The sequence below is a fragment of the Quercus lobata genome, chromosome 5, assembly GCF_001633185.2.
Source record: "Quercus lobata isolate SW786 chromosome 5, ValleyOak3.0 Primary Assembly, whole genome shotgun sequence".
Lineage (NCBI taxonomy): Eukaryota > Viridiplantae > Streptophyta > Magnoliopsida > Fagales > Fagaceae > Quercus > Quercus lobata.
The window spans coordinates 52,746,019-52,890,197 of record NC_044908.1 but is presented as its reverse complement, the minus strand read 5'-3'; the positions used below and the strand labels follow the sequence as shown (position 1 = coordinate 52,890,197).

Sequence of the window (144,179 nt, the reverse complement as noted above, 5' to 3'; positions counted from 1 at the left end):
AATTGTATCATCTAAAGAAAAGTTCGACTTAAGTGACAAGCAAATTAAGGACAAAATTTCAATATTAAAGAGGATTGGAAAAGTGTTCCCACAGTTTTCCCCAGCATTTCATAAAGCATGCATGCAAACGTCTTTCTGAATAAACCTTCAACAAAACTAATTTTCATTTCAAAACTACTTTTACAAAAGAAGTGTAGTACTCCAAGTGAGGATGACATAAAAACTCCCCTAACCCACTCCATCCCACCAACTTAATTTTCTTTACTCGGAAGAAGGGACGCGATGGGAATGGGTTTTGCTCACCCCCAAGACACCCCGAAGGCCCGGACATGTATATATTTTATTTAATATATATTTAAAATATATATAGTATAATTTTTATACATATGTTATTTAAAATTTATTTTTATACATAATTTATCATTATTCTCTCTCTCTCTCTCCACTCATGGGTTTTTACAAAAATTTGGAGGTGTTCAAGACCCGACCCCACCCCATTGTCATTCCTAACTCCAAATTGTGTTGGTTTGTTCACAAATTTAATTGTCAAGTCATTGTGTTTGAACTATATAAGCACTTAAGCAAAATTCTAATTGTGGCAAATATTTTCAGATAAAGTTAGCTGTAACTAACACTTCCCTGGATGTGTGACTAATCCTTTTGAACTCTAGTAATTGTTAGTTACATATCAACCAACTAATAAAAATCCCATATGATTGAAACCATTGGCCCATTGTTCCCATGACCCCTCAAGACCTCACTTTATATCAAAGAGCAAATGGCATGGATTTTGGAAACTCAAAAGAGATTATGATTTTATGCCATTAAAGAGTAGAAGAATGAAATTGCCAAATTTTCCCATCTAAAAGTTTTGACGACATTTGATTTGAAATGGGTAGTCCAAGGTTAGGTACGAATGTAGATTTTTTTTTGTTTTGGGCTGGAACAAATACAAATATGGTTGGACTAGAAACGTTCTCCCTTCAATTCGCAAATCGAAATGATAGTGCCAACTTAACCAAAGCCACGTATATTGTCCACGAATGGTTTGCTAGCAAAGTGGATTCTTAGTTAGAATATGAAAGGGACATGACAGAAAACATATTTTTTAACATGGTAGGCGATTTAATCATTAGCCCAATAAAAAGTATTGAACATAATCTATACAAGTGGTTAGCATTCAAATGATATGATTATTAAGATATTGAGTACGTTAGTTTGGGACATGTTTTCTTTGTTTTTGAGGATGAAAAGGCGTAAGATAGGTAGGGACGGAGCCACACTAGAGCCCAAGAAAGCCCTCGCCCGTGAGTTGCAGAGAGAGAAAAAATATATATATATATATATTAGAGCCTAATTTGAATTGTTCTCAAGGAAAATAAAACTTGACCTCCCTCCACATATTAGCCCAAATGACATCACAAATCAGCCCAAATTAACAATTATAGTCATTAGGGCCCTGTTTGGATGGTGAGTGATTGATATATATCTTATCTCTCATCACCCAAAAATCATCACTCAAAATTTATCACCCTGTAACTCATTTTTTATCACTTGAAAATTCTCAACTTATACCCAGCTTTGTTTGGCCCTTAAACCCAGTTGAGTTTTCATTCTAAAAACTCAAAAACCTCAACTTTTTGTGGGACCCACGAACTGACTTGGTGCAATGAAAACAAAACAGCTACCCGCATGGAAAGGAACCCCTCCAGCTCTCATCGCCTCTCACCGAACCCAGAAGCTATCATCACCTTCATCCTTGTCCACTCAAACCCAACACCCAAGGAAAGAAAAGAGAAACCAAGCCCAGAAATGTCCCAATGAAAAGGAAAGAAAATAGAAAAAAAAAAATTAATAGAAACCAAACCCTGAAACCCAATGTGAAAAGGAAAGAAAAGAGAACCAAAAAAAAAAAAAAAAATAGAAACCAAACCCAAAAACCCAATATGAAAAGGAAAGGAAAGAGGGGGGAAAAAATAGAGAAACCAAGCGTGAAAAGGAAAGAAAAGAGAGAGTAAAAAAAAAGGAAGAAGACGAAATGGTGAGAGAGAGAAAGAGACGAAGTTATGATGAGTGGCTTGGGAAGAAGAAGAGCAAAGAAAATCAAAGAACAAAACAAAAAGAAGAAGTCTAGTAATGAGAGAGAAGAGTTGTTGGGGAGTGGGCTGGCATGGATTTGACAACACAAAAAACGTGGAGCCCATTAGTTGAGTGACATTACAAAAGTGTCATCATAACTCAATTTCCATAACTCAAAAACACATAGAACTTGTTTCTAGTTTTTGTAACTAATTACTCACTTTGGTGAAAATTGAGTGATGGAAACATATTATAAAAAAACTCATTTTAACAAGCCTTGCCTCCATGGGACCCACCATTTTTGAGTGATAAGTGAGGGAATTAGAGTTATGAGTGATGAAAACTCTTAAATCCAAACAAACCCTAGCCCTAGATCTCCGCCCCCTAACTCGAAACTTTGGCTCTATCGTTGAAGATAATGAGATTTATTTTGTACAAATCTTTTTTTTTTTTTTTTAAATAAAGGTGGGGAACATAGAATTTGTGTTCTTGATGGCGCCTAGAACTGCATCATCAAGTAATTTCCAGCCAACGGATTGAAGGGTGATCCAAATAATTCTTGTGTGTGGACAACAAGTTGAGAATCACATTACATGGTCCTATACCAAGGATCAAAAGATTTTTTTGTAAAAAGTGAATATGCCTAGGCGCTAGGCCAAATCTTTGGAGATGGGCTATAGATGGAGTAGAGTGCTCGAATAGAATTTGGAAGTGGGTGCAAAATAAAAATTAAAAAAATTTGCATGGAAAGATGGAATATCTTGCCTACTCAGCTTGTAGGGAATTACACCGAAATCCCAACTTGTGAGAAACAAAACAAATAGAGAAAACACACGCCAAAGAAAACAATCACACGCACAAGACAATATTTACGTGGTTCGGCAATTTGCCTACGTCCACGGAATTGCAGGGATTTCACTATTATCAAGGAAAATACAATAGTGCACAAGAACACTCTCAAGAAACCCAATTCCCAATTACACCCTAACTCTTTCACACGGCTGCACTTGCTAGGTTATTGGGAATCATTACTATTGCACTCTTTTTGCCGCACCTAATCACATATATATAGATATATATATATATAAATATATATATATATATATATATATATATATATGTTAAGTCGGCTAATGAGGTTCCTATTACAAATAGGATTCGGTCAACTAAGGTGACTTAGACTGACTTGGGCTTGTGGCAATTCAAGCCACACATGGGCCCACTTCAACACAGCTAAACTTGAAAATACAGAAAATGCTCCCCAAATAGTCTTTGTGAATTATGTGGAATGCTTGAAGAATATATGATGCATATATAATTGTGAACTAATAGCGACGTGCATGCACTTGCAGAAGTTGCCAAAGGCCTAGATTGACAAGTGTTGGTGATAAAAGCATTGATTGTTTGATTTGTTCATGATTTTGGGCTTTAAGAATTTTGCAATAGAGGAATGCCTCTACTCCCACAACGCATTGTACAAGAGGCAAAGCAAGGACTATCACGAGGAGTATAAGTACAACCATATTACCAGTGAGAAAAGGCCAATGCTAAAACAAAAACAACAACAAAATAAACTGGAATTCGTTGGAACCTGAAGATTTTTGCAAAGTAAATTTTGATGCTACAAACATTTGATGCTAAGGTCAGCTCAAAGCTTAGTCCAATGAGGAATAAAGTCTCATCCATAAGCTCAATTTGTAGATTGTAGTGAACTTGCTAACACAACCAATCCCATTAGTCAATTAGTCACTGTTGAGGTCCAAAATGTGACAAGAAAGTTCAACCCATGAAAACAAGGAAGTCCAGCTCATGGAGACAAGGAAGGGGGTTGTGGGCCTTAACAAGAGAAACCCTAGTTTGTAAAGATAAGAAGGGCCATGAAGGCCCAAAGGCCCAGCGAGTGAAGAAAATCAAAGAAGTATGGAAAGAAAGAGAACCCAAGCTTAGGGTATAGACAGGTTCTCCACCCCTAGGAAGCGGGTCCCTTAGAAAAAATCTAAAAATGCTGAGTAAGACGTGGACAGTCTAGAAGATGGTTTGGGAATGAGCCATGCATATTTTGAAAAAGGAAAAAGAGGAAGAAGCCGTTGGAAGTCCTGTCAAAGTCAAGCTCCTAAGAGGCAGAAAGAAATTATAGGGACTAGTGACGGCTTCAAGATCAAAACCTAGTGAAGGAACCAAGGGACCTCAGGCAAGGTAGAGGACATGCATGAAGTAAGAGAAAGGATGGTCAAAGGCTTTCCAAGTCTGTCCATGGCAAGGAGGAATCCATCATATTTCTGGGAAAAGGCCAAACCAAGGGAAGTCAACATCAAGGTCCTAGGAGCTTTTATAAGTAGAAAATTAGTGAATGAACTTTCAGGTATGAGTTCCCATAAGATCAAAATAAGAAGAAATAAAGAAAAAACTAGCCACCAACATTTCAAACAAAGGAGATTGGCTCTGATACCTAGGAAAACAAAGGGAGAGAACAGTAATTTGAAAGCCCTCCAAGAGTAGTATAAAAGGGGAGAAGCAAGGAAGACAAGGGAGACAAGATTTTTAGCCAAAAGAGACCAAGAAATATACAAGAAGAGAGTTTTAAGCTTTAAGTTGAATTCATTGAGCAAAGAGAGGCATTGTAAAAGGTCCTGTAGCAAAATATTCGAGGAGCCATTCAGATTCAAATGACTCAAATTTCACAAGACTTAGGAATCCAAAAGAGATTAGCCAAGTTTGTGATCTTTGAGGCTTATTGGACCTTGTGGAATACCCTCACAAGGTGGGATCAAATGTACTCTAACACTTGACTTAATCATCATTGCTCATTTTTATGTTGTGGACTTGTTGTTTCTTCCTTTTACTCAGCCAATACATATATATTTTGTGGAGTTCATTTGTCTTGTGCATAGATTGGTTCATATAACGACCCAAATAGGCCGTAGTGAGCCAAGCTCAATTCACCCAACATCAATCCAACCTCTTTTTCAGTGACCCAAGGTCCCATATCAACACTGGGCCTAAGAACTGTCAAAAAAGGGATCCACAGTAACAAGCTTCAAATTTCAAATACCAGTAATAAATAACAAAATTTTGGCATCACTCAAATACTCAAATGTCCCTCCCAAAGTCCTTATCAAAAGAAATTAATCCAAGTCCAAAAGGATAATGGTGAAGTTGATATATATTAATGTCTCTTTAGTGTTAGGGCCGACTCCAGACATTTTAGGACCTAAGGCAATAACTAAAATGGGGCCTCTTTTATATTTATGTATTAATTAAATTAATAAATATTTAATATTTTTATATTATAATATATTTCATTTAAAATCTATTTTTCTTGCCTTCTAAGATATAAATTGACTAATTAAATTTTTGTATTCAAGTTCTTCTAACATCTCTTTTTCAATTGATAATATAACTAATCCACTTAATCCCTCTTGAGACATTGTCGATCTTAGATATGATTTTATTAATTTTAATTTTGAAAACTTCCTTATGTAGAAGCAACTATAATGGGTATTATTAATAAGATTCTATAAGCAATGCATATATTTGAAAATGAATCTAATATTTTTATATAATTTAATACGTCAATTGGAGCTTATTCTTTTATTTATTTTTACATAACGTGTGTACACTTCACTCACAAACATATATAATGTTTTATATTGTATTTTCTTTTAATAGTACTTTTTTTTTCTTTTAGTTATGTAAGGACGCGATTCGTGGCGGACCGTAACAGTGTCGGGTTCGCACGTGAAAAGGCCTCTAACAATATCATTTGTAGAGCGTGGGTTTGGAAGGTTAGGCCTTGGTTGATAGGCGGTGGGTTTTTCACGGTGTTCGTACCAGTTTCAGTTTTCCTACACCCCTGGAGTCTTTTTCCTAGAGGTGGGCTGGGAGGCTCTGGTTTCTGGCCATTTTTCCCAACCCCTTCTCTAGTTTACTTATCTTTCCTTTTATATCTCCTTGCGTTCATTGTCCTTCGTCCACGTATAGGGTCAACTTTTCCAAGACTGATACTTGTCCCATCAGCCCATACCCAAAGTCGTTGGGGATGGTTGTAAAAGCCAAAGAATGCGGCTCTGTCGGGTTCAGAACATTAAATGGCAATAACAGCAGCTTTCCCTGGATATTTTAGATCTTTCTTCCATGTTCCAGTCTTATACCGTTTTTACCCTTCCCTTTGGAGGTACTGTGGGTCTGCCGAGGACTGAACTACCCTCGGCGGTACCCAAAGGCTATTTCGTTGAACTTGGGCCATAATCCTCCTCGGCCTGGGCCTTTGGACTCTCCCTGGGTAGAGGGGCTTGGCCCATAAATCATTTGCGCCCCACATTAGCCCCTCAAAACCCGGCTGTCCAACCTCTGGGCTGGACAGGGGGGTTTTGGTGATGCCAAACTTCTTCCTACGGCCCAATCCATTCGGCCTATTGAACATGCTGGCGGCGCTTCATATGCCCAAGAGGTGCACCGGTCTACGAGACAGTTTTTAATTTCGTGCTTGATGCATTCTTATCGCTTGGGGTATTCAAAACGCGCTTTGAATAATCACTATTTACGAGACTACTGTAATTCGACGGTTTATTTTGATGGGGTGGAGAAGCGGAACCGGCGTGTTTGGGTTTGCTGGTTCCTTTGGAGATCTGAACCTATTAAATGCCCCCCGCTCCGCCCTCTGTATAAGTAGGACAGGAGGAGGTGATTGTTTTTACCAAAAATCCCTTTTCATCCTCCTGCGACTCTGGAATACTTAGCCTCCCTTAAGATTCGGTTTACTCGCCGGTTTATACACTTAATCGTAAAATACTTTACCATAACAACAAGGGATGCAAAAGTCCCACCCCTCCCAAAAACGCCACGTTCCGATAAAGCTTATCATGGCTCGATCGGGACAAGGATGGCGAAGACTCAAAATCAACCTCATCCTTCTTTCAGTCAAAATCCGAAGCAGGGACTCGTCACGTCAAACTTTCGACGTGACTGAGTCGAGAACACCCAAGATCGTTACCATCCGGCTCCTCACGAGCGTACCTAATATGGCACCGGCGTGTTAGGAGTCAGGGCGGAGGCAAGGGCTAAGTGCTTCTGCTTCTCCCTCTTTTGCTCCTTGGTGCCCTTCCCCTCCCTCTTCTTATTGTCTTCCCAGCACCAGTTCCGCCCTGGTGCTGTTTCTTTTCTATCTTTTGTTCCTCTCTTTGTCTCTTCATCTCTCTCTCTTCTTCTCCTCCTTCTTTACTCATGTCCTCCATCTTCTTTATTCATCCCCCTCATCTTCGTCATTGATTTCTTCCTTACTATTTCCTTCTTCTTCATTCATTTTCTTTTTTAAAGTGAGTCCCTCTCTCAGTATGAGCAGCAATGAGGCAGAGATTGGAGAAACTTTGAAGACGAGTTTAAAAGACGCTTGACAGTTTACTTTTCTGTACTACAGATGTAATGGTTGCTTAGGCAGTTTACATTTTGTATAGGCTCGTTTGAGCCCCTTTTTGTATGTTGTAATGATTTTTTTATATTAATAAAAATTGTTGTCTACTTTATTTCGCATGTTATGTCTCTATGTTTTCATAAATTTGCAAGCGCTGCTCGGCACAATAATATAGCATCTAAATCAATGACGACTAAGACCAAAATATTTGATAATAAAATGATGTCGCCATAGCTTTAATAGAAGTGCTTGGCACAATAAGGCCGACCCGTAAAAAAAATAGTACTCACCCGGAACTAGCCGAGGAGAGAACCGAAGGCTTGATGCCGTGTGAGAAATAGCCGTCCAAGGACATATCCCCTACCAAATGAATAGCCCTCTTATACGACTAAATGCTGGGGCGTTCCACCCCCTTCCTTACACCTTTATTGGCCTTAACATTTTATGGTGTTTAAGCCGTGGATGAAGTGACCTGACATTTTTACCAAGTAACCTTTCTTATGAGAGTCAAACCTTTTCTTATCCAAGTATTTGGTTTTCCCATAGGCTTGAGTCCGAGGACCATGCAAGGCCTTGGTTCTGTCCAATAACTTGTAATTTTTATAATTTTTCGTGCTTGGCTTCCCCATAGGCTTGAGTCCGAGGACCATACAAGGCCTTGGTTCTGCCCAAAAACTTGTAATTTTTATAATTTTTCGTACTTGGTTTCCCCATAGGCTTGAGTCCGAGGACCATACAAGGCCTTGGTTCTGCCCAAAAACTTGTAATTTTTATAATTTTTCGTACTTGGTTTCCCCATAGGCTTGAGTCCGAGGACCATACAAGGCCTTGGTTCTGTTCCTGGGCCCATATGCCGAACGGGCCTGGGCCGCGAATTTACTGGGCCCACAAATTAAGAGGTGCTTCCATAACTTTTGATCACGCGGTACCTTTTGGCGTCCCAGTGTTCGAGATGCACCTTCTCGAGACTCCTTTAATCTCAGGGTTGCAGACGACGTTGGAAGTCGAGCCAGAGACGTTTTGTCTGTAGCGTTCCTTGGGACGCTGCGCGAATTAAATGCCACCACCTTATCTTTTAACATAAATAGGAGAGAAAGTTGCTCCTTTTCACACACAAATCCTTCAGATTCCTCCCTTAGTTCATCATGCTTGAGGCAGAGATTGGGAAAAAGGAGCTCCCTCCGCCACAAAGGCGTCATGTCCCCCCGAGACTCAGAGTAGGGAGGTACGGGCCAAGGAGGTGCAAGTTCAAGGGAGCATTTCATTTCGTCATAGGGGAGAGGGTCCTCTTCCCTCTTTTAGTCGAAATCCGAAGCAGGTTCTGGTCATGCCAGTTTTTCGGTATGTCCAAAGAAGGAATTTCCACCATCAGCACTGTCTACCTTGTGGCAGGCAAATTTTTGTGGGGGCTTCCCAACCTCAAGCTCCTAGCACCTTTTCTGTAGATGGTGTTAGCCTGAGGTCAGGTTCTTTGGCTGCCTGAGTTATGGGCATGCAGAGGTGTCGAGGAATGGTTTCCTTAGACAATAACTTGGCGCAGTAGCCAACCTCTCCTCTGAGCTGTCCCCACGGCCTTCTCTCCACTTGCTTGTATTTTCCTTTACTTATGTAGTCAGCTTCAGTGTAAGCTTGTTTCAGCTTTTCATTGTACACTGTACTGTTCCTTTGTCTTAATAAAATATGTGTCTATTTCTCCATACATATCTTTCTTCTCCGTAACAACTACTTTATGCATGAATATTAAATGCAAGCTTGCCCTTAAGGATATTCCAGGCAGAAAAAATGCTTTAACACGGGTTCCTACTAATTTAAACTCACAAATATTATCAAGTATAACAATGGTAACTTTCAATAAATTAAATTCTTGGAACTAACCGGGATAAGCGCTGAGTACTACGCGATGCATGCTAGACCAATGTCCGAGAACGATAATCTCTAAATAATTCGTCTGAAAGGGTAGCTAAGTAGCGAGGGACTTTGGTTGTGCTTTTGGGGTAATATGTTGCGCCGTATCGCATCAACCCCTTTGATACTGGGGATCCGAGGGTAGACCGAGGAATCCGCGCCATCAAGGTATTAACCCGTCTGCTAACGCGGAGTTCTCTTCGGAGGGATTTCGAGGTTTACGGGCCATAGTTTTTTCTTTAAATAGTTGGTTCCTCATCCAAGTAGTTGGTTTCCCCACAGGCTTGAGTCCGAGGACCTTGCAATGCCTTGGTTCTGTCCAAAACCTAGTTTTCCACATCCAGGTAGTTGGTTTCCCCTGAGGCCTGGGTTCGAGGACCATGCAATGCCTTGGTTCTGTCCAAAACCTAGTTTTCCACATCCAGGTAGTTGGTTTCCCCTGAGGCTTGGGTCCGAGGACCATGCAATGCCTTGGTTCTGTCCAAAACCTAGTTTTCCACATCCAGGTAGTTGGTTTCCCCTGAGGCTTGGGTCCGAGGACCATGCAATGCCTTGGTTCTGTCCAAAACCTAGTTTTCTCATTGTGTGGGATCTTGGCTTTAGGGGAGTTAGCTCCTCGACCAAGCCCCTAGAGTTTATCCATACGGTTAACGTTACAAGGTACCTAGTTTACTCTTTACAGGGGACCTTGGCTTTAAGGGAGTTGGCTCCCCAACCAAGCCCCTAATCAAGAAACATAGTTCCTAACAGAACTTTATGCTAGAACTCTATAACCGACGGTTAGATATAACGAAGAAACTCTATCGACCCACTTCCCATACCAACACACAAGCCTTTCCCACAGACGGCGCCAATTGTAAGGACGCGATTCGTGGCGGACCGTAACAGTGTCGGGTTCGCACGTGAAAAGGCCCCTAACAATATCATTTGTAGAGCGTGGGTTTGGAAGGCTAGGCCTTGGTTGATAGGCGGTGGGTTTTTCACGGTGTTCGTACCAGTTTCAGTTTTCCTACACCCCTGGAGTCTTTTTCCTAGAGGTGGGCTGGGAGGCTCTGGTTTCTGGCCATTTTTCCCAACCCCTTCTCTAGTTTACTTATCTTTCCTTTTATATCTCCTTGCGTTCATTGTCCTTCGTCCACGTATAGGGTCAACTTTTCCAAGACTGATACTTGTCCCATCAGCCCATACCCAAAGTCGTTGGGGATGGTTGTAAAAGCCAAAGAATGCGGCTCTGTCGGGTTCAGAACATTAAATGGCAATAACAGCAGCTTTCCCTGGATATTTTAGATCTTTCTTCCATGTTCCAGTCTTATACCGTTTTTACCCTTCCCTTTGGAGGTACTGTGGGTCTGCCGAGAACTGAACTACCCTCGGCGGTACCCAAAGGCTATTTCGTTGAACTTGGGCCATAATCCTCCTCGGCCTGGGCCTTTGGACTCTCCCTGGGTAGAGGGGCCTGGCCCATAAATCATTTGCGCCCCACAAGTTACATTTTTTTTTTTTTTTTTTTTGCTTTAGTCTCGGTGTAATCTTTGACAACCTTACTACTATTCTACTAATTAACACACTACAAAACGGATCCTATAACAAAAAATAATATAAAATCGCAATATTAAAAAAAAAAAAAATCCACAAGGCCCAGAACTAAGCCCATTTCCACAAGTCTTAATAGCTAAGTCCACCCACAAGAGATTTATAAGATGAATTAAAACAAAAACCACGCATCAGATAAGAAAAGTGAAAGACAAAAACGATACTAGCACAGGTCCTCAGTTGTAAGTGTTAAAATAGATCAGATTGGAGGAGAAGTGGAGCCACCAATAGAAGGGATTTAAGAGTAGTGACCAGTGGAGAGAGAAACGGTAGGAATAGCCACATGGGTAAAATTTTGGGATTTTTAATTTGTGTTTATTTGTTATTGTTTTGTGAGAAATATTTTTAGACTGGATTTGTATTTTATCCGATTGAATTTTGGTTTGTTTAGAGGTTAATGATGTTATTTTTGGGACAATTGACTTTGTTTAAACTAAAGAATTTTCTTCATGTTCTTGGATCAAAAGGATGTAGCAAATTTTTTAGTGTTTCTTCTTGAACCCATTTTTTTTTTTTTTCCCAACTACTACATTTTTTCCAAAATTTTGGAGTCACCCTTCTACTTGAGGGCCTTAGGCAGTGGTCTAATTAACCTAGTGAAAAAGTTGCCTGTTTAGTGTTTACTCAACTCAAACGAACACGAATATCAATTCCATAAATGCAGAGAGAGTACTTATACTTGCCATTCAAAACAAACATAAATTTTTTTTATTAATTTCCACATGATCATGACCAAGTACAGCCTCAAAATATAGGAGAAAATAACTGCCTACTCAGAAGCAAATCAGGGTCAGAATCATGGCCCAAAATGATTCAGAAACTCAAAAAAGGAAGCCCACTAATTATAAAAATGGCCCAGAATGAGTTTACATTGGGTCGAGAAATTAAGTATCAATCATCAACTATCACATTTTTACAAACACAATCTCTCTGAAAGTTACAAAGCAAGCCCAATACTCATAAAATGGTCCTGGATTGAACCCAAAAAATCAAAAATCAAAAACCAACACAACCCCAACCCCAACCCCAACCCAACCCATTTACTGTCTATAACTAACTAGTAACTAGTACTATATAGCATATACATAACACAACCCACACGTCTCTTATTCTCTCTACCTGTGAATTCCGAGAAACCCAACACCAAGAACAAAGAAACCAAAACCCACAAAACAAACAGCGAGAGAAACCGGAAGACAAACGAGTTCTGAGAGACGAAAATGGTGGCAGACGAGACTGTGAAGCCCGGAACCTTGGAGGAACAGAGCAACACCAACGCTGCTCCAAACCCAAACCCAAACCCAAACCCAAACCCAAACCTGAGAGCTGTGGAGGAAGAAGAAGAGGATGAGCTTGAAGAGGGAGAGATCGCTGGGGGAGAAGATGAGTCCAAGGGATCTTCAGCTACGACAGCTGTGACTCACCCTCTTGAGCATTCTTGGACTTTCTGGTTCGATAACCCATCTGCCAAGTCCAAGCAAGCCGCTTGGGGTAGCTCCATGAGACCCATCTACACCTTCTCTACAGTCGAGGAGTTCTGGAGGTTTTGCTTTCTTTCTTTTGCTTTTTTCTATCTGGGTTTTTGTTTGTCTGCTCAGAAAATCATAAAGTTTGGATCTTTATGTTTATTGAATAAGGGGAAAGAAAGAAAGAAAAAAGTGTGATTTTGCTTAGAATTGTTTTTTTTATTATATAATTTTGTTGGCTTTTGATGTGTTTGATGGGAATAAATTAGCTGAAGATTTGTGGATCTTGAATTTATACTATGATCTTGAATTCTTGATTGATAATCTGTTGTGCGTTGAAAAAAGAAAGTGAAAATTGGCTCAATGGAGTGAAATGCTTTACATGTGACACGTTTTGGTGGAACATTTTTCTTGGTTAAATACATATAGCTTTCTCTTAGGAGAAATTGGAGCATTCTTGATTCTTTCATGTGAACAAACAGGTTCTTGCCTCTTGGGTTTTGCTAAATGTGTAAGTGAATTGGTTGTATTTTCTGTAGATTATTGTTTGGATCTTGCATTCAAACTCTGATTTTAACTTGTTCAACCTTGTATTTATCTATCTCGTACTTAAAATTTATGATTTTGAGAAAATTCTCTTTTACTCATTTTATGGGAAAACCAATATAAATACCAAGTGAATCATGTAAACCCCTCTGACCCTTTTTTTTTCCTTTTGGTTTTGGAATGAGGATTCCATTTTTCTGCATATGTATAAAACATAAACTGGCTGAGAGAATAATAGAGAATACCTCATTAATTTTAACTTTTGAAAAATTTCAAGCATAGGCATAGTTTGTAAAAACTTCTTATCAAGGAATGTGTGTGCTTATATCCTTATTGATGCAGTGATTGCTGATCACTCTTTCTCCTTTTTGTATGTTATACCTCTTGTCTTTCTACTGGTGTCTTCATCATATCCAGGCAAATGACTGACAAATTTGCCTCAAAATTTATTTTGTATACAGCGTTTACAACAATATTCATCATCCTGGCAAGTTGGCTGTGGGAGCAGACTTTTATTGTTTTAAGGATAAAATAGAGCCAAAATGGGAGGACCCTGTTTGTGCTAATGGAGGGAAGTGGACTCTAAGCTTTTCTAGAGGGAAATCTGATACCTGTTGGCTATATACAGTATGTTTTCAGACCATCCTAGTGATTTAAACTCTGTATCAACCCTTTTATGTGGTATCTAATTATCTGAATGTGCTGGTATTAGTTGCTAGCAATGATTGGAGAACAATTTGATCATGGAGATGAAATTTGTGGAGCAGTTGTCAATGTCAGAGCTAGGCAGGAAAAAATATCTCTATGGACGAAGAATGCTACAAATGAGGCTGCACAGGTAACTGGTTATTAAGCAAAAAAACATGAATTTTCATTGTATTGCATGCATTATTTGTTCACATTTACTCTTTTGGACCCACCAGATGACTTCTTAACTTATTCTACTTCATATGGATGCTGAATTATAAATGCAACTTTGGTTCTGTATATATGAGTATAAACATAGATCCTTTGTTTATATTTTACTATGTCTATTCCTTTATTTCTCCCCCTTTTAGTCCTCTACTTGGATGGCAAGAAGGTAGAGGAAGAGAAAGAAATGTTATATGTGCAAGTTTGGAATAGTTGTCTTATGAATCCAAGTACTCAGTAAGTTTGATACTAAATGGAGCAGTTGAGTGAGCCCATAGGATCACCTGGCTTTCTCCTTGTTCTTTTTAGGGAAAATTACACTTTTCCACCACCCTAAACTTTCATCCCGAACAATTCCATGATTCTATAAGTAAGAGGAAAGAATAAGCTGCCATTTCGGTAAATACTTGACCTGCCATTTTTTCATCATTTGAAATGTTGGGATAATATCAATATTATTCTGCTAGTACATTATTAGGAATTGACTTAGTGCTTCCTAAGTCAATCTAAGATGTTATTTGATATTATCCAGCGTGGTTGAAACGCCATTTGCTTTTTCAATGATTGTCTTGATTCTGATTAAACGTGCATGGTTCATGTCAATTTTTTTTGCTGCAGGTAAGTATTGGGAAACAGTGGAAGGAGTTCCTTGATTACAATGACAACATAGGATTTATATTTCATGTAAGAATTTTTTTTTTTTTTTTTTTTTTCAAAGAATGAACTAAATTGATTTTCCATATTTGTTTGGCTCATTGTCATAGTTTTTGTGCAACATAAGTAAATTTTTGGTTCTGATCTTTCAGGATGATGCAAAGAAACTTGACAGAGCTGCTAAGAATCGCTACAACGCATGATCTGCTTAGTGTGTGTTTAAGTGTTTTTAGGATGATGCGTAGAGGATACAAGATGTTTTCTGGAATAAGAACGAAAGCTCTACCCAGAGCAACAACTATTGGCACTTCAAAAGGCTTATTCTAGGATTCTAGACTCAGTTGTGGCTATCTCAGGCTCTTCTGCTTTTTGCTAAAGAATTTACAGTGCAAAATTTTACTTTTTTAATGATCTTTATATGATGTTCAATGACAATTAGTTTAGTGTCTCAAAAAAAAAAATCGTTGCTTTTCTCTGCCTCATTCATTTTTGGTCTCACAATGCCATAATCTTTTTTTCTTTTTTTTGGTTGCAAATACGCCGTTATATGTAGCTCCAAATAACGACGCTCATCCAATTATAAGTTTTGTCAAAGTTCTCTTCACCACACACCAACCATATCTGCTATAACCTGAACTTTAATAGAGCAATATTTTGTCTAAATTAAATAGAAACATGAGAGATCCAATTATAAAAATGAAATGTTTAAAACTGCAACTTATATACTTTGTAAACACTAACTTTCTATTAGTTCCCTATCAGGGTATCACCCCCTAAAAAAATAGTCATTTACAACCAATGCCCCTTTTCCATCCACTATGATGATATAAACAAGCAGAGCTGGAAAAAAGAACTATATACAATTGTTGAATAGAAAGAGGAGTCGGATGTCACGAAAAAATTTCCCCTTCCTCCCCATCAAAATCAAGTTCCTCTTCATCATCATCGTCGTCTTTGATAAATAACCCTAACTGTTCTAATTGGGTTCGAGTGAAAGATCCATGGAGCAGACGAGATGATACTGAACAGCCAAATAACATCTCAAGTTCTTTTTGGATCACCATATTCTCCTCAAAATCAACAGTTTTTACCATCTGCAGGGAGAGAAACATCAGAAAGAAGTCCCAGATAATCAAGAAAATCAAAGTCTATATGTTAAAATTGTAGAAAATAATTAAGACAAATAAACCTTCTGCAAGGCAACTCGAGCAGCTTCCCTTTCTCTCTCCCGCTGCTGCTTACACTCAGCCTCTTCCTTCCTTCGTAAGGCAGCTTCAGCTTCTCTAATTTGGGCTTCAATCCTAGCCGTCTCTGCAAGTAAAAATCCATAATCAGAGATATAGTCCTATTTGCAAGCCCCGACATAATTTGTCACTTCAATAAGCCCCTTTACACCATCCACACCAAATTACATAAAATCAATCATTCGGATAAAGAAACAGTGGCATGCTAAGAAAAATAGCTCTGTAATCACTACCAAGTAGCCAAGAATACAAGCAAATTGAATAAAGACCAAACCAATTTTTTCATGCACATTAATCTCCAATATCCAGCGTATGGACATTAAATATTTTGCTTATTATTCATAGTAGTAATGCTCAGATACTGTCAATGTCTTTGTATTCTACAAGATAAAACACCCACATCCAGCCTACTCCAAAGACGGACAACCAATTCTCAGACAGACCCCAAACTGCTTCTATGCGTTCGTTTGACTACTAAAGCAAATCCAACCCTTTCCTCCACTTACCTTTTTCAGATACAGCCTGTAGTATCAAAGTCAGATCTTTTCTTTTTGTTTTTGTTTTTGTTATTCCACCAACACACACCCCCAATTCTACCTCCCTAACCAAACAGCAATGTTACCGTGGTGGTACCACAAAAAGCCCACATATATCCAGTGACTAGTTGTGCTATATGATGAGCAGTGACTGTAATTTGATTCGGTAGTGACTTCAGTTTATACACAAACTGCAAAGCCTGAGGTGACACCTACTCTTAGCTATAAGAAACTTTAAGAACATGTAAAAATGCATAGACCAAAGAGAACCATGAAAATCTTTAAAATACATAAGCTGAGAAATTGCTGGAGAGCACAAGTATAAATCCAATAATGCAATATAACATAATATGAAAAACCTAGGGATATAATACAAACAACCACATCATTGTTCTAACCTGAACTTCAAAGAAATATTGCATCCTTCATAATATATAAAATACACTAGCATGTGCATTACTCAGTCAACATACTGCCCTCAGAACTATAAGGTTAAACTCCTCATGATCCTTAAAAACAGATATACCATAGTACACTTGATTTTTTGTTCATAAGGCTAGCATGATATACTTAAAACTACGAATCTGGAATGAAGTCCACTCTAGCTATAAGAAACTTCAAGAAAACGTCAAAATGAATAAAGCACAGAGAAGAGAACCACAACAAATCTATCAATGTCCAAAAAAGCTAAAAAATTTCTAGACTGCACACCTATAAATCCAATCATGCAATGATAATATAATAAGACAAGCTAGGGATTTATACAATTTTTTTTATTGGAAAGTTGCACACCCAACCCAAGGGGTTTTGAGCCCGTGACCTCATCCTCAATCTAATCTTAGTGGGAGAAAGAAGCTCCATTTGAGCCAGAACTCATGAACTAGGGATATACAACAACACTGCAAAGATTGCAAACTTGTTTTATACAAACAACCATATCAACATTGCAGAGTGTGTATTACACAGTCAAAGTAATGCCCTCAGAACTGAGGTCAAAGCTCCTCATGATCCTCACAAAACTATAGTGCATTTGAATCTTTACACATAATGCAAGTATTAAATTGCAAAATTCACCTTCACGCTGTCTCCTTTCCAATCTTTGCTTTTCTTGCTGCATCTTCAAAGGATCAGCTTTGTCACCCTAATCATAAACCAAAAAAAAAAAAAATTAGCATTTATAAGTGAGTCTGGAAACATAGAGCACCATAGGATATCAAATCACATGATGAGATTGTACTAATTTAGGCATCTGAATTTTTTTTACAAATAAAACATATAGTATATCTTACATGGTCAAGAAGTGTCTTATGTTGGGCTTTCAGAATAGTTTCTGCAAAGCGGCTCTTCAACAGTGCTGCACGGAGAGCCTTCTTTGGTGACAGCTGTACAGCAAAATCTGGAGCACTCCATCCTATAACAAACAAACAGGGAAGAAGCAAAGTTACTGGCTGTTAATGTGCCAAGTCAAATGGCAACAAGTAATACTTTATTCAGGCATTACTGACCTCCTTGGGAAGCAGCATCTATGGCGGGAGCTGTGAGCTGAGAACTAAGGCATGTATTTTCATCATCCAAAGCACTTACAGCCCCTTCACATCATCACCAATAGCGTGCCAATACTCAGATTATTGAAAAATAACAGGTCAAATATGACATATTAATAGTCAGATGAAAAAAGTCGCTCACCATCAGAATCTGGATCTGACTTACTAATTTGGGATACCGACATGCTTTTTGACTGAAAATCCAAAATTTGATAGAGAGTTTTAATTCAACCCATGGCCAAAAACTCTCAACTCCCAAACATATTCATGACAACATCAAAATAATGTCAAACGTACCTGTCTGGAGGTATCAACACCACATAAACGATGATCTCTGTCCAATGATCTTTGGACAGATAAATCTGAACGAATATAAAACATCTATCAGACAATTGAGTACTGGATACCCAAAAGAGGCAGCAAAACAACAGATCAACTAACCATTTGAGGATGTGTGGGTTGAATCACAAGAATTGCATTGGCATGTAATGCTGCCACATCTACCACATTTGCGAGTGATTGGGCTCAATGAAGGTTTTGCATTAACAGAACCACAAGAATGTCTGCTACCATTGTCAATGCCTATAAGACACATTGCAATTAGCTTCTATAAAGAGCCGTAAAAGCAGAATGTCCACTCTGGCACTTCATAGTTCATACCTTTGTGAATTTCTTTTCCTGAAAACTTCTGTGTGCACTTCTGGGTTGTCTTGGCAAGCTGTGCCTGCAAACAGAACAAACACAACTCAGACACAACTGAAAACAACTATCCTGATCGAGTGGAATATTACACAACACACACACACACATGAAGAAAGAATAAGAAAATATAATCATGACATCAATGAAAATAATGTCAAACATACCTGTCTTGAAGCATCAGCACCACATAAACGATGATCTCTGTCCAATGATCTTTGGACAGATAAATCTGGACCAAAAATGAACATCTATCGGCCAACTGAGTACAGGATAACTAAAGGAAGCAGCAAAAGGAAAGATCAACTAACCACTTGAGGATGCATGGGTTGAATTACACGAAATGCTGCATTGGCATGTAGTGCTGCCACATCTACCACATTTGCGTGCAATCGGGCTCAATGGAGACTTGGCATTGACAGAACCATAAGAATGTCTGCTACCGTTGTCAGTGCCTATAAGACAAATTGCCAATTAGCTCCTATAAAGAGCCACAAAGCAGAAATACACTCTGCAAAAATTAATAATGCAGAAAGTACACTCCAGCAGTTCATACCTTTGACAAATTCTTTTCCAGACAACTTCTGCGTGCACTTCTGGGCCGTCTTGGCGAGCTGTGACAATTAACAGAACAAACACAACTCAGGAAAAACAGAAAACATCTACTGTGATTAAGGGGAATACAAACACATGAAAAGGGAATAAGAAAAAGTGGCAACCTTTTTTTTTATTTTTTGATAGGTAAAAAAAAAAAACATTAGGTTGCCACTTTAAGTTTACAATCCACCTTAAGTTACATAAGTTAGTTTAAGTCCGGAAAACCCAAATGCCTAAACAGCAAATAAAGATTTGTAGCTTGTTCATTGTTACTACACAAATAGAATTAAACACCAGATCATGAATAACTTTAACATATTACTTACTTCAACATCTCTTCCATCACAGCTCCTTCTGACCTTTTCAGTGGATGACATGGAGCTCTTAAACAATGAATTATTTTGCAAAGGAGGTGTATTATGAATGTTTTGTCCTGTATCCTTAGTCTCCTTCGTTCTTCCACTTGAAAATTTTCCTTGTCCTACCTTTGAGCTTTCACGATTCCACTTTTCCTCCAAAGGTTTCCATCTTGACTCAAAAAACCTTTCTAATTCAACCGCCATCTTATGGACTACATTATCAGGAGGATTATAAAGCATCGCATTAGAAAAGGTCAGTCTAACATCAGCTGCAAACTCTCCAGCACCAAAATAGATATTTTTCTCCAGTTTGGATTTTATTGTTCCCAGATCCATGGGTTTGGATATAATCGAGAAATAATCTGGAATATTTAATTCCACAGGATCAACTGGTTTCTTAAAAGGCCAATTAGCTGGATGAGTCATCAGCTTTTTCAGAATGGTGGAACACTGCAAACTCACACCACGATCCATCCTTTGCCGCTTCTCCCTTGGACACTCTATCAAGTCAGAGGGTCCACGCTTATTGGACCCTGGCATAGAAGACTTTGCCTTAGAATCCAACTTCTTTCCACTGCAAATTACAGTAGTTTCATTCCATTCACCAAGTGAGAGATGCTGCCCCAGCTCAAATGATTGCCTCCCAGTAGTTCCTTCTATTCTTTTGGAGGAGAATTTAACTTTAAGCTCTTTGTTTGGCACTATGGTTTCAAATGCAATCATATTGAGTGACACAAGAATCGAACAAGGCCACTGTCAAGAATTCACAATTCTCAGGTGTTGACCTCAATACACTGTAACTAAGCACAGCCGTGCCTAACAAAGGAAAGTCATGCTTGACTATGGAAAAAGGCAAGGAAACGATTCCTGCAAAAGATTTTGCAGTAGATAAGCACCAGAAGAGATTATTTACATGACACTAGTATAAATTCAAAGTTAGCATGATATTTAATAAGGGAATATGATTTTTTTTCTATAAGTAGAAAGAGATTAGTTAATTTTGATAGCATAATTAATTCAATGAATGCACAAGAAAATGGTGTTCAATCTCTAATTATCATTAATGACTTATCTCCTAATGACAGTAATCAATGGCTCGCTAATCTAAGACATATAATACAGTGGCTTCCGTCTGAATCATTTTAAGAGAGCAAAATCGTTCTCAGAATATGCGCTTTAAAATAAAGAAACGCTATAAGTCAATAACAATGCACATGCATGTCTAGTGAAACTCTTAACTCAAAATTGTTCAAATCTCATACTTTATAGCACACACAACACACTTAATCGGAAGACCATCTTGCCACTAAAATCTACCTCAAAATGCAGTTCCTCCAACCATAATAATGGGACAGAGTGTCAGGCTATGGACTCAAGAACATGACAGTGTGTGTAACTTAACAATAAAAATAAAATTTTTATTAAAAAAAAAAAATCAATATCCAATTAGCAAATAAGAATGAATTGTAATACTAAATTAAAATACCCAAAACTTGTTCAAGACAATTATGTTGTTTCACCAAGAACATGAAATGTGAGTATAAAGCAAAATACCCAAAACTTATCATATTTAATTGATCACTTGGGTCTTAGCTGTGATGTATTACTAGTATTGATCCTGTGTACTTGGGGCATTATTTCTTCTAATAGAACTTTTTATTTATTAAAAAAAAAATACCCAAAACTAATTCTAAACCAGGAGTACATTAATGATAAACTCATACATAAGCAAACAAAACATAATTAGAAAGCCCAGATAACCTAGAATAACAGAATTAGGGTTTCGATCTAAAAATACCCAATTGAATCAGAAACACGAAAAATTGAAACAGATAATTCAACTACAGCAACGAACTTACTTAGATTTTTACTACAAAAAAAAATCCCTTTGATTTTGATATGAAATTTAGTATAAGAAAGACAAAGATGGAAATTCAAATACTAACACTTCCTGTAATTTCAAAATTCACAAAAAAGAAAATTCCAAAACAATCGAAAAATCTAACCCAATAAAACTCGCGCAAGCATTGTTTCTTCAATAACCCTAAAAATTCAAAATACCCATGTAGTTTTTTCTCCTAATTGTTTCATATAGCGTCTCGGAAACCAAAACAGCCCCAAAAAAATTTTCAAAAAACAAACACATATGAAACATGTAATACAAACAAATTTAGGGTTTCGAAAATTAAACTTACCGGAACTAAATCGGGCACCGAGGAAATCTCCTCCTCCGATCAATTGCTAGAACGAAGAGGAAGAGAGAGAGAGAGAGAGAGAGAGAGAGAGAGAATAGCGTAGCAAAACTCAAATAGAGAGAGAGAAAGAGGGTTTAGGAGTGTGTGTGTTTTTTTTTTTGTGCTGAGAGAAAAAGAGTGAAATGTGAGGCCTAAGGGTTTTTCCTTTTTTTATATTTATATGTATATATATATATATATTTCTATTTCTATTTTTATTTTTATTTAACTTTTTAAAATAACTTTTTAAAACAGAGGATAACTTTTAGCTTTTAAGGACTTTAGTATTAATTAACTATGAGACGTGTGGATTGGTTTATATTTGGAATATAATTTTTTTTTTTTTTTTACTTTTGCTTTTTGGTATAATGGTATTTACCTTTTTTTATATTGTCGAAAATAACCCTGTAAAATTGTTATATTTTTGTACAACTTGTTACCACTTTAAATTGTTTTTTTTTTTTTCTCAAAAAAAAAAATTGTTATATTTTTTTATTAAAAAATTTATTGACAGGTACATAGTACATGTGAAGTGGTATTTTTTTTTTTATAATGAGATTGACCATTTATTATTCACTTTTCTATACTTTGGGAACTCAATTATCAAATTAAGAATGATTTAATGATGTAAAGATCACTTTAAAAAAAATACCTAAAGATAAATTTAAAAAATTAACTCAGCTTTCATAAAATTTAGAATACAAACGTTATATAACAATAACTACTAGTACTAACAACTTTAAAAAAAAATCATATTTTTCATTAAAAAAAATAGCCTCAAGTGACTAATAGATTAGGTTCATAAAAAATAAAAAAATAAAAAAAAAGTGACTAATAGATTATTTATTTTCTTTTTGTATTTTTTTTAAATATTAGAAAGATAAATATAAAAGGTGTATTTTTTTTAAGGGAAGAATTTTGTTATGCTTCATTTTGTTCTAAATTTTTTTATTCTTTTTTTTTTTTTTTGAGAATCAGTTTATGATTATTATTATTATTATTATTATTATTATTGATGGGAAGTTTATGATTATTTATTGTAATTGTTTCAATAATGCCCATCTTGGTAACTTACTTTTTTTTTTTTTTTCCTAATCAGCTTCACTTCATAACTTTAAGGTTGATTTTAAGAATTACCGTGAGGTGGTTGATGATATAATTGGACTTTCTCTTATATTGAAAGAGATGAGAGGAAACCAATATCCAAATTGTGTTGTATTAATTAGTTGCAAAAAATTGTGTTGTATTAATTAATCATTGGAAGATTTGTATGGTGGTGATTGTACATCTAATTACCTCTTTACCCCTTCCTTTTATTACATTTTCCCCAATGTTTTTACCGTTTTACTTTTTTTAAGGTTATTTTTGGAGGAGAGGAGAGGGGCATGTTGGGTTTGGCAAATTGGAAGGGTTATTTCCTTTGCTGAATTTTTTTTTTTTTTTTTAAGGTGAAATTTAATTGGGAAAAGTAAATCCAGGTGGTTTGATCATTGTCTATTAATGATTGCTAAAAATCAGCACGATCTTGTGAAAATTTTGAAGGTAAATTTCTGTGAATAAATGAATTGGAAATTTTGATGTAAAATCAAAATAGGTATGTTGGTAACGTATCACACACATATTCCATTTTTTATATGATATTCAAAATATATATATATACATATATCATATCATATCATATATCATATATTTCATATATTATTATTATTATTATTATTATATAATAAAAGTTGGGTTTAGATGTCGTATTGTGCCAAGTGGCTTTTACTAAATTGAAGAAATTTTTTTAGATTTTTAGATTTTAAAAAGAAAACATTTAAAACCAACTAATATTAGATTAACATTATATTTTTTGTTCATGTCAACTTCTAATTACAAAGTCCAACAAAAACTAATTAGATAAACCTAATCTGAATCAAATATCACTCCCAAAACTAATTAGATAAAATATGAATACAAAAACTTCTAATTAAAATGAATTACAAGGACAAAAAAAAACTAATTATATGAAGACTAAGACACATAAAACATAAAAAATAAAAATATAAACACAGAAAGGAGAAGATGAATTTTATCACAATTGAAATCTTATCCGCATCAAATACCACTTCTGAATATTAAGGGCCCTTGGGCCCAGAAGTTCATTATTTATCCATATCTTGGGTCTGTGGCCCAAGCCGAGAACAAGGATCTGCCCGAGGAGGAGAAGTCTTCGTCAGAGGAGATTGCGTTGATAAATAAAAGGTGGGTTTTGGTCATAATAGTTCCAAAGAGTGTGCCGAGGATGAAAACTTCCTCGGCCAAACTTGACCGAGGTCTTGGAAGATGGTTTGACAGCAAGGATGACAACCCCGAAAATTCAATTAAGGCGGACAAGCATTGCAAAGATATAAAATAAGGAAGAGCCCCAAATATCTGGGGAGAAAGCTGCTACCTCCGCATTAAATGCACTGCAACTAACTCCCTGACCGCATTAATATAGAAGTGATACCTGAACAGTGTATTTCAGCCTTACAGCTACTACATAAGGACTTATGGGAAGTGCTGATGGGACAAGTATCAACCCGAACCATCTAGCATATAAGTGGAAGGTGGAGATGAAAAGGAGGGAGGGTATAAAAGAAGAAGGAGAAAACAATATTAGGGGATCGAAAAAAGACAGGAAGAAAAAGAGAGAAACAATATAGCATTCTAGAATAAAACTTGTAATCAGACTTGTGAGTAATATAAAAGAACAGACCTCCTTGAACTTTGCCAAGGACGACATTTTCAACACAATCTTTTTTTTTTTTCTTTTCATTCTCTTATCATCTGAATCTTTCCCAGCGTTCATTTGATTAACTAAAACTCAATTTTTCAACCCACACTCTAAAAATTCATTGTTTTTGGGTTTTTGGGTTTTTTGGGCCTGAGCCCATTAACATAGTAGGCTGGGAACTCAAATCTGGTCCTTACAATTAATATTTTACTATTATATATTGACTTCTTTAATTTTTAAACTAAGTCTTTCTCTTGGTTTATAAATATATATATATATATATATATATCAAATAAAATAAAATAAAAACCTCTCCCTCTCCTATAAGCCGTTTGACATGGAAGACATCACTATTACCACTGGCAAGTATTTTTTTACACTTTACATGTACTTAATTTGTCTTTCAAAACCAAAATCCATTATGAGTTTACGACTATCAAGATCTGTAGATTCAGCCAACAAAAAGCAAAGAAACATTATCTTTGCAAATAAACGTCATGGTTGTGCCAAGTGGCTTCACCAAATTAAAGAAATTTTTTTAGATTTTTAGATTTTAAAAAGAAAACATTTAAAACCAACTAATATTAGATTAACATTAGATTTTTTGTTCATGTCAACTTCTAATTACAAAGACCAACAAAAACTAATTAGATAAACCTAATCCAAATCAAATATCACTCCCAAAACTAATTAGATAAAATAGGAATATAGAAACTTCTAATTAAAATGAATTACAAGGACCAAAAAAACTAATTATAAGAAGACGAAGAGGCATAAAACATAAAAAATAAAAAGGAAAAAACAAAAAGGAAAAGATGAATTTGATCACAATTGAAATCTTATTCGCATCAAATACCACTTCAAAATATTAATATTTTACTATTATTATATATTGACGCCTTTAATTTTCAAACTAATTCTCTCTCTCGGTTAAAAAAATAAAATAAAATCTTTCTCTCCCTCTCTTAGAAGCAGTTTGACATGGAAGACCCCACTATCACCACTGACAAGTATTTTTTTACACTTTACATGTACTTGATTTGTCTTTCAAAATGAAAATCCATAATAAGTTTACAACTATCAAGATCTGTAGATTCAACCAACAAAAAGCAAAGAAACACTGTTCTTGCAAATAGATCATATATGCAATGAACAATTGAAGGTAACCAATATAATCATACATGTATTTTACATAGTAAATTTGTATCAAATTACAAATTTATTTGCTTCAATTGTGTAAATTTATTTTATAATACATTTGTTTCAATAAACTAATCTTGAATTATGAATACTTCAATAAACCGGGATGCTAATGTTGTATACTATATAATAAAAATTGGGCTTAGACGCCATGATTGCGCTAAGTGGCTTCACCAAATTGAAGAAATTTTTTTAGATTTTTAGATTTTAAAAAGAAAACATTTAAAACCAACTAATATTAGATTAACATTAAATTTTTTGTTCATGTCAACTTCTAATTACAAAGACCAACAAAAACTAATTAAATAAACCCAATATGAATCAAATATCACTCCCAAAACTAATTAGATAAAACAGGAATACAAAATTTTCTAATTAAAATGAATTACAAGGACCAAAAAAAAACTAATTATATGAAGACTAAGACACATAAAACATAAAAATAAATTTAAAAAAAAAAAGGTTAAGATGAATTTGATCACAATTGAAATCTTATCCACATCAAATACCACTTCCAAATATTAAAATTTTACTATTATATATTGACTCCTTTAATTTTCAAACTAAGTCTCTCTCTCTCTCTCGGTTAAAATAATAATAATAATAATAATAATCTTTCTCTACCTCTCCTAAAAGCCGTTTGACATGGAAGACATCACTACCGCCACTGGCAATTATTTTTTTACACTTTACATGTACTTGATTTGTCTTTGAAAACGAAAATCCATTATGAGTTTACGACTATCAAGATCTGTAGATTTAGCCAACAAAAAGAAAGAAACACTATTCTTGCAAATAGATCATATAAGCAATGAACAAATGAAGGAAATCAATATAGTCATACGTTTATTTTACATAGTAAATTTGTATTGAATTACAAATTTATTTGCTTCAATTGTGTACATTTATTTTATAATAAATTTGTTTCAATAAACTAATCTTGAATTATGAATACTTCAATAAACTAGGATGCTAATGTTGTTGCAAATTTGCAAAGACATGATATATATAATAGGAAAAATCCAAAACTGACCCTCTAACTTTCATCTTTTTTTTTTTTTTTCAATCCTCTAACTTTCAATTTTGCCATTTCAGTTCTCTAACTTTCAATTTTTGTCAATACAGGATTCCGTTAGTGCTCAGTTAGGGACTGCCGTTAACACTGCTAAAACGACACCGTTTTGCCTTTTAAGAAAACATTTAAGGGGAACGACGCTTCCCCTAAAATCAAAACAAAGAACACGACACCCAAACCCTAACCAAGAAAATCTACAAGGAAATCTTGTGAAGGCTGCAAGAAAATTTGCACCCACAACTGGTGGAGTGAAGAAGCCCCATCGTTATCGTCCCGGAACTGTTGCTCTTCAGTAATTATTTTTTGGAAAAATTCTAACTTTTGTAATTTGGTCGTTTATTTTCTTTCGAAGCCCTAATTTTCTTCTCGATTTTAAACCGTGAAATCCGCAAGTACCAGAAGAGTACCGAGCTTTTGATCTGCAAGTTGCCCTTCCAGCGTCTTGTTCTTGAAATTGCACAAGACTTCAAGGTTTGTTTATATCCCTCCCCTTTGTTGGCTGTCAAGAAAATTGATCTTATATATTTCTCTAGTTCTTTTTGTGTAGATTTTTTTTCTTATATAAAATTCTCTTTGTTTTCAAACAGATTTGAGGTTCCAGAGCCATGCTGTTCTCGCTCTTCAAGAGGTCGAGGAGGGGTGTCGTGTCGTGTCGTGTTCTTTGTTTTGATTTCAGGGGAAGGGGAACAACGTCCTTAAATTTTTTTTTTTTTTTTTTTTACAGATTTTTCTTATTTTATTTTAATTCCGAAATATATATATATATATATATATATTTATATCTAAAGGCAAAACGGCATCGTTTTAGCAATGTTAACGGCAGCTCCTAACTAAGTTCTAATGGAATCCTGCATTGAAAAAAATTGAAAGTTAGAGGATTGAAATGATAAAACTAAAAGTTAGAAAACTGAAATAAAATAAAAAACTGAAAGTAAAAGGGTCAGTTTTGGATTTTTACCTATATAATATGAACCAACAAAAGAAAAACTCTATTCAAGAAATTGATCTCCAACCAAGTCTTTTTCTTTTTTCTCTAAAAACTATTGTTATTATCATCTTTTTCTTTTTTTCTCTAAAAACTATTTTTATTATCAGTACAATGGCTTCAATAGTTGCCATGCTTAAATTTCTTCCTTATGGGTTAAATGGTTGAACAATTTTTAAATAAGAAACAAGAGAAGCAAGGTTAAGACGAAGATCCATTATGAATGAACAACAAGAAGGACCTACAAATTCAGCCACCAAGAGGCAAAAAAACACAATTTAAGATCAAATATTCGTGCAAAAGATCATATAAACAATAAACATATGGTCATATATTTATTACATAATAATTTTTACTTTCAACTACAAACTCATCTACTTCAATTGCACACATTTATTTCATAATAAATTTAGTCGTGTATTTTTCATATCATTTTTCTTTGCAAGTACTTTTTAACTTTTTTTTAAAAAAATTTTACTTTTCATAATTGTATCTTTATTTATTTACTCTATGACAATTCCTATAAAAACATCTCCAATAGATTAGCTAAATCTATTTTTTTGAGAACAAACCCCAAAAATCAACTCCAACAAATTCTCCAAATGCAAAACTTTTTCAAAATTTTTTTGAAGTTGCTACAGTGCTTCTCGAGATATAGAAAACACTGTAGCAACTCCAAATGAATTTTTCTACTTAAAAAAATCATACAACTCAATAAAAAACAATTCTTTCTCTCTCCTCTCACAACGGCTACAAACACAACAATCCTTTCTCTTAAACATCTCTAAACTCAAGCATAATCAAAATACAAACTCAAAAACACAATCTTAAAATTAATCAAATCAAAACAATAAAAGCAAAAAAAAAAAAAAAAAAAAAAAGACTAAGAGTTAGCAACAGTGGAGCAAGCAAGATTCTGTGCCTGCCTGTGTCCTTCGATCAACGATGGAGCAAGCAAGATATCTCTTGCTTGTTCTTTCTCTGTTTTTTTTTATCACATAGAGCTAGAGAATGTTCTAGAATCAAGTAGAAAAAGAGAGAGCTACAAAAAGAAAGAGAGAGAGATGGAGAAAGTGATCTGGAATCAAGTAGAAAAAGAAAAAGAAGGGAGCTAGAGTGGGTATACATGTGTGGTGGAGAAAAAACAAGAGAAAAAGAAAAAGAAACGTATGGATGAAATTGAAAGAAAAATAATATAAAGAATAAGAAATGACAATTAAGAAATGCTACCATAATATTTTCACAATAAATTTTAAGTAATATATTGTTATTAGCTAATATTGGTGAGTAAAAAAATAATTTTAGAAGTGGGTTTAAATTAGAACTAGTAACAACTTTCCACATAAGATTTTGTCGTGATTCTTGTGAAAATATTGCGAAAAATGTTGTGAATATAACACTTCTCATTGAAAAATATAGTTGTTGGGAATGAACATATGAAGAATAAATGATGATTAAAAAAAGAATAAAGAATGAATGAAAAAATAATATTTAAATGAGATGGAGAAAAAGATAGAGAATCTATTGGAAAGTGTATTTGAAAAAATAATTAGGTAAAAATTAAATGTCACTGTTCACTGTCCAAACAATACAAAAATTTAGATAAGCTGTTGGAAATGCTCTAATCCTACTAGCATATGTAAATTTTAAAAGATAAAATTTTGTAAACTAAATCATTATCTTTTGAAAAAAGAATGATTTTAATCGTTTGCACTATTTCATTATGTTTGCTTATGCAAAAATCTATCAATTATGCCTATCTTTATCTAAAAATAAGGTTATCAACAATTTTGTTTTTCATATTTATCTTCAAGTATATTTACAACTTGAGATTAGATCATAGGGAATAATTTGATGAGATTTTATATTAGAATTTAACTTGAAACTTTAAACAATACTTTAAGGATGTCTACAGTGAAAGCTACAAGTTCTCTTTTCCTCTCCAAGGTTATTTAACTCAATCATTTCTTTTTCTTTTTCTTTTTATTGTACACATATATTTGATAGGAACTTTTTTTTTTCTATTTCATAATACACATTGTAAGGACCGGAATTGAGTTCCAAGCCCAAGGTATGAATGGACTTAGGCCCAAGAAACCCAAAACAATGAATTTATAGAGAATGGGTTAGAAAAACTGGACTTTAGTTAACTAAACAACAAATTAGGTAGGCTTGATGACAAAGGAGTGAAAATGTACAAGTTTAAACTGAAGGAAGAATGTCCTTGGCAATGTCCGAGGAGATTGATTCTTATATAATGTTCTTAAGTATGGTTACAAGTCTAGTTCTAGATTGCTACAATGTTTCTTTCTTGATTTTTCCGATCCTCTTCTCCATGGTGGGTCTCTTCCATAGTATAGTTCCCTTCAAACGATCCTGACCTTCCATTTGTTGATCATCCAAGCTTCTACTTGAGTATCCGTCCCATCGGACACCCCCTCAGGTCATTCTATGTGTTGGGACAGCCAATCTAGCCATGTTCAGGGGTCTTCTCCACATTAATACAGCCAGAAAGTTAGCTGCAGAGCCTTTAATGTGGTGGTAACAGCTTTTTCCTTAGATATTTTAGGACTTCCCCCTGTCTTATGTTTCTGTAATGCCCATCCATACTGACAGAATTTCCAAGAATGTTCCCTTGAACGACAGACCACCTTTGCTGACCTCGGCCTTGATTAGTCGAGGATGCACTCATCCTCGGACAACCCTTCTGGGCCGTTATGACCACAAATGACTTCTTCATTCACTAAAATAAACTCCTTTGACAATGTCCACTCCTGCTCGGACAACCCCTTGTCCTCAAATTGGGTCGCCAGCCCAATACCTGTATGGATGATGAGCTCCGGGCCCAATATCCCTATACACATATATATCGATAGGATGAAATTCGGTGCCTCCTCCCTCGCTTTCAAAGAAAAAAAATCAATTCTCATGTAAGTCTCTCTACTTTTATTTTTTAATGTTTAGTAATTTTTATTTTTTAATGTTTAATAATTTAGGTTTGTCTTAATTCTTAACTATTAAATTGAGATTACCACTTAAGGGTCTGTTTGAATGTCGCTTATTGCTAAAAATTGAAAATTAAAAATACTGTAACAAAATAATTTTTAAATGCATGAATAGTACCGTGAGACCGAGTTTTAAATTTTTTTTTGTTGAACAAAGTACTTGCAGATCCCGTGAACAGTGCATGGGACCCACTGAAAAACGCACAATACAATTAAAAACATTTTTCAGCTCTATCCAAACATTCACTAAATAAGCTTTCAAATATTTTATTTTATCTTTTTTAATTATTGAATTCAAGATTTTTTTTTTCATTTAAATATGCGGTGGTGATTACTTGAGTTTTAAAGCTTAATATATTATTTTGCAAACTCCCTTTCTATTTTTTTTTTAGCCATCTCTTTTTATATTAGTTATATAGTTAATTTTCAACTTATATGTGATTTAAAAAAAAAAAAAAAACTTAATCTTACACATGCATTCATTATATAACTTAAAATAAAAGATTATTTCTCTTTACTTTATTAATTATCTATTTAATTATAATTAATTTTAAAAATATTTTCTTATTTTCTTTAGTTTACCCATGATTCTTGATTAAGTCGTACATCGCATAGATATAATACTAGTATATATATATATATATATATATACACACACACGTAAACTTTCGTTCGTATACGTGACATTATCTAATAAAGTGACAGTACTGTATCCCAAAAAAAAAAAAAAAAAATAGTGATAGTAATCTCCTTTTTAAGCAACTAGTTAAGCTCATTAAAATTTGATAAAGTTATAGATTGTTGGCTCTTTATAGGAACTAATGTTGCATTGTCTCCCAATAGTGTTTATGTCATCTATTCTCTAATCTTCTATTAATTAATGAAAAGGAAAAAAAAAAAAAAAAACATGAGTTGACCTTAACAAATCAGAATCTTATACTGTGGGGCCCAAGAAATTGTGGCACTGGCCCGTTTTTACATTGGGGCCCAAGGCCCGAGCCGAGGAGGGGTATAGCCGAGGACGTGTAATAAAAGTTCAAGTAGTCCGAGACATAACCGAGGACAATTTTGTCCTCGGTATATCCGAGGTCCCCCTGAAAGAAAGGACAAGAGCAGTATAGGAACAGTTTTGGGAAAAGCCTAAAATATCTATGTTGATAGGAAAATGGACACTGGATAGTATAACGACCAAAGACAAAGGGAAAGCTGCCATTACTGTCATTGAATACTCTACACCTGACAGAGCCATGCTTTTCAGCTTTTACAACCACCTCCAACCACTTTGGGTATGGACTGATGGGACAAGTATCAGTCCTGGAAAGCCGAACCTACACGTGGACGTAGGATAAGGGATACAGGCTAATATAAAAGGAAAAGCAAGCAATCCGAAAAAAGGAGCTGGGAAAAAAGGCCAAGAATCAGGGCCTCCCAGACCGCCTGAAGGAGAAGGACTCCTCGAGCGAACACGGCCTAATTCTGTATAAACATCACGACTAACCACTGTCCGGTGACCAAGGCCTAGTCTTTCAAACCCACGCTCTACAAATGATATTGTTTGGGCCTTTTTACGTGCGAACCCAGTATCATTTTGGGTCGTTACAAATTGAGTCCCTACATATACTATTTCGGAGAGGATTTTAAAACAATTTTTTAAGATTATCTTTTTTCTAGAAAATAAGAATATCAATCTATTTGTAAATAAAAAAATAGGCCATGTCATCTTGTTATTAACTAACTTTTTTTTTTTTTTTTTTTTTTTTTTTGAGAATGAACTAACTTTTATTTAGTTGTTTCATTAGAATTCTGAAATTTCAGAAATAGGAACCTGTCCATTTCATTCGGAATGTAGAGAGTCTATTTCAGAATTGAGATGTAAAGAGTATCACGTCATTTAAAATTTTAAATAAAATGATATACCTTTAATTTTGTAATATTTAATCTCAAACATAAAATTGATTGATCTTAAATAAAGATTATCATTTTTCAAAATTTTATGGAAAACCCAGAAACCAAGATTTGAAAAACCAGCCCTATTTTAGAAAATGTCATTCCAAGCACTTTAGTGACAATATTAGACAACTTTGGAGGTTAAAGTTGCACTTAAAAACGAGGGAGTTGTTTATAAATTAAAAAATTAAATAAATAAAAAATGAGGGAGTTCGAGCTGTGTTGGGAACTAGGAAGTTAAGCGAAGATTTTGTGAAAGAGGTGGAGATATATTAGATTTAAGAAAATTGTGGGTGAACAATGGACTGATCGAATACCAAAAATAACATTAATTTCAATGATAGAGCCTGAAATTTATCTTTGAGGAGCCAAATTAAAATGTGGCGTATTTGTTTTTGCAATGTATTGTGTTATATGTAGTAGTATAAAAGAAAAATAAACATTATATGTAGTACTATAAAAGAATTAAAAAAAAACATAATTAAATATGCAAATGAAGTACCTTATAAGCCAATAGATGTATAACAAAAAGTGTCTACCAAATTTAATAAATTTGTACTAAAATTAAGAAAAATATTAGATCATTTTTACATATCTCTAATTATTATCATTAATATATTACTATGGGGTCACAATTTGCAGTCCAAGCCCAAAAAGTATGGAGTCTTGGCCCAATGAGCCCAATAAAATAAATTTGTAGAGAATGGGTCAAATAACTAGGTCTTAATGAGTTGAACAACAACTAGTATTGAATTGCATGACAATCAAACACAAATAAAGAATGCTGATATCAATGGATTTTCAGTCCGAGGAGGTCAGACCTGTATTTAATTATCACTCTTGGATATCAGAATGATTTAGATTGCTATGATATTTTCTCTCTCTATTTTCCGATCCCCTTCTCATGGAGGGTCTCTCACATTATATAGCTCCTTTTGGGTCATCTTGATTCTACACTTGTTGATCATCTGAGTCCCTACTTGAGTGCCCGTCCCATCAGACATCCCTTTTAGCCTTCTGTGAGTTGTGGTAGCCAAGGCAGCATTGTTCAGAAGTCTTCTCCACATAAATATGGTCAGAAAAGTAGTTACAATGCATTTAATGCGGTAGTAGAAGTTTTTCCTTAGATATTTTTGAGTTTCCTTCTTTCTCGTATGTTCATGAGGCACATTCCTATCGCTGGAGCCTTTTGGAGGGTCACTCTAATTGCTAGAGTACACACTTGGGCTACATTCGTCGTATCCGAGGAGGGATTCCTCCTTGAATCATTTTCCATTCATTCCCTATTTATGAGACTTTAACTGGGAATCCCTAACAATTATTTACTCCTCCTCGGACTTGTCAATGTCCCGGATAAAGCCCAAAACCCAATATATGATCTTGGACCCTGACCCCTACAATTACGTAGGTTAAAATTAAATGAATAAATTACCAAAAAAAAAAAAAAATTGAATCTCCTTTATTAAATCTGTAGTCTATATTTTCTCCAAAAAAAAAAAAAAAAAAAAATGCAGTCTATGTTCTTTTAAAGAAATAAAATATGAGTTAAGATTCTCAACAACAATTTCCCTTTCAACATAAACAACCAAATTATATTCAAAAAACTTGTCCTTAAAGATTTTTAGGATTTTCTTGGAAAATTGACATTTCATCAGTAAAATTCAAAGGTGTATTGCTTTCTATAATAATATTTTTTTTGTCTTTTAAAAAATATATCAATAATTTCTCAACTTGAACTTACCTAATTGTTAGAAGTTCAATTACAATACGGATTAATAATAAATCATTCTATCTCTTGCAAGTATCAATTAGATTTAAGAAATCATTAATTTAGCTTAATATGTTGAAATAAATAAATTATTTTGGATGAAATCAAATATAAATGAGAATATATAATTATATTTTTGCATTAAACTAAAGGAAATCAATTATAAAAAAATAAACTAGCGATAATGAAAATCAAGGAGATTTACATATTTTTACTAGGAGTTAATATTAGAGAGTGGTACTTGTATGTATAAGTTAGATTTGAGCTTATATAGAGAAATAAAATAAGTTATCTAATAGTATATCTACATGAGAAAACTCGAAAAAATGCAAGTTTTGACATGACACTCAAACAAGAAAAAGAAAGCGATGATATGACATGAAAAATATGCACATTTAAACAAAAAGAAGAAACTGATTGCTAAAGAAACACTAGATGTACGTGAAAAACCCTAAAGAAGGGATAAAAAACCACGGTTCGAGCAAGAAGGTAACATTCTTGCTCGGCTCTGCTTGTATTATGTGTGAAAAGATCAGTTTACAATCAGGTTGCCTTTCTTTCCTACGAACTCTTCACTATCATCTCCAAAAAATATCTAATTGGGTTCTTACCCTAATAGCATAGCTACATGTCCCTTTTATACTCTAAGGAATATGGTTGAGTAGAAGGACAGGTGTCAAGTCATCATTTTCTATTTTGGACCTTCTCACAACTATGATATTATCTGCTGACTAGGGGATAAGAACTAGGCCAAGGTGGCACTAGGACCTGTAGGTAGATAGCTTTGCCACTGCTTGGGAGATAAGTCTTGGACATTGAGAGGGACATCAAGAGTACTGTGATTGGTACACATGTCCCTAAGGTGACTCATTGTGCACTCAACTAATAATGAGTGTCCTTATAGCCTCTGACCTTAGAAAGTCATTATCTTCCCTTTTGTGAGTGCTTGAGTATCATGTCAGGTGTAAATCTTACTTCTTTCCCAAGGCAGTCATGTCTTTAGCACGGACCAAGATAAGATCCCTTAGCCAACACTTTCTCTCCCCTTGCTTATAGCCATTTCACGTGTAAGGTCGAGATTCAACCACTAATGCATTCCCCCAATGCCTTAGTGGTGTTATGTGCAATGTTGTCTAATGAAAAATGTACAACAAGATTACACCATTGATCACAATTACCTTAAAAAGAATGAAGCGTAATAGAAAGATGAACTATCACATTTTAGACTCCTAGGAATAGTGCAAAAGAAAAAGATTGAATTTTTTTTTAAATAAAAAACTTTTTAGTTGAGTTACAATAGAACCATATCACTTTAGTTTTATTTTATTTTATTTTAAGATTAAAAAAGTTTGATTTTAATATGTTTTTTTTGGAAGTGTTTTAGGAATGATGGAAAATTGGCAATGAAAAAATTTAGAGATTACCATATTATTTTTTTGGTATGAAAGAAAATAGAATGGAAGAAAAATAGGGTGTGGGAACTTTTTCCCCATGCCCACAATTTTTTTCTCTCCAAAAGGGAAAGCAAAAATTGATGGGAGACAAAATGTCTGTTCTTATTACCATAAAAATTATTTTTAGAACTATCTTCTTTTATAATAGGAATATGATAGTAATGCCCACCAAAATATCAATTCTTCCATTTTATTTTCCTTTTTTATAAAACAAAGAAAGGTACATTCATTTTTTATTTTCAACTTTTTCATCTTTAATAACAAACACAAACGAAGGTAAACAAAAATATTTTCTTTCCTCATACTTTTCTATTGTCCATTTATATTGCATCCTTCCATTTTCCTATCATTCTTACTAAACAGAACTTAAATGTCAAACTCCTATCACAAAATCTATCACGACCCATTGCATATTGTGGCGATGAGAAGAAAAAGGGATTGCTACACTCCACGTGAGATTAGTCCCTTAAAAGTAAAACACAAGTTCCCACTATGAGCAAGCTATGAGTTGCATTATGATTGATTAATTGGAACTAATGTGTTTGGTTATGAGAAACTGATGAAAAGTAAAGAAATTAGTTTTTCTCTTTGTACTTGCAAAATAACAGAGGAAATGGAAATGATTTTTTTTTTTTTCCATCAATTATATTTTAATTTCTCTCTATTAGCATGCATGTGGCAATATATATATATATATATATATATATATTAAATGGCTAATATGGCACCCTCACATAGTGATAGATCATCATATCAATTTATGAATATTTGATTATTGTTGTAAAATTGATACTTTCACAGTTCTTTCATCTTGTAAATACAAGGAGATAAATTATATAAGCCTTGTTGTGAGAGGATTGGACATTAAAAGTACAAAGTTTAACTACATGTAAATACAAGGAGATAAATTATATAAGCCTTTTTGTGAGAGGATTGGACATTAAAAGTACAAAGTTTAACTACAAAATTGGTTATACCGTTAGACTTCAACTTTACTCAATATCTTTTTATGGGGATGAATTTTGACAAATCTACCATTAGATCACATCTTCTTCTTATATTCCCCATACTTGCAAAATTTCTAAAAAATTAAATATCAATAGGTATGTCATCAATAAATTGTTTAAATTGTAAATTTTTGTAATTTAAAATTATGCATAAAATATAAGCTTATAGATCATATAGTTAATAATATCCAATTAACACAAAATTTGACATATATATTAAAATCGTAAAGAACATGCAATTCAACGGTTAGATTTCAAAAATATGTAATAATGCTTATTTTATTGAGGAAGGTTGTAGCCTTAAGTTACAAACAATTTTGTAGCTAAATTTTGTCCATAACCTTACTCAATAAAATAAACATTACTACATATTTTTGAAATCTAACCGTTAAATTACATGTTTTTTACCCTCTTATTGCATGTGTCAAATTTTGTGTCAATTATAGGGGCAGCTCTACATTGTAGTCAGGATTTAAATGAACCCCCTGACCCAATTTATATATATATATGTATATATATATAATATTTTTATTAAAAATTGTTTTGAACCCCTGACAATACAAATTTGCACCCCTTCACCTTCAAACCTGGCCCTTGTTATTTAAAGCCTAGCTTAAACTCTGGAAAAAAAAAAAAAAAAAAAGTCCAATAGAAAATTTCGGTCTTTAATTTCAGAAATACAAAGCCCATAAATAAAATTTTGAAAAATCATAAAAATAAGGCCAAATAAAACCTAGTAATTGCCATTGCGTAGCCTCAAAAACTCCCACTATCCTTCTTCACTCTCAAAACCTAAAGGAAAAAGGTTGTCTATGCTTCACACACAAAATCTGCCACTGCTTAGCCCCATGATCTGCCGCCGTTGCCACTTAATTGCCGCTTGATATGCCGCCTAGATCTGGTTTTGACAATCTATGTTCTTAATCGCTGCCTCCATATCTCTCTCTCTCACTGTGAGTGTGTTTTTGCTTTGTCTTTATCTCTATTCATGTGTCTTCTTCGAAGCTCCACCTCTTACTCACATGTTTGATGTCTTGTCGTATGGTGTATATGGGTTATAGTGTTTTGTATTTTTTAATTGAGTTTTGAGCCATATACATGTCTGATTGTGTAGTCACTATTACTATAGTTTCTATGAATCTATGTGTAGTCATAATTGAGTTTGTTTTTTGCACTTTGACTGTTTGACTGAATTTGTGACTTATGAGTAGTTGTTAGCTATGTGGGTGGGTTAATACATTAACACTAAAGGACAATAAAAATATAAAATATTTAAAGAATTGTAAACTTATAAATTAAAAAATTGCAAAAAAATCAATTAACAACAATAATTAATATGTTTATTACATTAGAAAAAAAATATGCCAAATGATCTTATAGTTTATTTTTTATTCTTTTGCTAGAACTATGGACAAAATTGTAATAAGTAAACTCCGTAGGCCGCAAGATTCATCTCTATCTTACTCAAGATTTGTCTTCTACTCAAGTTTCTTATTGACCCCCCTAAACAAAAATCCTAGAGCCGCCCCTAGTCAATTGGATATTATTTACTATATCTATAAGCTTATATTTTATGCATAATTTTAAATTACAAAAACTTGCAATTTAAACAATTTATTGATGACATAGCTATTGATTTTTAATTTTCTAGAAATTTTGCAAGCATGGATGATATAAGAAGAAGATGTAATCTAATATTCGATTTGTCAAAATTCACTTCCAATAAAATGATATTGAGTAAAGTTGTAATCTAAAACTACAACCAATTTTGTAGCTAAAATTCACATCCAATAAAAATACATAAACAAGTTACTTTCCTTTTCTAACAAGTGAAAGATGTATTAAATTATATAAGCCCTATTGGAATTGATATTTCTAGCATTTACAGTGTTTTACAATTGTAATATTTTACAATTACTACAGTTGGAAATTCATAGATTCATTTTCACAATCAAGATAAATTGTTTATGTCATCAATCGTTTTAGCTATAAGAAAAGAGTCTCCTAGTACCAAAATATTCAATAACATGCATAAAATTTATGTAGTGTTTGACTCTTTGATGGTGCCCTTGAGATTTGCATGAACGAAAGAAATAATAAACTTCAATTGGTATTACTATTGTACAAGTGGATGAAAAATTTAATGATATTATCGGTGAGGATCACAGGTTGCCATTATACTATACCACAAAACTTTGCTTGCTGTCATCTCTAACCAATAAAAAGTTTGCTAGGAGTAGTTTGGGTTGTCATGCATGAATAAGAAAAAGTAGGCCTTTAATTGGATGATGGTATTTATAAACATCATTCCTTTTTTATATTTCATTGTTAATATTATTGAAATCATTGTCAAATTACTTTCTAAGTTTAAATAATGATGCTTCTTCCCTTATTTTAACCTTTTGCTTCATTATTGTTTTTATCTTTTACTTTGCAATTATTATTGACCTTTATCACAAACAATAGTGCCATCTAAGAATTTATACAAGGAAGTTGTAATTTTTATTTATTTTTTGTTATCCACTAATTATAAAGTAATTCCAATATTGCTACCTCATATAGTAATTTACCAATTTAACAATTCAATATCGTTTTGCACGAAAAATTTAATGATAATAATAATAATAACGATGATGATGATGATGGTAAAATAAACAAGCAAAAATGTGTCATCCAAATGTGATTTTATTTATTTATTTTACTTATTTGTTTTTTTTTTTAATAGATATAATAGCATTTCAAACTTATGGCATTATCATTAGGTTAATTAAGACGTCAATTGGTTTTTGATGTAAATGAGAATTGAATTTCAAATCTCTTATTTAATGATAAGAAAATTTACTATTTGGGTTAACTGGAACTCATATTCCAGTCAAAGTTAATACCTCAACAACCTTGAAAATTACTAAATAAAGATTATCTCCTCGCTTTAATAGCAAGGAAAAGGATTCTTGAAGTGCCTTTGGGTTGCAACAAGGTTGCTAATCCCACAATTATGAGGCTATTAATTTTCATGTTGCTTCAACATAACATGAGAATTTTCATGACAATTGTGCATAAACGTTCTCTTGAAACACATTTGGTTTTAGGTATTTTGCAGCTAACTAGTAATATAGATAGTTGTCATTGCTTATACACATGATATTAGGAATATCATTGTGAGTCTGTGACATTGGGAATATTATCATGACATGATATGAATGTTAATGGACAACTCAATAGCACACACACTTTCACCATGTGGCCATGAGCCATTGTATAAAGGCATGTCACCAGGCTTAGGTTGGCTCACTCACACGAGCGATCACATCCTATGTTTGGATAGAAATCAAAGATAAGATGTGGTGATCTTTGACACTCAAGGAGCATGCAAAGGCCTTCACCTCAGTACGTTTAAAGCGGGAAGAGGACACCAATTTGTTTTACGTCGCCTAAGTTGGACTGAGATGAGGTTTAATTTTCTTTCGGAATTGAGACCATGCATGATTGTTTCTCATGATTATGTAACCTAGAGGATTTGAATGCAATATTTCTCAGATGCTTAGGTATAGCAAGTTAATGGAGGACTTGATCAGATAGGTGCTAGGAGTGAGTGGACTAAGATTTATACAGTAGGAGATAAAACATATATAAAGATGTATGAGCTCTTTCTCAAGAGAGCTCCATTATAGCAGATAAATCATGCTACATGAGTTCATTCTACCAATAGCGAAATTGAGTGAATGGATCCCCACTTCCTCATTGTATGATTCGTATGAGTCATAATTATGATTTTATTTATACTGTCTTTTGACTATGTCATGAGGTCAAGGTTTCAGTATTTGCTACTTTACTGTGTTTCCTATGACCATGGACGATATGGTCTAAAGGGCATTGTTGAAAAAGTAATTAGACGAAAACTAAGTTGTATGATGGCAAAGGGAAAATTATTAGGTAACACATCCATGTTATATTTGTACTCACTAATAGCAAGTTATGTAATTTCTTGGTTGTTGTAATATAACTATGGATACATCATTTTAGTGTAAATTAGGTGATGGTTTGAGTTGTTGGACAGTACATCATTTTAGGGATGTTGCTATGTTGTTCTTTCAATAAAATTTGGTATAGTGTTCCTAAATTTTGTCTATAGGTTCGCTTAATGGTCGCATAACCTATTAATAGTGTGAACATAGAGGATAATGACATGAAAGGTGAGGCGTTGAGGGTACCCGCTATGCGTGATTAGGAGAAATTAGAATTTGATCAAGTTTAGCCAACCGGGTCACTCGTTAGTGGACATGACTCGACTGGCCAATTTGGTCCTATTTAATAGGACTAATACCCCATATAATGTTTCTACACGTTGCATTGCGTGGGTGTGGGTGGGGGTTGCAAAAGGAAGTGTAACATTTATGCTTGTGAAATCAACAACTTAATCAAAAATCATATATAAACTTTTTAAAAAGTATTTCAATAATATAATTAAAATTTAATAGTAAAATAGTCTTCTAACACACCCAAAAAAAAAAAAAAAAAAAATTTACTTTTAGTTACATGACATATGCACATTGTATAAGTTTTTATAAAAATTTACTTTACATTGTCAATTTCCTGTATAATTTTTTGAGTAAAATACCATTTTCATCCTTAAATTGTTAGCTTTTAGTTCCAAAACCTTCAAAAATTTGTTTTTTATACTTAAAATTTGCAAAATATTTTACTTTACGTCCTTTCGTCAATATTTTTTAATTTATGTTTTAAGTGAATTGATGGAGTGCTGACGATATGACATGGTATTTTATTTAAAAAACAATGTACACGTGGCCCACAATGATTTGCCCAGTTTTTAAAAGGACAAAAATACCACCCTTCCTTCACTACATAACCCTCAGCACCCATTCGCGAAACCCCAACGTCCAAAACCCCTCACTCCCTCAGCGACAGCTACAACTGGTGAGTCCAAACCGGCGACCCCAACGGGTCAAAGTTAGCTTCACTTCGGCTGCGTCAACAAGATGAAATAGTGCATGGGTATGGGTTAATTGGGGTTGTTGTGTTACTGAAAGGGACAAGGGTCGTTGTTTGTGTTTAAAAATTATTGAAAACCGATTTAGTGGCCCTTTAGTGCTTATTGTTGAAAATTCCATCAGACATTGAGAGCGTGTTTGGTTTATCAGTTTAAACAGTAGTGTTTAGTGTTTAAACACTAAACACTAGTGTCCAAAAACAAAAAAGGATGTTTGGTGTGTCATTCCTGTTCAGGGATTGTTTGAAAAATAGTGTTCAAAAATCAGTGTTTAAAATGATATTTTTGAAATCATCACAGACCTGTTTTTAAACAACAAAAACTAGTGTTTTAGTGGCAATTGTGTAATTATGTTGAACATTGTATGGCCCACGTCAGACATCAAAGCTGTATTGTCTCGGCAGTCCCACCCATACAGTCCTGTTAGGCATTAAAAAAATATTTTTTGAATAAAAAAATGTTTATTTTGGTTAAAGGTGTCAGTTTTTTTATTTTATTTTTAAATCAAACACACATACCAAACACATTTTTATATTTTTTTGAACACTAAACATGTTATTTAAACTATGATACCAAACATATTTTTTTGTTTTATAAACACTAAAAACATATATTTTAACAACACTTTTTAAACAACAATTTTCACATCTTTTTAAACAACAATTTTTAAACTCTATGACCAAACGGCCCTGAGGAACCACGTGTGGTGTTTGAGTGGCTTTAATAAACTAAGTTGACTTGCCGTATAGTATTTGCACATGGCGAGCACTTTGTAACTTTGCACACGATGGAGACTAATGACAGATTGGGGTTGCTGGTTTGATTTCAATTGGAACTATTCCTCCCATTGGGGTTGTCAGTTTGAGGTTTTCGGTGAGTAAGGATAGTGGGATTTCCTAGTTTAGGGATTTGGGCACGCACCTGGCCTTATTTGGATAATTGTTTGAACAATAATTTTTGTGTTTAAACATTGAAAACCGTAAAACCAAAAAAAAAAAAAAATTGAGAAATAATTACAATATGCTACTAATCATGCAACTCAAACATTTTCTCCTCCAGACCCCCAAAGCATTTTGGGCATGGAAAAGTATTAATTCAACTATAAGGCCTTTGGCAAAAACAACAATTTTGGTAAAGGTTTTTTATATTATTTATTGGAGTGTTTGAGTGCTAGAAATTTTGGTCTCATTGAGAGGTAATTTTATCCTTTCAAAATTGTTATCCTCGTGTGCCAATAACTCTTTGCCACATGTCCATTATTTTTTAAATAAAATAATTGAGTCCAAGTTAGATATCATGTCAACACTCCACCTAAGACATAAATTAACAAATATAGATGGAATGACGAAAAATAAAACGTTTTGCAAAGTTTAGGGATGAAAAACGAACTTTTGAAAGTTCAGGAACTAAAAACAAACTTTTGTAATAGTTTAAGGATGAAAGTGATATTTTACCCTAATTTTTTAAAAAGAAATCTATAATTGTATTGTTGATATTTAATGTTTTTTTTTTTTTTTTTCTAAACATGAAATCTATAAACCAGTTTTCATTTCCTGAATTATTTGTTTATTTTTTACATTCGGTCCTGAATTATTTGTTTATTTTTACATTCGGATTAGTTATATGATTTATTTAATCATATGAATCAATAATGTTATTGACAGTTTCATCTTATATCTTATTGTTTTCAGAAATAATTGATTTCATGCTTAAATGTATTTTTTTTTAATTAAAATCATCTGAAGAATAAGAAGTTTTGGTGTAGATACAATAAAAAAAAAGGTTTTCAAAAAAATAAATAAATAATAAAAAATAGAAAAACATATAAATAAATTATGAATCTCTCTCCTTATCAATGTGATATTCTAAAAAATAAACTAACTATTCATTTACCACATTAACTCTCATATCTTTACATTAAATTTGCTAAGTTATTAATATTAAAATTAAACCATTTAATATTTAAAATGCTATAACAAGAAGTGATAACGGGTGAGTTTGAAGAACTTGAGAAGCATAAAGCGAGTAGAAGAAGACAAAGAAATAAGAGTTTAAATAGTCGAAAGTCTTAGTAATAATTATCCATCCTTGATTCGTTTAACCTAGGAATACATGGTGTTGTATCTACAGAAAATTTGTGTTAGAGCTACGTTTCGGCTTAATCTGAGATGATGCATGGGATGGGAAAAGGCTGAAACATGTTGTATCTACAGAAAATTTAAATTCTTTAAATCGGGGCTTAGATTTCAATCACAGTAATTCAAATCTTGAAATTGATCTTAGTAAGACCAAATTCAACAATCAATTTTTATTTTGAAAATTGGTAATGACTTAAGTGATTTATTTATTTTTGTAGATATAATAGAATTCCGATCTATGATGTCCACTCCATAATGATTTTCTTTTATCATTAGGCAAAAATATCAATTGGTTATTGATGTAAACAAAGCTCAAACCCCATCTCTCTTATTTGATGATAAGAAACTTTACCAAGCTAACTAAACCTATTAACTCTTTTAAGTGGTTTATTTATTTTTCCCTATTTCATCATTTAGTTTGAAACAGGGGAAAACGGTCCATATATTTTGAAATTGTCTTATTTTCACAAAACCTCCTACATATATTGTACCTTAAAGTTTAAATGAGTAATTTTCAAAAAAATAAATAAATTTAAATGATTCATTTTTCTCAAAAAAATAAATAAATAAGTAATGAAAATCCTTTTAAATATTGTAAATACTTTAACATTTGAGTTTTGATTTTTTTTCTTAATTAGTGATTGAGTTTCGTAAACTATGATAATAATTTTAATGTTCTTATAATTAACCCTTTGGTGAAATTATGCCAATTTATAATATTTGTATTGACTCACATAACACAACTAAACTTTTAGGGTAAATTACGAATTTGGTTTCTAATGTTGACACGTATCAATTTTGTCGAGTTAAGGTTGACTCGATTAAAAAAATTATGGGGGTCAAAATAATCATTGATGTTAACTAATGGGTTGTATTGGGGTTGAGGAAGTCAGACACAATTATTAAATAGGTCAAGTTAAGGTAGAGCCATGTATTCAAATACCTATACCTCGACACGACATGGACACAAACTCCTAACATGAATTTCCACCCGTACATAGATTAAGTTTCAAATTTATAATTTTGTCAATTAAAGTCCTAAACTTATGAAGCCATTTAGTTTAAAAGTAATCTTCCAGAAGAGAAAAATGGAAACATTAATAAATTTTGTATTTTACTTAGGTGATCGATTTTGATATTTTTTGACAATAACTTTTTTCACTCTAAGCAAAATTTTCTCTCTCTAAACAGAGCTTTCTTTCTCTAACATCTTTGTTTAATTAGCTTTCATATTAGTTGAAAGAGCGAAAACATAGTTTAATTTTCTCTTCTCCATAACTACCCAAAATATTGGAGTTTGACAAATGCTTAAAATTGAATTAATTTCATAAAAAATTTGAGTGGAAAAAATAAAAAATCACGTATTTTTAAGAGAGAACAAATTTATGGGACCTAATCAGCTAATCTATAAATTCAAAAAAATAAAAAAATAAAATAAATCCACTCAGGAACCACCGACTTGGGAAACAATTTCGAATTCCGAAACTTGTTAGGAATAGCGTGAATTCGACTTCGATTTTGATTAGGATGAGAAACTTGTTCGCTAAGAAAAACCATGAGAAGCTGTTCTTATAAATACCCCCACTCCCCCACACACCTAGTCTATAGTACTCTTGTTCTTTTCTTTTTTCTCTTTTCTCCATAGTTTCTTCTAGTTAGTCCTTTCTCTGTTTTCTGAGCATGGCCGATCAAGCATCAACATCCATGCATTCCCTCAAAAGAAAAAGGGACGCCGAGCCCAACACCAACAAGAAAGCTCCCAATAGATTGGTAGTGGACGAATCCAAGAACCACGACGACAACTCTGTCGTCTTACTACACCCTGATACCATGAACACTCTCAACTTCTTTAATGGTGATGCTGTCTTGATCAAGGGCAAGAAGAGACGGGACACGGTTTGCGTTGTTCTCGGGGATGAGGCTTGTGACAAGTCCAAGGTTTTCATGAACAAGGTGGTGCGGTCTAACCTCAGAGTCAGGCTTGGTGATGCGGTCTCGTTGCATCAATGCAATGATGTTAAGTATGGTAACAAAGTACATGTTCTTCCTCTGGATGATACCATTGAAGGTCTTACTGGGAGTCTTTTTGATGCGTATTTGAAGCCTTACTTTATGGACACGTATAGGCCTGTGAGGAAAGGTGATCTTTTTGTTGTGAGAGGTGGAATGAGGAGTGTAGAGTTTAAGGTCATGGAGACTGAGCCTGGAGAGTATTGCATTGTTGCACCCGACACCGAAGTTTACTGTGAAGGAGAGGCTTTGAAGAGAGAAGATGAGGAAAGATTGGATGAGATTGGTTATGATGATATTGGCGGAGTTAGGAAGCAACTTGCTCAGATTCGTGAGTTGGTGGAATTGCCTTTAAGGCATCCTCAACTTTTCAAGACTATTGGAGTGAAGCCTTCAAAGGGAATTCTGCTATATGGACCTCCTGGCACTGGCAAGACACTTATTGCAAAGGCTATTGCTAATGAAACCGGGGCTTTCTTTTTCTGTATTAATGGACCCGAGATTATGAGCAAGATGGCTGGTGAGAGTGAGAGTAATTTGAGGAAAGCTTTTGCGGAAGCAGAGAAGAATGCTCCTTCGATTATATTTATTGATGAGATTGACTCTATTGCTCCCAAGCGTGATAAGACCGGTGGAGAGATAGAGAGGAGGATTGTTTCACAGCTTTTGACATTAATGGATGGTGTGAATTCTCGGGAACATGTTATTGTTATTGGAGCTACCAATAGGCCTAATAGTATTGATCCAGCATTACGAAGGTTTGGGAGGTTTGATAAAGAGATTGATATTGGTGTTCCGGATGAAGTTGGGCGTCTTGAGGTTCTTCAGATCCATACCAAGAAGATGAAGCTCTCTGAAGATGTGAATTTGGAAAGACTGGCCAAGGAAACTCATGGACATGTGGGTGCGGATCTTGCAGCTCTTTGTACTGAAGCTGCACTACAATGTATTAGAGAAAAAATGGATGTGATTGACATGGAAGATGAAACCATCGATGCTGAGGTTCTCAACTCCATGGCTGTCACCAATGATCACTTTGGTGGTGCTCTTGGAACTAGCACTGCCTCTGCTTTGCGCGAAACTATTGTGGAAGTGCCCGATGTTAGTTGGAAAGACATTGGTGGACTTGAGAGTGTCAAGAGGGAGCTTCAAGAGACCGTTCAATATCCAGTGGAGCATCCCGAGAAGTTTGAGAAGTTTGGAATGTCACCATCTAGAGGAGTTCTCTTCTATGGTCCTCCTGGTTGTGGGAAAACCCTTTTGGCCAAGGCTATTGCTAATGAATGTCAGGCTAATTTTATTAGCATCAAGGGTCCTGAGTTACTCACAATGTGGTTTGGAGAGAGTGAGGCCAATGTTAGGGATGTTTTTGACAAGGCTCGTCAGTCTGCTCCTTGTGTCCTGTTTTTCGATGAACTTGACTCCATTGCTATTCAGAGAGGAAATGGAATTGGAGATGCAGGTGGTGCTGCTGATAGAGTTTTGAACCAGCTCTTAACTGAAATGGATGGGTTATCATCCAAGAAAACTATTTTTGTCATTGGAGCTACTAATAGGCCTGATATAATCGACCCAGCACTTCTAAGACCTGGTCGTCTTGATCAACTGATCTATATCCCTCTTCCAGATGAGAGTTCACGGCTTCAGATTTTCAAAGCCTGTCTAAGGAAATCACCTGTGTCAAAAGATGTTGACCTTACAGCTCTTGCTAAGCTTACTGGAGGCTTTAGTGGTGCTGATATCACAGAAATATGCCAGAGGGCTTGCAAATATGCCATTAGAGAGGACATTCAGAAGGATATTGAGAGGGAAAAGAGGGAAATTGACGCTGTGGAAGAGGAATCAGAAAATGAAGTTGCTGAGATCAAGGCAGCTCACTTTGAGGAGTCCTTGAAGTTTGCCAGGAGGAGTGTGAGTGATGCTGACATCCTCAAGTATCGAGCTTTTGCTCAAAATTTGCAGCAATCAAGGGGTTTTGGGTCAGATTTTAAGTTTTCAGAGGCAGGAAGAACACCCCATGATTCAAATCTATTTGCATCTTCAGCTGATGGGATTGAGGATGCTGACTTATATGATTAGTTGCTTAATAATGTTTTATTTTCTTTGTATTTCTTTGATATCAAGATAATCAGGATCATACAGTTCTATGTACTAGGAGAGGTCTTATAGGATTTTAAATTTAGTTTTCTCTATAATGGATTATAGCTTTAATGAATTTGCTTTGACTCAAAATTGTAGTGATTGTAATTGTTTAACTAGTTATTGCAACAAGTGATTCAATATGATGCAATATTTTATCTTTAGAAAAACTTCCTTTTTCTGGTCTTTGCAATTTTTACCACCTCCTCTTACTGCATTTTATGCCTAAACACTACTGAAGTGTTTGCTATAAGCAAAATCTGTGTTTCATATATTTGTGTTTTCTGTTTTCCAGAGCCACATTAAGGGATTGGTTAATAGAAAAATCCTAAGAATTAGCTGATATATTAGCTCCTATAGAATGGTTTACCACCCTAGCCTTACTAACCTAATGTGCCTTTTATGCCGTACAATATTGGGTGCTACAGTCAATTTGATTGGGGTGGTTTTCCACTGATTTTAAATAACCATTAATCAACTTAACAACATAAGGCAACAAAGCGAAAGGGGTATCTAACCATATTTGCACTTCCCAATGGTGTAGACTGTAGAAGAGTCTTTGTGTCCTTGCGTGCAATGCAGCAAGATCATATCACTTTCCAGTTCATTGTTTTCTCAGCCCTTTTTATTCATTGGATAGATTATCCCCATAATGTTGCTTGCAATTGAAAATCTCAGGCTTTATTGATAGTAGTTTCTGCAGTATTTTTATTTATTTTTATATCACTGTGTTTGTATGAAAAAGAATTGTAAGCATGTCATATGTCATTTGCGACAGTCCAAAGGATGTAAGCAGTTCAAAAATTTATGAATCCAACTGAGGATTACATATCAGAAGAGACAAGGTTAGGCAACGAGAGATGGCTTAGAAGGGAGCTAATAATGAGGCAGGTCATCAAATGGTACTTTGATGTAGATGGGCAAGAGAATATTGTGTGAACTATGCTGTGGCAAAGGTTCTATTAAGATTTATTAGTGCTCTAGATAGTCTTCCACATAAAACCATTTGTCATCTTATTCTTGGAGATCAAAAATGTATTATGCATGCCTCATAAAACTTCATCATGTTTTTAGAATACAAAGGAGATTGGGTGCAAAATTGTCATGTTCACTCATAGACTGCTCATTTTTTCATGTATGGAATCGATCTACGTGAATATGATTCATATTCTAGTAGATTTTGGCTTAAAAACATGCTGATGGGATTCCAAATAATCAGAACACATTCAATATTTTACCTTAAATTATCCTTTTATTGTAGATTTCTTGAAGGCAGGATCTTGATGGTGTGCTTCCATCATCCATGGCAAAGCTAAACCTTAAAGAAGATATTAAAAGAGTAACGAATTATCTGTTTTACTTATTAGTATGTGAAAATTGATTTAAGGTTCAAATTTAATAGCACACTTCCATCATCCATGGCAAAGCTAAACCTTAAAGAAGATATTAAAAGAGTAACGAATTATCTGTTTTACTTATTAGTATGTGAAGATTGATTCAAGGTTCAAATTTAATAGCACACTTCCCTCTTGCTTGAAGTGGTCTCACTCGAAACTACGTTTCTAGGGCAATTCCACCTGAATGGGCATCTACAAAGTTAGAATATCTATAACTTTAGTTCTCAATTAGCGTCCAAGGTTAGCCCGTATATGCTCATTCTTATAAATTAAACTCTTTCGATGCAGGACCATTACTGCAAACAATTTATCAGCACCAATCCCAAGCTACCTGGGAAACATTACCCCTCATATATATATATATATGTCTTCCTTACTCACCCTTATTTATATAGTAAAATTGCAAATTGCATTGTAATTTGATTTGGTTTGGCAAAACTTTAACATTAAAGAATATTATATTTTGAGGAGCATAGAGAGCAACCTGTTTTCTGGAATTGCCCCCTTGAAATTGGGAATCTAGCTAACTTGGAGACTCTGTCAGTGTTTCTTACTTTCTTTCCTTTTATTCATTTCCAAATCACATTTGATAATTCATCATTAAATTTTCAATTGTTTGCTTCATTCAAAACTAAGTAAGTTGAATTGGTCTGAACTTTTCATTTGGTGACCACAACATTCTTAGTGCTAATAATCTCACTGGCAGGTTGCTAGTTGCTCTTACCAATCTAACCAAATTAAAATAACAGTTAGTGGTTCTAACCCTTTCCAATTCTGTAAAATAGTGATTATGCTTTTATCCTTTACGACATGCCATTGATTCTCAACCTCTTATAAGGCTTGTGATCACCTTCTGACGAATTATTAATGCAAGCTTTTATCCTGTACAAATATGCAGGTGCAAAGTCTGTTTCTGTAAATCTTGCAATCAGAGATTAAGTGATTATATCTTGCACAGTCCTACTTGCCAAGATCATGAGAGATCATGCAACAAAATAATGTGATTTAGGGTTTCTATAATTTTGGAGGAGTTATAGACAAATAAATGTGGCATTAAAACAAGCTTATAAAAATCATTATAAATGTTAAAATTCATCAATACTCAAGGCTTGGTATATACACCCCTAATATGTCACAATGATATACATGTATTCAACATGGTAAACGTGACCGTTTAACATAATACATGAAGCATTATTGAGTTTATTGAGTTGCCTTGTGTGACAAATACACCAACCAAGCCAAGCCATTGTTTTGTAAATGACTTTGTCTACGCTGCTTTAAGCAGCACAAGGAGCTGCACTTTGAGTATCAGATGCTCAATTACTAATTTCTGACATACAAAAAGGAGAGAACTCTTTAGTACTTGAAAATTCAGTGGTCCATACCTTATCTGTCTTCCATTTTCTTGTTCCCATTTCATCCATAGTTTTCAATGTTGAAGTTTACATGGTATTAACAATTTCATTCTAATTTTATAAATCTGGTTGCCAATTTTTCACTAGATAGATAGAAGAAGACATTTGGTGTGAAGCTTTACCATATTCCACCAGTGGATCCATTCAAGCATGTGCATTTGTTAGAGGTTCTTGGTCTTCTCCAATTGTATTGCTATAATAGGTGTATAACACCAATTGAACAAGCCCCAAAATTGTTCCAATTCCATTCGGTACCTGCACCCAAAAAATAGATATTAAGAAACATAAATGATCACTTACAAAAACTTTGGGGGTGGGGGGGGGGGGTATCTTGGACTTCTGGGGTCATTGATTCAGTTAATGAATCTTGGAAAGCACTGGAGAACATAAACTGAGCTGTACTATGGGTATAATACCATAAATAGTATATAATAAGGGAATACCCCCCCCCCCCCCCACCCCCAAACAAAATAATATATATATAGGCGTAGTCAAACACTAAGAAAAAAAAGTGGGTTCTAAGTTCTAAGTATAGGACAATGCTCCAGCATTAAGAGTAACACTAAAAACATTACTGCAACAGTATTTAACTAATGAGAACAAGAAGGATCTGACTATAAATTACTTTAAGGTTCTTATTTTCCTTGTCTTTCCCCTATTTAGCAGGCATACGAGGACAAGATCAGAAAAATGAAAAAGATTCCTGGTTCTGCAGGAAGAACAATACTTACATAAATGAAAGGATCATATACAAGGACAAGATCAGAAAAATGAAAAAGATTCCTGGTTCTGCAGGAAGAATAATACTTACATAAATGAAAGGATCATACTTGAACACTCCATATATGGAAAATGATAGACTCATTAAGAAGGTTGAGAGGGAAAGGTAAAACGGCATGAACTCAACACTGCTTGTCTTAATCACCAATTTCTGGCATAAAATATTTGAAACCATATGAGGAGGGAGAAGGAACTTTCCCAGCTATAATCCAAATGCATTAAATTGTCACACAAGAACTTACAATGATAAACAACGGTGAAGCAAACATGGAAATGAGTGAAATAACACTCAAATATCCAACAAAAGTTTGCCTCTTATAAGAGTCAAAAAAGGTCATGCTTAGAAATACTACGGTCAAAAATAGGGCAGAAACTGCTATGAGCAATCCTGACATCTTCAGCTGCAAGAGACATTTAACAGACAATTAGATAATCATACTGAATTACATAAAAGGCATGTAATTTCACTGCTAAGAAGAGGTGCAGGTGAATTACGGGGTAATGATTACCTTTTTAGCTCTGTCTGCATATGTAATATAGATGATTATGTAGATTAATTGGAAAACCGCCCCAATTGAATTGACTGTAGCAACCAATATAATGTCAGGTGACACTACAGGCATGCCATACCAAAGGCAGATCAAGCAGCTGAGGAAGGCGTATATATAAGGCAGCCCTGAAAATTGTTCTGTTGATTGGTTTCTGATGATTCTCTTAAATGTGGGTCTGAAAAACATAGCAATCAAGTTCATTAGTGATTCTAGACTCTGGAAATCCTTTCATTTTTATTTTCTTCGAGTAAATGTTTTAAACAACTTACATGGGTGACAGAAACAGCGCAAAAGCAAAGAGGTTTCCTGCAATCACAAATAGGTTTTAGAATTTCTAAGAAACATAGTTGACCTAAACAAGTAATAAGAAGATGAAATCAAATTTTCTAGTGAAGACTAAGAGATCTTTTAGGATGCATAGAGATGAGTACCACCAAGGATGTTGGATGGATTTATTCTGTGCATAGCAGTACAGAATTCTCACAACCAAGTGACCAACAATGCCATTACATAACAGTTGGAAGCCACTTCCATTAACTGCTAAGATAGGATGAACTGTGTGATTTCTTCCCCTTTTCATTTCAATGGACTCATACAATCAACTCAACGAACCAATTCAAATTCAATTGGAAATTATGCTCTTAGGGGTCACAAATATAGTATATTAGCCTTCAATGATCTTAACCCAAATAACACTTATCCTTTAGGATAGAACACTGCAGTAGAGGTTTTCACCTTTCTCTTCCATGCATATTTATGATAATAAATGAAAATATTTGGCAAATTCATTAAATGGAAACAAGAAGCCAGAAAATAAACATAATAATAAAGAAGTCTTAGAAGACAAAATCTCAGGCCATAAACATTGTAGAGTTTGTCAGAAAAGCAATTATAAGTTTGCTTCATCCATATCTTATAAACAAGTTAAAACTTCATTTCAAGCATATCACAGAAGTATAAAGAAGCAGATAGAGTGGCAGGAAGAAGAAGAAGAAGAAGTATACCAGCAATACCAGCTGCATCACCACAAACAGAATAGACAGAAGACAACCCGGTTGGAAACATCTGTGACTGTGAATGATAGATATTCAACTTCACTGATCACTTCACACCAAAGCTCTCTCTCTCCTAGACTCCTGTCTCCTGTGTACCTTTGTACATAAATGGCTCATAAGAAGGCTTGTATATCTAGTATCTGTATAAAAATAGTAAATTTCTCTATCCCAAAATTTAATTTTGAATCAAAATTAAGTGATAGAATGAATCCTAATATAATTTAATGGTCAAAAGTTGCATTAACAATGGTGGTGTACTTTGTACATAGCATAGATTGCAAGTGGAGGCTTTATTACTGGTTCCTGGTTACCCCACCACAAAATAATAATACATTTGAGAATTGAGAGTGATGTGAAATTGTGAATGTCTACTCACTAGTGTTTATCATGTGCGTTTAAGATAATGCGAATATTGGGAATCTGAAGTTTGGTGTACCGGATCTTCGTCTTTTGTCTTCTAATTAATAATTTACTAGTCAACAGTATACTTCTACACGAATATCTAATTTATCTACTAATTTACTTCAATAAATTTCTTTCTTTTGGGCTATAACATGGTAGTTGCACTCTTCTAAATAAATTCAATGTAATCAATGTGCACATTATTTTCTTGTGTTTTTTTAGTCAAGCAAAGACATGTTTTGAGCTAGGGAAAAAAAAGGGTCATGTGCTTGAATGAAAAAAAAAAAGGGTACTTGTATGATTGAGAGAGCTTTTACCATTTGATATTTCATTTTTCTGATTTACCAAAAGTCATTGCAGCTCAACTAGTTATATGACATCTCTTAGTATATTTATGATATTCATAGTTCAAATTTTCCCTTCTCAATTATAACTATGGAATTGTAAACAAATAAAAAATTCTGAATATGAAAAATTAAATGAAATCAAATAGTTATAAGCAGCAAATCAAGAAAATTCATGGGTCTTGATTATTGGTCAATTTGAAAATAATATTATTTTAATAATTATAACTTAAATGGGTTATATTTTGAAGTTATTTGGGAATCTAACCTTCTTTTTATAAAAATAAATAATAATAAAAATTCTATTTTCAAAACATGATTTCTATACCTGAAATTGTATTTTTTTTAAAATAAAAATTTTAATCTAGTTATTACGATTATAAATGAAATTATGTTATCAAAACACGATTTTTATTTAATCAAAGTAAAAGTTTAATTCCCAAATAATTTCAAAACAAAACTTAATTTAAATAATTATTATTAAAAGAATATTATTTTACAAAGTCTATGTGTTGAGCTAATATCTTATCCTGTAAATCAACAAAATAACTCACTGATTGGTTGCTTATAGCCGGAGTCCCACAATTTCTAGCTAGAGGACAAACGGTTGCGGATGGTGTGTACAACTGCTTTGTTCTCTTGCCCCTAATGTTCAGTCCAGTATAAATATCTTTAGTCATTTTCGTTCAGCACAGGATGCAGAGACATAATAGCCATCGCTCTCAGATAATTTTAAATAATAATTCCATATAAAAAACACAGAACTAATTTAAATAATATGCTGTATTTTAAGATATTTGTTATTATAAAAATAAAAATAGATGAAGAAAAACATATATATATATATATATATATTTTTTAATTTTTATAATAGAAAGAGATTTTATTTGTTGGTTGGGCGCAGCACTTTTTTTTTTTTTTTTTTTGAAAGGGCACAGCACTTTCTTTTGTCCGATGGCCATAATTTTAATCTATATATACCATGTAAATTGTACTATATTCGATAAAGGTCATACTAATGGTATTTTTTTTTTTTTTTTTGGTTGATAATTCGATAAAGCTAGAAAAATACTTAATAGATTGAGAACAATATTGTTTAACAAAATGGGTAATACTTGGATACAATGCCAACTACATCAGGCCTATTTGGTCCGTCCTTTTAGAAAATAAATTTAAAATACAATTTTCTAGTTTTTTATTTTTTTGAGAAATTGTTCTCAAAAATATTTTTGTAGTATTTTCTCAACCCACAAATTTGTTTGACACTTCTTTTCTATTCGAATTTCTCTTAAACAAAAATTAAAAATTAAAAAAAAAAAATGCACAATTCAGTTGAACCCAACAAGACCCAACCAAAATTTTAAATTATTATTTTAATGAACAATGGCCAAATGCCGTTAAAAACTAAATCTAAAATTGATTTTCCCTATAAGAAAGAAAATGACAACGTAATTGTGTTAGTTGCGTTGATGGTGGTTTGGGTCGCTTTTAATTCCCTTATTGCAAACTATGAAACTTGAAATTTAAGAATAAATTTGGTCTCAAATGGGCATAAGATTAGAAAATTACAAGCAAGAAACATACTAAAAAGGCCAATTGTATTAAAAATTTAAATTGAGTGATCCAAACCTAATAAAATATGTTTAAAACTCAAACAAAAATTTAAATTGAACTAAAAAAATTAAAGCAAATTTTCTAAAAGCAACACATTGGAACAGACTAATCAATATTAAATTGAAGCAATTCAACTGAGTAATTCAAATTTGGGAAAATTTTAGGGAGTATTTGAGTAATTTGGTTAAGTTATAGGGGGCATTCAAGCAATTTAATTTTCTAAAATTTGGAAATTTTGATTAGTTTTATAAATTTCTAGGGGAATTTTGCTAATTGGAAAAGTTTTAGGGGTAGGTTTTAGAGGCATTTGGGTAATAATCAAAACTCAAAGGAGTCAAGTGTAATTGTCGAAAGTTGGCTGGTAAAAAGTGTAATTTAAGAAGAGGAGTGGCATTTATTTAAATAAGAGTACTTGGGTTTTGTTGAAAACTTGAAATAGGCTTGTGGATCTTGGATTTGATTTGGGCTTAACTGTGTGTGGATTTGGAGTGTCATGGGTCAAGTGGGCTTAATAGCTATGGGTAGACCCAGGTTTGGGCTTGTGGTCATTTATTAAATGGGCTTGGACTTGTGGTTAAGCACGGAACTTGGGGTTTAGGAACCAGTTAGACCTTCCCAATCAAACCTTGTCTATACACATGCTATTTACATAATATATGCAAGGTTTTTTATTTTTTATTTTATTTTTATTAATTAATTAATTAATTTTTTTACTTGATTCTTTCCTTTTTATCTAAATCTCTTCCCCTTAGTTACACCATACTTAGTTAGGCTGAGTTAGCTAACTCCTCTCTCCCTCCAAACCCTTTTGCTGTCCAATGTAAAGTCCTTAAGTCCAAGTCCTTGGAATTATTTAGCTAGGGTTACTGTCCATCCAATAGTGAATCAATAGTTGAGATTAAAAATTAAAAATTAAAAATTCACATCTAATCTCATCCCTTAAATCAAATGATTTTTTAAGCTTTCAGTTTCTTTTTCTTTTTTTTTCCCCTTTTTAATTTTTACATCTCACGAACATACTGTAGCTCTTTGCAATAATTGTACAGAATCTAAATCATGATCGAATGCATTCTATTTAAAGGATAATTGGGGAAATAGAAGAATGTGGCAACGAAATTATATGAACCCCAAGCTAAAAAAGAATATGAGTCCAAAAGATTTCGTAGATGCCAAACCACAAAAGTTGGTCAAATTTTTGGAATGAGTGGTTCTTGGAAAAAAAAAAAATGATGTTCAGCAACAAATTTCTAAGGCATGAACATATTTATATTTTGGTGTTTTAAGAAAGTATTTAAATTTTTGTATAAATTACGACAAGGGTATGTTGATTTTGGTTGTTGGTTTGACTTTTAAATACCATACGTTTAAATATCTGATTTTAGATTAACCAGTTGGACAAATAAGTTTACATTGTTAACTGATTTTGAATGTTGCTCCCGGTTTCAAAAAAAAAAATGCTTACAAGTTACCAAAGATACAATCACATCAATTCTCTCTCTTTTTTTTTTTTTCTTTTTTTTTTTTTTTCCAAAAAAAAATCATCGTTTCTGTCTTGTTTGTTTATACTCATGAAGAATTTAATTTTTTTTTAGGAAAACAATATAACAATAACGATACATGTTATGGACTTTTTAGAGATTTTTTGTGGATCAAATTAGGGATTATCTTTTACTTAAAAAGAAATTTTTTAATTTATTTTCTCTTCAGCTTTCTCCTTGATTTAGGGAGAAAACATTTTGGTGAGTCTAAAGAGAAAACACTGGGCCTACCAAATTTTCTATCTTCTCCGCTCTCCAATCAAATACCTGTAAAAACCATTTTCTCTCATTTTTTTTTTTTTCCATTTTTCCTAAAATATATCCAACCAAACGGACCCTAAAACTTGATACCAAATTTGAATCCCATTTGAATTTGGTCATTTGTAACATATTAAGAATTTAATTAAACTTGATTTTGAAATGTAAAATTTTGCTTTGGAAGGAAATAAATTAAGAAAGGGAATAAATTCATATTGCATTTTCTATAATGAATTGGGTCTTGGGCATTCAATTAATTAATTTTGTTTCCTTTTATACCTATCCTTAGGTTTCATAGGAATCAAATAAAAGGCATTATTACTTCCTATCAACAACGCAAAAAATCAAAAGTAATTAACTTATTACTAGTTTTTTTTTTTTAGGGGAAAACTTATTACTAGTTAATTTAATTTCCTTTAAAATTTTTTTAATAAAATTGTTAGAGAATTTTATAGTTGCTCAGATGGTCGATTACAATAATTTTAAATGGAAAAGGAAAAAAAAAAATCTAAAGTCCAAAACAGCCATTTAAAAAAAATTAAGGCATAAAATTGACAATAACCCAAAAAGGAGTTTTGGACCACATCATTAACCGGTGGACATCACTCTGTTGATAGACTATTGGAATGTAGCAAGAATGGTGAGCTTCTTATATGAACTACAATGAATACTAACTCCTCATATTAATTATGCCAACGCAACGTTGTTTGTGTCGATTTTGTAGCCCACCGTAGGAATAGCTAATTAAATCGAGAGTTTAGTCACAATTAAAGGACCAAAAGTAAATATAAATAGAAAAGGTAAAGTCTGAAAGGAGATTAGTAGCTTGGAGGGCTTGGGATAAGTTGTGCCAACCAAAGTGCCAAGGAGGGTTGGGTTTCAAAAAAGCCAAAGATGTGAATCAAGCCCTATTGGCCAAACATGCTTGGATGATAGCCTTGAAGAGAGATAGCTTATGTATGAGAATACTTAGGGCAACGTACAAAGTTAGAAACGATTGGCTTCGAAAAAATCCCCCAAGAGAGCTTCACCGATGTGGAAAGCAATAGAAGGGGCTAAAAAGCTTATTGCAAAAGGGGCTTGTTATTTGATAGGAGATGATACATCTGTGAATGCTTGGTTAGATCTATGGATCCCTTGGGTTCAAGGATTCAAACCTAAACCAAAAGATGAAAGCATCATCCAAAACCTTTTGATGGTATCACAATTAATTGATGCAAGTTGTCGTAGTTGGAAAATCAACCTCCTCCAAGAGTTGTTTGACCCAACCTCAGTCCGAGCAATTATCCAGATCCAAATCCCAATGAGCCCAAGACCAGACAAGCTTATTTGGGTTCTAGACCAAAAGGGCAATTTCTCTGTTAAGTCAGCCTATAGAGCATCCCATGATCAATCTCCAAGCAATGCTCCTTATAATGTGCCTTGGCAAGAATTGTGGAGGCTGAGAGCTCCAGAAAAAACAAAAATGATATTGTGGAGGATTGGACAAAATGCCATCCCCGCAAAAGAAAATATTATGCTGAGAATTGGTGAAGGGGATCCAAAATGTGTGTTATGTGGCGAAAATATAGAAAATTGCTGTCATCTATTTTTTAAGTGCAATGTTGCCAGGGCACTTTGGTTTGCTAGTTGTGATGGATTGAGATCGGATTCCATACCGATATCCACTAATGGGGATATTGTCAAATTCATAGTTATTCCTTATTGGGCTTTGTGGAGTCTAGTTATGTTTGATCTGGTTGACGACTCGACCCGACCCGACCCGAATAATGTTGCGTGGTTTTTAATGGGAGATTTTCTGAGACTTAGTCCATGGAGTGGAGGCTTGGGCCGATAGGCCCAAGTCGAAGCGCAAAATTTTTTTTGGCCCGTTTTGTAGCCTATTGTGAATCTTGTGTGCAGGATGTAAAAAAACCATTTTTGGTGATTAGGGTTTTGTATTGTTGTCATTCTTGAGAGATTGAAACATTGTACTGCCGCACTTTGTATTTTTCCTTGATAATAGTGAAATCCCTGCAACTCCGTGGACGTAGGTAAATTGCCGAACTACGTAAATATTGTCTTGTGCGTGTGATTGTTTTTTTTTTCTTTGGCATGTGTTTTCTCTATTTTTGTTTCTTACAGATTGGGAATTTTGGGTTAATTCCCTACAAGTCCTAATAGCTTTTTGGGGGTGGTATCAACAAGGAATAAAAAGGATAATGAGCTAGAGTCATTAAGAATGATGTTCACTCTAGAAGCAATTTGGTTCATGAGGAATCAATTATTGTACAATGCTGACCACATTGACATTATGGAGGCCTCCCAACTTAGGGTGAGTTTGGTTCAACTTTTTGTAAAAGTGCATAATGAAAAAGTGGAGTTTTCAAAAAGTGCATAATGAAAAAGTACATTTTTAAAAAACTGAGTGTTTGATAAAAACTGTTAAAAAGTGCTTTTTGAAAAAACTGAGTATTTGGCTAGCACTTATAAAAGTGGAGGTTTGAGTTGTAAATTACCAAAAAGGACAAGATATATATATATAAGTAAATTTTTTGTTTTAATTATCTCTTTTAATGCAAATTATGGACACAACATTTTTACAAAAATTTCACAATAAAGTCTATATGACAAGTTGTTAATGGTAGATAAAAAAAATAATAATGTCATTAGTAGGTTCAAACGAGAACCAATAACAAATTACTGTGTAAAATTTATTATGAGAAGTGTTACGTTCACATCATTTTTCGCAACAAAATTTATGTGGAAAGTTGTTACTAGTTCTAATTTGAACCCACAACTGAAATTATTTTTTTACTAACCAATATTAACTAATAACAATCTGTTACTTAAAATTTATTGTGAAAATATTGTAAAAATATTACAGTAGCATTTCTCAATTAGGATTTTTTATTTTATTTATTTTTTTTTTTCCATTTCACTTTCAACCATACATTTTAGTTTTATTTTTTTTTCTTTTTTTTTTCTTTTTTTTCTCCTCCACACGTTCTCCACTATCTCTACCCCTCTTTTTACTCTCCTTTTCTCCCTCATTCATCAGAACATTCCAAGAGCTCCTTCTTTCTCCAGCTCCCTCTCTTTTTTTTTTTTTTTTTTTTTTTTTTCCAAAACTCTCTCTGTTTATAAGAAAATTTCCTTTCATCCTCATTCAAGCAAACATTCACAGGAAGTCCATACTTCATGTTGTTGCTCATCTTCGTCCCCAACCCGTCCAAATGTCAGCTGGCTTCTGTCCTTTGTCTTATTTTTTTTTTTTGCTTTTATTGTTATGATTTGATTAATTTTAAAACTGTGTTTTTGAGTTTGTATTCTGGTAATCTGATTATGCCTGAGTTTAGAGATGTTTGAGAGAAAGATTTTTTATTGTTATGATTTGTAGTGTTTGTTCTGTGTTTGTTCATGGGTATTTCTGTAATTTCATCATTAGCAACGGTAACCCATCAAAACTTGCAGTGCGCGTTTTCATTTATGGACCCTCAGAGGTCCATAAAATTTCCACGTTCTGTCCGCATTTTTGGCCTATGCCCAAAATGTAACTTTTATCAAAAAGTTGCGTTTTGGCTTAACCAAACGCAATTTTAGGCCTGGCTTTCTTCAAAAAGCGCTTTTTGGGCTCAAAATGTGGAAACAAACAGGCACTTATAAAGAAGAGAACATTGGAATATGCTAAGACCTTATCTAAGGAAAACTGGAAAAAACCATATCTAGGGATAAGAGCGTAAATGGTTGGGAAGCTCCAGAGGATGGATGGATTAAAATCAATGTGGATGCTGCTGTGTCTAAAAATGTCATTGCTTTGGCGGTGGTGGCTAGAAATAAAAATGGAGAGGTGCCTAAAGTTTGGGCTAAAAGGCATGAATGGTGCTCACCAATGCAAGCTGAAGCTGCAGCAGTATATTGGGCAATCCAGCTAGCGCAAAAGGAGAATTGGCAGTATATCATCATTGAAGGAGATGCTAAGTCTTGTATTGATCCCCTAACCACACCTGAACTGCAACCTGATTGATCCATTGCTACTACTATTAGTAATATCCTTGATCTTAGTAACTTCTTTTTGAACTGTAAATTTAGTTGGGTTAGAAGATGTTGCAATATTGCTGCCCATGTGGCTGCAATGTATGCAATTAGATTTTGTAGAGCTTTGTGTTTCAATATGTATAATCTTCCTGTAATAATTGCAAAAGCTTGTAAGGCTAACAACCGTTGTTTTACTTATTGAATGATAATATTGTTGTTTAGCAAAAAAAGAAGAAAAGATTAAAATTCTTTATTTTTTTCTTATATATGTTGAAAAAGATTTTTTATCTGTTCTGGACCTCTTTCGACGTCAGAAGACCAAAATTATCAAGCAGACTAAATACCCATAAGAGATAATAATAAAAAATTAAAAGATAAACAAGGCTAATTAAATTTCTTAATATTTAATCCAAGATGGTCGAACCAGTGCAGCGTGATTCTAAGCCTGTTTGGCCCGCAGTGTTATGGAGGTTCACAAAGCTCCTTCAAAAAAAAAAAAAAAAAAGGGAAAAAAGAAGAAGAAAAAGATAGGTGGAGAATTTGACAAATTTTGTAATAGAAGTTTTATCTTCTTAAGTAACTCACTGATCTGATATATCTTCTCACGTATATATAATAGTGAATTGAACTAATTAAATTCATACTAAAAGCAATCATTGATGTTAGAGTACCACTTTGCTATACTTCTGTACCACATTTTGTTTTGTTTTGTTTTGTTTTGTTTTTTGTTTTTTTTTTTTTTTTTTTTTTTTTAGAAAAAGAAAAAAGTACCACCTTGAGAGTTGAGAGAACTCTTATCATTAAGAATCATGAAAATCCAATGACTGGAATTTTCTTCAAAGTTGAATAACAACATAAAACAAACCCAGATGAGATTAGGATTGTTTGAGTTACTAATTGATGGACGTTGCAGTAAGTTGGCTTATCCCACAAAAATTTAAAGTTTCCTAACAAGGAACCATGACCTTCCTGCATCCTGTGAGAGATGTTGGGGTAGGAGCGATTGTAATGGGAATAGCCTTGAAGTGGTACGAAGAAAAAAAGAGAATAATTAAAAAATAGTCAATAGCAATTTTGCAAAACAACAAAGTCGGTGGCATATTGGGATAAGTTTGAGTTACACTGAACCTTTATTAATTTTTAAGATTTTTAATTGATAAAAAAAATAAAAATTCATGTTAGTCGAAATTAAGGTCAAATTATCAAGTATTTATGTACTTTCTCTCATTATTTACTAATGAGGCTAAAATACAAATTTGCATCCTTTAAATTGTTAAATTCATTTTTGTTGAATAAAATATATACTTTACTAGATGTCATGTAGACACATACCTTTGGTGGAGCAGATCACCAAATTGCCGGATCTTACACTTTGCTTGCTTTACGAACTCCTCACGATCTCCTTTGTGGAACACCTCCAAGTCGTAGGAAAGGCTACTAGAGTCTCTCCTAATTTCCACGCTCCAAATTCTAGGGAACAGTAGATGATGTCCCAGAGAGACGGCTTATTTTGAGAGAGCACTCAAAACTATACGTATGTTTTCTCACTGTGTCTAACCACTATCTGACTGATGTAGGAGTATTTAAATACTAGTAGAGATTCACTTATTATCAGATATATGTGATCCCTAAAAGATCTCATCTTTTTAAATTTAAATGACTCCAATACTAATATTGATAACTCATATCAATATCTGTTAAGTTCAAATTTAAACTCACTTATCAGATAACCCATGTGGACGATCCATGGGCCATGGTTTATGGGTTGGACCAAAACCAGCCCAATTTCTAACATCTCCCACTCGTCCACACTAGGTACTACAGTCAGAACTAGCTCCTCTCAATCTTTTATCCAATCCTCTCTTTATACAGAAAAATGGAGTGTGCGACCTGACGAGAAGGTGTAGGGTAGGAGTACTATATTAAGTCACCATCTAAACTAACATAGTACATCACTCATTGTATCTCGTCTATGCCCCAGATTATTTGATCACACCCGATCAAGTTTCTTTAATCCCTCATGAGTTCAAAACTCAAATCAACACTTGATCCTATACCATATAATATGCTCATGATTATGTTGAAAAATAAATTCCTCATAATCGCCCGGGCTATGAGCCATAAAATAAATGGTGTGTTCTAAATAATCTTCCCCAGACACTCATGTCAATTCATTTACACTTGACCGCTTTCCTAGACATGCTCCGCGAGACCGTATATATCATGGCCCTAAGATGACATGCTAAAGTAGCGACATCAAACATTCACTTCATGACATAGTTCTAGGTCGAAAAAGGGCACAGAATGGACCATATAATGGTCGACTAGGGCTCACATAGTGACGGAGTAGGGATCTATCCAATCACTCCCTTAATTGGTCGGCTATAGCACATACAGTATAATTTGTATGCTACGGTGGAGCTCCCACTCAACTGGGCTTGTCACACTCAAACACCGTACAAATCTTAGTCCAATTGCCACAAAAGCAACCAACCTGAGTTTCTCAGCACAGTTACACATCAAGTTCCTGTCCAAGATCTCACATTTGGCTTTATTCAGGCTTTATGAAGTTGTGGATACACTTCAAGTGCGACTCCCATAAGTCTCATCTTAGCCTAGCTAAGGCGACATTCATTATATAATCTTGCACGCCTCCCTAAGCGTCAAGATGATCACTTACTTGATTTACAGAAAAAACAAAGTGATCACTATGTCTCATCCTGCTCGCTACTCAAGCGCTAGGGTGATCGTCTATGTGAGTAGACCGATCTAAGCCTGGTGACATATTCTCAAATAACGTGTGCTCAGTATGCAATATCAATTACATCACAAGATGAATCAAAATGAATAACATCATTATTGCATAAAGTATGAATAAACATAAATGTCCATAAGGTATCCAAAAAACATATCAAATCCTACAAAGTCCCAAACTCCTAACATGAGCCTGAAAAACATCTCTAGCAATGGCTTTAGTAAGTGGATCAGCCACCATCCTGCTAGTGGAGATATGTTGGAGGATCACCTCTCCTTGTGTAATAGCAAGACGAATGTAGTTATAACGAGTCTGTATGTGTTTGCTTTTGCTATGATACTTAGGATCTTTAGCATGAGACAAGGCTGCCATATTATCACAATACATCTTTACAGCTTCATCTGCAAGAGATGTCGCCCTTAGACTTTGGAAAAATCTCTTTAACCAAACAGCTTCTTGTGCTGCTACTGAACAAGCAACATACTCAGACTCCATTGTGGATAAATCAATGCAAGACTGTTTCTTACTGCACCAAGAGATAGCTGCACCACTAAGTAGAAATGCATAACCTGTAGTGGACTTACGCTCATCTCTATCACTGGCCCAGTCAGCATCAGAATATCCTCTCAATCTCAAATCTCCACCCTGATAGCAAAGAATGAGATCCGATGTCCCACGAAGGTATCGAAAAATCCTCTTAACTGCTTGCCAATGAACAGGTCCTGGATTACTTTGATAATGACTAACCATACCAACTGCAAAACAGATGTCTAGTCGAGTACACAACATAGCATACATCAGACTTCCAACTGCACTTGCATAGGGAACTCTTGCCATTTCTCTCTTTTCCTTTTCTGATTTAGGGCAATCTTCAAGGCTTAATGTATGTCCCTTCTCAATTGGAGTGTCTATGGGTTTGGAATTATGCATACGGAATCGCTCTAAGATCATCTTTATGTAAGTTTCTTGAGACAAACCAAGAAGCTTCTTTGAGCGATCCCTGAAGATCTTAACTCCAAGCACATAATTAGCCTCTCCCATGTCCTTCATTTCAAAAATAGAGGACAACCACCTTTTGGTGGTGACAATCATCTCCATGTCATTTCCAGCTAACAAAATGTCGTCCACATACAAAGATAGGATAAGTAAACTCTTTCCTGATCGTTTGACATACACACAATGGTCTTCTTCCATCATTTCGAAACCAATCAAAATAATAGCCTTATGAAATTTGAAATACCATTGTCTAGACGCTTGCTTTAGGCCATAAATGGAACGTTTAAGGCGGCATACTTTGCGCCCTTGTTCCTTGACCTCAAAGCCAATAGGTTGATCCATATAGATCTCCTCGTCTAGTTCTCCATTGAGAAATGCAGTCTTTACATCCATTTGGAAGAGTTCCAAATCCAAATGTGCAACAATAGCCAGAATAAGGCGAATAGAGACAAATCTCACTACTGGGGAGAAAGTCTCTTCATAGTCTATCCCTTCTCTTTGGGTATAGCCTTTCGCCACGAGACGAGCCTTATATTTGTCAATCGATCCATCTGCCTTGCGCTTTATTTTTAAGACCCACTTGTTTCCAATGGTCTTGCGCCCAGGCGGAAGGTCAACCAACTCCCAAACTTGATTCTTTGCCATAGAATCCATCTCATCCCTCATGGCAACTATCCATTCATGTGAAGCAGGTGAAGCTAATGCTTCCTCATAGGAAGCAGGCTCATCAAGGTCCAGTGAATCACATATAAAAGATTCCCCTTCAATCTCAAAATGACGACTGGGAATAGTTCCAGGTTCACTTCTACGTACCTTGAATCCTTGTGTGTCACTATCTAGTGTTTTGCTCCCACTAGGAGCAAAATCACTCCCACTATCTTTGGCGATTTCAGGATGAAGTTGTGATTCTCCACCCTCGCCCAAAGATGGTATGACACCTTCAAGTTCTTGCAGCTCATAAAGCTGAAAATCTTGTTTTGCTTCACTGATGCTTGGAAAATCATCTTCAATGAAGTTGACATCACGAGACTCTATCTCAGTCATTCCACCATCAGAATGTTCACCATACATTACATACCCCTTTGAGCTTTTTGAATATCTTATAAAGATTTTCTTACTTGCTCTAGGGCCCAATTTCCCATACTTATGGGAAGTACTGTGAACAAAACCTGCACAACCCCAAGGCCGCAAGTTCTCCAAATTGGGTTTTGCACTAGTCCATAACTCATATGGTGTTGTGGGAACTGACTTAGAAGGCACACGGTTAAGGATGTAGGCAGCAGTCATCAATGCATCCCCCCAAAACGAAATTGGAAGGTTGGCTTGCGCCATCATCAATCTAACCATCTCTAATAGAGTACGATTCCTTCTTTCTGCAACACCATTTTGTTGTGGAGTACCAGGAATCGTCAATTGCCTACGTATCCCTTTTTCCTCACACAGTTCCTGAAACTGTTTAGACAAATATTCACGACCCCTATCAGTTCGAAAAACCTTTAGGTTCCTTTCTTTCTGATTCTCAACCTCTGCCACAAAGCGCTTAAAGCAATCTAATGCTTCAAAGCGATGAGAAATCAGATAGACATAACTGAAACGTGAATAGTCATCTATAAATGTGAGAAAATAAGAGGCGCCATGGCATGCCTTAACATTCATAGGTCCACATATGTCTAAATGGACTAATTCCAAAGGATGAGTTGCCCTTGGAGCCTTAACAAAAGGCTTCCTACAGGCCTTTCCAGCTAGACTAATGATAGACCCCAATAGGCCTTCTCTAGCTAGTCTAGCCAATCTTTCTTTTCCTATGTGTCCAAGTCTAGCATGCCACATTACAGAATCAGAAATATCATCATTATGAGCAATGAAAGAAAAAGAGGAATTATCTAAATCCAACATAAAGAAATTATTAGATAAATAACCATGTCCATACAAGGTTTTATTTAAATAAAAATCCAACTGAGGACCATCAAAACGGAAACTAAATCCAAGTCTAAGCATAGTAAGTACTGAAAATAGATTACATTAGACACCAGGTGCATGAAGCACATCATGAAGAAGTAACGTACGTCCCAGACGCAATTTGAGTTGGTATGTTCCAACTCCTATGACTTCTTCTTGAGCTCCGTTACCCAAAATAACGTACTGTGTACCTGTTGGTATCCTTTTGTAATCCACACACCCAACTCTATCTCTGGCTATATGTTTGGTTGCTCCTGAATCTACAATCCACCCAGGAATAGTATGAGCAACAAAAACATGTGTACAAACATAAGTAATAGCAGAGTTGTTAAGAATGGATACCTTCTTCGGCTCAGTGCACTCACGAGCGAAGTGACCCTTCTTACCACAGTTGTAGCACTTGATCTTTGCCTTGTCCTTCTTAGCACGCTTGCCCTTTTGGCGCTTTGCTATCTTGCCTTCTTTAGGCCCAAGGTTACCAGCTCCTTTGGCATTCCTCCCTTGTCCTTTGCGTTTAGGCCTAAATGCCTTCCGCTGCCCAGATTGGGTGACAAGGAGGGTGTTTTGGTGCACCCCCATGCGCTCTGCCTCAAGCTCGAGATGACAAGAAATATCAGAAAAAGTCTTGATATTCTCACTATGTGTCAAAACAAGCTTCATTTGCCCCCAAGTAGGTTCAGGCAGTGAACGTATCACCGCTGTGACCTGTTGTTCATCAGAGAGATTATTACCAGCAGCCTTTAGGTCACGGATCAATGCTGACATTGTCCTTAGATGTTCAGCTATGCTATGTTTTGAATCCATAACATATTGCTCAAACTTCAAAGTAAGAGCCCGCAACCTAGTTGTTGAAGTCCCTCCAAAGGCAATCTTAAGCTGGTTCCACATCTCTTGGGCATTTGGGTAGTTCTCAAACTCCCCAATAAGATCATTAGAAAAAATGTGGTCTAAACAAAATTAAGAATATATATAGTTTTACTATAAATTAAAAAATATATATAAATTAAAAGCCCACTGTTTGTAAACAATATTACAAACCCACACAACCACTTGCATGTGGCTTATCACTTGCATAGTTTCCTTGTTGAAGGAAACAACAACAATATGTGATACACGAACGTGATATGCACATTATCTTTATCAAGGTGTAACTAATAAAGTAGTGTGGGGCCCTTATATTTGTTTGTATATGAAACAAGGATAGTGTTCTAGTGTAACTAACACACTAACATCAACGTGGGGCTCCTTTGTTTCTTTTTTTTTTTTGGTGAAAGCAACATGGGACTTATACATTACACAATATTAGATAACCACTCAAACAATTAGTGGTTAGTGGAGCCCGCACGGTACACTATTATAAAACAATTTTCACTTTATTGTTCATCCTCTTTCACGTTAGACATCAAATTTTCAGATTTTATCAAATACAACCATAATCTTTAAAAGACCATAACTTTCTCATTTAAAGTCTAAATTAAGCATGTAAACTGTCGTTTTAAAGCTTATGGAATGTACTTTCAAATCATTAAAAAATATTTGACATTAAACAAGATTTAATGGGTCAAAATAAGCCTGTAAATTTCAGATTTCATGTAAACAATAAAAAATTACAGCTTTTTATTTCTCTCTCTACATGCCATAACATGCCTAAAAAAACAATTACAGATCTGAAAAATTAAAAAAAATTACAGATCTGAAAAAATTAAAAATTACTTAAACTTTTAATTTTAGCATGCATATGGGATTATATATTTAAGAGATCATGGCATCATTCAAGAGTGAAAACAAGCATAAAACGGCTCTGATACCAATGTTGAATAAATATATACTTTACTAGATGTCATGTAGACACATACCTTTGATGGAGCAGATCACTAAATTGCCAGATCTTTCACTTTGCTTGCTTTACGAACTCCTCACGATCTCCTTTGTGGAACACCTCCAAATCGCAGGAAAGGCTACTAGAGTCTCTCCTAATTTCCACGCTCCAAATTCTAGGGAACAGTAGATGATGTCCCAGAGAGACGGCTTATTTTGAGAGAGCACTCAAAACTATACGTATGTTTTCTCACTGTATCTCACCACTATCTGACTGATGTAGGAGTATTTAAATACTAGTAGAGATTCACTTACTATCAGATATATGTGATCCCTAAAAGATCTCATCTTTTAAATTTAAATGACTCCACTACTGATATTGATAACTCATATCAATATCTGTTAAGTTCAAATTTAAACTCACTTATCAGATAACCCATGTGGACGATCCATGGGCCATGGTTTATGGGTTGGACCAAAACCAGCCCAATTTCTAACAATTTCAATCCTCCAAATTTACTAGTATCTTTAATTGAGTCTTCAAATTTCAAATCTATTCAATTCCCGTCTCTTGTCCAATTTTAATGAAAAATTGCTATAGAAAAAAATATAAAGAGTTAATATAGATTTTTTATGTGAGATTTTTTTTTTTCAAATTATTTTTTTCACTAGTTAATTGTATACTTAATGATAATGAAAATAAAGTAATAAATTTCACTCATACTTATAGGTGCAATTTACATTTTAACTTTTTAATAACAATAATAAATATGTGAGTGACAAAAGCACTTACTTTGAGCATATTGCGATATTTTTAAGCTGATTAGCAAGGAGTTTGGAGTATATACGAATAGGTTGAGCATCTTGTCAAATGTAATATTAAATTTTTTTTTGTTTAATGAAAGTCCAGATTATCAAAAAAATAAATAAATAAATTGGTATAGTTTAGGTAATTTTATCTTCGGCATGAAGACAATGTGTATAATACATACATTGCGTGAATAAAAAAAATTACATACATTGTGTGCAATAATTGTTCTTCGGTTCACTTTTTCTTGCACGTGACTTCAGAAAATTTTATTGTAATAAAAAAAAAATAATAATAATAATAAGTCCCACTCCCACGGTTTACGTTTTTTTTTTTTTGGATAGAGAAGTAGAAACACGGTTTACGTTTTGTATCGTTACTTAGATTTTTGATGATCTACTTTTTCTTTTTTGAACCACCACCATATTCATAGGTCTTGATTTTTAGAACTTAGTATCATAGTTTTGTTAAAAGATCGTCAAACTATGCATATGTATATATATATATACATATATATGTTAAAATTGTACGCATTGGATAGAATTTTAGATTTTTATTTTTATTTTTTTATCATAAGATAGCTGTTGATATTTTTCTAGATCTCCTCTTTTGCCTAATTCTTTCTGTGTCTCATCCTATATTTAAATCAACTGAGTCCAATTCTGAATCCGTTGTCTTCTTCAATAGGGTTTAGTATCAAAATGTTTCTGTTTGACTATATATATGAGCCAAGCCAATGTATTCGTTCTGGATTTCTTATTTCTTGTTTAATAGTTTGTTTTGTTCTATATTTCCTTTTGTTATTGCTCCTGTCAACCTAATAAGGCCCTAAAATTATTTACTTTATGTTTGGCTACATAAATTTTATTTTTCCAAGAGGATTGATTTCAAACACTGTCCAGCTTTATAAGAAACTTGCTTAGTTGCTTCTATTTGTGTAGCAAAAGAAAAGATCTTTGTTACATTTATACAGATTTAAGAATCTACCACACTTTTTACATGTTTTTTTCCCCCAATCCCCCTCCCCCCTTGTTCACAACTTATATGCTTTGAATTGGTCAATTAAGATTCAATGTTGCCAATTACATTCAAGTTACATGACTGTGTTTTGTATGATTCTAAGGGTTTTAATTTAATGTACTTGCTCTGTTGGCCTGGATATAAAATTCAAATTTTCCAAAATCTTATTTTAATCTTAGGAAAACCACTATCAATAATAATAATAATAAGAATTTAGAAAGGCCTTTTTTTAGATGGAATTTTACTACTTTAGGACAGTTGCACGCTACTTTGTTTTAGAAAGAAACTTATATATAAATTTCATCTTATATGAGTCCACCTTTGATTCTTACAAAAACAAAAATGGATCACTTTTGAGAATTGTACCTATTAATTTATACTTATTTGTGGGAAGTTAGCACGTATAGATGATGCAGAAGCTGAAAATTAGGCAATATCATTATCATTACATTAATGGTCCTTCTTGCTTCAATTTGTTTTCTTACTATACCTCGATAAGCTACATTTTTACTAAACGTTTTCTCTTGTGACTATTCTTGTTGACTGATAATGTGAAGATATCTAAAGCATTCTCTTCTTTATTTACAGGATCTATCTCTTGACTTTCATGCGTTTTTTTCACCATATGCTGTTACAGGTACTCGCCGAAACAAACACAGTCTTAATTATTATTGTCTTCATTGCTTAATCATTTGCCTTCAATTGTGGTGACATTTAGTTGAACTCTTGTATCCCCCATTTAACATGGCTGAGGTATTGAAATGGTAAAATCTTCTGGCAAGCCTGTGTTCTTTATTACTAATTTTTGTTCTTGTTGCTTAAATTCCTTTAAGTCTATTCAGCTCTCTGTATTTTGAGAATGATGTTCTTTTGCTTGTCCTTAATTAATTAGACCATTTTCTGGAAATTGGTATCATAGATTTTTTTTTTCTCTGGCATACCAGTGGAGTACTTTGAGCATATTAACCAAAAGATAATTGTAAGAGACATGTTACATGTCACTTTGAACGATGTTTTGAATTTGTTTTCAAAATACTGAATAAAGTATTAGTATCAGCTTTCTACAATGGTAAATGCACAACATGCTTGTTACCCTCCCCAAACTTTAGCAACATTTGTTAAATGTTGGGATGTATTCAAACATTACTGCGAACCAAAAATACAACGGGAGATCCATCAATAGGTAGATGAAATCTTTTGTATGAACAAGAGGCTGTGTTATTGGAAATTTGCACTTGAAATTATTATTATTATTATTTTTATAAGTACCTTTGTAATGTTTTTTCTTCACTCTTAATGTGTAGATGTAGCATTTGTTACATCTTTAATGGATGGGATGAATATTGTCAGCTATGAGTTTGTTGCCTGCTAAGCTTCCAAGAAAGTAATTCTCATTCTAAGTGAGGTAAAATTTTCAATTACTTGGTTTTTTGTGTGATTGTTAGTTGGTTGGTACCAAAGTGTGGCTATTATCAAGTGATGTGCTGCAAGCATAAATGTTTTGGCTATTAGTAAATGGAAAAAGTTTTTGGAGCTATCTTTCTCCAACCCATAATGTGCAAATCAAAGAGACCATCTGTGTGTAGTTTCAATTACATGACTCTTTTTAATGAGTAACTTCCATGCGATTAGCCACTTCCACTAGGATAGGGAAGAGTACTCTCAATTAAAGTTAAGTTTATCTCCATCTGACAAATACATCCCCTTCCAACCTACCAATCTCCTCTCCATCTTCTCAAGAATGAAATCAATTTCTACTTGAGCTTGGCACCCAATGGAATTCCCAAATATTTCATTGGAAGCATTGCCCTTCTACAACCCAAAATGCCAACTAATTCCTGCATATTATTCACCTCCCCTACTGGTACCAGCTCTGACTTGCTCAAATTCACCTTCAATCCCATGATTGATTCAAACCAAGAAAGAATGTGCCATAAATGAGCAAAATCTGATTAGCATCTGCATCACAGAAGATTGAGCAAAATCTGATTTGCGTCTGCATCACAGAAGATTCACGTATCGTCAACAAATAGGAGATGGGAGACCATCAGCAGATTAATAGTTGACATGCCTACAGAGAAACAACATAGCAACCCCCCTCTCACAGTCTCACAGCATGATCGATACAACTTAAAGCCTCCATCACGATAACAAATAACAATGGAGACAAAGGGTCCCCTTAACACAACACCCTCAAACTGTCAAAAACCCCACTTTGGAAACCATTAATCATAATGGAAATCTCACCGTAGTAATACAAAACTTAATCCACTTCCTCCACCTCTTTGAGAAACCACATCTCCAAAGCATATAAATAAGGAAGTCCGAAGTCCCAACTAACATGGTTGTAAGCCTTCTCCAAATCTAGTTTACATAAAACCCCTGGAATCCTAGACCTCCACCTGCTGTCTAGAAATTCATTGGCAATTAACACGGAATTCAAGATCTGCCTGCCATTAACAAACACATCTAGTGACTCAGAAATGATAATATGCATCACCTTTCTCAACCTATTTGCTAAAGCCTTAGAAATAATTTTGTACATTCCACCCACTAGGCTAATAGGTCGAAAGTTTTTCACCACCACACAGCTTCACTATTTTAGGAATAAGCACAAGGAATGTTGCATTGAGACTCCTCTCAAAAATACCTTGGGTATGAAAATTCTGGAACACCACCATTATTTCATCCTTCAAAATACTCCAACACTATTGGAAAAATGCCATAGAAAATCTGCTGGGCCCCAAGGCCTTATCACCATTGAAACCATAAATTACCCCAAACACCTCCTTCATCAAATGGTCTGCCATGCATCATGTTTCACGTGGACTATTTGAGGGAAAGAAATAGGACTAATGGGGGACAAGAGTTTTTCTGTTGATGGAATAAAGTATTCTCATCCAAACCTTGTGGCTGTTATTAGATGTAAGTAGTCCTTTCACTTTCCCTGATTTTTTGAAGTTATTATATTACTGATTATTATTTTGGGGAGAGGCTTTAGTATACAGTCTATCGACATAAGTTCTTTCATTAGTATAGTGCAAATGTTTTAGGTTTATAATAAAAGTATTTTCACTTAAAAAAATAAAATAAACTCAAACTCTTACCTTAATATGTGCAAACTCAAACTCAAACTCAAACAATTAGGCAGCGGCATTTGGGGTAGTTTAAGGTTTCAATGGTGATAAGATGCAGTCACTGTTTGATGACAACCAGAGGAATGAGAGTGCTCTGACCATGGTCGTTGCTGTTCAAAATAGTGATTTCCTCCTCCTTCTTCTTCAACTAATTGTACACTTAACATGAGTCACTTCGATAAACCAAGCTGCATTTTGTTAGGAATGACAATGGACAACAAATAGGAAATTGCATGTTGCACAACAATGGATGCCATTTAACGAAGTGCACTCTATATGAACCAAAGAGAAGTATACCATGATATGTGAAGACTGAAGTTATAGATTATATGCTTCTTTAGAGTGTTAAGGCTAAAGTAGAGTCTGATGATTTTGTTAGATACTAAGTCTCCAAAATTATATCAAGCACGATTTTGGGAGAAAAAATGTGCTTTAATATTATAATATCACATGCAATAAATTATAAATATGCAAACTAAGATTTAGGAATTGGTCATAGGATAATAACATTTTCATAAACGCAATGGGTATCCTCTAGAACTTAGGTGGTTGGTTGGAACTCAAGCCAATTAGCCCAAATAGGCTGGTAACTTACTCATTAAATATTAGTGAGACAAAACTAGCAATGTAAATTTTAGTATTAGTCCCAAATGGAAATTTTCATAAAATTCCATGTTTAGTTTATTAGAACGATATTCAAAATCTTATAGAGCAATGTCTACTACTATGTATGGATGGAGATGAGGTGGTACTTTCATGATAGAACATTTGGTATAAAAATTAGACTGGACCCAATAAGGCACCGTTACTCAAAATAAATGTGTAGAAGGAGAGAATTAACTAGCTGGATAGGTTATTCCATAGTGGGTGGCAGTGATTCTAATTTGGAGGAATAAATACAGAAAATACCATTATCTTAGGTGTGATAATTTCAAGATATGAAATTCAATAAACAATTAAATGTCTTTCAAAAGATAATCTGTCAATAATAAACAGTTTTTTTTTTTTTTTTTTTTTGATAGGTAGTAATAAACAGGTATATATATAATGATATTGACACCTCAAGCTGAAGTGGCTACCTGTAAAAATAATTATACCATATACCATATATAGGCCGTACATGAGAAGCTCGGGTCTCTCATTATCTTTGTCAATCAATGTATAACGTATGTCTACAAGGATGGCAAGCATATGAACTGATAAGAGGAGGTCATGATATGGCTGCATATAATTCATGTAAGAAGATCGTTGCACACACATGAGAGAATAATTTCTTGTATACCAGGCCATATGACATTCATGTGCACATTGGTTGTCAAGTCAAATCTTTCTGTGGCAATAAAGCAAGCATAAATAGCCTACCAGCTTGGGTTTGGTAAAATATATTCACCTAACCTCATTTAAACATTAACCATCTCATTTGCCCTCTCTTCAGGAAAAACGTTCCTTTCATCAGCTGACTATGAAATATTTCAACAAATGGATAACTACATAGTAAATGGTTGTCCAACTCTTGGCACTCAACATGGAAATTATCAGAACAATAGCAACTATTGTGGGACAATAATAAGTGCCGCATAACTGACTCATAAATAATGATGCTAAAAGGAGGGTGTGATATCTTTTTTCCACAGTGCGGTTCAAATACTTTAGAAATTGATCTCTTCTAAGTAAAGCATGTAATTTTATAATATAAATGAGAGGAAGTTTCAGAAGTAGGGACCTGACCTGACAGAAAACCTCTGCAACATTCTCAACAATTATTATAGGTCCATGTAATGCCCATGCTATGAGGACAATTTTGTTGATCCATTTTGCCAAGCTTTACCAGGCTCATTTTGCTCCAAAAAATACTAACAAATTAATAATCTTTTTTTTTTTTTGAAGGAACAAATTAATAATCTTGATCATTCTCAAATGATGAGCTTAATGTAAGTAGGCATTCATACCTTAAAAAAAAAAAAAAAAAGGTAAGGAGCATTCATATATAGGATCCTTAATGCACATTAAGAAATTAACTCAAACAATTAAACAGTGCAATTAACATAATTATGGAAGTAATGGTGCAAATTGATAGCAGGAGTAGTAAAAATGAACAAAACCAAAAGATTACATTAAAGGATAGATTTTGATAATTAAAAGTAACCAAAAAGTAATAGGAATTATAAATTTTTGCAATAACAGCATTGTGCAACATAATAATAGAGAGGCAAATCGAAACCATAATACAGAAACCTGAAAGCAGCATAACATTAATTACTATTGGGGGTAGTCAGCAATGGCATCCCTTACAGAAGGAATGGGAGTTGGCCAAGATGGTAGCACAAAGGATAAGGGATGGTAAGTAAAATAATGAACGTGCTCTCTCTGAGGAACATGACAAAAGACTTCCAGGGTTCTGCTCTGCAAGTTGCAAAAGACAACCTTCGATTGAATCATTAAATACACGACATTGGCATCATTGGGATGAAAAGCTAGCACTGAGACCGAAGGAAACATGCTGGTTACATATTGTGTGAGCCAAGGAGATTTTTCTGAAACCATTTGGTTGAAATACAGCTCGTGCTTCAAACACCATTTGTCTTTATTATTATTATTATTGCTGTCAAAGTCCATGAGGTCCCAAATGCGTAAACAGGGATGCTCATTACAATGAGGGCTCCCTGAGACCTGAGATGTCCTCAGGCAGCCGTGACACAGTCCAAGGCAATCGAGATTGCGGCCTTGCTCCAATTGTACAGGCTTCTCAATCACACAACATGCACTGTTGTAAGGATCAAACCCGAGAAGATGGCCACCATCAATAGACCAAAAAAGAAAACCTTTATAAGGGATAGTGGGTAAAGCGATGATAGAGAAGTTAAATCCGTACAGGTTGGGAGGACACAAAACCACAGAGTCGCTCCATTCTCCGGTGTCGGAAGAGAAAATGTGTACCTTAAATTGGGTAGTAAACTTGGTGCGGGACCAAGGAATGAGCACTACCCTGAAACTAGAACTGAGTTGTACTTGTTTATCATTATTGTAGTCATAGCTGCAGATAATTCCAAGCCGTATGTCCAAAATCCCATGAGGAGGAAAATGCGGAACTAAACGTGGAGGGAGTGCGAGACATTGTCTAGAGATTGGATTGATGATAGAGTAAGAGACCATATTGATTGGGGGACAATGTTGCTGCACCCTTTTAACGCGGCATAACAGCAAGTCATTACAACAAGCTTGAAGTGAACTAGTATTCGGATCACATTTATTGTGTAGATAAGCCGCCACGGATTTCAATTCAGATTCAGAATTAGTTGTTATGAGGAGCCGTCGGCTTAAGTGGCAATCAAGGTAGTAGAAGATCAGGCTAAACGGGTGGTGTACATGTGGGTGTTGTGTAATAAAGTGTCGAGCAAAGCAAGGAGTAGAGATTAGAGAAAACCAGCGTTTTGATACCCACTTGCAATGTAACACCACAGTTGGTAACGACAGTGGAGCCAGATCCGACCAAAATACTAACTCAATGCTTGATTTATTCTGGGCCTCTTTTGGCGTCAGAAGCCCAAACTATCTAGCAGAGTAAAACCCATAAAAGATTATGAGAAACTTTTTTTTAGAAGAAGATTATCAGAAACTAAAATATGTAGAAGGAAAAAAAAAATATTTAATTGAATACCTTAGTAATGAAATGTTGATTGGGGGACAATGTTTACACCATTCATTTTTTGTTTTTGTACTAATCACTTCACTGAAAAGTGAAACCTGATCTTGTATGCTCTCTTTTTCTGTTTGTGGCATTTTGTTATATTCAAGGTAGATTAATTGAGTTTTTAAACTAAATAGTTACTCATTTTACACGTATCAAATTTTGAGTCATCCTTCCAAGAGAATTATGTTATAAGTTTATCACTATGATGTTTTCCACTGTTAAATCTGTTTTATTTTAATCTCTTAAAATAACCACTTTAGGCCCATAATGCCATGAGCCGACCCTGTTAATTGGCATTGAGAACTTGCCAACTCAACTCGTTAGCTAGGTTCGATAGTCATATGTAATTTTGTTTAATCAAATATCTTAAAACACTAGTTCTGTTGCACATGCATGGCACGTGAAAAACTCTATCATAATATTTTTATAGCAAAAGATAAAAATGTTTTCTAAGGACATGGAGAGAGGAAAATGAATATATGACTGAAGTGTTTGTATCCTATAAGGAATGAATTGCAGGCCTAGAGCATGAGTCAAATGTAATCTATGATGCAAAGAATATGTTTACACAATTCAAGTGAAAAGACTACATGATCATTCTTTTATGCTGGATTTTCACTTCAATCTCCTTCCCCTCTCTCCCTGAAATGGAATAGAAAAATATATAATGATGCTAATGCTACAAAATATTGACCAAAACTTGTAACAAACAAAATCACCCACCAAAAACTAGTCAAAATGAATTTCATATCATAGACCAAAAGGCTATAATAAACTGATATTTAGACAATGTTCATAAAACCCTTAGCAATAATCATAATTGTAAAGTTTTCAGGATTTATTTCACCTAAAAAAATGTATTCTACTTTTTTTTTTTTTTTTGAAAATTCAAATAAAAGAACCCAGAATTCAGATTGCACACGTAGAAAACTTGAAAATTAAAGGTTTTGATTAAATTCTCAATTAACATCACGTTTTGATGTAAGGCTATATGATTCATGAAAAAAAAAAAACACAACAATAAACATTTTGCTGATCAGTGTATTCATCAGCATTGCAAACAGACATGAAAATAACATTCCAATACCTGGTTTGCTTACAGTAAATAAACACTACACGTGTGGTTCAACCAAAGTCCTCATTGCAAAATCTCAAGACCCATTAATTCCGAATTCTTAAAGTCACAACAAATCTTCAATCCAAGCCCCTAACACGGCAACACCCATAAATTCCAAATATCAAAACAGGGAAGTTAAAGTGTGTTTGGCAAAAATTAAAAAGTCAACTTATTTTACTATTTAGTTTATTTTGCTACTATTTATGGAGCTCCACTGCACTATTTGGTACTATTTATGGGTCTCACTGTACTATTTCAGCTAATTTTTATCTTTATTTACAGTACTTTCAGCAAAAAAATTTCAATTTCAACAAAATAAACGGATCTCAAATAGACCCTAATTATAGCAATTTTTAGACAGAAACAACAACTAAATTATTATCAATTATTTTATCTCTACTTTTTTTTTTTTTTCAATTGTTTGGATAACACACAAAATCTTCAAAACTGATATCAACTCCTTTTTTTTTTTTTTTTTTTAATTTCATTTTTATTTATTTATTTATTATTTTATCTTGCCTTGAAGAACCACATTTCCCAAAATTCACAGATTTATTATTATTATTATTATTATTATTATTATTTTTTTTTTTTTATATATACGTTTAAATGATATCAAGTTATCGACAGATTCAACACCCCTTCTGTTTTATTTATATATTTATTTGTTTACTAATTTATAAGATTCGTTCCAATGCATTTTTTGGTTTTACATTATGTTTAATTTTGGCTAATACGTAGTAGCCTCCAACCTATTCGGTAAACAAAGATGTACGATCACATGGATTTGTTTTCAATTATTAGTCTCTATTTGATATATATTACAAGAATTCATGAGTTCTACCTTTTAAATATTCATTTTTAGACTTTTGAACTCTAAACACAATAGATTGTTTACAAAGATTGGATAAAATTATGCAACACATCGGACTTCAACTAGAATCAATATATAGACCAAATCGACATTCACATTAATCTTAGAAAAATTCGTATTCCTAATCTGGGTTAGAATTGGAAATTCGTGATAGGGCTAAAAGAATAACCTGGGTTGGAATTACAAGAATTCATGAGTTCTACCTTTTGAATTCATTTTTAGACTTTCTAACTCTAAACATGATAGCTTGTTTATAAAGATTGGATAAAACTGTACAACACACTAGACTTCAACTAGTATCAATATATAGACCAAATAGAAATTCACATTAATCTTAGAGAATCCATATTCCTAATCTGGGTTGGAATTGGAAATTCATGATTGGGCTAAAAGAATTATTGTAATAAGTCCATTTATTCTTTTTTTTTTTTCAAATATTTGTTAAATATTTAATTTCTATATTTTTCAAATAATTTTTTCGTCTTGAGTTTTTTTTTGGGATAAATGTTAGAAATTGTTTCACCTTTTTCGTGGCCATGTTCTTTGCATCCATTGTAATGTTCTCCTTCCTTGTTCTTGTAAATATTTTTTTTGTGTAAAATATTATTTTAGTCCCTTAACTTAACTAATCGTCTTTAAACTTTAAAAAGCTTTTTTTTTTTTTTAATCTCTTTCAATAGTTCATTTTCATCTCTAAATTATTGAAAATATTTCACTTTCTATCCTTAAACTTTAGAAAAGAACTTTTTCATCTCTAATAATATAATTTAAACCCAACCTGATCCAATTAATAATATCATTTAGAAATAAGCTCTATAATAATAGTGCCAAGAATAGCAATATATTGTAATTATCTAAAAAAAAGAAAGAAAAAAAAAGCCCTATAATAATAGTAACATTACTGGCCTTCAGTTATTCCTATTACTATCAGTTTTTATTGGAAAAGGTTTAGAAAGACAAAAAATGATTTACACATATTATTGGAACCAGCTTATTATCGAAGATGGTGAAAACTATTTATCAAGAGACAACAAAATCATATTCTGGCATTATCCTTTATTAACAACCTTTTATCCTATCAATTCATCAAAATTACAGAGCTTCCCCCCCCCCCCCCCCCCCCCAAAGAAAGAATCAATTCCACTTATCCCATGTATAACCTTCTCAAAATGTATAATCATAACTCCAAAGGGTTGGCTAAGTGGTTTCTAAGGTCTTATGCTGTTCATGAGATCATAAGTTCAAAACCTCTTGCAAAGTCTAGATACCCCCATTTGTTAAAAAAAAATTAAAAAAAAAAATTCATAATCATATACGTGTGGATACCAATATTGGGGGAAATTTTTGTATCAATTTCAGAAACAACAATAACAATACTTGAGGCTATTTTTAGCAAAAATAGAAAATGATGTCAGTTACAAATGAGCTAAAAGGACGAAAAATTATGAAAAAAATATTGTAGAAGCATGACAAAGCCTAATCCCCCGAAATTTTTTTGCATTAATCTATTAAAAACCAATTTTATAGCCATCAGTACCAATCATTTTAGGAGATTCCTTTCGAAGTTCCAAACACCTAGTCCTCTTGAATTTTTTTGGTGCCTGCTAAAAGATAAGTAGCCTAGCTCTGCATTCCTACAATTGGAGCAAGACTGTGAGAGTGAGTATGGAAATCGTAACATAGATCATATCCTAAGTTTCAACCCATCTTTATAGCCAATAACATGACAGAAGTTAATGTTCCATCAAGAATTTAAGAGTTGAACACTAGCACCTAAAATTACAGAATAATTTATAAATTTCCAAGAAAAATTTAAAGATTATTCTTAGATAGAACTGTCATTGTGAATAGCAAGAAAAGAAAATAAAGTAAAAATGTTTATTAAATCTGAAGGATAATAATTTATTGTATACCTTCGCTTGAAATAAATGACTACAATTGCTTTGCCACCCCTGCATGGGTAAAGTTTTTGTATATCAAACTTCGAAATTTAACATACCAAGGCATCAAAACTAGATTAGGAAAAACAATATTCCAAGGCATAAGAGGATTTACCTAAGAAGTTTTCCATCTAGTAAAAAGTCATTTGCATCTTATTAAAAAAAAAAAATATTCATATCAATTTTGGCCAATTTTTCAGAATAGTTTTAATGTTACCCAAACGATCCTATGTGCCGCATAACTTACTCATAAATAATGGTGCTAAAGGGAGGGTGTGATATCTTTCTTCCATAGCTTGGTTCAAGTAAAGCATGTAATTTTATAATATAAATAAATGAGAGGAAGTTTCAGAAGTAGAGACCTGACCTGGCAGAAAACCTTTGCAACATTCTCAAGTGTTATTGTAGGTCCATATAGTGCCTATGCTAGAGACTATTTTGTGAATACACTTTGTCAAGCTTTACTAGGCTCATTTTGCTCCAAAAAATACTGACAAACTAATAATCTTGAGTGTTCTCAAATGATGAGCTTAATGTAAGGAGCATTCATGCATCGGATCCTTAATGTCCATTAAGAAATTAACGCAGATGATTAGGCAGGGCATTTAGCATGATTTTTGAAGTAATGGTGCAAAAAGATAGCAGGAGTAATGAACAAAACTAAAAGATTGCATTAAAGGATGAATTTTGATAAATAAAAGTTACCAAAAAGTAATAGGAATTAGAAAATTTTGCAATAACAGCATTGTACGACATAATAGAAAGGCAAATTGAAACCATAATACAGAAACCCAAAAACAGCATAACATTAATTACTATTGGGGGCAGTCAGCAATGGCATCTTGTTTCTGTAAGGGAGAAGATGGAATGGGAGTTGGCCAAGATGGTAGCACAAAGGTTAAGGCAAGGGGCGTAAAGACATTATATGGGACGATTTGAGGAATGTCACAAAAGACTTCAATGGTTCTGCTCTGCAAGTTGCATAGTACAACCTTCGATTTTATCAACAAATACACGATATCCCCATCATTGGGATGAAAAGCTAGCACGGAGAGTGCATCATAATTCTGGTTTACATATTTTATGAGCCATTTTTCTGAAACCATTTCGTTGATATACACCTCGTGCTTCAAGAACCATTTGCCTCGGCCTCCATTGTTATCAATATCATAGTCGTTGAGCTCCCAAATTTCCAAACGTGATCCTGGAAATGCAATCTGAGATATTCTCAGGCGGCCCTGAGACACTCCGAAGCAATCAATATATATGGCCAATTCTACAGGCCCCTCAATCACAAAGGAATGACAATATCTGCCGTTGTTGTATGGATCAAACCCGAGAAGACGGCCACCCCTACCACACCAAAAAAGCAAACCTTTATAGGGAACAGCCGGGAAGTGACAATAAGAGAATTCAAATCCCTCCTGGTCTGGAACCAACACCACTGACTCTCTCCATTTACTGGAGTCAGACGAGAATATGTGTACCTTAAATACCTTTAACTTGTTACTGAAATTAGGAATGAGCACCACCCTGAAACTACTACTACTATTATTGTAGTCATAGGTGCAGATGATCCCAACCTGGTTCAATAATAAACGACGAGGAACAGGAGGGAGCGCACGACATTGCCTAGTGATTGGATTCATGACAGAGTAAATTACTGCTCTATCTTTAGCCTTATGGAAACATAAGAGCAAGTCATTACACGAAGCTCTAAGCCAATTAGTAAGATAATTGCGACTATGAACTCTGTCTTGACTTTGTAGATAAGCAGCAATAGATTTCAATTCTGGTTTGTTAGAAGAATTAGCTATGTGGAGACGTTTGTGTGAGGGGCAATGAAAGAAATGGTTGAGCAACATAAAGGGCTGTTCCTCCTGTTGTTTTTGTTGGTGGTGTTGTGCAATAAAACGGCGAACAAAATAAGGATTCGAGATTAGAGAAAACCAGCGTTTTGATACCCACTTGCAATGTAACACCACAGATGGTAACGGCAGCAGAATCAGAATTTCGATCAATACACAGTCCGGGAGATCATTCAGAGGAAATTCAGATTCCCATCTGCAAGAATCCATGGGACACAAACACAGGCAATGAGAATACTGAATATATGAAAATAAGAAAAAGTTAGATGGCTAAAAATGGGTAGCCATCTAACTTTTTCTCGAGAAAAAGAGACACAGAGTCGTTGGGCTCGTGGTTTCTCTAAGTTACTGCATACGAATTTAACTAAAACTCTTACCTTTTTTTTTGAGAAGCACTAAAACTCGGCTGATACTAGAGTTTAAACTCTTAATTATTATTTATCCCTTCGACTGTGATGTTTATCCAAACTCAGGTTGGTGAGAACATTTCCACGTTCTCATCATGTTTATAGGATGACGGTTCCAGGCTACTAGTTTCTCATATATCATCATACACCCACATCTTATGAAGAAAACAAATTGCAATTGAGCAAAAGAGATTCCAATCCTCTTCTGTTATAAATCAAAAAAGAAAAAAGAAAAAACATTAAACCTATATTTTGTTCATATCAATTTCTAGGATAGATTCGGAAAATTATTTGTTAATATAAACTTTTCTCTCATTTTTTTCCAATATTTTTATTTATACATTGAAACCAACTTCTTTAAAAAAAAAAAAAATCTATCCGATTTTCTTATTGCCTACTGGCATCATCTAGGTTTTCTTTTATTCATTTTATCAACAAATTTTTCATTTTTATTTTTATAAAAAATATTATGGGATTTTATTTTCTCAGGCTATTAAAGTTAATTCTTAAAGTTAATTCAATTACTAATTGTAGCAATTTTTAGATAGAAACAACAACTAAATTGTTATCAATTATTTTCTCTACTATTTTTTTTTTCAATTATTTGGATAACACACAAAAACTTAATAACTGATATCAACTCCTTTTTTTTTTCTTTTTTTTTTTATCTTACCTTGAAGAACCACAATTCCCAAAATTTACGGCTATTTTTTTTTTCTTTTTTTAACTTTTAAATGATTCCAAGTTATCAACAGATTCAACACCCCTTTGGCCCTTTGTTTTTTCCTTCAAGTAATTGTTTTGTTTTGTTTATATTTTTATTTATTTGCTTATTTATTTATAAGATTCATTCCAGTACATTTTTTTGGTTTCACATTATGTTTAATTTTGGCTACCACGTAGTGTACTTTGAGGAATAAGAGAAAGCAATGAGCCAATGAGCATAGACAATTTGTAGCAGTACTCACATCCAAAGAAGCCTCCAACCTATTTGGTAAACAAAGACGTACAATCACATGGATTTGTTTCCAATTATTAATCTCCATTTGATATATATTACAAAAATTCGTGAGTTCTACCTTTTGAATTTATTTTTAGATTTTCTAACTCTAGAGCATTCGCATCAGTCCAGTTAAAACTTTATGTTTATTTTACTTTAAAAACCTACTTTTTTCTATTTTGCATACCTACTTCTCAAAATCATCCACATCAGTCCATCTATTCTACCATCTATTTTATTTAAATAATCAATTTTCTCACTTTTTTTTATTATTTCTCTCAACTACCTTTTACAAATTCTCTCTCTCTCTCTACCCATTTTTTTGAACGCTGATTTGTTGCTCTCTTTATGCCCATCTCTCTATACCCATTTCTGAACACAGATCTCCTCTCCCTCTCGGTCTAATCTCCACTCCCTCTTGGTTAGATCTCCATAGACAATCCGTTACTTAGATCTCCTCTCCCTCTCAGTCTAATCTCCATTCCCTCTCGGTCAGGTCTCCTCTACCTGTATTTGACCCTTAAGCCACCTCAAGCATCATCTCTACCACAAGCACCGACCCACAACGACAGATGCACATGCAGAGAATCATTTCAGTTAACCCACAAGCATTGATCTCCGCCGCCAACATCAAAACCCATTCTCGTTGATCCACAAGCACCGATCTTTGCTGCCAACACCGATCCACAAGCATTTAGACCCATTTCTGTCGACCCACGAACTCTGATCTAGTGCCACTAACACCAATCCACAAGCGACCAACACCAGCACCAATCTGTCTCTCTGTTGGTTTGTCTGTGTGGGTGTGTTTGTGTGTATCTGAGGAAAAAGAAGATGAGGAAAGGAGAAGTCACTGAGTTCGTTGTGCACGGAGAAGAGAGAGAGAAAAAATATGCGAAATGTGAAATTAATAAAATAATAGGATACACATCTACAAGAACTATGCATATATGCACGGTTACTGTAGCACATGTATAAATATATACAATTTTAGAAAGACTAATATGAAAGATTTTTGGGGCAAAATGTGTAAAATTGGTTGCTTTTTGTATTTTGCAAAATTTTACATCCACTAATATGGATGCCCTAAACACGATAAATTGTTTACAAACATTAAATAAAATTGTGCAACACATGGGACTTCAACTAGTATCAATATATAGACCAAATCAAAATTCACATTATATTAATATTAGAAAATATGTATTCCTAATCTGGGTTGGAATTGGAAATTTATGATTGGGCTAAAAGAATAATTGTAACTAGACTCATCACATGCGTTTTGTGCGAGTAACAAGGCTTTTTATTTTTTTATTTTAGGTTTAGTGAAATAATGTTTAAAAGTGAGATAAAGAAAATTTCTTAATTTTTAGGATTTTGATAAAAGTTTGAAAGCCTAAAACTTAGGAACTCGTAAATTACTCTTTCAAACCGATTGTATTTTTAAATTTAAAATTATTGAACTAAAAGATAAGGGGTATTTTAGAGAGTTTAAGAATTTGTGTGAGAGTATTTTAGTATGCAAAATATTGAAAACTAAATAAGGAATCATGTTCTTAATAGTATAGAAGAATAGATATAAAAAAGTCCATTTACTCATTTTGGTTTGGGTTTCTTTTTTTTTTTCTTCTTCTTTTTTTCAAATATTTGCTAAATATTTAAATTCTATCTTTTTCAAATATTTGTTTTGTCTTTTTTTTTTTGAGATAAATATTAGAAATTGTAAGGACCCAGTTTGTAACGACCCTAAATTGGTGTATTGGGTTCGAACGTTAAAGGCCCAAACAATAAAATTTATAGAGAGTGGGCTAAAAGGCTAGACCTTGGTAAACGGAGAGTCGTTAGTCATGGTGTTCGTGATGATTGTACATAGATGAATTGGACTTGTCCAAGAAGACTTTCTCTCCGACATGGTCTGAGTGGCTCCAGTCATTGGACCTCGGCCGAGGAGTTTAATGTTCTTATTATTTTTTTTTACGTTAGGGTTCAATGGCCCTGGAGACGATCTACCTCCTCCTTTCCTTCTGGCTGCTTCCTCCTCCTTTTATATTAGCTTTTCCCCTTTCTCAAACGTCCACGTGGAGGTTCAGCTTTTTAGGGCTGATACTTGTCTTGTCAGCCCATATCCAAAGTGGTTAGGGATAGTTGTAAAAGCTGAAGAGCATGGCCCTGTCAAGCGCAGAGTACTTAATTGCAGTATTGGTAGCCTTTCTCTTGAACTGCTCCTACACTGTACTCTCCCTTTCTTCTGGGAGCGCTCTAGGGGCTGCCTTTGATGGCGTGTCATTCTTTCCTTCTAAGTTTTGGGATACCAAGGACAGGATCGTCCTCGGCTACACCTCTAGGCCATTTGGACTTTCGTTGTACGTCCTCAACAACGTCTCTCCTCGGCTCGGGCCTTGGGCCCTAATGTAAAGTGGACCGGGATCACAAATTCTCTAACCCCACAGAAATTATTTCATCTTTTTTGTGGCCATGTTCTTTGCGTCTGTTGTAATTTTTATTTCCTTGTTCTTGTAATATTATTTCTTGGGTAAAATATTATTTTAGTACTTAACTTTACTAGTTGTCCCTAAACTTTAAAAAAATTGTTTTTCATCCCAAAATTATTGAAAATGTTTCACTTTCTATCTTTAAACTTTAGAAAAGAACATATTCATCCCTAAATTATTGATTTTTTTTTTCTCTTCTCTATTTTTGTTTCTAAACTAAAAAAAAAAAAAAAAAAAAAAAAAAAAAAAAAAAAAAAAAAAAAAAACTCTTTACAAAGTTGAGGGATGAAAAAAAAATTTAAAGCTTAGGGATGAAAAATGAACTTTTGATAAAGTTTATAAATCAAAATAATATTTTACCCTATTTCTTTAACTATATTCACAACTTTTGTCATTCAAATATTAGTTTCACCTTTTGTTTTATCCTACTTACCATTTTACCATTATTTGTTCTCAATGTAAAAATTTCACTCAACCTCATAGCGCAGGAGGCTCACAAGCTAGTTTTATTTGCATCAATCTGTTGTGATCAAATCTGGATGCTTAGGAACAAAGCTACAAGAGAACAGCTATGCATCAACCCCTATCATCTGAGAGGTGAGATCAACAAAGTTTACAACCAACATCTTCAAGCATGAGATATGGTGTCACCAATGAATTCTATTCATGTACATGGTGCCCCCCTACCCTTCCTTTCCTCAAGAGAAACTTTGATGTTGTTGTCCGAGACAACCACACTTGCCAAGCTACCTTGTGCCGTGACCACTCAGGTAAAATTCTTTTGGCATGGACTTCTTTTGATCTTGCTAGAGAAGCAATATGGACTGAATCAAATGAAACTCTTCTAGTTGTCAATAAAGCTAGAGAACTTGGACTACGAAAGTGTTATGTCCCAGACAAAGCTAGAACAGCCAAACCACGTGGATGATACAATTGAAGTCACGCAGCTGAAGTTACCAAGTTGCTGAGGATTCAAATATCTGCTCTGTTATGTTCTTTTAGTTCAATTTGATTGCAATAAGAATTCCTATTATTTAGGAGATTAAGTTTGTTGTGATTAGGTTGGTTCTCTATTATTTAGGAGATTGAGTTGATTGTATTAGGATATTGTTTAGCCAGTTGTTACGGCTATTTGAATTATCTAGTAATCATTTGTAATTGCTATCAGAAGCTGTATTTAAATACAGCAAGGAAAGAAGTAAGAGGCAAGCAGAAATTAATCTTAATTCTCTTCCTTTCTCCCTCGTTCAGGAGGTTGGTTGCCTCATATACAACCAAAATTATCTTTTATAAGTGCTATTACCCGAGACTTATCAGAAAGGTTGTTTTTGAAGTGGATGCTTCTTGGGTAATTCACCCAATTTACAGCTCTGCTAATTGTCCACTTTGGCTCATTATCCCACTGATTGAAGACTAAGAATTTTAGTTTCTCAATTTCCATTTTGGTCTTTTCTCCAGTTCTTTGCGAGGGCAACTCTATAGCACGCTTGCTTGTTGGGTTCCTCATGTAATCGAGAAGGAACCATCCCCATCACTTCTATTCCCCTCTTTGTTTTGGTTCTTGTGAAGCAGATAGGATGGGCTCCTCTAGTATTTTTTTTCTCTCTTCTTTTAATATATAACTTGTTTCACATTAAGAAAAGAGTTTGAATTACATCATTTATTGTATACCTAGGCTTGGTATGAAGGAATTCTCATCAATAACATGACAGACAATAATGCTCTGTCAAGAATTAAGAGTTATCAACCAGCCCCTAAAATTACAGAACAAATTATAAATTTCCAAGAAAAATTTAAAGATTATTCTGAGATAGAACTGTCAATGTGAATAGCAAGAAAAGAAAATGAAAGTAAAAAAGTTTACTAAACCTGAAGGATAATAATTTATTGTATACCTAGGCTTGAAATAAATTACTACAATTGCTTTGCCGCCCCTGCAAGGGGAAAGTTTTTGTATATCAAACTTGGAAATTTAACATACCAAGGCATCAAAACTAGATTAGGAAAATCAATATTCCAAGGCATAAGACGGTTTACCTAAGATATTTTCCATCTAGTAAAAAGTCATTTGCCTCTTATAAAAAAAACATTATTCATATCAATTTTGGCCAACTTTTCAGAATAGTTTTAATGTTACCCAAACGATCCTATGTGCTGCATAACTTACTCAAATAATGGTGCTAAAAGGAGGGCGTAATATCTTTCTCCCATAGCATGGTTCAAATACTTTAGAAATTGCTCACTTCTAAGTAAAGCATGTAATTTTATAATATAAATGAGAGGAAATTTCAGGAGTAAGGACCTGCCTTGGCAGGAAAACCTCTGCAACATTCTCAACAGTTATTGCAGGTCCATGTAGTGCCAACGCCATGGAGACTATTTTGTTGATCCATTTTGTCAAGCTTTACTAGGCTCATTTTGCTCCAAAAAATGCTAACAAATTAAAATAATCTTGTTTGTTCTCAAATGATGAGCATAATGCAAGGAGCATTCATAGGATCCTAAGAAATTAACTCAAACAATTAGGCAGGGCATTTAGCATAATTATGGAAGTAATGGTGCAATAGATAGCAGGAGTAGTAAAAATGAACAAAACCAAAAGATTACATTAAAGGATAAATTTTGATAAATAAAAGTAACCAAAAAAAGTAACAGGATTTAGAAAATTTTGCAACAACAGCATTGTGCAACATAATAAAGAGGCAAATCGAAACCATAATACCGAAACCCAAAAGCAGCATAACATTAATTACTATTGGGGGGTAGTCAGCAATGCCATCCTGTTTCTGTAAAAGGGAGGGGAGTTGGCCAAGATGGTAGCACAAAGGTTAAGGCATGGTGAATAAAATGATGACCAAGGCCGCTCTGAGGAACATGACAAAAGACTTCCAGGGTTCTGCTCTGCAAGTTGCATAAGACAACCTTCGATTGAATCGTTAAATACATGATATCCGCATCATTGGGATGAAAAGCTAGCACTGAGACTAAAGGAAAAATCCGGGTTAGATATTGTGCGAGCCAGGGAGATTTTTCTGAAACCATTTGGTTGAAATACAGCTCGTGCTTCAAACACCATTTGCCTCCTGCTCCGCCTCCATTATTATTACCATCTTTGTCAAAGTCTATGAGTTCCCAAACGCGTAAACAGGGATGCTCATTACGATAAGGGTACTTTGAGACCTGAGATATCCTCAGGCAGCCGCGACACAGTCCAAGGCAATCAATTTCTTGGAATTGCTCCAATTGTACAGGCTTCTCAATCACACAGCAACATGTGCTGTTGTAAGGATCAAACCCGAAAAGACGGGCACCATCAATGGACCAAAAAAGAAAACCTTTATAAGGGATAGTGGGTAAAGGGGTGAGAGACAATTTAAATCCGTCCAGGTTGGGAGGACACAAAACCACAGAGTCACTCCATTCTCCGGTGTCGGAAGAGAAAATGTGTACATTAAATTGTGTGGTAAACTTGGTTCTTGACCAAGGAATGAGCACTACCCTGAAACTAGAACTGAGTTGGTTATCATTATTGTAGTCATAGCTGCAGATGATCCCAACCCGTAGGCCCAATGAACGACTATGAAGATGAGGAACTAGACGCGGAGGGAGTTCGAGACATTGCCTAGTGAATGGATTGATGATAGAGTAAAAGACCATGGTGATTGGAGGACAATGCTGCACCACTTGTTCAGCTCTGTCGCACCATAACAGCAAGTCATTACAAGAAGCTCGAAGCGAACTAGTATTAGGATCACATATATTGTGTAGATAAGCAGCCAGAGGTTTTAATTCCAATTCAGATTCAGTCTCAGTCTCAGAATTAGTTGTTACGAGGAGACGTCGGTTTGAGCAGCAATCAGGGTAGTAGAAGATCAGGCTTAAGGGGTGGTGTACATGTGGGTGTTGTGTAACAAAGCGTCGAGCAAAATGAGGAGTGGAGATTAGAGAAAACCAGCGTTTTGATACCCACTTGCAACGTAACACCACAGATGGTAACGACAGAAGAACCAGAATTTCCATCAATACACCATCGGGTAGATCGTTCATAGTAGTGATTGAGCGTTTGCGTTTGACTTCGCATGATGGCTGCAACAGAGAATGAGAATCTATGGAAGAATCCATGAGTGATGATGAGTCGCAACCTCAAGATTTCCGAATCGATTACACAGAGAAGAAGAGATAGACTTTGGGGTTACTATGAGAGTTGCCTATACCTCTATATTACTAATGAGATGATGCTCAGATGCTTTGTTGGGTTTCTTTATTTTGCATACTAAAATATCTCTCTCAAAATATAAACTCTCTAAAAAAAAAAACTCCTATTTTTTAATTAAGTAATTTTAAATTTAAAAAACACAAATAGGTTTGCTTAAAAAAAAACACAAACATGTTAAAAAAGTAATTTCATATAGCTTCTTCCATTCGTATTGCAACTAACTAACATACAAATAACTAATTAAAAAAAGAAATGAAAAAAAAAAAAACTCACTTAGATTAAGATCCTAAGAATTAGAATACTATATCTATTTCACTTTTAAATATTATGATACTAAATCCAAAAAAAAAAAGAAAAAGAGAGACTCAAGTACTATATATATATATATATATATATATATATAATCCTAATCCATGTCATTGTTAGTATAATATATATAAGTTTCATCACACGCATTCTGCACGCGTAATAAAGTTTTTTTCTTTGTTTTGAGTTTAATGTAATTTTTCAATTGTTAGTGAGGTTATACAAGAAGGAGATTTTAACAAACTAAAATTTAAGATTTGAATGTGTGCTAGTTTTTATAAAAAAAAAAAAAAAAAAAAAAAATGTATCAAATGTTCGTAAGATATATTTAAATAGAGAGTGTGCTAATTTTTAGGAAAAAAGTTTCATTGATAGTTTTTTATTTTTATTTTTTAAGAATAAGGATTATATAATTAGATTAGGAGTATTTTTGACATTTTCTGAATCCTCTTAATATATAGAGTTAGTGTACTAGATAAAAGTAAACTGCTTCTCTATAAGTCAGTTGGAGCTTGGGGATGTCATATTCAAACTAAGATTTAAAAAAAAAAAAAAATTTAAGTTTTTAATAAAATTTAGGGGAAGATACGTACCTACATACTAACTCTCTCTCTCTCTCTCTCTCTCTCTCTTCTTCTCTCTCTCTCTCTCTCTCTCTCTCTCTCTCTCTCTCTCTCTCTCTCTCTCTCTCTCTCTCTCTCTCTATATATATATATATATATATAAAACCCCTTAGAACCATCTTCAATGCTACCCACCTAAAATCATTCATTCATTACCTTAAAAATACAGTAATTTTTTGTAACGTGCCAACATTTTTAATTTTTAATTTTTTTATTGAGGTTACGTCATATATGTCAACATTAACGTATTCTTTGAATAAATGAAATGCATGTTATAGCTTTTATGTAATTTGTTATGATAAATTTGACAACACCTTCTATTCCTCTACAAACTTATTTGATATAATTAGAAAAATAGTAATAATCCCTAGAAAAATAATAAGTTAATCAAATTGTTTACAAACAAGCTTAAATTTGTTGTTGTTCTCATTATAATAATAAAAAAAAATAAAAAAAATAAAAAGAGCTCAAATTTGTTTGACAACAAAATATACTCAGCTTTAACTATTATCTAGTTTGTTAATAAGCTTGAATTCAATTCATATTGAAAATAAAATTAAATAAATAGTCCTAAATTTTTAATACTCGACATTCTCGATTCATCTTAGCTAGTTTACAATCTATTATATAAATATATATATATATATATATATATAAATAAAAGAAGCTCATTCACTTATTTAGTGGTAGAACTCACACCGTATAAAATACCAATTTGTATGATAATTTTTTTTAAATAGATTTTCAACCTATGGTGCCCGTTGTTGATAATTGTGTTCATTATTATCAAATCAAGACACCAATCGATTTTTGGAGTAAACAGAGATTAAACCCCAAATCTTTTATTCAACCATTAGAGATTTTATCAGTTGAACTAACTGGAACTCATTATACGATAAAATTTGAGTGCAAAAATCATGAGTAAAGCTCTACAAAGTATTCCTTTTTCTGATTGGAAGAGATTGATTATACATAAGAATATAAGATAATAGGAATTAAGGGTCCCCTTACTCAGTTAGTGAATCTTTATCAATTGAACTAACTGGAACTCATTGTATGATAAAATTTGAATGCAAAAAATCAGGAGTAAAGCTCTACAAAGTATTCCTTTTTCTGATTGGAAGAGATTGATTATACATAAGAATATAAGATAATAGGAATTAAGGGTCCCCTTACTCATTTAGTGAACAAAGAGTTTCAACCTACCAAATAACTTGACCAAACCATAAGGATTTTAATTGTAAAAGCTTAGTACTCAAAGTTACTTGCCCAAGGAGACATCTTATGCAGTAGCAGAAGAAAGAACATTTGGAGTGCACCATTATCCTTTCCCTTGACAATAACATGCTCTTGTATGTAAATGAGAACTGAATGAACAAACACTGTTAAAGATTGCACGAGTATTTCAGCATCCTTGCCATCATTTAAATGCAATCTTTCAAATATTTCACCTTAATTAATATAAAACATTAAATTAGAAACCTATACTAAATGTAAATGAAATAAGTTGAAAACACCAATTCTAAACATTTGATTCTGAACATAACACATTTAATCAAAATTAACCAACACGAAAGATCAAATTGAAAAGTACACACACCATTATATACAAGTACAATGCCAGAAGTATATATTAAGGGTTGAACAACAGGAAATGTGAAATTGTAGTTTTGGCCAGCCGCAGCCACCATACAAATTAAATACAATCTCTTTCACCCTCTGCTAGCATATTCCTATCTTCTTTTTTAAGAAAAATCCTTGTTATAATTTAACAGTCTTCTTAAAATTTAAATTATATCTTCTTAAATTTGTTTGTCATGCGTTTTTTTTTTTTTTTTTTTTTTTTTGGAGAAACTGGTCTAAAATTTAATTTAGTCTTGTAACTTCACTTTTTGTTCAATTCAAATTTTTTAAAGTTTAAAATTTATTTAATTCAGTCACCTCTCTGTTAGAATTACATTATTAATGACCCCAAAATAATGTAGTTTTGATTTTTAAAAACTTTCCCAATTAAAAGATATGAGAAATTAATAAAAATATGTATTTTGAAAAATATAAAATAAAAATAGAAATGAGATCTAATAGAAAAGATCAGAGAAGACAACTACAGGCTATTGCTCTTGGCAAATTAAAATCTAGTCCCCAACCAATTGGAGAAAGTTTATCACCATCAAGAAATTCAGGCAATCCAAAAGATAGCAATGGTGTCTCTCTCACTGCCATCCACGATATCATGGAAAGTCTTTTTCGGTTAAAAACCCACATGCACGCAAGCAAAATTTTTCAGTTAGTTTAGGTTTAGGACGATTGTGCTTGATGAAAATAAAATAAATTTAGTTTTTTTTTTTTGGAAAAAAAAATTGTTTTTTTTTTGTTTTTTTTTTTTATATTTTTTAATTAAAAAAACTTTGAAAAAAGAAAACAAAATTCCATGGCCATTAATGGTAAAATTCTGACGTAATTTCAACAAAGACCAAATAGGAATACTGAATTGAATAAATTTGAGATTCAAAACACTGAAAATGAAGTTGCAAGGTTAAGGCTAGGAATGCTGCTTTATTGGCAAAACTATGTTGGAGAATTGCTTCAAGCCCAAACTGCCCTTGGGCACAAATGCTAATAAGCAAATATTTAACTGTCACGAGACTTAGAGAAGGTGGTAGAAGCCTCCCTACTTCAAAAATTTGGGCTGCCTACAACAAAGGGGGAATTATCTTCAACAAAGGTTTGAAATGGGCAATTGCCAATGGGGAAGAGGTGGGCTTATGGGATGATTTTTGGCTCCCATCAAGTCCCTTAAGGAAGCAGATTGAGGGACCCCTTACCAAGGGAGAAAAAAATATGTCAGTGAAGATGTTCCTAACTAACCCCAATGGGATTTCCTTCAATCTTCCAACAAACATTATTAATGACATACAAGGTATACCTTTAGCTTCTTGTCCAGATCATAAAGATAGGCTTATTTGGGCTTTCTCAAATGATGGTTCCTTCTCCCTAAAGTCTGCATATCTCCTTGCAAAAGGTTTAAATCCTTTGAACCTCGATACTCATCCTTGTAGGTGGGTTTGGGATGCTAACACTGCATCGAGGATCCTTTTTTTTTCTTTTTTCTTTTTTTTTTTTGTGTGTGGCTCTCATCTCAAAATAGCATTCCTACTCGTGAAGTGCTTGGTTCAAGGGGTTTTAACCTTTGTAGGACTTGTGAATTGTGTGGCAATACAACTAAATCTACCATCCATGCCCTACGAGATTGCCCTGGCACTAAAAGAGTGTGGACAGAATTGGGCATTTCGAGTACAAATAAGGCTTTTTATGATCTTCCCCTCCTGGAATGGCTAAAGAGAAATTACAGCTTGTCTGAGTTTTATCCTCAACCTTGTATTCCTTGGAAAATGCTCTTCCCTCAAGCACTTTGGCTAATCTGGCTCCAAAGGAACAAGATTATATTCTGTGATGGTAGAATTGATCCTAATGTCACTGCTCACTACATTAAAAAAGGTGCTGAGTTCTTTGCAATTGTTCTTGAAAATCCCAAAAAGCCGAGAAGAGTTCTAGCCCAGGTGACTTAGAAAAAACCCCAAGTGGGATGGGTGAAGTTAAACTCAAATGGCTTGGTTTTGGGAAACCCGAAGAAGGCTGAAGGAGGGGCTGTGCTTAGATGCAGCAATGGGGATTGGATTTCGGTTTATTTGAGGAAGCTGGGGAACACTTCAAGTATCCTGGCTAAACTATGGGCCATCAAAGATGGGTTTTTTTTGGCCAAACAACGTAACCTAGAAAACATTTGTGTGGATATGGATGCTGAATTCCTTGTTTATTTACTTTCTAATTTTTCTGTGGTTAACCTTAGCCTTGAACCTTTATTATCTAACTACAGGAACTTGATGAAGACGTTCCTTAACTACATTGTGGCGCATGTTTATAGGGAGGCGAATAAGTGTGCTGATAGTTAACTAGGATTCGGGTTGATCTTCATTCAGACCACCATATTTTGTATAACTCACCACCTGTGATGGAATATCTCTTTGCTAGTGATAAAGCCGACCATGTTTGTAACAGGCTTGTGGTTCCTTAGTTTGTTTTAATATATATATATATATATATATATATATATATATATGCTTGTTTAACCCAAAAAGGAAAAAAAAAAAAAGCTGCAAGGTTGAATTGAACTTTAACTAAAAGGTCTTATTGCCCCAAAAAAAAAAAAAAAAAAAAAATCTTTTAAGTGTAAAAAGACTAAAACATAAAACCCTACCCAACTACAATTTTCTTTCTTTATTTTTTTAAGGTAAATATAATTTATTAAAATGAAATAGTGGGGAATATAATAGGCCCCAAAAGAGGAGAGGGGAAATTGGCCATCCCAACATAACAAAAAAAAAAAAAAAAAAAAACAAAAACAAAGGGCAAAGTTACAAGGAAGAAAGTAAAGAAAGGGACAAAAACAAAGTCCACAGACACAAGTAGAAGTACATTCGTTAACCCCATAATATCCCATAGTACCAAAAACCTTCTTCTCTCTAAGCCGCCGCTCACCTTCAGACCAAACCCACACCCCACGCCACCGCCATCTCCCACTGGTAAGACTCTCTCTCTCTCTGATACTCTTTCCTCTCTTTTCCCTTTCTCTTCTGAGTTCACTCTTATCTTTGTTTGTGTAGCATGTAAGGTGTATATATATATATTGATTTGCATCTGGTTTTATTTATATTAGATTGATTTTGAGGTAGATAGATAGAACCAGTTGTAACATTTTGCATTTGTTTTTTGTTCATCTATACCACGGCATAGAATATTAGACAATAGAGCATAGTGGATATGATTTTGCTGTAAGTTTGAGAAACTAGAGAATTAGATTGGCTTCTGGTGACGGTGGGTATGTTTATTCTTTGATGAAAAATGGTTTTTTTTTTTTTTTTTTTTTTTTTTTTTTTTTTTAAATGTAGGAGAATATATTAAAAAAGAAAAAGAAAAAAGAGAGAGGATATTATTAAAAGAACATGGTTTATTAGATTTTAGTGACTGTCAAAAGCATGTTTAGATTAAGCAGTGATAAACAAAAAAGAGATCTTTATTTGTGTGAGTTTTTATTTTTTTAAAGAGATGTATTTTTTTTGTTGGGTGCATTCAATTTGTGGCTTGCTCTGTATCTAAGCTTTTCCTTGCTCACTTTTTTGTAATTCAATTTGTACATAATTTGAATTTATTTACAGGTAAGAAATGGTGAAGCACAACAATGTTATCCCTAATGGGCATTTTAAAAAGCATTGGCAGAACTACGTAAAGACATGGTTCAATCAACCAGCTCGGAAAGAGAGAAGAAGAATTGGTGGGTATTGTAATTTCTCCCATTTGGGTTTTCCCTATTTTGGTCCTGAATTGCTACAATTTTTGATGGTTAATACACACATACATGATCCACCCTCCCATTTGATGCCAAATAATTTTGACTGACCAATATGTTAAATCATTCCTAGCTCGCCAGAAGAAGGCTGTCAAAATTTTCCCCCGCCCAACTACTGGAAAACTCCGTCCTATTGTACATGGGCAGACACTGAAGTACAATATGAAAGTGAGATCTGGGAGGGGCTTTTCTTTGGAAGAATTAAAGGTGGGGTGCTTTTATGTCATCCTTGTACTTCTGTTAAAGTTTTCCTTCCAGAATGCTGACTTGTGAATTCTGTGTTTTTTTTACTACTTGTCTATATGGTAGGAAAGTCATAGTTTTGTATTAACTTTTATTTTTTGAAGTTCTCCTTGATGTTGGGAAGCACCATATGAATCATATGTTTTTTTTTTTTTTTTTCACAGTGCAGATTTTCTGAATTTCGATAACTATTTCTAGAAAATGGTATTTTAAAAATATTCAAGGATAAATGGCTGCTCTCTCAGAACTGGACATAAGGCTGATTCCTGTCTTCTTTCTCTCCTAAATAATAGTAGGAGAATGCTACAAGTACCACTAATTTTATTACAAAAGGCTTATAATCTGACATGGCAACTTATGTAATTGGTGCCACATCAATAAAAATACCAAAAAAAAAAAAAAAAAAATTTTTTTTTTGGTGTATGTTTAAAAGATGACACATCATTTTGTAGTACATTTAAAAAAAACTAGAAATTTCCCTAGCATCATTGTTTACGGTATTTAAGCAATATGTAAGCAAAGCCCATTCATGCAATTCTTGCTTGTCTATAAGATGGGCTGTATCTTTTGTTTGCTGTAACTTGTAAGCTTCTGCTGGTATCATATCCTGTTATGTGTTATGGTATAACAGCTTAATCCCCAATATTCTTTTATAAACAGGCTGCAGGTATTCCCAAGAAGTATGCACAGTCCATTGGGATTGCAGTTGATCATCGCAGAAGGAATCGTTCTTTGGAGGGTCTTCAGGTTAATGTGCAGAGGCTGAAGACATTTAAGGCCAAATTGGTTGTCTTCCCAAGGCGTGTTGGCAAATTTAAGGTTTGTTTTAATGTCTGAACTGCATTTATTGCACAAATGTATGCTTAATTATGTAATTGTGTTCACTGATGTCTCATTTTCTCACATTTCTTGCAGGCTGGTGATTCTGCACCTGAGGAACTTGCATCTGCCACACAGGTCCAAGGCCCATACTTGCCCATTGTACGTGAGAAGCCATCTGTGGAGCTTGTGAAGGTTACTGAAGAAATGAAATCATTCAAGGCATATGACAAACTCCGTCTTGAGCGGATGAACGTCCGTCATGTTGGTGCCAGGCAGAAGAAAGCAGCAGAGGCTGAGAAGGAAGACAAGAAGTAATTGGTTTAGTAACATCGAGAGCACCCTACATATTTTTGGATGTTGACGAGTCTTTCATTTTTGATTTGAGCCATTCATCTTATGAACATGGGTATGGGTACTTTTAATCTAGGTTTTATGAATTTTGTGGTTTGCATGGATATGTTGATCTTTATTCGGTTTTGGTTTTGGTACCTTTGTTAGAATGAGTATATTTTGGAGCTCTGCAGCTATAGCACTATGGACCAATAATTGATATTTATAGGTTTTTTACATTGGTATAACTTAGCATTGCCTTGAGGAGCTTTTGGTCTAGTTTCTGCCTTAGTCATCTTGTATTGCTGCCTTGATGGGTTTTGTTTTTATTTATTTATTTTTTTTTTTTTTGGCCTTAAAAGTTTTATTTGATATATAATTAAATTTTTTGTATGTAATTGGATATATTTTTATATATTTTATTTATAATTTATTTTTTACACATTCTATTATTATTTCTCAATATTTGTATGCCTTTACTCTTAGCACTCCAATTTCCCCTCATTTTTCTTTTAGGACAAATTTTGGCTATAAACTTGGTTGTAGTTTAAGACTATAACTATATTCAATATCTTTTTATTGGATGAAAATTTTGAAAAATTCACCATTGGAATATATTTTCTTATTCTATCATTCATGGTTGCAAAATTTTCAGAATATTACAAATTAATAGTTATATTATCAATTAAATATTTAAATTTTTAGTTTTTATAATCTAAAATATGAATAAAAAATAAGTTTATAGCACAAATAGTAAATTACATCTGATTGATATAAAATTTTATGTGTGTGTTAATAATAGAAAGAATATGCAATTTAACGATTAGACTTTAAAAATATAGTCATATTAATTTTTTTAAAGAGAGTTGTAACCTTAGAGCATTCATATCAGTGTAGCTATTTTATATAAAACTATAGATTCAAAATAAATAAATAAATAAATAAAATCATGTATCAGTCTCACCAAACTAGTCCAAAAATTTTAACGAGAAGTAGTCACACACTTCTTTTGGCGTGAAACCACTTTTTGTTAGTTATAAAAAATATATATATATTTGATTTTTTTTCACCTCTCTCTCTCTCTCTCATACATAGCAACCCACAGATCGAAGTAGATAAAAGCAAATGGTAGTGTGGTGGTAGTACTGTGACGGTAGGCTTTGGATTTGTTTGGTTTTTATGGGTTTGGATTTTATTGGCTATGGGTTTGTTGGGTTTCTGATGGTGGTGCTGTGGTGGCAGTGGTTAGGTTTGTTTGGTTTTGTGGGGTTTTGATGTGGGTTTTGTGGTTTTGATGGGTTTTTATGTGGGTTTTGTTGGCTTTAGGTTTTTTATGGTGGTTCCATGGTGGTGGTGTTGTGATGGTTAGGTTTGAGCTTGTTTGGTTTTGATGGTTTTTATTTTTATGTGGGTTTGATGGGTTTTTGTTGTGGGTTTTGTTGGCTTTGGGTTTGTTGGGATTTTGATGGGTTGTGTCGTGGCAAATTCTAATGGTAGTATCGTGGTGGTAGTCCTATGGTGGTTGGGTTTGTTCAATTTTCTTTTTTTCTTTTTTCCTTTTTTTTTTTTTTTTTGGAGTTCTTTATGTGGGTTTGTTATTGTGATTGTGATGAGATTTTTGTCATGGATTTTGTTGGGGTTTTAATTGTCGTAATATGGTGTTGTTATATATGGTTGTCCCATGGATTTGTTGTATATGGTAAATAAATGGGTAATTACACACCCAATCCGTCAATTTGCACCCAAGCACAGTGTGACTTTAATTCTATTGGGTCTAGCATACTCCAATTATGCTATTGCCCTACAAACATTTGTGGAGACTGATGTGAATGCTTTTAGGCTACAACTAAGTTTGTAACTAAATTTTGTCATTTCTTTTAGGACAAAGTTTGGCAACTAACTTAGTTGTAGCCTAAGTCTACAATTTCACTTAATATATTTTTATTGAATGTGAATTTTGACAAATCTATCATTGGATTACATTTTCTTCTTATATCTTTCATGTTTACAAAATTTCTAGAAAATTAAAGATCAATAGATATGTCATCAATCAATTGATTAAATTTCAATTTTTTGTAGTATAAAATTATGTATATAAAATAAGTTTATAGATCATATAGTAAATAATATCTATTTGACACAAAATTTGATATGTGTGTTAAGAGTATAAAAAACATACAATTTAACAATTAAATTTTCAAAATACATAAAAATGCTAATTTTTTAAAAGAAATCTATAGCCTTAGGTTACAATCAAGTTTACAGCTAAACTTTGTCATCTACACTATTGTTTAAGAGACTTTTCTTGTTTGGGATTTTCATTTTTTTTGTTCAAAAATACCCCTACACCCCAATGTTTAAGTAGAGACAAAACTAAAGAATAATCTGGTAAAAATACAACTCTAACTCCCACTAAAATATTGCCTACAAAATATGGTCACTTTCCTATTGATTTTCAAATTGCTTTATCCACGTATAAATTAGATTCTCAAACAAAACAAAAAAACCCCATTGCACGCACAATGCGCTTGTGATGAGGCTAGTTTCTTTTATATATGTTTCATTAATGTCAAAAATAATGCATTAGGAATGGAATCCAACCAGTCTCGACCCTAATTGGTCTCGTTTCCCAAATAGCTATATGCTATTAAGATATCCTATTTTCAAACATTATTAATACCTCGATTCTTAGGACTATTTGTTTTTAAAAAGTAGTGTATCCACTTTTCATTTTCTTTATTTTATATTCAAATCCTAAATTTGAATATAGAAAAATGTTACATTTGGTAGTATTTGGTAAGTTGTTTCAAATACATAATTTGGGTATAGAATACATCATACCCAGGTTTAATCATTTTTTTTTTTAAAGTAACTTTTCTCACTTACACACACTCATATCACTAAAAAAAAATAACATTGTGTTTTCATAATATTTACAGATATGCCACTGTATTCATATTCATAAAAAACAAAAATGCTGAAAAGTTGTTTTCATTTTTTGTATTCAAATCCAACTTTTAGGATACTAAAAATGAAAACTAATAACAAATGCTAAAACCAAATCAGTTTTTTAGTGGTAGATCTCACAGAAAATTGAAAGTGAATACAAAATATTGCACTTTTTTTAGCTAACCAAAGTTACCAAATAGACCCTTAATGTCTATAGAATTTTCTTCATCAGTAACTGCAAACTAATTTTGTTATAATTACATTCTTACTGATAAGGGCATTTTTGTCTATACCTAAGGAACTTGCAACCCTTCAGGATGTACGAACTCCCCCAGTGGGTCCCATAAGGTCATGGACTCATCAGTCTACATGGGATATATCCTATAAGGCCGTAGACCCATTGGACTACATAGGATGATTCTAGACGAGCTAGTCTTTCTTCAGAAACCCTACCAGATGACTACTCATGTAACCAACGAACCGTAAAGCCTTTACTCATATCGATGAATAGAAGTAGGACCATATCGACGAACAATAAGAAGCTCCATGACAAGGGGTAGGAGGTCTCAAATAGGAAAAACCCCTTAAATAGTAGTGTGTATCTATATATATATATATATATAAAACTCTACTCCTATTGAATTCTATCCATTGATTTAATGTTGTAGGCAAATAAATTTATATTGGTTATACCATATTGTATTTCTACCATATTTAGCAACTTGCTGGGATCCTAAACCAACTTTTTTTTTTCCTCCAGAGTTAATGCTATAATACTCTTAATATCTACAATTTGTTGTTTCGAAATGCACAATGTTCTAACTTCACAAAAATTATCATGCCCAAAACAGAATGATAGAAGTTCAAAATGACTTCTCCAGCTAGAAGTCACAATGTCATTTGCACATTCAACATTTGCTGGGAAGTCATCCAACTTTTCCATATTTTCATTGCCAAAGAAAATTGGAATTCGATTTTCTTAATTACTGGATAGAAATCTTCACATAAACTTAGATAAGTAGGTAACACCTTTAGAATCCTCCACTCAAAAAAATTAAAATAAAGAAATACTAACGGTTTTTTATGATATATAAAAATTATAATTAAAAAAAAAAAAAAAAAAACTCTGAACACTCGCTTAGCGCGTGTAAAGAGGCTAGTTTTACATGGAAAATTTTACATAGCCTCACAAACATTAATTTTCGGTGAAATTTTCTATGCATTTAGACTTCCCATTTTATTCTTTATTGTGGATACATACAAAAGCCTGCATTCACAACTTTGGCGCCTCCATCAACGAAAAGATTATGTCCACTCACATATTTTGAGTCATCACTTGCAAGAAAGAGAGCAGCCTTAGCAATATCCTCTGCCTCAAGACTCTCACCCTTGAGGTTGGAATAAAATTTAGAACCTGCATCACCCTCAACATTAAATGCATTCGTTACCAAAGGTGTAACAACCATATAGGGTGACACACAATTAACACGAATGCCAAAATGTCCAAGCTCTACTGCTGTATTTTTTGTTAATCCATCCACAGCATGTTTTGAGCTTGTGTAGGCATGCGGTGCAGCACCTGCCAAGGTTGAGCTATCACTAGCAGTATTGATTATACTGCCTTTGCGATTCGAGATCATCACACGGGCCGCATGTTTGGTACCAAGGAAAGCACCTACTAGGTTTACTCAAGCACTTCCTCAAAATCAGCCTAGGTGTTCTCAAGGATGTTGAATTTGGGTACCCCAAATATACCAGCATTGTTGTACATAATGTCTAACTTATTGTACGTGGAAACAACATGGTTAACAGCATTTTCCATATCAGTTTCCTTGGTGACATCACAATGGACGAAGGTTGTCGATTGAAGATTTAGTTCTTTGCATACAGAGTGACCCAATTCATCTTGCATGTCTGCGATTATAACTTTAGCTCCATGTTTTGAGAATAGTCTTGCAGCAAACGCACCAATCCCGCTAGCCCCACCAGTAATTAGTGCCACTTTTCCTTCTAGCCTATCACATTTTTACATGATATTATCTCTTACTTTTATTAGTTAGCAATTTGGATACAACACTTCAATTTGTAAAGGTTATGTAGTAAAAATTGTATTATTTCCTAACATTACTAATACAAAAATTATTTACTCAGAAAGAAAGGATATTTTTATAGAATATTGCTCTTTAACAAATTAAACATATGGAGGCAAGATAGATAAAAAATTTTCATACCTTCTTGCTACTTGTGGGAGTACTGAGAAACTTCCCATGGTCGATGGAGTGAGAATATGTATTGGAAAAATGAAAATGAAGCCCAAAGACTATTACTAGATTGCTTTGTTCTAAGATTTAGACCGCTTCTCACGGTTCCCTTTGAATCTGAACCTTAAAAAAAATAAAAATAAAAATAAATAAATAATAAATAATAAAAAAAAAATAGAAGAAAGAAGAAGAAAAAGAAACACAACTCCCTCTCAAAAGAAAAAAAAAATTACATCATGTCTGCCGGTAATGTGTGTGTGACAGGGTGAGAGTATGAGAGAAAGAGAATGAGAAACAGAGAGATAGAGATAAAGAAAGAAAAATAAAAGCAAAGGACATTGTGTGGAGAAGGAAGAGTCAAGAAAAATAAAAAGAAAGATGAGAGGAGTGGGGATGGGAAACGTGTTTGGAGGAGAAAAATGAAGAGAAAAAAAGAAAAGAAAAGAAAAGAAAAGGAAAAGAAACGTATGGATGCAAAGAGGGAATAATAAAAAAAAATCACAATTAAATATTATTATAATATTTTCACAATAAATTTTAAGTATAGATTGTTATTAGTTAATATTGGTAAGTAAAAAAATAATTTCAATAGTAGGTTTAAATTAGAATTAATAACAATTTCTTATATAAATTTTGTTGTGAAATTATTGCTAAAAATGTTATAGACTTCTTCACGCTTCTGGAGACTTCTTTGCTATGTGGGTCAACTTCTCACATAAATGCTTGCTTGCTGTCAAGCACTTATTGGGTTTTGTTTTTTTTTTTTTTTTTTTGGACAGTAAAACGATTTCTTGGGTTTTGTTATTTGTTTAAACTTTAACAATTTTTAAATATATGCATCTTCATTCTTCAGATCCAACTTTTGATTTTTATTTTTTTTTAATTCATAATAAATGGTGAAAAGTGACTATTCAAATGGGCTTGGGAAAAAAAATGATCCAATCAAATGGGCTTGGCCAGGAGCAAATAAATTAGTTTGTTTCTTAACTATTTTATTAGGTTTCATAAAATAAAAATTATTCGGTACTAAAGTGTGCTTTGTTATGACTTAAAAATAATTTAGAAACTCAATAGTTATTTATGTTTTTTTAGAATTTAATAATTTTTATTTGTATTGTGAAAGTTATGTTATAAAAAATATTATCTATATTTGTTTTGGACTATTTTAGTTAATTTTTCTATTTTTTTATTAATTTGATGTTTTTATATATATTTAAAATAATTATTAAATTAATTATGACGTCATCCCGGTTCGACCTCGGTTCAACCTCTAAAACTTTGAACCTCTTCCTTTTACGGTTCAATGAACGATCCGAGTCTGAAAACCTTGGTTCTAACGTAGCTAACCTATATAGAGACAATGTCACACTCCCTGTATTCCTAAGTGTGACATAATAGCACTGTGTGTTTACTAAAAATAACATTGCTTCCCACAAGAATCGGTACACATCACGTTAGACTAACTAAGGCCATTTATTTTATCCAAAAAAAAAAAAATTTGGGCCTTTTATTTGACTAATTCTATCAAGGTTTGCATCATGAGCTCAATTGAGGAATTCTAGGGACAACCTTTTTATCACAATTTTGATGCAGAATTAAGAGTGGTGGAGAAAAAGTAGTTGCGCTGATCCTAAATTGGGAGGACTAATTTTAGTTCAGTTTTCACAAAATTAGTCACATACCCATGTAATGCGTGGGAATATGTAATTATTTTGTAATGTATTATAATAGAATTTCTTTACTTAAATTTTTTGAAGATAATTTATCTCCTCTCTCTCTCTCCATTTATCATTCTATTATTTTGGATGTGTTTGATTGATATTATTTTTCAACCACAGTACAATGATTGCTTTTATTCAGTATGCTATATCTTCATATTAGCATCAATGTTAAAAAGTTTTAAAAAGTCAACCCACCTGGTAAGCAAACCCACTAGCAAAAATAAAAAATAAAAAAATACAGTAATTAGTTTAAGAATTGTACCTTTGAGTTTGACAAATCAACTTCAATTTATTCAAAATAGAGAGACGAGAAGATAGATGTAAGAGGATATCATGTTTCAGATTTTTCTGGTGAGAAGAGAGCTATGTATCGAGTGAGGGTGGTGGGGATTTGGGTTTTCGATGAGAGGAGAGGAAAAGAGAGATGTATTTGATTTCAACAATGAATAGAGTGAAAGAGATCAGTGAGGGACAGGAGCAAAGGAGAAGGAGAATTAGTGAATGAGAGAGATATTCATAAAACGTGAAAATAGATTGCTTGCTGGGTTTAAGTTGCTCGATATTTGTACATCGAGTTCCAATTTATTTTTCTTTTAAATTTGCAAAGAACTCAAGTTTATTTATATTGAGCTCTATTTAATTTTTTAAAAAAATTGAAAGGAACTTGATGTTTAGGAAATTGAGTTTTACATTACATAGAACTCGATTTTAGGAAGCTCAAATTCTACTTTTTAAAGCCACATCATCGGGTGCCATTGTGGCAAAACAGTCATGGAACTCGATCTCTGCAAAATCAGGTTTCATGTAGAACCCGATTTTCTAAAAATCGATTTCCAAAATGGTGGTATTCAGCGAATACAAATCTGATGTACCAATTTTTGTATTCTACTTTATGTTTCACTAATTAGAACTTGCCATGTATTTGTTTAACTTTCTTTATAAAATAGCCAAAGTTTAAAATGGAAAAAGAAAAAAAAAAAAAAAAAAAAGGTGACAAGTTGTAATTGGTAGAATATAAAGTAGAACACAAAATGTGATATAAAAGATTTGTATTCATATTCTACCTCATATTTCACAAACAGTGTAAGGACCTGATTTAAGCTCCTTGCTAACGGATATATGAACTTAAGTCCAAAAAAATAAATTTGTAGAGAATATGTTGGAAAATTGGGCTTTAGTGAATCAAATAACAGACCAATAGATTTTGATGACAAAGAGAAAAAGATAACAGAAGTTTACTAAGAAAAAATGTCTTTAGATTAGTTCGAGGAGATTGATTCTTAAATATTTCTCTTAAAACTTTGTTATAGGTTTGGTTCCCAGGTTGCTATGGTGTTTCTTTCTTTTATTGTTTGATCCCCCACTATCAGGGTTTCTCCTCTATTTTATGCTATCCTTCTTCTTTAATTTCCATCATCCACGTGTAGATTTAGATTGATAATTCTGATATTTGTCCCATCAGCTCCTCTCTAAAGTCTTTGGGAGTAGTTGTAAGGCTGAAAAACACGATTCAGTTAGCTGCAGAGCATTCAATGCAATGGTAGCAGCTTTCTTTTAGATATTTCAAGGCCTTCATTTGTCCCGTTCCTTCTTAATGCCTATCCTCTTCCATGGAATGGTCCGGAATGTTGCTCTTGATGGCAAACTGTACCCTCTATCCTCGGCCTTGCCTAGTCGAGGAGGGGTTCTTCCTCGGACCACCCCCGGGATGGCTTAGATCAGATTTCATTTCTTCACTTACTAACACAAACCCTTTTGAAAGTGTTTACCAGTCCTCGGGTTATTTAACGTCCTCGGATTGGGCCCCTGGCCCAATATATACATAGATATGGGCTTCTTGGCCTTTTACCCCCAGAAGCGCTATTTTGCTGAATATTTTGGAAATTAGTGTTATTTACCAATTTTGCCCCTATTATTTAAGGACTCTTACTTTTGTATACCCAAAGTACCCTTAAATTCACTAGTTTAAATAAGGACAAAGTTTAGCTACAAAATTGGTACCTTACTCAATAAAATAAACGTTATTGCATATTTGGAAAATCTAATCATTGAAGTGCATCTTCTTTACGCTCTTAATACACATGTCAAATTTTGTGTCAATCAGATATTATTTACTTTATAATCTATAAGCTTATATTTTATGTATAATGTTAAACCATAAAAACTTGTAATTTAAAAAATTTATTGATGACATAATTATTGATCTTTAATTTTTTAGAAATTTTGTAAGCATGGAGGATAATCATTGAAGTGCATGTTCTTTACGCTCTTAATACACATGTCAAATTTTGTGTCAATCAGATATTATTTACTTTATAATCTATAAGCTTATATTTTATGCATAATGTTAAACTAAAAAAACTTGCAATTTAAGAAATTTATTGATGACATAACTATTAATCTTTAATTTTTTAGAAATTTTGTAAGCATGAAGGATATAAGAAGGAGATATAATCTAATGGTGGATTTGTCAAAATTCATCTTCAATAAAAAGATATTGAGTATGGTTGTAGCATAAGACTATAACCAATTTTGCAACTAAATTTTGTCATTTAAATAATGAGTAATGATATGTGCACAATATTTTCACAACATTTTTACAACAAATCCTAAGTAGTAGATTGTTACTAGTTGTTATTGTTGGGGCAAAAAAGTAATCTTAGTATTAAGTTCAAATTTGAATAAATTACAACTAACTACCTATAATTTGTTGTGAAAATGTTGTAAATATAACACCTCTCATAATATGGTTACACATGTGAAATTGCTAAATTTTAGCTGAATTTAAATAAGCAGTTTTATTCTAACCACATTTCTTCCCCCCCCCCCCTCTCTCTCATCTTTTTTTTTTTTTTTTTTCTTATTAAGGGATAAAACAACTTTTCTTTTTTAAAATTGTTTCAAATAGCTTTTTTTTTTCCCCCACTCTCTCTCTCTCTCTCTCTCTCTCACTCTCAAGTTAGTCATCATATATATATATATATATATATATATTTTTTTTTTTCTTTCTACTAACTCCTTTTCTCACATTATGGGATAATTACCAAGCAGTTATCCAAATTTCCATAATTGAAATTTTTTTTATCCAAATTCAAAATTCCACCCAAACCGGCAAACCCATTATGAAACAGTTATCTAAACTCAAAACTCTACTTCCAACCCCACTACTACAGTTATCCAAATAACTTTTTTTAATTGTTTCAAATAAGTTTTTTTTTCCTCTCTATCTCTCATGTTTCATCTTCATCTTTTTCTTTTTTCCACTCTATCTTGAGTAGTGAAGAGAATTTTTTTTTGAGAGATAATTACAACATACTGCTAATTTCGCAACTTAAATCATTTCTCCCCTAAACCTCCATGTATAGTGCCAATTTAACTACAAGACTCTTGGCTAGTAGAGAGATGAAAAAGTAAAAGGGAGTGAAAAAAGTTGGAGAAACTATAACAATAAGTTAGAAAATTAATAAGAAGAGTTACAAATAAGAGAGAGATGATATTTTGATTGTTAAATAATATAGTTTTTAATTCATTTAAAAATGAGTAAATATTAAAAAATATAAGAAAAATTGGAAAGAAAAAGAATAATGACATGACCACTAACTTATTGAAGCAAAACCTGATAACCAAAGGGCAAAAATGTTTCAAAACAAAAATCATATATGTATGACAAATTAACAGTAAACATAGATAAGAGCATCTTAATTATACCAAAAGAAATACGCAGTTAGAAATTTAAGACAATCCTTATTACAAACCAAAACCTAAAATTTAGAGCTTTCCCACTAGATACGAAGCAAATAAAAATAAGAAAATTGATAATTAAACGAAGGTAAAATAAAGCTAATGTTACTCACTAATTGATTGGACACGTTTATATGACATCTCATCCTTTGCAAGATGACCACATGCTTGCTCAAATAGACTACATAAATAAGGCAAAATAAGAATTCATCAAGAGTTAAATATGTTGAGTAATAGACAAATAGTAAAAATAGTAGCAATGATTTGAATTGATTAATTAAAAATAAAAATAATACGAAGAATAGAGATTTTACTTATGATATGAAAATAAGTACCCAAAAACTTATTGTGTAGTATAGATTTTTATTTCCTCAAAATTCTCCAAACTTTAGATTCTTTGAATCTAAAGTTTGGATTAGAAACAAAGAATTAATGAATTCGTGTAAAGACAGTTATTCCTGAACCCTTTATTTTTTGTTTTCTTTTTATTTATTTATTTATTTCATTTTTGAAGAACTAAAAAAAAAAATATATTTCTTGTTTTCCCATTCCACTAAAACACTGTATATCACATGCCAACAATTTCACAGAAAAGTTTCCCGCCATGGCGCCATGGGGTTTTGGGGGGCATAATCATTAATCACAATGAACAATCACATTGTTTTGCTTTGTAACTCACTCTTTTCTTTTCTTCTCTTCTCTCTCTATAAAAATGTCTCTGATCCAAGATTAGCAGCCAGGTAAAGGACTCGGGTCCTCCTAGCTCAATAGCTAGTATAGAAAGATTTAGAAAACAAACATGGGGATACAGGGGCTTTTACCACTGTTGAAATCGATAATGGTACCAACCCACATCAAGGAATTGCAAGGTTGTTCTGTTGCGGTCGATACCTATTCTTGGCTCCACAAGGGTGCCTTGTCTTGCAGCAGAGACCTCTGCAAGGGCCTACCCACCACCAGGTTTATATATATATTTCTCTCTGAGCTATCAATTTTGGGTAATGGGTTTTGTTGTGTTGGTCATTTGGGTTAATTGGTATGTGGGTTTCTCTTGGTATGTGCCCCTAGTCTTGAAATGCAACTCTTTTTTTTTTTTAAGAGATTTGTGTAATGTAGTTGAAAAGTTCATTGCTTTCGTTGAATTGGGATAATGGGTCTTCTTTGTCTTGGCCATTTGATGCTTTTGAGAAAACCAAAAATGCCCAAAACATGGAAATAACCTCTTGCACAATCTTTTTGCTCTATGTGGGTTTGGATTGTGTGGCAAGAGAGTTCATGGAGAAATGGAAAAAAAATTAGCTTTTGTTAAATATGATAATTTGGTTCATTTGTCAATGTGTTTATTTGGTTGAGTTATAGAGAGGGTTCATCATTTATTGCACTGAAACACACACTTTCTGGTCATTTCCACTAACCTTTCAACATTTTTCCACTTTTGGGAGTATGGGGAAGGTTTATCTTAATCAGTTTTGCTGGAAATTATGAGGAACTTAACTCAGTTAAGCCCACTAGTTGCAACAGGTTATGTTTGGTGGAGTTAATTTTTGTTTATCGAATCCTGAAGAAAGGAAAAAAGATATTAAACTTACAAAGTTGGTATATTTTTTTGAAAGTTTATTGACATTCGTATAAAAGGGTTGCAAATATCTGTGTTCCAATTATATCTACGAAGTATCTGACATTATCTAGTGGTTGAAAAATGGGAAAGAATGTTGTCATCAACCAAGAGAAATTATCAATTAATAAATGATGGAAGCCAATTTGTCACTTCTATTTTGCAGATCTATTGTATTTAATACTGTGCATTGTGTTTCATCTTTTAGGCACATTGAATATTGCATGCATAGAGTGAATCTTCTCCGGCATAATGGTGTTAAACCTATTCTGGTATTCGATGGGGGTCTTTTGCCAATGAAGGGTGAACAAGAGAACAAGCGTGGCAGGTATGCTAGAAATCCTTTGAAGTCTCAGTTCCACTTGCCTTGGTAATGCATATCTGGTAGGTTTTTGCTTAAGTAATCACTACGTGGTTGACTTTACTGAATAAAAACCAAAGCCTTGTCCTAACTAGTTGGAACCAGCTACATTAGCTTTGCAGCTCTTTTTGGAGTGCTAAGAATCTATTTTTTTTTTTTTTGTATATTATTTGGATTTCTGATCCAATTCTCCACTTAAATTACAAATGTTCAATGGAACACATTTCACTTTTGTGGATTTTCTTCTGGCTATAGAAATGAGTCTGCATGATGGCATTTTTCCAAAACGGAAAAAAAAAAAAAAAATACAAAGTTCCAGTTTGGACAGTTATTAGCCTTTTTACCCTTGGGTGTGTAAAATTTAAGAAGCGGTGGACAAGTTGGTAAATATATTGCCTCCATCTTAACCTCTAGCTATTTTGCTCTCATTCACTTTGTACCATGGAGTTGAATCACTTAAATTAAGCCCTTCCATTACTTTCTTGCACCTATAATTCTATCCAGCTACTCCAATGAGAAGTTCCCTTCTATTAGATGTCTCTTTGATCTACCTCAGAAAGACAAAACATGGAAGTGCACGTCTGTTTGTCACTATTTTGTTAAACCTATTCACTACATATTTTGCTTCTTTATTTTTCTCCACACTTAGATCCAATGGTTTGGATGTTTAGTCTTAAAAAAGACTATTCGATTGTGTAAAGGATTTTGCTTAACTTTTGATCATTGAACGTGAGTGCATGGTTAAAAGTTAAAACCTTTAACTAAAATAATGTTGTTTACCAGGGTGAGGAAGGAAAATCTTTCACGTGCTATTGAGCATGAGTCACAAGGAAATTCTGCTGCTGCTTACGAGTGCTACCAGAAAGCTGTTGACATCTCACCTTTGATTGCATGTGAACTAATCCAGGTAGGGAAAGGCTTTTAACACAAGTGTCGACTAACTTTCCAAAGGTATTTGAAATAAAAATTAATCTACTTGGTTATAATGTTATCTGCTCTTCCATCGACATGGTTTCATGTGGAAGGTGCTAAAGCAGGAGAACGTTTCTTACGTCGTGGCTCCTTATGAGGCAGATGCCCAAATGACCTTCTTGGCAGTCAGCAAGCAGGTTGAAGCCGTTATCACTGAAGACTCAGATCTTATACCATTCGGCTGTCCCAGAGTGAGTTAAACAAAATTGATATGTTTAACTTGTCTCATCACAAATTCTATTGTGATTCATAGGAAAAAAAAAATCATTATTCTCTTCCTACTGTTGTGGGCCTATTCTTTATACTGTTTGGTTAAACTTCTTTCTTAAAACCAGATTATTTTTAAGATGGACAAGTTTGGTCAAGGTGTTGAGTTTCGACATTCCATGCTACAACAGAACAAGGAGATCAGTTTTGCAGGGTTCACCAAGCAAATGCTTCTTGAGATGTGTATTCTGAGTGGATGTGACTACTTGCAGTCATTGCCAGGAATGGGCCTGAAAAGGGCTTATGCATTAATTAAAAAGTTCAAAAGTTACGACAAGGTGAGTTTTATTGTCAATGCACTTGATAATTGCATGTGCTTAACTAGATAGACTGAAAGTTTTGCACTCATTCTACACATGAAAAAAAAAATGAAGGTATAACCAAGAAAGTAAGAAAAATGAAGTTATAACCAGGAAATACTTTTGATTGTGAGCATTTATGAAGTTTTTTTTTTTTTTTTTTAATCAGCTTTCAGATTCTTTTTTTCTTAGAGAAGTTTTTCAACCTCTTTGGTGAATTTTGTAGTTATTTTATTTTTCTAATATATTCCAAATGATGATTGGTTCGATACAGGTAATTAAGCACTTGAGGTACAGCACTGTTTCTATCCCTCCATCCTATGAAGAATCGTTTAGGAAAGCAATATTAACTTTCCAACATCAACGGGTTTATGATCCTATCAATGAAGATATTGTACATTTATCTGACATATCTGATAATATTGGAGATGATTTGGACTTCCTTGGCCCATATCCTTTACTCACAACTGATCTTGTTAATTTAGTTCTCTGCAGGCTTTTGCTCTATTAGTTTCAATTATTTTGATCATTCCTTGACATGGGATACATTGATATCACAACAGACAGCGAAAGGCATAGCAAAGGGTGATCTTGACCCATTTACAAAAATGCCATTTCAGGTAATTCCACTCTCTCTCTCTCTCTCTCTCTCTCTCTCTCTCTCTCACAGTTGCTTTCAGATTTTTGTATGATGAATTAGGTGAATTGTTTTCACTTGTGTTAATTATGACAGTATTGTACTACAACTGTATTATACAATACGTTTTGGGGTCAAGCGGCCGTATTATTCTTCGTACAAAAATTAATAATCTGCGACCATATTGTACTTCAAGCTTTATGACCAGGCTTAGAGGTATATGCTGGTCTATATGTTCCAATACCAATTAAACAATTAAAACATGCAAGTCTTGTGTTTTTTTTTTTTTTGATAGGTAATAAGAAGAATATTATTAAAACAAACTGAAAAACAGATGAAAGCCAATACAAGGTGTTCATGATGGTGAACACAAGGAAAAGCAATAAACAAAACAAACAGCAAACAAGGAACATGAAAAAACTTATAGAGCAATACTTAGAGAAGAAATAAACTCTAAGATAGTTGAGCATTCTGAGAAGTCCCAACACCTAGACCAATCAAATAAAGTCTTCTGGCAAAGAGCTTGTAATTGAACCAAGGATTTCTCGGTGTCCTCAAAAGAGCTTACAAGTCTTATGTTTCTTGTGTATGATAGTTAAATCTCCTTTTCTTGCTAATAATATCTTTGTTTCACTATTCTCTCTGTTTTTCCCATCTACATGACATTTTCTATACTCAAATATCTTAAGTTGATATTTCTCAAGCACTTAGGTGTCACCAAACTCTTATTTATTTTCCATGACTATGAGAATTCTGATATATCTGAAAAGCTTCTGTCTCTCAGCATGGTAGTTTCCTTTTTTTTTTCTTTTTTAAAAATTCGATATTTGAGGAAGGGGTGAACGTCTCCATTGGAAACACAAGGACATTCCAATTGAGCTACAAGGCTCTCGGCTATTCTGTTTTGTAGTAGACATGAATTATGTCACTTGACTTTAGGGAATTGAAGTAATTAATTTTGTCACACCTTGCTTAAAATTTTATCCTCACTAATTGTCATTGTACTCAACCTCTCCATCTTCTTTGGACTTACAGGTAGAGAATGTTAGTTCTGACCTGGTACTTGACAGAACTCCCCAACTCAAACAATTTAATCCAGATAGTTTAAGGAAGAAGATAGAATTGCCAGTCCAGAAGAATCTCTTAACTAAGTATTTCTGTATCCTTTGAAGCTCTTTTTTATTGGCTTTGATTATATTTATATTATTTTTCTCGTGTAATATTTACCATTCTAACAAGTTAATATTGGAGTTGCAATTTGCTTCCTGACAAATTTTCTATCTGATTTATACTTCAGAGCCAAAAACTGTTAGGAGCATCCCTTGCCCTGCAGGATCAATTCCTTAAGACATCTGGAATGTATCTGTTTCCTGGGCACCACATTACACAAATGTCCACTTTCCTTCACACACAAACTGCTGATGTGTCCTGCTGTCATATTTGGACAAATTATAAGTCATTTCTGTGGTCCTAACGCATTTTATCAAAGTTCACTGCCTTTAAGGGCTAACAAGCTAACAGCATGCCTTTAATTTGTGGTAGAGGACACGATATTAGAGATGATAGAATCTATACAAGTCAAAATAATTGTCAATAAGTTTATGGCACTGTCTGGTATCAAATATTTCTAACATTTTGTCCTTCTAGTTGCATCAAGTACTTCGCGTAGTTCTAGGTGATTTTATGCACAAGTTGAGGAATTTTGTTTTCCTTAACACCTAAAGGCTTTGCATCCCTTGAAGCAAAGAGAAAATTCAGGGCCCCTCGGATGTCACCTAATCATCCAATTCCAGAGGATGACTCTTCTCTCAGTCCCAAGGAATACATCAATGTGGAGGCTGCTGAATGTAAAACGAACTGCTTGCCAGCATCCCTGTTTGAGTCCAAAAGCACCGGCACTGTCCCTCTTGCTAACAACCCTGTGAGTGATATAAATGGGAGTTGTGGCAAAGTTCCGTTAAACATCACTTGATAGTTAGCTGTTGAAATCTTCTGAGGCCTTACATTGATGTAATAAATTAATTTCCTTCTTTTCTTTAGGTGGAAGATGATTTGGCCTATGAAATTCCAGAGTTTCCTGGTAAGACCATAATTTCCATTAAGATTTACAAATTCAATGAGGAGTTCATACTTGGTACTAACTTCCTTGTATATTTTCGAACTTAAAATACATGATAGCTGGGGAAAGAAGTCCAGAACATACTCTAGTGCAACAACCCCAGTATTCCATTCATAAACCTTGTACAGCAATGCATAAGGAGCGTGAATGTAAGACCATTCCACATCCGGCTGAGGGAACAGAGACAGGAAATGTTGTAGGAAGGAGTTCTTACTTTCTACTCAAGTCAGAAAACCAGAAGGACCTGACCAATAACCAAGAAAAGGTAAAGGCTAATGGCTTCAGTAATGTATATGAGAATACTGTACCACATCCGGCTGAGGGCAAAACAAGAACAGAAACTGGAAAGGTTGTAGTAAAGAGCTCTTACTTTCTACACAAGTCAGAAAACCAGAAGGACCCAAACAATAACCAAGAAAAGATTAAGGCTAATGGCATCAGTAATGTATATGAGAATACCATACCTGAGAATGATTCTTTTAGAGATAGCCATCTTAAGGACAAAGTCCTGAAAAGGAAGATCTCCCCAAATGACTGTGTTGAAAAAGTAGGTATTATGACTTTTTGATTTAGTTATGTTTTGATAGTACATTGAATAATCTTCATACTTTTTCATTCTTTTAACTTCACTGTTTTAACTGTTTTTAGGAAAATGTGCAATCCAAGCTTAAGCATGTAGATTCAGCTCTTCCTGATACTGGTATGTACCAATGAAAAGAGCTTTTTATAAAAAATTTCTTCAGAAGAAAAAACTTATTAATTGCTTCTACATATACTTTAGTCAAGCTGAAACTACATGAATTCTTGTTGGTGAGTGTATGCTTCACTAAATTAGACTTATATGATGCATTCATTTGTGCTTATGCTTGTTGTCTTGCCAAATAAAAATTTATTTATCAATTAATAACTTCTGTGATGTGCTTCAGTTGACATTTATCTTTGCAGTGGTGCATTTGGAACTTTGGTATGGTCCCATATTTACATTTATAAATGCTGAAATCCACAACTATCTAGTTTAAGTAAAAGTTATTTGGTTTATTGAATTCCTGCTTTATCTTAATAGAATGTCAGTTGTATGTTGTAATCCTTAGAACCCTTGGTTCTAGAGAATAGGTGAGAACTTGCAAAGTTCTGTAAAAAGGAATCTTTATATAGCATAATTGTTGCTATGGTAGAAGACTGTATTAACCTCTAGAATAATTGCTTGTGTATGATGGCATAAGAGAAGAGGAATGCTTGGATTTTTTTTTTTTTTTTTTATAATAATAATGTCATTGGTGTTGAAGAAAAGAAGCTCCCTTCTGTTGACTAATCAAGAAATTCAAGGGTAGCCCAGACATCATAAATGTGGAGCTTCATGAATTTGTTAAAAGAAGTCTCGAGTCAGGGTGGTAGTGATCTATCATAGAAGTCTTTGATTAGGATAACCAAATCAGAGTGGCTAGATTGATGATGGTCCATGCTGTCACTGACCAATTGAAGCAGGCCAGGGAAAGAACCGTCTACTAGGTAGTTAATTGTGTTTGAGTTTGGACAAAAACCAAATGAGTCAATACTATGATCAACTAGTATGCAATGATGAAGATAGAAGTGACATAGAGTAATAAAGACATATGTAGAGGACATCCTGCGGAGGAATGTAAAAGAGATGAAGAGGATGTGATATATTGCATGAGAGGATAAACCACTGGGATGAGTAGTGAAATAAGGTGAAATAAAGAGAGGATGAGAAACACATGGCTTTACAGAAACAAAAAGGAGACAGAGAAGGCCCTGAAGGCATATGACAGAGGCCATTGATAAATATCAGAAGCTTCAGCCATCAGATAAGGAGAAAATATAGCAGAGCAAACCATACAGAGATTAAGACATTGTTTGCCTTAAGGAAAACTAAAGTAAAAAACCTAGCAGATGGGCATGAGGTGTCACAGAATTGTTGTCCATATAAATGGCAGTGGACAACTATAAATATGTTGGTTTAGAAGTGGGTGTTAGATTTGGTGTACCTGAAACAACTAGATTTACTTATGTTGAATATTGACTCAAATTCCTATTTTGAGTTTGTTACCTATTTGAGTATTCATGATGTAAAAGTATGTCTAATCCTTGTCAAAGAAGTAAATTGGGATTTCGTATCCATCCAATAATGAGAGCTAGAGCCGTATATGTAGAGAGTACTATAAAAAATTTGGTGACTTTAGCCCAAAAGGTCCTTTCATTGGGAAGAGGTGAGGATTCAAGACTCTTAGAAGAACATAAGTGGGTTTCTTTGAACAGTAGTTTGGTAGTTATTTTGGATTGAAAGATACTGGTGTGTGGAGATTGATAGTTTTTCTGTTTGAATGAGAAATCACTATTGATATAGTATTTGACTTTGTGAGGGTCAAGTTTGTGAATTAGTAAAGATTTTATTGGGATTTGGGTTAGTTTGTGAGGTTTGGTTGAGAGTTGTGGTAATCCATATCACTATAGTGGAAATTGGTTGCCGTTGCTTCTGGATGTCAGCATGGAGTTGACCAAACAAAGTTCAATTTTGTTGTCTTGTGCGTATGTTTCGATTTATTTTTGGTGCCTCAAATTCTTAAAAGCTTAGGTTCTCTCTTTTGGCCTTGTAGGCAAGCTACTGGGCCTTGGGGGAGGGATTTGAGGGAATACTATTCCACATCATTTTTTGGGGAATTCTGATACATTTGTTAATTTTATTAGACTTTTGCAAACTCCCCATAGAGTAGTAAATTAGATTGATCTATATATATGCACATAAGTGAAGATTACCAGATAAGAAACTAATCACATTATGCATTCTTCTTTGTTTTTGTGGGATTGTCAAAAATACCTTCCAAAAAGAGGGGGGTGGGGGGAACCCATTTTTTCGTAAGAAAAAGAAACCTCAGAGTTTTGCATTTCTTCATTGAAAGCTGCCTTAAGGCTAAATTCTTTCTGAGATTTCCATGCAAAGTTTATTCATAATCTAATAATCATCAATCATATATCATAAATCATGCAGATTTTTTTTTTTTTTTTTTATTTAAATTTTTTCCCCATCTGTCTGTCTGTTAGAGAATTTAACAAATGTTGGTACATGTCATGAAGCCATGAACCTTTATTTAATTATATCAGGAATACTAAGATGCAGTCAAGAGTGGACTGTTATAAATCACTTGGGTATAAATGATACTGGATATCCATTTACATTTTGCCATGATTCAATTCATTTATATGAGTTGTCCTTGTCTTATTAAAGTACCTTTTTAGTCCAGTGTCAGAATTTTAACATATTAGAAATTTCATATTGTATGTTTCTTTACTTTAGGTAAACTATGCTCCTAACCTTGACAATTTGATGTGTTTCTTTACTTTAGGTTACTGTGCCTCTAATTTCGACAGAACATCTATAGAGACTGAAGCTACAGAAGAAAAATTTGGATCCAACATTTCCCATTTAAGCCATTATTCTGAAATATCAGAGAAATCAATGGAAAAATTTGTTTCAGTAATAACATCATTCAGATGCTCCTCATCTGGTTCTCGTGCCAGTGGTCTCCGTGCTCCTCTGAAAGATGTCCAGAATAGTTGTACGACTAGGTAATATACTATAACCCTGGTTCTTGTGCCAGTTTATTGCTATTTCGACTTTTACTACTAGCATCATGATCATTGACTTGGCATATATATTCATTGAAGGCCGACCATTGCTGTGGACTTCAGCCAATTTGCATATGTACCAAATAAGCAGAGGAAGACTGCCTTAGCATCTCGCAGAGGCTGAATTTGTATTTAATCATAATTGTTTTTGGCTGATATCCAAATGATCCATCTCAGTTGCAACAGGTGATTTACAGAGACTTGTCACTTTATTTTTCCTTGTTTATCTACCATTGCAAGTTTTGTCTATTCTTCCCTGTTTTTCTATTGCAAGTGGGATTGTAGCTCAATTTTTCCCTGTGCTAGTTTTATTAATTACAGTTTCCTTTTGTTTAGGGCTCGCTTGCCTCGAGGACTTGTTTTTTGATTACTGGAGGCCTTTGGTTAGACTGCCACCTGCCTTATTGATGTGTTTGCGTGGTTTTTAACAGATTTCTGAAAGTTTAGAAATCATTATTAGATGTTCTTGTGCTTTGATCTATGCAAAGCTCTTCCGCATTGAAGCAAATACTAGATGGGCAGTTTTCTTGCAGTTGTAATTGCTCACCTTTTGCTTTAATGTATTCAAATGTAAAGGATTCAAATTTGTTCAACGTTGTGTTACATTCTATAGATCATATATTGTCACTATTGAAATCAAATCTGCATCACAACAAATTGATATCAAGGCTTAAACATTAATGTGATAAGGTTTTTCTCACTGGCAGTGGTAGGGCTAGAAAATTATCTTCTGGGAGTTATTGATATATAATATTATATATTTGTATTCATTATGAACACAAAATAAATATCGCCAAATTACAAGATAATTACTGTCAAAATGATGTTTATTTTGAATTAAACCATATTGAGCTAAATTGTTTATAATATATGTATATATACGCACACACTCTACTCTACTCTTCCTTCCTCTCTCTCAATCTTAGCGTTCATTTGGCAATGATTATTTTTGTCAACTTATTTTACTATTCAGTTTATTTTTTGTACAATTTATGGGTCTCATTACACTTTTTAGTACTATTCATAAGTCTTACTGTACTATTTCAACTAACTTTTACTTTTATCTACAGTACTTTCATAAAAAAGTTTTCAGTTTCAGCAAAATAAGCGGATCCAAACGGACCCTAGTGTAATTTGACTCTTAGGCTTTTCTTGCAAAATTTCATGAATTTTCTTTTTTGACTGGTAAGGGTTGCACATGCAAGGCACGTGCTGCCCTTTGAGTGAGAAAATTTAATATAGATTTTTTTTTGAAGTAAGTAATATCAAACTATGTATTTAAATTTAGAATAGTTATTTAATATATGACTAACTATTTAGTATGTTAATTTCTTAAGAGAAGGTATCTGGTATCAAATAATACCATGTCAGCAGTATCAAATTCCAATAAGTGGGAGATATGTCAGTAAAAAATAATTAATTTACTAACAATTGAATGACATGTGTTAGTAGGTAATTATTTTTGTATATATGTCTTTTGTTTATTGGATTTTGATACGGATGACGTAGTATCATTTGATATAAAATACTTTTTCATTTTTTAGAACATATTTACTAAAGACTGTATCTACTCAAAAAAAAAGAAAAAAAAAAAAAAAGAATGATAACAAATGTTGTCATCTTCCAACAATTAACAACTAAGTTTTGATAAAAAAAAATTGTCACAATATTTAAATTTTCTTAATAAATGATGACATATGCTACAATTGAAACTCTTTATCAAATTAAATACCTACAACCATTTGCAATGAATATTTTGTTATTCATACTTCATTCTTTACCATTTTATTTTATGAGCTTAAGTACGATGTATAGCTTACTTAATTTTTAATGAATACCTTTTTAAGAAAGAAAAAAAAGAAAAAAAAAAAAAGCCAATGAAGTGATGAACAGTATTATGGCTATCCAAACTATGGCCAATGGGCTGGACTTGTACTTGGGCTCACAACCTATTTGTATTGTGGGTTTTGGGTTTCTTATTATGGGTAGTCCTTTGCCCGGAGACTCAGTCACACTCACACTCACTCTTGTTTTTACGAATTCCTCTCTTCCCTTCACAAGGTTGCTTCCTTCACTCTTGATGTGGCTCCCTTCTACTCTCTCTTTTTCTCTCCAAAATACCCCCTCCTCTTTCTTGAAGTCATTCTTTTTCCTCACATTCACCTCCCTGTCTGCAAACCCCACTTCTCATTTTATTCTCTTATTTATAACTTGAGATAAGTGGAGGTGTTATGATTATTAGTGGGAATAGGGGTCCAATTCCATCGTTTCTAAGTGGATGTTCCATTGGGAGTGGTAATGATGGCATTGGAACTAGTTCCCACCTCCAAAAGGATGTTCAACAGCGATATTCTCTAAGGTAATACCGAGCAGCCGAGACATGGTAACCCCAAGCAATCACATTCCCGTCCAAAATGAAGTTGATCGGGAAAGGCCCGGATTGTGCCTCAAGGTGTGTTCGTGTCAAGATCACAGGCTCAATGGGCATTGGGTCATGCATCGTGGCACGAGGCCTGGGGCCCTGCCTCATGCAAAGGGTTGGGGTTATGGACCGTAAAATAGGGCCGAGGTCCAAGGCCCAAAGGGCTTAGGGACTCCGTACCGTACAAATACATATTGAACAAACCAAAAAGTACCATAGCTTTTGCATATTCACATAACAAGCGTTACAACATTTTTACAAAACATTTATTTTCAGTTGTAGTTGGTCACAAACTCATATTTTATTATTTTATTTTGACTTATAAAAAATTGACACCTCAATAATTGTGAAAATATTGTGAAATTTGTTATGTCAAAAAAAGCACAAATTGACTGGAAAAAAAAAGGCAAAAAAAGAAAAAGAAAAGGGAAGGCACTGTAGCTATAGTGACAATTAAACAAACCAAAGAATCACTATAGCTATTGTAGATTTGTGCATTCGTGCTTTTTATATATACTACACGTGCCTCTTGAGAGAGAAAATTAAGGTAGAATTTTCATTTGAAGAAGTATGAAACTATATACATAAAAAATATATGTCATACAAAACTAATCTCATTTGTATAATAATTTTGATACCTATTTGCTAAAGGCGATATTCACTAATTGAAAACTTCTAAGAATTGTAACGAATATCATCATCTTCTAATAATAAGCAATTGAGTTTTGCTAAAACTTTGTCATAATATTTAAATTTTCGTAATGAATAATGTAATATGCTACAATTGAAACTCTTCATCAAATATCTTCAACCATACACAATGAAAATTTTATCATTCATACTTTCTTCTTTATCATTCTACATGAGTCTAAGTGCAATCTTTAACTTAATTAGTTTTTAATGAACACCCATTTTAGGCAAGAAAAGAAAATACAAAAGACATGTGTCATCGAGTTTTCCATTACATTAATTATAAATTTTGAAGATTTAAACCTAGAAAATCGATATTCTCTAAGTAACAAATAAAAAACCTTATATTACCATTCCAACTTTCTAAGCATTAATACCAACTAAAACTTAAAATACGTGAATAAAATCTTTGGAAAATTAAAATTTAGTGGGAATATTTTAGACATTACACAATAACATATTTTAAGAATCATAAGTTTTCATTTGGGTTTAAATGAGAGAATATGACATATTTGCTCTTTTCCAAAATATTAAAGGGGAAATTACTTGATTTTAAAGTTTAAGGAGGAATCGTGAACTACCCCAAACATAAAAAGAAGAAAATTGTTTTAATCCTAAGTTTTAGTTTTAGTTTTTAGTTTTTAGTTTTTTTTTTTAGTTTTTTTTTTTTTTTTTTTTTGTGTGTAAAAATATGTGTTTTTACTTAAAATGGTGAATAAAGAAAAAAAAAAATCAACCCAAGAAAATTGTATGTGAAATAGTGAATTTTGGTTCAACAAAAATTAACTGATAAAAAAAATTCTAAAAACACAAAGAATGACACAATATTTTCATAATACCTTTATAATTTTGTTATATTTTACTTTGATTTGTAAAGAATTGACACCTTAAGATTTGTGAAAATATTGTGATGACAACAAGATGTCTTAACATTTTCACAAAAGAAATGTTATGTCCATAATATTTTCATTACAAATCATAAGTAGTTGGTTATGACAGGTTGTTATTGGTGGGCAAAAAAATAATTTTATTTGTAATTTTAAATTAGAATAATAATTTACCACCTAAGATTTGTTATGAAAATATATTGTGAAAAATGTTGTGGATGTAGCACTTTTTTTTTTACAATACTTTTATTTTTAGTTGTGGTTAATTCCAATATGATATTTTATTATTTTATTTTGATATATAAAGAATTAACACCTCAATAATTGTGAAAATATTGTTGCAATTTGTTGTGTTAATATTTTATTATTATTATATAAGCAAGTTCAACATATGATATTACCACAAAAATAGAAGGAGAAGAAGGAAAGTGTAATAGTGGAGATAGAACAACTCTTAAAAATCAAAACACTCTATCACTATCACCACATATAAATATTTAAGAAAGGAAAAACTGAAATGAGCAAGAAAACTGGTATGAATGGTGATATGTTTAAAAGAATAATTAAAAAAAAAAAAAAAAAAAAGGCCAACTCTTGTGAAACGGTGAGTTTGTGCTTGCCAAAGGCCAAAAATACTGTAGAAATGTTTCTATTCTATATCAAATTTTGTTTTGTTAAATTGTGACTTTTTTCTTTTTCAAAACAAATCACACTGTTTTGGCTTATAAAAAAGACAAAAACTTGACTAAACCAAACCAAAGCATTGTAGATACAGTGATAGGTAAAAAAGTGATATTAGTGATACTAATAGGTCAAGATAAAAACATAAAAAAACTTATTAGCTTAATTGCTTTGAAAAATTTGTAAATCTTTTTGTGTACGTGACAGTGCTCTATTTTGATTTGGTCACAAACTGTGTCAATTGTCAACAACACGTGAATCTTTGATTTTGTAATTTGACTTCGTATCTAAAAACTAGTGTGGGTGGCACGTGCTACCTCTTGAGTGAGAAAATTAAGGTAGAATTTTTATTTGAAAAAGTATGAAATTATATACATAAAAATGGTATGTCATACAAAGTTAATCTCATTCGTATAAGAATTTTGATACCTATTTGCTAAAGGCAATATTTACTCATTAAAAACTTCTAAGAATGATAACGAATATCATTATCTTCCAACAATAAGCAATTGAGTTTTGCTAAAACTTTGTCACAATATTTAAATTCTCGTAATGAATGATGTCATATGATACAATTGAAAATCTTCATCAAATACCTCCAACCATACACAATGAAAATTTTGTCATTCATACTTTCTTTTTTATCATTCTACATGAGTCTAGGTGCAATCTTTAGGTTAATTAATTTTTAATGAACTCCCATTTTAGGCAAGAAAAGAAGAAAAAAAAAAGGCATGTGTCATTGAATTTTCCATTAGATAAATTATAAATTTTTAAGATTCAAACCTAGAAAATCGATGGTCTCTAAGTAGCAAATAAAAAACCTTGTATTAACATTTCAACTTTCTATGCATTACTACCATCTAAAACTCAAAATACATGAAAATTTTTTTTGGGATGTTAAAATTTAGTTGGAGTATTTTAGACATTATACAATGGAATATTTTAAGAATCATAAGCTTTTATTTGGGTTTAATTGAGAGAATATGACATATTTGCTCTTTTCCAAAATATTAAGGAGGAAATTACTTGATTTTAAAGTTTAAGGGGGAATTGGTGAACTACCCCAAACATAAAAAGATGAAAAGTGTTTTAATCCTAAGTTTTTGTTTTTTGTGTGTGTGTGTGTGTAAAACTTTGTGTTTTTACTTAAAAATGGTGCATAAAGGAAAAAAAAAAAAAAAAAAAAAAAAAAAAAAAAAAAAAAAAAAAAAAAATTCAACCCAATAAAACTGTATGTGAAATAGTAAATTTTGGTTCAACAAAAATTGACTAATAAAAAAAAATTCTAGAAACACAAAGAATGACACAACATTTTCATAATACCTTTATAACTTTGTTATATTTTACTTTGACTTGTAAAGAATTGACACATTAGCAGTTGTGAAAATATTGTGACAACAATAAGATGTCTTAACATTTTCACAAAAGAAATGCTTTGTCCTCAACATTTTCATTACAAATCATAAGTAGTAGGTTATTATGGGTTGTTATTGGTAGGTAAAAAAGTAATTTCATTGTTAAGTTTAAATTAGAATAACAATTTACCACTTAAGATTTATTATGAAAATATTGTGAAAAATGTTGTAGATGTAGCACTTTTTTTTTTTTTACAATAGCTTTATTTTTAGTTGTGATTAGTTCCAGTATGATATTTTATTGTTTTATTTTGACATATAAAGAATTAACAACTCAATAATTGTGAAAATATTGTGGCAATTTGTTGTGTTAATATTTTATTATTATTATATAAGCAAGTTCAACTGATGATATTACCACCCAAAAAAAAAAAAAAAGGAGAAGAAGGCAAGTGTAACAATGGAGATTGAACAACCCTTAAACCAAAACACTATCACTATCACCGCATATAAATATTTAAAAAATGAAAAACTGAAATGAGCAAGAAAACTGGTATGAATGGTGATACGTTAAAAAAAAAAAAAAAGAAGGCTAGCTCTGGTGAAACGGTGAGTTTATGCTCATCAAAGGCCAAAAATACTATAGAAATGTCTCTACTCCATATCAAGTTTTGTTTTGTTAAATTGTGACTTTTTGCTTTTTTTTAACAAACCACACTGTTTTGGCTTATTAAAAAAAAGACAAAAACTTAACTAAACCAAACTAAAGCACGTAGATATAGGCATTGACACTTTTTATACAGCTAATAGAGATAGAAGAAATGGCAGAAACAAAATTGTGATTTTGATTGTGGCTAAACACACTTTTTTTTTTTTTGGACTAGAAGTACACAGTACACACATACTCTATTAAGTTCATATATTTGTGTGTAGAGGGGATGAAGCTTGAAAGGCTCAGTCAGTATTATACATTCGTTGAATTGGGCTTAATAGTCAGGTTTAAAGTCTCAACTACAACAGCCACACGGCCCAAAAAAAAAAAAAAAATAGCAGAAAAAGTCTTAATAGGTATCATATTCAAACTCTCTTTCTTCCCTCCCAGTCCAACTATCCAAGGGAGTCTTGCAACCTTACTAGACCCATCAGCTCTTTTTTCTTCTGAGTTCTTTTCATAGCGTTACAAAATATCACAACATTTTCTTAATACGAATAGGCAGTCGGCAACCCACTATATATCAAAATAAATAAATAAATTCACAACATTTTCTTATAGGCAGTCGTCACCCCACCATATATTAAAATAAAATAAAATAATTTCTCAACACGTTAAGGCAGTCATAAACCCACATGGATCAAAACAAAATAAAAATTTTAAATGTTGTGAGATTTTTTTATGTTTCTAAATTTTCTCTTATATTTTTTAAGTCACTTCTATGATATTATGATTAAAAATTATGCCTTCTAAATTCTAATTGGATACCCGTCTTATAACGTGGACTTTAGCGGATTATTTAGTTAGAAAATTGTTTCACCAATCATGTAGCCTGAAGTGGGAAAATAAAAGATGATCTCATCAATCAATTTGTCAGATTTGGGAGCATGCCTGATTTATCCATTCCTTTTTTCTTTTTTAAATGGGATATCCGTTCTTATATATACTACAATCTCAAAGGATTAGGTAACTAATTATATGCCACAAAACAAGTCTGCAATTGTCATTACAGTCATAAACTCATGATTAAATATATATATATAGCAAACAAGATGATTTGATCAATCAAAAGAAAAAAATTTAAAAAATAAGCAGATGAAGAAAAAAGAGCGACAATTACATCAGTTAATTTATCGGATATGTACGATTCACTACAATTTTCTTTGAAAATTTGAATGTTTTTGCCTAATATTATACTATGATCAAAAGATAAGATGATCATCAAATGTAGGCCACAAAAACAAGATTGAAAGGTTTTTAACTCAAAATTTATAGTAGTTAAATATAGCTATGAAGATGTCAAAATCAAGGACCTAACACATAAAGACAATTTTTAACACTTCCTATCTAGTGTGCACTCCAATCATATCAAGTAGCTCAACCCATGGGAAATTCTTGCTAATTGCAACACGTAACATAACATGCTCTCTTTCTATTTGTGTGTTTTTGTTTGTTTAATGTCACTTTTTTTTATTTGGCTAAAATTTGTTTTTTCTCTTTTAACTTGGTTTACCATGATTAGCAAAAGTTTTCCTACTTTTGGTTGATCAACTTTAAAAAGTCAAGAATACACCAAATTGGATAAGATTAGGATAATGCCAGAGAATTATTCTTTTTTTTCTTTAGGATTAAAAAAGTACATCAAAGAGAAACTACTTATGGCTTCTAAATGGTATTTAATCACTAAATGGATTTGCTTTCTTTCCTTTTTTTTTTTTTTTTTTTTTTTTTTCCCACATAAGTAAGGAAATGGCAACTATGATTGTATGAATATGCTACATTTGCTGGATCTGCCAAAAAGAAAGAAAGAGAAGGTACAAATGGAGAGGGGAAAAAATTGGTGCACCTTGCTAAACAGAATTCGAACTTAAAACCAAAGGTCCATTTGATTGGGGGATGGAAAAGTGGGAGGAGATTGAAAAATGGAAGGATAGAGAATATTTTAGTTCTCCCTTAAGTCTTTTGGTTGGAGGAGTGGAAAAATAGAGTAATGGAAAACTTTTTTATATAGTTGAAAAGAAAAATGAGAGGATAAAAAATGTAAATTATATAAATTTACTCTTATGTCCCTAGTAGATAATTTTTTTTTAATATAAAAAAATCTTATTATTAGGTTAAAAAAATCCAAAATTGAGATAAAAAGAATAAAGCCAAACGTGTGAGTTAAAATGGAAAAATAAAAAAAGAAAAAAGAAAAAGAAAATATAAAAATATATGAGAGAGGACTGGCGGTAGATGAGGAATTAGAAAATTAGAAAATGTTTGGAGAATAGGTCAAAATGACATCTTTTTAAAATACCAGTAATAGAGACCAAAAAAGAAAAAAAAAAAAGAAAAAAAAAGAAGAAAAAAAAGAAAGAAGATAGAACGTACAATTATATGTGAATTGGGCTAATTGTGATCTACATCCAACATAAAATATGATAGGCAAATCTTTTGTTTTATTATTATTATTTTTTTTTGAAAGGTTGTTTTATTATTATTTTTCTCTTAGTTTTCTATATAAGAAATTATGAATATACTATACTACTAATAGAGTTATAAATAAATGCCGTACCAGACTATACATGAAAAGCGTGAAACAATGTGGTCCACAAAGATTATGAAATTATTTCCCATAATTTTTTTTTTTTTTTTTAGAGAGTTTCAACCTATGGCGTCCGTTCCTGATGATTGCTCTTTGTCATCAGACCAAGATACCAATCAGTTTTTGGTGTAGGTGAGAATTGAACCCCAAATATCTTATTCAACCATCAGAGACTTTACCAGTTAAGCTAACTGGAACCCACTACTTCCTATGAATTTCTAGACAGTATTTAATCACAGATAATAATGTAACCAATTTTCCTAGTCTTCTCTAACCATAGAATTCTTTTGGAGAACCTTTTATAATGATTCATTTATCTTCATGTCCTACCTCATATTGGTGTGTAACACCGAATTAATTTCAATTTTCAAAACACCTATTCAAACTATCAACTAACTTTTTGATAATTAGATAGTCAAAATAGATGGTTTTTTTTTTTGACAAACGAGAGCATCAAACCTCTTATTAGAGTATTTAACTATTCTCTTAAGTGTATGCAATTCTCTTGTCCCACGTAAACCAAGTTATTACATAAATGAATTTCTTGAAGGTGGGCACAAAATATTGGTAAAATGTTTTAAAGTCATAATAATAAAGGGATTGTTTGAGCTATAACCTACAATTTCGTGGCACTACTAACTACCTAGTAAGCAATAAAGTGTCTTATAGCAAGATTAGTAAATGGCAAACTGAAGTTATTATAGAAATGAATTTTTTGAAGGTGGCCACAAAACATTGGTAAAATGTTTTAAAGTCATAATAATAAAGGGATTGTTTGAGCTATAACCTACAATTTCTTGGCACTACCAGCTACCTAGTAAGCAGTAAAGTGTCTTTCAGCAAGATTAGTAAATGGAAAACTGAAGTTATTACAGAAATGAATTTCTTGAAGGTGGCCACAAAACACTAGTAAAATGTTTTAAAGTCATAATAATAAAGGGATTGTTTGAGCTATAACCTACAATTTCTTGGCACCACTAGCTACCTAGTAATTAGTAAAGTGTCTTATAGCAAGATTAGTAAATGGCAAACTGAAGTTATTACAGAAATGAATTTCTTGAAGGTGGCCACAAAATACTGGTAAAATGCTTTAAAGTCATAATAATAAAGGGATTGTTTGAGCTATAACCTATGATTTCTTGGCACTACCAGCTACCTAGTAAGTAGTAAAGTGTCTTACAACAAGATTAGTAAATGACAAACTGAATTTTACAACTTCGATGGGGGATTAAAGAAAACAAGGAACTTATAGATGTCCAATGCTAGTTCCTACCCCCCAACAACCACACAATTGGGTCAAAAAGATTACAAAAATTTCTTGAATTTTGGTTGGATTTGATTAAGTCAGCCAAAACCAAAACGATAAGATCTAGCTAGCTATTTGACTTGCTCGTTTTTTTTTTTTTTTTTTTTTCATATATTCTCAAAATCCAATTCTTTTTTTGATATTTAATTAATCAATAGTTGTTGTCTTCTCCAACTTTGGAAGATAAAGGCACATGGCTAACCCTAACAAAAACCCACAATATATCTTTTATAGCAAAGCAAAGACGACACCTAGCTAACTACAAGAGAAAATTTATATTTACAAAATGAGTTTTGAGACTTTTTTTTTTTTTTGTTTACGATTTTTGAGGAGCTCCATGGCTGTGTTATGTTCCACGTAGTAGTTGGTTTAAACTTATAATTATAAATCAATAATTAGCTGAAAATGTCAGGTTGTTTTCTAAACAGTTTTATAATTAATTGATTGTGATTGAACACGTGGGAAGTGACGTTAAGCATGCAACCTCGAGTTTGACATGTGGCCTCGGTGTCAATGACTCAATAGGATTCTGTTTCCATTCGTATCCCACATTTTCTGACATTGTCCTAATAAATCATTACTTCATTGTTCTAAGTTATCGACCTAAAATAACACAATAGTATTAAAATAAAATGAAACAATAATTTATAAGATCACTCTTTCTTCTTATTCATTTGAGCCTTTGTTCTTGTTTTCTGGGACTTGATTTTTTTATTATATAGTTTTGTGAAATTATGAATCTGTTCCAATAAGAGTGTTTAATGTTTTTATTCACTTAGTTTTATTAAGAAATAGCAGCCAAATCGGGAATTGAATCACAGCTAAAAAATGCGGTGAAATTAACATCTTCCATTCATACATATAAATTTGTAACATATATTGCACATTTAGCAAAACTATGAGTTCCTGCATATAAAATTGCCTTCACAGCGTACATGAGGAAAACTAATATTTCGTAAGAGAGACTGCAAAAACTTTTGCGTCTGCATCATCAGATCTGACCGAAAAAGGCCACTGAAATGGCCTATATATGTCTCTATTCTCATAGCCAATCTGATATAAATCATGTAACATACGTCCAGAATGGAGCCAGAACTTTTAAGTTAGGGGGGCGCTTTTACTGTTGGCTGTGTATAGTAATTTCAATCTCTAATTCTGCTACTTAGCTGCTAAGATTATTTTTTTTTTTTTTTATTTTTGTAGATAAGAACAAAATTATTTTTGTTTAGAATTTTTTTAAAGGGCATGGTTATTTATTTTGAATAAAATTAGTTAATTGAGCTTAATTTTGTTTTTAGTTTTACTGGTAATTTTTGTTGTTAAGCTTTTTTTTTTTTTTTTGGCTTGTATACATATTTTTAGATTTTAGATCTATACATTTTTTTTATAGTCACTAAAATAAGGAAAATACTAGAGCTGCAAGTTTTTTTTTATAAATTACTTAAGTAATAAGTGGTTACTGGTAAGTAAAAAAATAATGTAAATGGTCTGCTCATATGCGAATCAATAAAATTTGCAATAAAAAAAGTTTGTAAAAATGTTACAAAAAAGTTTATGAATATAATATTACTTTAAAAAGAATTAATGATATTATTAAATAGAAATAAAATGTAATTTTATAGAACAAAATTACTAAAATAAATACATACATATATATATATATAATAATATTTTTTTAAAAAAAAAATTTTAGGGGGGCCATTTCCCCTAGTCCAAGGTAGTTCCGCCCCTGCACACGTCTCTGCACGTGAATTTGTGGGTTCGGCCAGTTCAAGTTGATCATAGAACTCAAATGGGCAATCATACTTCTTAAAAAGTAGACTCACATCATATGGTCATCGATCACAAATCCCACTTGACAATTGATATTTATTATCGGACATTTGATTTAACGAGACAGCGCGGGAAAACGACAATGATGAACAATAGCAGCAACAATGATAGGAAAACAACAAAAGCACCGACAGCCATTGTGCACAATATCTGCACAAGTTGGTTACCAAGTTACGACTTATTTTGTTCCTCAAAAAAAAAAAAAAAAAAAAGTTACGGCTTATTTATCTAATATTCTAAAAGTATTTATTAATAAATTACTTTAAGAAGAGATGGGTTCAAGTTACATATAATGTAATTTCGTAAAAGTTACACTTTTTGTAAATCATTGATTACTATTAGATCTAAGGTTCAAATAACACTCATAATAGTGTCATTATTACTCCCTATAAATTAGTGATTTAAGTATTAACTCTTTTTATTAAAGGAAGAAAAAAAAAAAAAGGCCACAGAATTAACTCTTTTTTTTTTTTTTTTTCCCCTTCTATATCATCATCTTCTAAGTTTGAATTTTGACTTTTATTTTGAAAAGACTAACGAAGAATTTTGATTTTACCGTTGTTTTTAATTTTTCATCCAAACATCTAGAATGCGATGAATTGACTTCAACAATTTTGCTTATTATATACTAAAACAGTAATAGTTTTCTTGTATCAATTAAGCCATGATATCCCGAATTGTATTTATTTGTGTGTGGATTTGGATTATGACAACGTTGTAAGGTGTTTTATACTTGTATTAGCTATTAAGTTGATTTGGTATGTATAAACGATAACAAATCATATCCAGATTATATCCCAAAAGTACATGTCACAATTAGTGGTTCCCTGTGCTTTTGGGATATAACCTAGATATGACTTGTACGTTCCTAAAGTTGTGATAAAAACATACATTAAATCAAACTCTAGAAGGCAAAAAGTTTTCTGGAACATTGCTAAGGGAAAAATAATGGTATGTATAAACGATAACAAGTCATATATATATGTTGTGGGTTTTTATTTTTTTATTTTTTTCCTTTAATAAGAAGAGTTATTGCCTAAATCACTAATTTCTAGAAAATAATAATGACACTATTATAAGTGTTTTTTGACCCTTAGATCTAATTGTAATCAATGATTCACAAAAAGTGTAACTCTTGTGAAGTTACACCAGGTGTAACTTGAATCCATCTCTTTTAAGAAATTTGTTATGAGAAAAGAAAAAAAAATTAATATTTTTGACAGTCTTTTCAATTTCTCATAAAAGTGATATAAAAACTTTTCTTAAATGATTTATTAACCATTGCCTTAAAGACACTAGTTCAATATACTACAAATTGAATCTTACAAATTTACTTATCACCAATCATAAAAAATAATTCAAAATCTCAATTATTAAGTTGTAAAACAACATCAATCATGTTCTTGTCACATTAATTTATTTTTTGTAATAAAATTTATATTAATTTTAGTATTTTTCAACTAGTAATTATATTTTGTTTGTATGAAGTTCTAAAGATTTAAATGATAAGAGGATTGATTTAAAAGGCTGTTCACTCTCTACAAACAATTTGTGAATCCATTATTCAATAAATAAATGGTGAAATCAATTAAAATAAACAATAATTTTTGAGATAATTGCAGAACTGCAAAGCATCAAGTTTTAAATGGTAGGTAAAAATGTGATGATAGTAATAAGTTTAAGTGAGAACCAACTGGAAAAACTTATCAACTCAATTATTGTGAAATTCATTGAAAATTGTTGTTTTTAGTATTACTATAAAAGGATTATATAACACAATCTAAAGTGGCAGGAATAATTAAGTGAATCCACTGGTTTATTTGAATTGAGGAATAAATTATTTTTTTAAGAGAAAATGGAGGAATAATTAAGTGAATCCACTAGTTTCATGAAGATAAATTATAACTTACGATATATTTATTTTGACCCACATGAATATTAGCATTGCTAATTTACCAAGAGCCTAATAGCTAATCAATTGACACATTTTGGTGTTGCCAAATAAGACATTCATAATTAATTCAAATCTTCCTTTTTTATGGCAACTATCAAATTATCACAAAATGATTATTTTCATTTGACTGAAGTACTTTATACAGAGTACGTCAAAATAATGAGCATAATGTCAATGGCTTGAATCATTATTCCATGGCATATTAAGATGCAGCAAACCAAGATTTACAAGATAAGTAGGGCATTTCAAAGTGGGGAGTAAGACTAAGAATAGTAAAAAGAAATAAGGACTTAAATTTACTTGCATATCTTTTTTTTTTTTTCTTTTTTTTTTTTTTTTTTGCGTTTTGGGGGGTCAAATCATGAGGAAAAAAAAAAAAAAAAAACCCTTTCTTCAGTCAAGAATGAGAAGTATTCTATTATTCAAAATTAAATTAACATATGAAAAATAAAATAGCATTGGTTTAATGTTAAATATAATAAATAATGAAAAAGATATAGAATAGTTGTTTCTTAATTCATCCCAACTCAACCATCTACCAAAAGGAAACTCTACATTCTTTCAAATCAAGATTATAATTTATGATTAATTTTTTACTAAATTTCATAACAATTTCTCTTCAAGGCTATGCTCGCTAGGGCTTAGCTTTATATCTGGTTTGGCATTGCATTTTTTTTAAAGGCTATGCTCCAATGAACCAATATCAATTTCATTAATTTTAAAATTTTTCAAAATTTTGGTTGAGCATTTTCAAAAATCAAGATATCAACACCAGGGGTTTGCAATGCTCCATGAGAGAGAGAGAGAGAGCAAAAACAATTTTCAATTGTTGTGTTGATTTAGAAATTTATAACTTGAGATTTTGGGGAAGAACAATAAGGATTTGTTTATCATGTTCATCCCAATAAAATGATAAAAAGAAAAAAAATTTAAGTAATTTAATATTTATAAGTTATCTAATTATATGTAATAAGTAAATCCATGTGTCAAGATTTAATTGGGTTAGCTAGCACATGTGGTAGGTTTAAATGTCACTTAACAAACCCATTAGCAAGAAATAAATGGAGGGATTATGTGTCATTCAATACAACCCCTAACGTTAGGGAAGTAGATCAAAATTTTGAAAATTATAAGACAAAAAAAAAAAAAAACCCAAAATTTTAGGGGTAGTGTGAATAACTTTATTAGTTTCAATTTCATAGTAAAATACTGAAAATGGACTATGCGATAGTGAAAAATGCTTTCACACTCAAACATTTGCGAGTTGCACAATTTGCCAAATATATATACTATCAAATTAATGATATATAGGACATTGTTATCATTTGTATTATTCCATTGACGCTAATGCACACTCTCAAAATTGAAATAATGCTACCCTATATACCGGCCAAAATGGACATTTGCCCATTTCGCTCAAAACAAGTAGCAAAATGCTCCTATTTTGAAGCTCAATTTTTAAAAAATTGAGTTCTAATGAAAAACTTGATTTAATGAAAATTGAATTACTTGCAAAATGTTACATGGAACTTGAGTTCCATGTAATTTTCTTTTTTAAAAGTTCTTTATATATAACTCAATTTCCTAAAAATCGATTTTTTCATTGAAACTCGATTTTTAGAGAAAATCGAGTTTCAAATAAGAGCATATGGCTAGATAGTTTCAAAATATGAGTATTTTGCTACTTGTTTTGGGCGAAATGGACAAATACCCCTTTTGGCCCCTATAATATATACCTATAGCTACAGCACCTATCAAGTTCCATACCGGAATCTCGAGGTACTCTAGAGGTTGGAGATCCAAAACTAATTGATTATTGAATATAGACCCTGATTTAAGGGCTAAACTCATTTTTTATACTTTTTTTTCTTTGGCAATTAAGATGTAGATGCAGTCCTAAATAAACAAAATTGAACTATGTTATTCGTTTTTAGGTTCCCAAAATTCTGGTGTCACAGTGTCATGTAGTTTTTAGATACCCAAATTAAGATCCAAAAAATTATTATTATTTTTCGTACCCTTATTCTTTAATCATTACAATGTGGCTACATATTGTACTTCTTGTCGTAAATAAATAAAAATTAATCTTTGTTAATCAACTTTGGGTCCCCAAATTCCGGTGTTCTCTAGTGGTTAGATGACCCATAGATCCCAAACTAATTGATTATTTATTGACTCAGATACAAGGATTAAAGTCCAAACTTCTACCTTCTTCTTAATTTGGTCACAAATTAACAAATAAAATCTAATAACTTCAAATCTATTTTAACTATGGAAAAGCACGTGTCTAAATATTCAAGAGGTAATGATAATGGATTGCCTCAGCAATAAGAAATATAAGTATGCACTAACTTTTAGAATTGTTAAATTGACAAATTTTAATTGGTGTACAATGAAAATACGTCAGTGATGATTCTATATAAAAATGATATTACAGATCATTACAATATTATCTTAATATTTTGAAGAAAAAAAATTGTTGGATATATAATAGTTTTGTCGCTTCAAAGTTTGTCTCACCTGTAAAACATAACATCCAAGTGAAATTTATTTGAAGGAACATCAACTCAATTTTGAAGCTTTTTAGGAAATATGATTTGTTCTAGATCTAATTCGGTAATTATTTTATGGTTTTTTAAGGTTGTTCATACTTTTGCCAATATTTTTCTGGTTTTGCTTTTAAAACACATCCCCAACTATTATCTGAAGCATATGCTTCAAGTATAAATTGATTTCATTTTTTAAAACACATCCCCAATTATTAGTCTTATTAAAACAAATTCTTTTTCTTTCTTAATTTTGTCCAAAATAGGATTTCTTTTTTAGATTCAGAAAAAAAAAAAAAGTACCAATAGCCCATCACTAGATTACGAGAAGGAAAACACTGTATTATTAACAATGGTGTACAATGTGAGAAAATAGGCAATGTACTATTAACAATAAAACAACAATGGTGTACAATGTGAGAAAATAGGCAATGCACTATTAACAATAAAACAACATTATTATTATTTTTTTTTTTTGTCCCACATTGAAATCTCTATCTAACAAGTAACACCCAAACACACACAACACAAATACAGGCTGTTAACGTTGGATTCTGTCCAAGGCTAGACAAAGCTCCAACTGTAAGCTTCAGCTTCTGCATTCACGCACACACAAACATAAATGTATACAAAACCCTACATGACAAAACCATCAATTACAATAACAAAAACCAATCATATAGATATAATAATAAGAAGAAGAAGAAGAATAAACCCATATATATATATATATATATAAATAATTCACTTTCTTATCGCAATTTTTTATTTTTTATTTTCCTTTTTCTATTACAACTAATGAATGAGAATCCCTCCCAAATTACTACAAAAAAAAAAACGAAAAATTACAGACAGTAATAAAGGAAACTATCTTCCTTTCCACATTGAATTCCCTTTCATTTTTTCTAACAAATTAAGCAGCCGTGGCCATGGTTTTAATTTTACATACCATGGTCATAGACTATATAACATATATATATGTGTATATAGTTGGTCTGGTCATGTTTCCAAAAACCCAGTCATCCTAAGAATTGAATTCCGAACTTTGCTTAAATCTCTTCCCTTGAGTGTCCTCCCGTTACCGGTGCAAACGGAGAAGGCCATTTTTCCTTCTACTCGACGCCCCGTGATCACATGGGGCGGCACCATTTCTTCGCCTTCTCGTTCTTCATCTTCAAAGCTATTGTTATCCCCGTGGTGGAATATGCTACCCGGGATATTCACCGGGAGCGAAATCGCCATTTTTTTATTGTAGTCCTTGGAGGAGTTCTTGTTACGTGACACGCGCGAGTTATGATGATTCATTTCTTGATAATCAAAGCAAGTGTTGTTGTTGTTGTGGTGGTGGACATGGTGGTGATCCGGGAAGATAACATCGGATTCTTGAAGCTCTTTAAGATCTTTGGCCATAGGAGAAAGTGAAGGAATTGAGAAATAACACAATGAATATGAATATGAAAGAATGAATGAATGAATGAACGAGAGAAAATTGGGTTAATGGAACAGTGAAGGAATGCAAACGAGGTTGGGGATTTTATAAGAGAATATGTTGTGTAAATCGTAGTGAGTACACTTTCGATTAATTGTTTTTGTGTTGTGAGATGGCGTCACCATATACAAAGCGTTGAGTGCGGTCCCCGCTTTCTCTCTTTATATATATGAATATGAATAAAAATTTAGTGTATTGGTTTCGTATTTTTATGGAGTATTATTTATGATGTTTGTGCTTCTTGTGTGTTTCTCTCTCTTACTTAGTCGGCTGCCTAATACAGCTCCTTTTCTTACGGCTCACGGATCTGTTTTAATTTTTGTGTTGTTTTTAATTTCCTTTTTTTTATGGGCTAGTAGTAGCTTGTGTGGCTAAATGCATTGACTTGACAAAATTGGCTCACCTATTAATTGAGGTTGTGGTATTGTGTTTGAAACGCAAGTGTATCTGTACTGTACATGCATGGTTTTTACTCCTTTATTTACTCACTCCTATGAGAATTTAATGCATGTATTTGATCTTCAAAATGGCTCTTCCAAGCATTAGTTAGAGACATCTAGCAGTATGATTCTGCAGAGATTTCAAATATGTTCAGCCGTAGAAGAAAAATGTTGTGTGTTTGTATACATCATGGCATCATTTCTATTGATTTCATAAGTCTGATACTTGTGGAAACATGTGTTGGAAAAGTGGGATAGTATTTTCATGGGGAAGAAATACTTTCTAAGCTATGTTGATAAAATGTTGTCACTTTGTGTAAATTTTGTAGAAATGGTTTGGTTTATTTTGGGTGCTAAATATAACTTTGAAATGTCATTGCATGGGACAGAGAGCAAAGATGCCATATTGGTGTCATCATTTTGTTATTAGTGATAAGAGGTGTTATCATCATGCTTGTCATCAAATTGCTAGTTGCTATAATATCAGCCTTTTAATGAAGATTCTTCTTCTTCTTCATTTTTTCTTTTTTAATGTTTACAGCATTAAATAATTTTCAAGCAATTCATGCATTACCTTATGAAAGAAATAAAAAATAAATAAAGAAATAAAGGCAGTAAAAGTGTTAGACGTATTCTTACAATGTAATGCGTGATGAATTGGGAAGATAAATCTTCTAATCAAGATTAATAAATGCCTCCTCCCACCAAGTCAATTACATGTTCAAATTTGTCTACTGATTAGAAGCTTTGACAAATGAGAAAGCTAAGGCCAAGGGAAACAAATAAGTTTACAGAAATAATCAACCTAGAAATACTATTTTGGTAGTAAGTTAAATATTTCAACAAAAGAAATTTTACATCTATAATATTTTTATAACAAATTATAGGTAGTAAATTATGGTTCTAATTTGAACTTGCTATTAAAATAACTTTTTTATTTACTAATAATAACTCGTAATAACCTACTACTCAAGATTTGTCATTAAAATATTGTAAAAATTTTGTGTACATAGTATTTCTTTTTCGACAATAGTATTCTAACTCTAAGTCCCTTAAAAAAATGATGGTCTAAGACTACTAGTATTTTTTTTTTTTTTGAGGAACGACTACTGGTATAGTTTGATGATTCGAGCATCAAACACTAAGCTTAAAAAATATATATATATATATATTAATAAATATTATAAAAGTACTGATTTAGGAAATATTTAAAAAAAAAATTTATGAAAAAATAAAAAAGTAACTACTTTTATTATTATTATATATTTTTATATTTCATACGGTATGAAATTTTTTTTTAATTAAATGTAAATAACCATTTTCATCGTTTGGTGTATATAGCCAAAAGTGTCATAGCATGTTTCATATTTAAAAAAAAAAGTCTCATATATAATATATGTACCCAACATATATTAAAAATTGGTATTAAATACAGTATATGGTTGTGATTTAATCCAAACAATTACAAATTGTAGTGTAAAAGTAAACTGTAAAGACTTTTGGTGTATAAAGCCGAAAGTGTCATAGCATGTTTCATATTAAAAAAAAGCAGAAGAAAAAAAGTCTCATATATAATATATGTACCCAACATATATTAAAAATTGGCATTAAATACAGTATATAGTTGTGATTTAATCCAAACAATTACAAATTGTAGTGTAAAGGTAAAGACTTTTTGTGGATTAAAGGGTATTCAAGGTCAATAGGTTATACTACCAGTGTTGTTGCTGAATGGTGGGCTTTAAGGGATGGTCTTACTTTAACTATCCAGTTAGGATGCCACATTTGGAGGTTGAATTAGATGCCAAGGTGATTGTGGAGCTTTTGAAGTCTAACAATACTCCTAATAGAAACTATTCTCCTCTTTTGCATGATTGCAGGATGTTGTTAGACCAACTGCACGTTTTTAGAGAGGCCAACATGTGTGCAGATCTTCTGGCTAGATGGGGCTGTTGTATGCAAGATGATTTTGTCATTTTTGATCAGCCTCCTACTGTAGAATTTCTTCCTATTTTGTATGCAGATATGTATGGTGTGTCATGTTGTAGGCTGACAAGCCCATCTTTTGTGTCTGTAAACAGTTAGTTGATTATAATATAACCCTTTTAACCAAAAAAAAAAAGAAAAAAAGAAAAAGAAAAAAGTAAAGACTTTTATACCCGAAAAGACAGAAATAATATTGGTAGGACTTTTTATATGGAGAGTGAGCTAGGCAGTAGGCTGAGAAGGACCTCTCAAGCCTAGCTAGCCAATAATTTGCTCACCGTCACCGCTGTAATACTGTAGATTAGTCATCTCTCTCTCTCATCACTGTTCACTAATGTAAATGATTGGGTATAGACGTAGGTGCAAAGCTAATAAGTATACTGAGCCTCGATCGGCGCATCAGACGGCTTCAAATAAGCGTCGTAGAGCTAGTAGCAGTGGGACCCCAGTTTTCCGATAAATACGGGGAGTCCACCTAACATTATCCACTACCAAATGACCAAAACCCAAATCAATTTTTTTCTTTAAAAAAAAAAAAGACAACCTTGGCTCGTCCAAGCCACGAGAGAGGGACCTCCGGAGAATGATTCTGTATACGACAAACCACATGATGCCCGACACGTGGGTGATATGACATCATGACTTAACCCCACGAACACAAAGCCAACGACACAGACAGACAGAGAGAGAAAGAGAGGTCCAATCCAATCACTCATCATCAAACTCTTTTAAAAACTTGTGATGAAAACCCAAAAAACAAAAACCAAATTATTCTACAAACTACAAAGGAATCTCAATTATTCTGCTTTGATGCCACGCGTTGTCGCCGTTGTTTTCGTGTAAAAGTCTTATTTCTGTGTGGTACTCGTATGAGTGACTCAGGGCCAGGGGTTCTCTCTCTCTCCTTTTATTTTTATATATTTAAAATTATATAATACTATTATTATTTTTTTGAATTATTATTCATTTGGTGAAGCAATGTTCACAAAAGTCTTCTCACAAATGGGATAATTCCCTTTTTTTTTTGTTTTACGTTGTTTAGGAAGCAAACAAACACATTTATGTCCGTTCTAGAGAGAGAGAAAGTGTTGTTTTCGGACAAATTATTGGAATAAAAAAGAAGAAGAAGAAGAAGACGTTTACAGCTCTGGATTTTATATTTTCAATTACCAGAGGTCTGTGTTAATACATTGGCCGAGTAATCTTACCGATAACAATTAATTTATAATAGGTAATATTATCTTTTGTGATTAAAATATTATTACGTTTATTTAGATCAAACATTGAAAATTGTTACTGGTTAAATCAATTAGTAAAATCTTTTATTGTTGAATAAAATATTTAAAAATTAAATCTCGCTTACATTAAAAATTAATTGGTGTTGTGGATTCTAGTTAGCTCAACTGGTAAAGTCTTTGATGGTTGAATAGGATATTTAGGGTTCAATTTCTCGCCTACATAAAAAACCGATTGGTATCTTGATCTGATGATAAAGAGTACAATTATAAAAAAACAGACGTCATAAGTTGAAACCCTATAACTAAATAAAAACTTTTGGTGTTTTGACCTAAGGAAAAAGATTGAGAAATCATTATTAAGCCAATGTCATAGGTTAAAATACTATTCCATCTATTAAAAAAAAATTGCTACTAAAACAAATTTTAGAGTTCTCCCCCTGCCATAAAAAAACTCATAACATTTTCACAACAAACTGAATTATTAACCCATTGCTATAGATTAAAATAAAATAAAAAGTTAAAATTAGTTAGGTCAATACATTTATGTCCATTCTAGAATCAAGAAAGAGAAAGAGTTGTGAAAAAAAATTGTAAAAAATTATAAATGTTAAAATGACACATCAGCTTTTGGATAAGTTTTAAGTTAAAAAATTGTTTGTGCGTATAAAAAAGAAACAGGTTTAAATTTAATTTTCTTCCTGTGCATTAATTATGTACTATAATACTGTTCTTTTCTTGGTCCAAATTTATTTGTTAGATTATATGGTAGGAAATTGGTTGAATTGACCCTCAAGGTACTTTGAAGTTTTCCCTCAAAAGAAAAAAGGTACCTCGAGGTACTTTGAAGTTTTCCTTTGAAGTTTTCCCTCAAAAGAAAAAAGGTACCTCAAGGTACTTTGAAGTTTTCCTTTGAAGTTTTCCCTCAAAAGAAAAAAGGTACCTCAAGGTACTTTGAAGTTTTCCCTCAAAAGAAAAAAGGTACTTTGAAGTTTGAATAGTTACTATATAAAAAAAGTCTTCTAAAAGGAAGTACTAAAAAATTAAAAGGTTCTTTGAATAGTGAGTTTTTCAAATGACTGAAATTAATGTTGAAGTCAAAATTGTTTGTGTGCACTTCTGGTTTAGAACAGGTAGTGTAATCGATGGATTGAAAAATGAAAAACATGAGAAGTTAACAAAAACTGAAAATTCAAAACCTAGAGGAATAGTATAGTAATCAACCCTTGTCTCCACAGTCCACATTATTATGTCTGGAATATTTTTTTTGTTATTATTATTATTATTATTATTTTTAAATCATCATGGCTGGCATTCAAGACCCATTATTGGAAATGATTACCAAGACTCCTTAATATAAAAGAGTTATTCTAACTATGAATTTAAATTAGAACCGGTAACTCTTTCAAAAAAATTATAACTAGTAATAATATGTTATTTAAAAATTATTATGAAAGTGTTGTGAAAATATCATAAATGTAATATTTTTCTCTATATATATAAATCCGTCCAATTCACTAACTTAGAAATAGTTCAAAAATAAAAAAAATAAAAAAAGAAGGAAAAACGAAAAAGATTTTTCTTCTTCTTTATGGTTAAGAAAAATAAAAAAGGATAAGGAAGACGATCTAGAGAGAAAGAAAAAACTAAAAAACCGTAGAGAAAGAATGAAAGATACGTCACACGTATAGAGAGGGATGAAGGGTGAGGTGGCCCAACAAAATACCTACACATATGAATTGATAAAGGCTTGCCTTAAGTGGGAACTTGAAGAAGCTAAACTCTTTTCAGTGAAAATGACTGGCTGTAAATCTCAATGTTGACAAAAGATATTTGGGAGGAGTACTCTTCCAGCTTTAATTTCCTTCGCATGTTCTATTAGATATTTGTTTGAGGGAAACGTATGCTCTTAGTTATTAGTTAATAATATGTTTAAAGAAAATTTTTGTTGAAAAAGAAAAAAAAAAATTAATGTTTTGATAATTTTTTAT

At 33.1% G+C, this 144,179-nt stretch overlaps 9 protein-coding genes, 1 long non-coding RNA gene and 2 pseudogenes across 11 annotated transcripts; 5 read left to right on the top strand and 7 right to left on the bottom strand.

Annotated features, from left to right (window-relative positions):
- Nucleotides 1-12,063: 12,063 nt before the first annotated feature.
- LOC115989256 (eukaryotic translation initiation factor 4E-1) lies at nt 12,064-15,038 on the top strand. The gene is made up of 5 exons (XM_031112926.1): nt 12,064-12,530; nt 13,461-13,626; nt 13,712-13,837; nt 14,530-14,595; nt 14,718-15,038. The coding sequence occupies exons 1-5, from the start codon at nt 12,208-12,210 to the stop codon at nt 14,766-14,768; spliced, it is 732 nt and encodes a 243-aa protein (XP_030968786.1). The 5' UTR covers nt 12,064-12,207; the 3' UTR covers nt 14,769-15,038.
- Nucleotides 15,039-15,228: 190 nt separating this feature from the next.
- LOC115989255 (transcription factor GTE12) lies at nt 15,229-21,871 on the bottom strand. Its single transcript, XM_031112925.1, has 14 exons — nt 21,740-21,871; nt 19,512-20,411; nt 19,145-19,202; nt 18,900-19,043; nt 18,756-18,820; nt 18,550-18,613; nt 18,331-18,471; nt 18,187-18,251; nt 18,032-18,083; nt 17,851-17,934; nt 17,635-17,756; nt 17,420-17,486; nt 15,755-15,876; nt 15,229-15,659 (listed from the first exon to the last, which is right to left on the bottom strand). Exons 2-14 carry the CDS (start codon nt 20,265-20,267, stop codon nt 15,456-15,458), a joined length of 1,944 nt encoding a protein of 647 aa, XP_030968785.1. The 5' UTR covers nt 20,268-20,411; nt 21,740-21,871; the 3' UTR covers nt 15,229-15,455.
- A 23,953-nt stretch (nt 21,872-45,824) lies between these two features.
- On the top strand, nt 45,825-48,323 carry LOC115992457 (annotated as a pseudogene).
- A 2,388-nt stretch (nt 48,324-50,711) lies between these two features.
- LOC115988372 (bidirectional sugar transporter SWEET2a-like) lies at nt 50,712-53,800 on the bottom strand. The gene is made up of 6 exons (XM_031111910.1): nt 53,423-53,800; nt 52,688-52,724; nt 52,377-52,593; nt 52,110-52,268; nt 51,899-52,018; nt 50,712-51,342 (listed from the first exon to the last, which is right to left on the bottom strand). The coding sequence occupies exons 1-6, from the start codon at nt 53,481-53,483 to the stop codon at nt 51,232-51,234; spliced, it is 705 nt and encodes a 234-aa protein (XP_030967770.1). The 5' UTR covers nt 53,484-53,800; the 3' UTR covers nt 50,712-51,231.
- Nucleotides 53,801-76,274: 22,474 nt separating this feature from the next.
- LOC115988395 lies at nt 76,275-77,617 on the bottom strand. The gene has a single exon (XM_031111940.1). It carries the CDS (start codon nt 77,290-77,292, stop codon nt 76,399-76,401), a length of 894 nt encoding a protein of 297 aa, XP_030967800.1. The 5' UTR covers nt 77,293-77,617; the 3' UTR covers nt 76,275-76,398.
- A 4,959-nt stretch (nt 77,618-82,576) lies between these two features.
- Nucleotides 82,577-85,740, bottom strand: LOC115990673 (F-box protein At5g07610-like). The gene is made up of 2 exons (XM_031114482.1): nt 85,643-85,740; nt 82,577-83,825 (listed from the first exon to the last, which is right to left on the bottom strand). Exons 1-2 carry the CDS (start codon nt 85,738-85,740, stop codon nt 82,577-82,579), a joined length of 1,347 nt encoding a protein of 448 aa, XP_030970342.1.
- A 2,297-nt stretch (nt 85,741-88,037) lies between these two features.
- LOC115988396 lies at nt 88,038-88,758 on the top strand. The gene is made up of 2 exons (XR_004091466.1): nt 88,038-88,298; nt 88,377-88,758. It is a non-coding gene; the product is annotated as an uncharacterized LOC115988396 (long non-coding RNA).
- Nucleotides 88,759-90,294: 1,536 nt separating this feature from the next.
- On the bottom strand, nt 90,295-91,650 carry LOC115990672. Its single transcript, XM_031114481.1, has one exon. The coding sequence runs from the start codon at nt 91,648-91,650 to the stop codon at nt 90,295-90,297; it is 1,356 nt and encodes a 451-aa protein (XP_030970341.1).
- Nucleotides 91,651-97,105: 5,455 nt separating this feature from the next.
- On the top strand, nt 97,106-99,723 carry LOC115988500 (60S ribosomal protein L13-1). Its single transcript, XM_031112075.1, has 5 exons — nt 97,106-97,256; nt 97,890-98,005; nt 98,154-98,287; nt 98,984-99,142; nt 99,239-99,723. The coding sequence occupies exons 2-5, from the start codon at nt 97,897-97,899 to the stop codon at nt 99,458-99,460; spliced, it is 624 nt and encodes a 207-aa protein (XP_030967935.1). The 5' UTR covers nt 97,106-97,256; nt 97,890-97,896; the 3' UTR covers nt 99,461-99,723.
- A 3,810-nt stretch (nt 99,724-103,533) lies between these two features.
- On the bottom strand, nt 103,534-105,009 carry LOC115992143 (annotated as a pseudogene).
- A 5,713-nt stretch (nt 105,010-110,722) lies between these two features.
- Nucleotides 110,723-120,679, top strand: LOC115993076 (exonuclease 1). 2 transcript variants are annotated; one of them, XM_031117358.1, is made up of 15 exons: nt 110,723-111,107; nt 111,971-112,090; nt 112,907-113,030; nt 113,161-113,286; nt 113,431-113,640; nt 113,936-114,111; nt 114,209-114,281; nt 115,334-115,457; nt 116,023-116,219; nt 116,339-116,378; nt 116,477-116,964; nt 117,066-117,117; nt 119,780-120,002; nt 120,102-120,248; nt 120,399-120,679. In XM_031117358.1, exons 1-14 carry the CDS (start codon nt 110,947-110,949, stop codon nt 120,184-120,186), a joined length of 2,199 nt encoding a protein of 732 aa, XP_030973218.1. In that variant the 5' UTR covers nt 110,723-110,946; the 3' UTR covers nt 120,187-120,248; nt 120,399-120,679. The 2 variants fall into 2 exon arrangements, with proteins under 2 accessions (XP_030973218.1, XP_030973217.1); XM_031117357.1 differs by having other exon boundaries at nt 110,724-111,107; nt 113,149-113,286.
- A 17,092-nt stretch (nt 120,680-137,771) lies between these two features.
- On the bottom strand, nt 137,772-138,639 carry LOC115992430. Its single transcript, XM_031116630.1, has one exon. It carries the CDS (start codon nt 138,446-138,448, stop codon nt 138,038-138,040), a length of 411 nt encoding a protein of 136 aa, XP_030972490.1. The 5' UTR covers nt 138,449-138,639; the 3' UTR covers nt 137,772-138,037.
- Nucleotides 138,640-144,179: the final 5,540 nt, after the last annotated feature.

Excerpts from the sequence above, each read along its gene's own strand:
- LOC115989256 (XM_031112926.1), top strand. The coding sequence starts at position 12,208 with ATGGTGGCAGACGAGACTGTGAAGCCCGGAACCTTGGAGGAACAGAGC. Across the intron at positions 12,531-13,460 it reads ACAGTCGAGGAGTTCTGGAG|CGTTTACAACAATATTCATC; the intron begins GTTTTGCTTTCT and ends TTTTGTATACAG. Across the intron at positions 13,838-14,529 it reads CTACAAATGAGGCTGCACAG|GTAAGTATTGGGAAACAGTG; the intron begins GTAACTGGTTAT and ends TTTTTGCTGCAG.
- LOC115989255 (XM_031112925.1), bottom strand. The coding sequence starts at position 20,267 with ATGATTGCATTTGAAACCATAGTGCCAAACAAAGAGCTTAAAGTTAAA. Across the intron at positions 19,203-19,511 it reads GTGATGGAAGAGATGTTGAA|CTCGCCAAGACGGCCCAGAA; the intron begins GTAAGTAATATG and ends TAATTGTCACAG. Across the intron at positions 19,044-19,144 it reads TGGAAAAGAATTTGTCAAAG|GCACTGACAACGGTAGCAGA; the intron begins GTATGAACTGCT and ends TTTGTCTTATAG.
- LOC115988372 (XM_031111910.1), bottom strand. The coding sequence starts at position 53,483 with ATGTTTCCAACCGGGTTGTCTTCTGTCTATTCTGTTTGTGGTGATGCA. Across the intron at positions 52,269-52,376 it reads ATGCAGACAGAGCTAAAAAG|CTGAAGATGTCAGGATTGCT; the intron begins GTAATCATTACC and ends TGTCTCTTGCAG. Across the intron at positions 51,343-51,898 it reads AGTATGATCCTTTCATTTAT|GTACCGAATGGAATTGGAAC; the intron begins GTAAGTATTATT and ends TTTTGGGTGCAG.
- LOC115988395 (XM_031111940.1), bottom strand. The coding sequence starts at position 77,292 with ATGGTCTCTTACTCTATCATCAATCCAATCTCTAGACAATGTCTCGCA.
- LOC115990673 (XM_031114482.1), bottom strand. The coding sequence starts at position 85,740 with ATGGGTCTAAATGCTTGTGGATCGGTGTTGGCAGCAAAGATCGGTGCT. Across the intron at positions 83,826-85,642 it reads GGCGGCGGAGATCAATGCTT|ATGGGAATCTGAATTTCCTC; the intron begins GTGGGTTAACTG and ends GGATTCTTGCAG.
- LOC115990672 (XM_031114481.1), bottom strand. The coding sequence starts at position 91,650 with ATGGATTCTTCCATAGATTCTCATTCTCTGTTGCAGCCATCATGCGAA.
- LOC115988500 (XM_031112075.1), top strand. The coding sequence starts at position 97,897 with ATGGTGAAGCACAACAATGTTATCCCTAATGGGCATTTTAAAAAGCAT. Across the intron at positions 98,288-98,983 it reads TTTCTTTGGAAGAATTAAAG|GCTGCAGGTATTCCCAAGAA; the intron begins GTGGGGTGCTTT and ends TTTTATAAACAG. Across the intron at positions 99,143-99,238 it reads GGCGTGTTGGCAAATTTAAG|GCTGGTGATTCTGCACCTGA; the intron begins GTTTGTTTTAAT and ends CATTTCTTGCAG.
- LOC115993076 (XM_031117357.1), top strand. The coding sequence starts at position 110,947 with ATGGGGATACAGGGGCTTTTACCACTGTTGAAATCGATAATGGTACCA. Across the intron at positions 111,108-111,970 it reads AAGGGCCTACCCACCACCAG|GCACATTGAATATTGCATGC; the intron begins GTTTATATATAT and ends TTCATCTTTTAG. Across the intron at positions 116,220-116,338 it reads TCCCTCTTGCTAACAACCCT|GTGGAAGATGATTTGGCCTA; the intron begins GTGAGTGATATA and ends TCTTTTCTTTAG.
- LOC115992430 (XM_031116630.1), bottom strand. The coding sequence starts at position 138,448 with ATGGCCAAAGATCTTAAAGAGCTTCAAGAATCCGATGTTATCTTCCCG.